Consider the following 141,215-nt stretch of genomic DNA (forward strand, 5'->3'; position numbering starts at 1 on the left):
AAGCAAAGGAACACTTTTATTCTCAAATTTTCTCAACTTTTTCAACTTCTCAACTTATTCAAAATGTTACAACTCACCCCTATTTATAGGCATCCTAACACATTCTAGAATTCTCTACTTAATTCTTTTTATATTCTAAATATCTATATTTTTCTCCATAAAAATCTAGATATTTTTAGATAACATCTACTATATTCTAGAGAATTCTACCAAAATATATAGATATTTTTCATCCCTAATTCTAGATCATTCTATAATATCTAGATATTTGTATAATATCTAAATATTTACAAAATCAAGTTTATTAATTAATATTCCAACATCCCCCTTAAACTTGATTTGTTATTCCAAGCAATGTCCTGATCTTGATAAAATCTTCATGCTTGAGTGGCTTTGTGAAAATATCAGCAACTTGATCTTGCGATTTCACATACTCGACATGAATCTCCTGATTTGCAACACATTCTCTGATGTAGTGGTAGCGGATGTCGATGTGCTTGCTTTAGTTGTGGAATACTGGATTCTTGGAGAGTGCAATCACCGACTTGTTATCCACACAAATAGTTGTTGTCTCCTTTTGTGGCCACCCCGAGCTCCGATAATAAACTTATAAGCCAAAATGCATGACAAACACTGAAGGTGGCTGCCACATATTCGGCTTCACAGGTTGATAAAGTGACAATGGGTTGCTTCTTAGACATCCAAGCGAAGGCAGTGTCTTCCATGTAGAACACATATCCAGTTGTACTTTTTCGGTCATCGGTATCTCCAACCCAATCACTATCACTATAGCCAACAAGTCTATAATCATTAGTAGTTGAATATAATAGGCCATAGTCGATCGTACCTTTGAGATATCGGAGTATTCTCTTTGCTGCCTTGAAGTGAGTAGTGGTTGGATTCTCCATGTACCGACTTACGAGCCCTGTAGCGTACAATAAATCCGGCCTTGTGCAAGTTAAGTACCATAGGCTTCCAACCAAGCTCTTGTATAGTGTCGGATCCACCTTTTCCTCTTTATTGTATCTTTGATAGCTTGACCCCGCATTCCAACGGTGTGTTGATTGGTTTGCAATCCTCCATTTGAACTTCTTTAGAATCTCCTTTGCGTAGATGAATACTCCATCTTCAAGTTGCTTTACTTCTACTCCGAGATAGTATGCCATCAGCCCGATGTCTATCATCTCAAATTCCTCAGTCATGGCCTTCTTGAATTCTTTGAACATGCTTGGATTGTTTCCTGTGAAATTGAGATCATCCACATACAAGCACACTAATAAGATATCATTTCCTTTACTTTTCACATAGAGCGCATGCTCATGTGGGCATTTGGTGAAGCCATTATCTTCAAGATATTTATCGATCCTGGTATTCCACGCCCTTGGTGCTTGCTTTAGCCCTTATAAAGTTTTCTTCAACTTCATAACTTTGTCTTCTTGTCCATTCACCACGTAACCATAAGGCTGATTTATGTAGACTTTTTATCAAGAAGTCCATTCAAGAAAGCCGACTTCACATCCATTTGATAAATCTTCCATCTATTCTGGGCTGCAATAGATAGTATTAGTCTAATAGTTTCTAAGCGAGCGACAGGACCAAATACCTCGTCATAGTCGATTCCAGCTCTTTGGCTATATTCTTTTGCGATGAGTCTAGCTTTATATCTTTTAACTTCACCGATGGAATTCTTCTTAATTTTATACACCCACTTAACTCCAATGGCCTTGTGTCCCTTTGGTAGTGTCACCAGCTCCCACGTGTAATTCTTCTCTATGGCTTTGATCTCTTCATCCATCGCGACTCGCCAATTTTCACTTGTTGTAGCTTCTTCAAAGCTAACTGGTTCACAATCAGCAAATAGGCAAAATAAGGTGAGATCTTCTAACCTTTCAGTGTCGTCATACACTTCATCCAAGCTTAATGTGCGTTGTGTGGCTCTTTCATTCAAGAAAGATGGTCGCGAGCCTCCAACTGATGTAGGAGATGTAGGTGTAGTTGTTTGTTCTTGTTGCACCTCTGCCACCTGCTCGATTGTTCCTTGATCTCCAAATGGAGGTATGAAGGTGGAGTAATTGTCCGTGCCAAAATCCCGTACTCCTTCTTCATCGAACTCCACGTCTTGGCTAATCATGGTTTTCTGAGAAGTTGGATCATATAACTTATAGCCTTTAGTGTTAGAGTCGTGCCATATGAAGATGAATGGCTTGATTTTGTCGTCGAGTTTACTCCTCTTCTGATCTGGTACATGTGCATAGGCTTTACTCCCGAATACTCTCAAGTGGGCGATTCCTGGTTTTCTCCCGCTCCAGGCTTCTTGAGGCGTCATTCCCTAGACTTTTTGTTGGAGACCTGTTAGACAGGTACACGGCGCACGCCACTGCTTCAGCCCAAAGCTCTTTAGGTAAATTCTTAGTCTTCAACATGCTTCGAGTCATCTCAACAATGGTCCTGTTCTTGCGTTCAGCCACTCCATTCTGCTGGGGGGGATCTCGGGACTGTTAGTAGCCGCCGAATTCCGCTTTCTTTGCAAAATTCTAGAAACTCCCTTGATGTGAATTCTCCACCTCGGTCGGTCCTCATTGCTTTGATTTCTAGAACATTTTCTTTCTCGACGGCAGCCTTGAACTTCTTGAAATTGTCAAATGCTTCTGATTTCTGCTTCAAGAAGTATACCCACGTTTTTCTTGAAAAATCATCAATGAAAAGTAGGAAATAATTATTTTTACTGAGGGAGCTTGGCTTGATTGGTCCACACACGTCTGCATGGATTAACTCCAATGGCTTCTGAGCTCTCGAACTCGACTCCTTTGGGAACGGCTTTCTGAAGTGCTTCCCAACAAAGTGTCCTTCACAAAGTTGATCGGGGGGCTCGATAGGCGGTAATCCTCATACCATTTCTTTATTTGATAGTAATTTTAAGCTACCAAAATTCAAGTGCCCAAATCGAAGATGCCATTGCCAATACTTATCTTTATAACATGCTTGAAGACACTTCACCATATCATTTTGAACATTTCATAAAAACATTCTATTCTTGGACATTGGCACCTTGGCGATTAAATCATTTTTGCTATCTCTTATTTAAAGGCTATAATCTTTCATATGAATGTTATAACCTTTCTCTAAGAGTTGTCCAAGACTCAATATATTATTTCTCATATTGGGCACGTAATATACGTTAGAAATGAAATCATGAGTCCATTCTTTAGACGAATTAGAATCTTGCCTATTCCTTTAACTGGAATTTTAGATTCATCGTCAAAGGAGACATTGCCACTTACTGATTAATCAAGCTCCACGAACATGCTCTTGTTCCCGCACATATGGTTGCTCGCTCCTGTGTCGAGGTACCACATATCATCTTTCCTTCCAGCTTCTCCTTTATAAGCTAGAAGAATACATCCATTTTCTTCATTCGTATTCTCCACGCAATTGGCCTTCTCTTCAACTTTTGATTTTGTGTCTCTGCACTCGGAAGCATAGTGCACATATCTATAACAACTATAACACTTTATTTAAGATTTATCGTACCTCGACTGTGGGTTGCTCCTTCCTCGTCCTATACTTGGGGACTCTTTTCTTTCTCCATTGTTTGCAAAATATCCCCGACCACATCCACGAGCATATCCTCGACCACGACCACAATCTTGTCTTTGTCCGCGACTTCTTCCTTGTCGACCACCACCATTGCCCGAACTTTCTTCTTTCTCCTTTGGGCTTACTTGCAACTTTAAAAGTTTCTCCACAATTTCTTGTTTCTTCTTTTGTTTCTCCTCATATGCTTGTAGCGAACCCAATAAGTGATCGATAGTCATTTCCTCCAAATCTTTAGTTTCTTCTATTGTAACTACTATGTGCTCAAAATTAAGGGTTAAAGAGCGCAGTATTTTCTCCATGATTCTAACATCCTCCAATTTTTCACCATTCCTTTTCGTTTGATTTGATACCGCTAAGACTCTTGAAAAATAATCCGAAATTGATTCGGACTCTTTCATATGTAAAGACTCAAATTCTCCTCTTAAAGTTTGAAGACTTACCTTCTTTACTCGCTCCGCACCAACACATGAGATTTGGAGCTTCTTCCTCGCTTCTATGGCGGTACTTGCACTTAAGATCTTCTCAAAATCGACGTCCCCTAGAGCTTGGTAGATGAGATAGAGAGCTTTCTTGTCTCTCTTTCTCGCATCTCGCAATCTATCCCTTTGTTGTTGGGATAGATCGGTATCGTCTGGCGGCTCCTCGTAGCCACTCTCCACGATCTCTTAAACGTCATGGGCTCCCAATAACGCTTTCATCTTGATACTCCAATTATCGAAACTGCTCTTATTGAGCATGGGGACTTGGAACGACGACAAGTTAGCCATACTATAGGTAGGAACTTATGGTTCTGATACCACTTTGTTGGAATATATAGGATATATGTTGGAAGAGTAATTTAGTTTGGAGGAAGTATTTGAGAGGAGAATGAGTGGAATATATGGAAAATGATTTATGAGAGGTTGGTTATGTGGAAAAGCAAAGGAACACTTTTATTCTCAAATTTTATGAACTTTTTCAACTTCTCAACTTATTCAAAATGTTACAACTCACCCATATTTATAGGCATCCTAACACATTCTAGAATTCTCTACTTAATTCTTTTTATATTCTAAATATCTAGATTTTTCTCCATAAAAATCTAGATATTTTTAGATAACATCTACTACATTCTAGAGAATTCTATCTCTAGTTAATTCTACCAAAATATTTAGATATTTTTCATCCCTAATTCTAGACCATTCTATAATATCTAGATATTTGTATAATATCTAAATATTTACAAAATCAAGTTTATTAATTAATATTCCAACGTAATACTCCCCCCATCCCAAATAATTTGTCTCAGTTTTCCATTTTGATGTGTCCCACATAATTTGTCTCAGTTTTCCATTTCGATCCATCCCATATAATTTGTCCCACTTCAAAATTACCAAAAATGGACATAAAAGAACCACTCCATTCGCCCACCCCACCATTCAATGTGGGACCCCTTTCCACTACATACCTTCATTTAATATAAAGTCAAACAACATTTCTTAAAATCTGTGTCGGGTCAAACTGACCCAAATTATCTAGGACGGAGGGAGTAATTAATAATGTGTGATATTCTACGTTCTATTTATAGATTTTATTTATATACACGGTAGTATCAAAATAAAAGCATAAAAATTAAGTTCTAGAGGTTATATATAATGTACATGTATGCATTGGGACACGATCCTGGAAACATTCATTAGACTAAGCATTCACGATTTAGAGTCTTATTTATTTCAAATTAGATAAGTGGGTCGCACACTAAATTATTATTGTCACATTTCATTAAAAAAATCAATGTATAAAATGAGATTAGTATTCCACTAATTTTTTCCATCAATATTCTTTTACATCTCTTAAAATCAACATCAAGTCAAAGTGGGAATTTATATCATAGATAGAGGAGATATATAAGGGAAACTATAAAATACTAAATAAGGAATTCATACTCATATCATTTTCGACCTTAATTATTATAAATCTTTGCAAAATAAGTAGCATAAATCTTTTCAATATTCCGACCAGAGTTTATTTAATTGATCCGAAATTAAAGATGATATGTCAACATCAATTAATATTAATCAGAAATATTGCATGGAGGCTGAATTATTTACTCACCCTGTATTATAATTTGAAATATCAAAATATTCTGTCACTAACAGTAGATTTTTTTATTAATTGTATTCCTTGCTCTAGAAAGTTGATGGGCTTGCCGGATTACCCCATATATATATACCCTATGTCTAGGGTTTTGATCCATGCAAAACCATTCTTAATACAAAAATGCAGAACCAAGCATACAAAAGTCATTTTTAGGTCATTGTAAGCTTATTTTTACGTCATTATAGTAAGGATGACATGAAATGATCTTAACATGACCTCAAACCCAAAGTTTATAATATGACCTAAAATTGCTTTACAATGACCCTCCGTGCTTTTGTTTAATTATTGACCATTGGATTGTCAAATCTCATGGTCAGGATTTGGTCTGGATTTTGTATTGAGATCAAGTTTTGTATTGATCATTTTCCTATATATATATACTCATATATATATATATACTCATATATATATATAGGAAAATGATCAATACAAAACTTGATCTCAATACAAAATCCAGACCAAATCCTGACCATGAGATTTGACAATCCAATGGTCAATAATTAAATAAAAACACGGAGGGTCATTGTAAAGCAATTTTAGGTCATATTATAAACTTTGGGTTTGAGGTCATGTTAAGATCATTTCATGTCATCCTTACTATAATGACGTAAAAATAAGCTTACAATGACCTAAAAATGACTTTTGTATGCTTGGTTCTGCATTTTTGTATTAAGAATGGTTTTGCATGGATCAAAACCCTTATTTCATCCCAAACGATGAGAGTCTATTAATGTGTCGTCATTAAGGAATTAAATTCGCAAATTGAAATTTGAGAGCAAACGATGAGAGTCAGTTGTGCCCAACAACCCAATATCTAATAGCACAAGTAATTAATAAATATTCACATGGGCTAGGCCCAATAGGTCTTATTCCTAAAAGGCAGCTGTACTGGATCTGTCACCACCAAGCTCACTATTCTACTCTAAAGAAAACGTGAAAATAACAAATTAAGAAAGTCAAACTAACAAAAAACTTAGCTAGATTTGGATGAGACCTACATTAATAGTAATATTTAATAAAATGAGATGGTGTGAACAATCTTTTATTTCGAGTTTAAGAAAGAGCAATGCAGAAGCATCTTCCCATTTTACCGGTCATTATGGCCATGTATCACATTATACCACGTTCTTGGCTTGAAATTTGCGATCTTCTCTGTTATCTCAACAATCTGTGTTTGTTGGGATGGTTTGTAAATCCGAGTAGAATTCTACCCATTATAGAGTAAGACTCACAAAAACTTATAAAAGCAATAATAAGTGTTCATAAAAATTAGAAAATATAAAGCACATTGTTAGAAAAATAAGTGCATACAATACAAAAAGCAAGAAAAAATGAGATTGTGTGTGTGGGCATTACCATGCCGGGTCCTTCCGCAAAATAAATTAAGCATTTGCATTATTAGATATGTGCAGGGGTAGAAGAGCGAAAAATAGTACTCCTTCTGTCCGTCCCAAAGTAGATGTTACTCTTTTCTTTATAGTTTGTCCTATAAAAGATATTACTACTATATTTTATTTTTCAGAAAAAAGTTCTCTCTCACATTAATATATAAAACTATATTTTCTCTCATCACTCAACACTCAAAGCAACATCTCCTAAAATATCATATCATCACCCAAATATGAAATCTATTATGGAACAGATGGAGTAGTAATATAAAGAAATTTTAAGAATTTAAAATGGGGCGTGCACTTATGAAGGAAATTTGAAAATTCAAAATAAAAAATTGAATAACAAAATGGTATAAATAAAATATATTTATTGAGGGTGAGCATTTTGACTCTCGTGCTCCTCAAGTAGCTCCGCCCATGGTCCATATATGGTCCATAATCAACGAAATTAAAAGGATCAGAACATAATGCATATGAAATTTGTACGAAAATAATAAAATAAAACAAATTAATTGTAAGTTGAGTCGAGGTTCGTCACCTCAAACTTGATCTACGAGGTAAGTAACTATATACTTTTATGATTGTTGACTTTCATGCATGACCAAAACCAACTATAAATAGGTGCCACCACAATACATAACACCACCACACTAAAAGCAAAACCCTAATCAAAAGCAATGGCCACTTCCCTCCAAACCCTAATTTCTCTTCTTTCCGCCACAGCCCTAATCCTCACCGTGGCAACCGCGAAGCGTCCGCCCCCCAAGGGGACGGTCTCCTTCTCGTACGACTTCCACGGTGTGCAACCAACTGGCGTAACCTTACAAGGCGACGCCAATTTCCCATCCCAAGACTCTTACCTCCGCCTAACCAAAACCGACTATTCCGGCAACGCAGTGGAGCTCAGCGTCGGCCGAGTCTTGCACACCAAGCCCGTGCCATTTTGGAGTAAATGGGCATAAAATACAAAAAGCAAGAAAAAATGAGATTGTGTGTGTGGGCATTACCATGCCGGGGTCCTTCCGCAAAATAAATTAAGGATTTGCATTATTAGATATGTACATGGGTAGAAGAGCGAAAAATAGTACTCCTTCTGTCCGTTCCAAAGTAGATGTCACACTCTTCTTTATAGTTTGTCCTATAAAAGATGTTACTACTATATTTTATTTTTCAGAAAAAAGTTCTCTCTCACATTAATATATAAAACTATATTTTCTCTCACCACTCAACACTCAAAACAACATCTCCTAAAATATCATATCATCACCCAAATATGAAATTTATTATGGGACAGAAATTTTAAGAATTTAAAATGGGGCGTGCATTTATGAAGGAAATTTGAAAATTCGAAAAAAAAAATTGAATAACAAAATGGTATAAATAAAATATATTTATTGAGGGTGAGCATTTTGCCTCTCGTGCTCCTCAAGTAGCTCCGCCCATGGTCCGTATATGGTCCATACTCAACAAAATTAAAAGGATCAGAACATAATGCATATGAAATTTGTACGAAAATAATAGAACAAAATAAATTAATTATAAGTTGAGGCAAGGAAAACCCTCGCAAGATAAATTTTGTTCCCACAGGTTTTATGTCAGAAGCCTACCCAAACTTACGGAAACAACAGAATCCTTAAATCCAACCAAACACAATCGAGTAAAACTATATAATACACCCACTAGGTTATACAGATCTCGAGGTTCATCACCTCAAACTTGATCTACGAGGCAAGTAACTATATACTTTTATTATTGTTGACTTTCATGCATGACAAAAACCAACTATAAATAGGTGCCACCACAATACATAACACCACCACACTAAAAGCAAAACCCTAATCAAAAGCAATGGCCACTTCCCTCCAAACCCTAATTTCTCTTCTTTCCGCCACAGCCCTAATCCTCACCGTGGCAACCGCGAAGCGTCCGCCCCCCAAGGGGACGGTCTCCTTCTCATACGACTTCCACGGTGTGCAACCAACTGGCGTAACCTTACAAGGCGACGCCAATTTCCCATCCCAAGACTCTTACCTCCGCCTAACCAAAACCGACTATTCCGGCAACGCAGTGGAGCTCAGCGTCGGCCGAGTCTTGCACACCAAGCCCGTGCCATTTTGGAGTAAATGGGCGAAAGCAAACTTCGAATCCACCGTGAAATTCATCGTCACGCCCAACACCAACTACGAGTACCCACCGGCCGACGGCCTCGTTTTCTTCATAACGGCCCTCAACTCCACCGTAAACGAGCCCGGTGGCAGCTTCGGAGTCTTTGATCAATCCGGCAAAAACCCCTTGGTTTTCGCAGTGGAATTCGACATCTTCATCAATAAAGATTTCGATCCAAACTATCGCCACGTGGGGATCGACATCCAATCGCAGGTATCCAGCGCCACTACCGCCGTCGACGACGCGATCGTCGGTCAGGCGGTGACTGCCACCATCAACTACGATGCAGCCACCAACTTGATAAGCGTTCGTGGCAGCGCCGGTGGAAAGGCCTTTGAGGTGAGCTATGTGTATGATTTGAGCTCGTTTCTTCCTGAGCAGGTTCAGGTCGGGATCTCCGGCGCCACCGGAGGATTATCCGCTATTCACGACCTCATCTCTTGGTCTTTTACTTCCTCCATGGGGCGCAAGAAACATAATTGAGACATTTTACTGTTTTAGTTTGAGTTACACATAAGGTTAAGTGATGGAGTATGCTCTAAATAAGTCTGGAATGATATAAAATGTAATGTTTCGTATCTCAAAATTTTACTTGTTTCGTAATGTATTTGTAAAATGCGGATGTCATTAAGAAAATATACGTGACATCCTATGTCACCAATAATAGTATGTTTTCTATTGTTGTATTTTCATTTCATACGGACAATGGGTATCAAATAATTTATCAATGCCGAAAAAGTCATAATATGGACTTCAGTGTTGTTAATGTTATCTAAGAATTGCTCATAACTTGCTTTCTAAAATAACTTACTTTGTGCTAAGAGTTAAATTTTTTTAATTAAATCAGTTCTACTAAAACAGATGGCACCATGAAGAAATTCATTTGACTAGATGAGTTACTTCTTGTTGAAATCAAGTCCTTTTCATTCAGACTACTATCACAATGTCCGAATTTATCCATTAAAAAAAATATTTGCATTATTAAGGACCTGTTTATTAGAAATGGGTCACTCGCCACTTCAAAAGTCTTCATAAGGTGGGAGGATTATCTACACTTAAATAGATTAGATATGATCTTTACCAAGTTGATGTGAGACAAAATTAAAGAGATTTTAACACATCCCCACACGTATGGGCCGGAATGACACATCAACTTGTAGGCACCAAGTCGATGTGGGACAAAATTTAAGAGATTTTAACATGCCCTCACATTTGTAGGCCGGAATGACACATCAAACTTCCATCACGTGGGTAGGCAAGCCAAGATATAAAATTCATCATAGACTTGGATCTACTCTAATCATACCATATTAGAAATGTGTCATTGGCCCCTTGAAATGGCCTCATAAGAGGTAAAGGTTATCCACACTTATATAGACGCTTATATAGATTAGATAGAATCTTCACATGTGGATATGAGAAGATTTTAACACTTTCAAAGCAAATTACTTTAGTTTATCGTCGATTTTATTCCATACAGTTCTTTGTTTTTTTACAATTGCAGTCATTCATAAACCTACCAAAGTGTTAAAACATCACATAAGCAAGATATACTAGTACTAGATATAGTTTGTGTTCAGAATTTTTTTATTTTGCATATATATTTGAATAATTATACTGCTCTCATCGTGTTTAATATATGTCACCAAAGATTAAATTGTATAATTATGGTATTTGGATTTAATTTCTGTCCATCGATTATTTTCTGAATACTTAATTGTCTCCAATACTTGATTTCTTTAATGTGATTATTGAGTTTTTAATTTAATTTTAATAATATAATTAATGTTATTTTAGAATTTTCGGTGATAAAATCACAGCAGTATTGATTGACATCAGATTTTTAGGGTTGACTTCGATGCTTCGAAATTTTTTATTCTAAGACCGGTTTATGCATGCGATTTTTATCATATTAAAAAACATCAAAACATGAAATAAATGTGTTCAGATTGGTAAATAGGTTTCCGTGTCACTAATTTAATTTAGGGTTAGCTGTAATTACGCGAGTGCGTAGTACTATATGGCAAGTTGACCTGGACAAGTTGCTAATATTCATATTGATATATGTTTAGTTTATAAATAAAAAATGGAAAAGAGTAAGTTCATTCTGATTTCCAATTTAATTACGATTTGGGAATCATAAAAATAATTCGATATTATGGTAATTTTTGGAGGATGTGCGTCGGCGTTTCGATCCTCAGTATTTTCATAATTTCATCGGGCTGATTGTGAAGTTGTGCCAGTTAGGAACGCTGGCTGAGTACGACACGACGTTTGAGACGATGATGAATCGTGTCCGTGGGGTTCCGGAATATATTTTGCTACCTATTTATGTGGAGGGACTTCAGCAGCCAGTGAAGATCCAGGTCAAACACCAGAATCCGCCCTCCGTGGCGGCGGCGATGGCATTGGTAACTGAGTATGACGCAAGTGTGGAGCGGCCGACGGCACCGGCAGGAGGGCAGCGCCGTGCCAGGCAGAACCGCGACCAGCGGCAGATGACAACCCAGCAACAGCCGCTGGCGTTGTCGGCGCCACCTCTGAATCGCCCAAACCAGTTGAAAGGGAAGTAATACTCCAAGATGCCGGTGGTGCGGCTGACAGCAGCAAAGCGCGCGGAGCGCTCTAAGTTGGGGTTGTGTTGGTGGTGCCCGGAGAAGTGGGTTGCGGGCCACTCTTGTCGAGGCAGGTTTCTGGTGTACATGGGAGCTGATATGGATTCAGACGAGGATGATGATGATGATCAGGACGGGCAGGGAGAGACGCCGGTTATCTCTGTGGATCTATCCCACATTTACGCCCTAGATGGCATATAGCGAGAGGGGGATATTGAGCTGAGGGGTCTAAGTGGCGACTTGCCTGTGCGCATTCTAGTGGATACAGGGAGTTCCCATAACTTCTTGCATCCTAAGGTGGCAGAAAAATTAGCTTTGCCACTGCAACAGATTCGACCCTTTCGCGTGTACGTCGGTAACGGTGCGTCATTACTTTGTACTCATGCGTCCATACAAACTAGGGTCGTAATTCAAAAGCAGATGATATTGGGAAGGGTTTTGCTTAAGCAGATGCGCAGAGTGACCAGTGATTATATCGAGGGGACGTTGGAATTCTTGCGAAATGGCCGACAAGTCTGCCTTAAGCTCGTTCCACCTTCTGCAGAGGATGTGTCGCTGAAAACGTTTGCAACCCTCCTCACACTCCAGGGTCAGGCGGAGTTGTTTGAATTGATCCAGCTCCCGGCGGCAAAATCCCGAGAGCAGTCGGCGGAGGAGGCGTTGGTTTTTCCGCAGGATCTACCGGACGAGATCCGTAGTGTGCTTGAATCCCACAAGGAGGTTTTCGGGCTGCCGTCGGAAGTCCCTCCTATACGGAAATTCGACCACAAGATTCACCAGTTGCCGAATGCGAAGCCGGTCAATGTGCGGCCCTACAGATACCCGTACTTCCAGAAAAATAAGATCGAGAAGCAGGTGAAAGACATGTTAGAATCAGGCCTCATTCGACCGAGCCAGAGTCCATTCTCTTCGCCGGTGCTACTTATCAGGAAGAAGGACGTCTCTTTCCATTTTTGCATTGACTACAGAGCTTTGAATGCGGTCACCGTCCCTGATAATTTTCCGATTCCAACGACCGATGAGTTGTTTGACGAGCTGGGAGCGGCACGATTCTTTACGAAGTTGGACTTACGCCCGGGTTATCACCAGATCCGAATGAGGGAGGAAGACATATTCAAGACTGCATTTAGGACTCACGACGGGCACTTTGAGTTCCTGGTTATGCCGTTTGGCTTGACGAATGCGCCCTCGACATTTCAAGCGGCTATGAACGCCATCTTCAGGCCTGCCCTGCGGCAGTGGGTGATAGTATTCTTCGATGACATCCTCATCTACAGCCCGACTTTCATGTCGCACATCCGGCATATTCACGAAATTTTATCAATCCTCAAGGCCCACCACTTCTTCGTGAAGCTGTCAAAGTGCACCTTTGCGTGCTCGACGGTAGAATATTTGGGTCACTTCATTTCAGAGGGCCGCCTAAAGGCAGACCCGGCGAAGATCGAGGCTATGGTTGCATGGCCGGTGCCGTCAACCGTGAAACAGCTACGCGGCTTCCTGGGCCTCACAGGGTACTATCGGCGGTTTATCGAGCACTATGCTTCCATCGCCGGCCCATTGACAGAATTATTGAAGAAGGATAGCTTCACGTGGTCGCCCGCTGCGACGGAAAACTTTAACGCCTTAAAGTAGGCAATGACGTCTGCTCCGGTTCTCCGTCTCCCAGACTTTGGCCGGACTTTTTATCTTAAGACAGACGCGTCGGACTTTGGAATTGGGGCTGTGTTACTCCAAGATGGCCACCCGTTGGCATTCTTTAGTAAGAAATTGGGCCCGAGGTGACGAGTGTCATCCACGTACCACAAAGAGTTGTACGCAATTGTCGAAGCGGTGAAGAAATGGCGCCAGTATTTACTGGGTCCGGAATTCGTCATCCGCAGTGATCAGAAAAGCCTGAAGGAATTGTTACAGCAGATCATTCAGACACCGGACTAACAGTTCTACGCCAGAAAACTAATGGGTTATAAGTTCCGCATCGAATATAAAACGGAGCCTCCAATAAGGCGGCGGATGCGCTAACGTGAAGGGACATGGAGGTGGCGGACGGTGAGTCGCTCCCCGAGAAGCCTGCCGACGGATCTGCGGAGGGCGGGCCGTCGGAGGAGTCCGCAACGGCAACAGAGGAGGTAGCCCTGGCCCTGATGGCGGCTGCCCATCCAGTTCCGGATATCTGGGAGTTACTGAAGCTCGAGACAAATTCCACTCCTGAGTTGATTGAATTACAAGCGGCGCTGCAACACGGGAAGGCCGACCCGGCGGTGTCCTTGGTGGACGGGTTATTATACTATAAAAGGCGAGTTTATGTGAGCAAGGATTCGGAGGCGAAGGCGTCACTCTTTTATGAGCATCACTCGTCCCTTGTGGCGGGGCATCCAGGTGTGGAAAGGACGTTTCGACGCTTAGCTGCGTCATTTTACTGGAAGGGAATGCGGAAAGATGTTAAGAACTTTGTCGAGTCTTGCTATGAATGTCAGACGACCAAATACTCGACCCAGAAGCCAGCGGGGCTGTTACAACCGCTTCCTATTCCCTCCCGGGTGTGGGAGGACGTTTCAATGGATTTCATCACGAGCCTACCGTCTTCTCGGGGATTCACAGGAGTGATGGTGGTGGTGGATCGTTTGTTGAAATATGCGCATTTCGCCTTGCTACCGGTTCGCTACAATGCTTTGAAGATTGCGAACTTATTTATTGAAACGGTGGTGAAACACCATGGTTTCCCAAGACCTTGGTATCGGATAGGGATCTGGTGTTCTTGAACGATGTGTAGGAGGATATGTTGCGTTTGAGTGGTACTAAGCTTCATTTTTCCACCGCCTATCACCCGCAAACAGATGGCCAGACGGAGGTCCGGAACCGCGGTCTTGAGCAGTATTTGCGGGCATTCACGGCGGATAGGCCGACTAAATGGGATAATTTTTTACCTTGGGCGAAGCTCGCTTCGAATTGCTTCCACCATGAGGGGCTTGGGATCTCGCCATTTGAGGCGTTGTATGGGCGAGAACCGCCACCTCTGATCGCGGCGCCACCCTCGTTGTCGACTCCCCCTGATGTGGCAGCCTTGATTCGTCAACGTGGGGAGACTATTAGGTTGCTTCGCGACAATTTGGAGCGGGCCCAGCAAAGGATGCGGAAGACGGTAAATAAGCATCGCCGTGAGTTGGAGTTTTGTGTGGGAGACAAAGTCCTCCTCAAGCTACAACAATACAGGCAACATTCGGTGGCGAAGCCTTTGTCGTCGAAATTATCTCGCCGTTTCTATGGACCTTTTGAGGTGCTTGAGAGAATTGGCCAGGTGGCTTACCGATTGAAATTGCCGGAGGGGAGCCGGGTGCATAATGTGTTTCACGTGGGACTGTTGAAGCCATTTGTGGAGAACACTAATATGGCTTCTACGGAGCTGCCAGCGCGTTTTACGAGAGGCAAGCCGGTGGCATATCCGACCCAGATATTGGATCGAAGGACTGTCTGGCGTGATGGGGCAGCTGTGGCGGAGGTTCGGCTGGGCTGGTCAGACGACTCGGGGCTGAACCCGACGTGGGAGTCGGCGGATTTAGTGCGCAAGAAATTTCCAGCTCTCCTTGAGGACAAGGAGCGTTCGAAGGGGGGAGTTGTTACGGGTCCTCGGTCGGCTAGGCTGAAGGAACGGGAGGTGCAGCCGGAAGCAGAACTCGACGCCGACACTGGCGTATCGGCGGAGGTGCAGCAGCCAGAGCAGGCGCTTCGTGCTAGATCGGAGAGACGGGTCGTGAAAAGACCGGCGCGTTATGGGGACTTTGTGCCTGGTTGAAGACGAAGGCTTTATTTAGTTCGTTGAGTCTTTATTTAATTATTTGAGTCATTTAAATAATGTAATAGTTTAGAATATTCTATTTTCGTTAATTATTCGTTGAGCGTACGTTAAGTTCCTTTCCGGGTTTTCTTTGTTGATTCTTTCCCGGATCGTAGGTCGAATCAACCCTAGGGTCCTTAGTATAAATACGTGTGTATTTTATTTCCCACCTCAAGAAAATAAAATATCCTCACGCTATCTCTCTCTTTCTTGCGTCTCACGCACAAAACCCTACTGTTTCCGACGACGAATCTGATCGACGGGCAAAGTACCCGCGAAGTTCGACGTGGAATTCAGTCGTTAAGGAGTAAACCCTTAACAGTGTCCTTATCGTATCGACACGATAACGACACAAAAACTTCGTGTCAGGTTCGTGTTACATGTTAAGAAATAATATTAATATATTATAATATTATTATATTTATTTATTTTAAATTTTAAAACTTTAAAATTAAAATATAAAATTTAATATTATTATTATAGTGTCGTTATTGTGTCGTGTCATATATGTTTTGTTATCGTGCCGTGTTGACACGAAGTGGTTCGTGTCGTGTTCGTGTCTGAGGGTACCAGATAGTGTTAGTGTTAGTGTTCGTGTTTGGAGTTTTCTTAACAGGTTGTGTTCGTGTTTGTTGATATTGTGTCGTGTCGTTATCGTATCGACACGATAACGACACAACACGCACGATTTGCCACCACTATCTTTCGATAATGAGACCTACATTTCACTAACTTTATTTCACTTAAATTTCACTAATATATAAAAGTGGGACCCACCTTCCACTAACCTTTTCCATTCACTTTCTACCATATTTCTTAAAACTCGGGATCAAATTGGTCTTGTATTGGTGGACGGGTATACTTTTTTATTAAATATAGATTTATATCAAAATTTATTTATTGCAATTATTTAAAGAGAAAATTCAAATGTAAAAAGAAAATTTTAAAAAATATATAAATTGATATAAAATGTAGAATGAATAGAATTAAATTATATTGAGATTAGAAGATATATTTAGGAGTAATATAAGATTCGTAGCTATTTGAGGTTTGAGCTGGGCTGGTTTTTCACATGAGTCTGGACTCTGGGTTGGGTTCCTAATGTTTCAAGGCCTGGACTCGCTTGTATTGCTAGCAACAAGATCTGTGTATATTTGTCGATTCAATTTTCCATTCAACTTGAGTATCACCTAGATTCTTTCTTTTTTTTTCAATTTAATCCCTTCTTGATAATTCCGTTGATCATTTCAAATAAGAGTATCTAATAGCATTTTCTTATAGTCTCTCAATTGTAGTTTTGGTTGATAAATCACCACCAGTGTTTATGAGTATTTCATAATTAAGATGTGTAACTATCTCCGTCCACCAAAAAACAAGCATAGTTGTGTATCATGTTTTAAGTTTTACTAATATATAATTGATAAAATAAAAGAGAATAGAAAAAAAAAGTAAGAGAGAAGTACTCCTAATATTAGTGAATTGTGGAATCCACATTATTATACTCTATATTTAAATATTTAAATTTTCCACATTTAAAACTTTCCACATTAATATAATGTTTTGGTGGACGGTCCAAAATAGTAAAATTGATCTATTTTTTATGGACGGAGGTAGATTTAGTAAATGTTCATCAATAAAATGTTACTAAAATGTTAAATTTATGTTTTTGTCATGAGGTTCACATTTTATTTCTGTTGATTCTATTATATGCAAATGAAATTCATTTTCTATATCGAACACTAATTCTAAATCTAAGATCGCATGATGTAAAAAAACACTAAAGGAATTAAATAGGAGTACTATACATCTTTAAGAAATTTCATTTCCATCTCGAACATCGGACTTATAAGTTCGACCTCGAGTCCTTATTTATGTCACACACATACATTATACATAAACGACACACGAAATTACACAATTACATTGCAGCAAGATCTACCCCTCCGTTGCCAACTGCGCTACGCCCCTGCGGGCAAATTACACAATTACAATTTACTTTTATTGGAGCCCCGCCCTCACGTCATTAACGGACGATGGTGGAGCTGAAAGACCACGAAACGACGTCGTGGACGGCGACGAGCAGCCCGCTCGAGGCAGCGAGCCCGACTTGAACTTGCTCGGGGAGCAAAGCGCCCAAGTCGGACACCAAGCTGACCCCGAAATTGCCCGCTGCTGCGGAGGCGTCGACGGTGATCACTCTAGTCGCCGCCTCGTAGTTTATCCGGGCACTCACCCGCTGCCCGTCGGTGCCCTCAAACGACGTCAAATTTCTAGAAGTCCTCGAGCCGAGGTTGATCCCAATGTGGCGGAAGTTCGGGTCCCACTCCGAGTTCACGTACACGTCGAATTCCACGGCGAACACGTTGGGAGCCAGCCCCGAAGTGCTGTACACGCCGAAGTTGCTCCCGCCGCCGCCAGCAGGGATGGTGGAGCCCACGGGGGCTATGAAGAACACGAGCCCGTCGGCCGGGTTGTTGTCGCCCGACTTAGAGGTGATCTGGAAGTTTATGGTGGTCTCAAATGACGCTACTGCCCCTTGTGCGCGGAACAGTATCGGGTTCGTGTACAGGGCTCGGCCGATAGTGCTAGTTTGCGGGACCCCCGAGCCGTCGGTCTTTGTGAGGTGGAGGAAGGTTGAGTCAGGTGGGAAGAAGGCGTCGCCTTGGTAGGTTAGGGTTGTGGGTGGGTTGCCGTTGAAGTTGTATGTGAAGGAAGTTGAATCGCTCTGAGAGTAGGCCTTGTTCGTCATTGCCAGAATGACGAACAGGGCTATGGCTGCTGAAGAAAGCAGAGGCTTTAGGGTTTGGAAGAGGGCCATGGGCTTATGATTCAATGAGACGTTGTGAGATTGTTTTGTGTTTGATGTGGTGAATGGCTTATTATAGTAGTAGTGCAAGGCTCACACTAGGCACGTCCACAAAAATAATCCATTTTTCTTTTTATTTCGATTCAACTTTTAGTTTTTTATCTGTGGAGTGTTTTTGTTCTACTATTGAATATCGCTTTTTTTCAATTTCTCCACTCTCATCCATTAAGTTATATTCCTTCTGTACACCAACGTTACAAACTCTCGCAGTCTGTCTACACATCTTTCATAATATTTACTACTTACTAATCTAATCTTCTGTAGCCATAACATGGTAATTTAGCACCACTCTTTCTCCATTTTTATTTTTAAATTTGGTTGCATATCATTTAAGTTAAATCTGTATTTATATTAATTGATATGATATACCTGTATTTTGTTTAGCTATTCATTGATCGTACATTTCTTACAATTTTTTACTTGGCTAAATTTTCAATATATTTTGAGGGGCAAACAATATCACATATTGGAGAATGAGTAAGAATTGCAAGCATATATATAGGCTACCCCAACTCAATTAGTATGAGGCCTTTTGGGGAGTACCTCAAGAGCAAAACCGTGATGACTTTGCCCAAAGCGAACAATATCATACTAATGTGGAGTTCGGGTGAGCACCGATGAACCCGAACACATAAATTTTGTCACACTTTGACCGGGCACATGTTTTAAAAAATATATTATAAAGTGAGTTGAAAAATTAGTAGAAGGGTCCTACTCTTATATATTAGTTTTACAATAAATGTGGGTGAAAATGAGTTTGTGGAATATGAGGTTCACTATAAAAAATGATAAAAAGTAAAATGTGACAAATTTGATAGGACGGACGCAAATGAAAAAATGTGACAAAATTTAAGAGATAGAGGGAGTATTCAATACTACTCCTATTCCGTAACTATCTAGTATTTGTTTCAAAAGTTCTTCAAAGTTATTATGTACTACTATTATAATATTTATGTGTTCTTTATATCTATATTCACTGTTTGAATATAGTATTACTTTTATCACGGGCATCGAATGTACAATCATGTTAGTATTTCTGAATTTATTTAGATTTACTACAAATAAGTAAATGTTATTTATGTATTACGACAAGTTAGACAATGATTAATGATCAAAAAATAGTCTTAACTTTTTTTGTAAGAATATGCATGTAGGTCATGGAAGATAGAGTGAATGTGTCCTATTGTTGATTTTTACTGCAAATAAATGGGAAGATAAAGAAAAAAGGTATAATGGGTAGTTACTAGTTAATTTAGAGTACTGGTATTTTTTAAGAAATTCTATAGTGCATCAGAAAATATTTTTAAATTCAATATGTCATTCTTCAGTGATGCCAAATACCTTCTGAAATATTTTCGTATTGGAGTTACAATAATATTACCTAAAAGGTATTAGTAGAATCACTATTGGAGTTACAATAATATTACCTAAAAGGTATTAGTAGAATCCAGTGAGTGACAATGTCTCGTACCTAAGAGCATTCGCAATAGGGGCGTCGATTCGCCGCCGCCCGAGTCTCCATGGGCGCCGAGATCTGGGCAAGATCGCGCCTATTGCGCATGTCAATCTCCATTTTCTATTTTTCTTAATCTATTTTTAACGTTTTTCTATGTTTTTTTTCTCCATTTTATTTTATATTTATTTTTTAAATATTTGATAATAAACACCAACATTAAAATGAATTATATTGAGATAGTGAAATAGGTTGAGATAAACTGCTGACTTAGCATGGGGAAATTTGAGATTGGCTAAAGATGAGTGGAATGCTATTGTGAATGCTCTAACAAAAGATAGTGGAATGCTATTGTGAATGCTCTAACTAAAGATAGTGGAATGTTATTGTGAATGCTCTAACAAAAGATAGTGGAATGCTATTGTGAATGCTCTAACTAAAGATAGTGGAATGTTATTGTGAATGCTCTGACAAAAGATAGGAAGTGTAGTACTGCTCTTTTATAAAATGCGTCAACTTGGCATTAATTTTATAAATTCCATGCACAAATAAAATGTGGTACGTCTTGATAGTTCTTGGGACCAAATTATTAATTCATGGTCCTCACGTACTTGATTGTCTCCAATACTTGATTTCTTAATTGTGATTTTTATTTAATTTTAATAATATAATTAATGTTATTTTAGAATTTTCGGCGATAAAATCACAGCAGTATTGATTGACATCAGATTTTTAGGGTTGACTTCGATGCTTCGAAACTTTTTATTCTAAGACCGGTTTATGCATGCGATTTTTATCATATTAAAAAACATCAAAACCTGAAATAAATGTGTTCAGATTGGTAAATAGGTTTCCGTGTCACTAATTTAATTTAGGGTTAGCTGTAATTAAGCGAGTGCGTAGTACTATATGGCAAGTTGACCTGGACAAGTTGCTAATATTCATATTGATATATGTTTAGTTTATAAATAAAAAATGGAAAAGAGTAAGTTCATTCTGATTTCCAATTTAATTACTATTTGGGAATCATAAAAATAATTTGATATTATGATAATTTTTACCCTGGTGTTTTGGTATCCCAAACTAGTTATGCTCCACAACAAATTTAATAAATGAATCTATTTTATGATGGAATGAGATTAAGCGTAATACTAATAAGTAGTAACAACGAATGTCACCCAAAAATATTATGTTAGGAGTCGACGATGAGTGTGTAAAGTGATTCGTGCTCACTACTCTGATCTAAAGAATACGAGAAAAGAATAAATTCAGAAAGTCAAACTAACACAAAACTATAGCTAGATTAATTGGATGGAGGCGACATTAATAAGTATTTAATATAATGAGATGGTGAAAATATCTTTTATTTCAACTTTAAGAAAGAGCAATGCAAAAGCATCTCCCCATTTTAATTAATTCTATTCCAATGTTTACATTGGAATCAAGAAAAATGGAGTGGAATGACACGATAAAATTATAAGTATAAGAGTACTTCAAAACATTTTAATAAGAATAATAATAATAATAATAATAATAATAATAATAATAATAATAATAATAATAATACAATTCAAATATCACTAGTATTTGTTGATCGCGACAACTGATTTGTACGATCATTCCATCCATGAAAACGCTTCAAAATTCTTTCATTTGGAGCCGTAGTGAAGATGGGCCTTTAAATGAATGTCACCAAATTTTTCGTTCAACCGTCATCTCTCATCTTATTTCTTTGTTTCTTCTTGACACCTTTCGTAGCAGAAAACACTTTTTCAACAAATGCAGTCACCTCACAACGTCAACAAAAATTTGAAGTTGTTGAGAATCTTGAGATAACATCTACGAAAACCCAAAATTTCACCAGATTCATGAGACAACGTTCCTGATAGGAGAGATCTCAGATATATATGGATGCACCACTTGATGTTCCAGCAGAGAGGCCAGGGACTCTAGTTAGGTTGGGTTGATTTTAAACTTAATTGCATATTAATTGCATGCTCTAGGGCCTATTAGATTGCTTGGTCAATTGGTCTTGGAACAAAGAAGAGGATTAATTTGATTTTGCTTTAGTTAATTAGTTTGGGTTGGCCTCATTTTAAACTTGTCTGGGCTGATTTTTTTTCCCTTTTAGTTGACAAATTATTTAAAATTTTTGAAATTTTCCAGTTAAAACATAATTCCTACAAACCATTGTGGTCTCTTGATACTAAATAATGTGAAGTGCAATCTCTTGGAATATGTAATTCGTATTATTATTATTTATTTAAATTTAAAATGATGAAAAGAACTACTAAATTTAGGGTTTTCGATCGAACTGTAAATATAGTGTATTAAACATATCAATACGATGTCTTGAGTATATCAACACAACTAAGAATTAACATTGTATATGTATTACGTTGACATATTATGGTATATATGTTTATATTAAACTACTTCTTGAAAAATATTAAAATTCAAGATTTAATTTCAAAATTTTGACCTCGTAGCATATGCGTGAGATCTCGTTTAAATCCCTATAAAATTACGTTTAATTTGATATATGTTGTGTGAAAAAATAATTTAAATTTAGATAGTTAGAGACATTTAAATTTTGAAACATTTTTTAAAATAATTGACATTAATATCACAATTAATACTACTATTTTTTTAGACTGTATTGATACTCACAGCATGATAATATTAGGACTTGATTTAAAGACAATAAATTTAACTAAAAGTATATAGTAAAAGACTAAGACTTAGTTTGTCTTTTCTACCATTGAGTATTTATTTAATTTGACATGGTTGTTAAAATAAATTTTCTATATAAAACGTGGTTGTTACAAGTTAAAGATTATAAAAAGTTGTTAGAATTTGTTTGAGAGTATAGTAGTTATGTGGGGTTAATTTAACATTCTTTCAGCCATTCCATTTAAATATTATTCAAAGGTGTGGATGTAGACAGTTGACAAATGGAATATGAGCCATCCGTTGACATTTAGTAACATTTTGTTAAGAAAGGAAATATCACAATTGTGATCAATTACCTCAATCACATAATTGACAGAATAAGTTTCATAAAATAGAATTATTCTTTTCTCTTGTGCAAGACTTACCATATATATTGTGTTTTAGCCCCTATTTAAAGGGAGCAATATTCAATGGAATAATCATCCTTTTCACAACAATCTTCTATGTCTTCTTCTGTACCGTTTAACATGGCATCAGAGCCGGACTCAGAAACGTATCATCATCGTCCCTAACCTTTCTCGACCCCATAGCCAAAACCTGCAGAAAACTACCCAACCATGTCAGAAGATGATAAAACAGTGGTCTCATCCCAGTCGGATGAAATCGCTCGGCAAATCGCCGAAATCATGAGCAAAAGTTTTGCCATGATGATGCCACCAACAACAACCAAACCAGAAGATACAAACAACCCACCAGAATCACCAATAACCTACAAAATCAATATTCAACCTCTCCACATCGGAGGAAACAAATTGAATGGGGAGAATTACTCCACATGGGTCATACTGATGCAAACGGCGATAAGTGGCAGGGGGGATGGTTTCTCACATAACTGGAGTGCGGCCCTCCCCGCCACGAACAGATCCAACCTTCCCGCAATGGCAGCAAGCCGACCATTGCGTATTTACATGGCTCATACAGAACATCGAACCACGGTTGGTCAACCGGGTTTCGAAGCAACCGACGGCCAAACACATCTGGGATGCGTTGGCCGTCACATACGGAAGCGGAGGAGACAAACTCCAGGTATACGACCTGTACACAAAAGCAAGCATGGTGAAACAGGGAAACCAATCGTTGGAGGAAACTTGGAGTACCCTACAAGATATGTGGTTATCAATAGATCAAAAACAAACAACTCGGATGAAGTATCCCGAAGATATCGAGATACACGATCAATTCATCCAAGAACTGAGGCTTTATCAATTCTTAATTGCAATTGACAGTAAGTATGAAGCTACCAAGAGGGAGATAGTGAAGATGGAGCCACTTCCCTCTGTGGATCAAGCCTACAATCTGGTCCAGCGTGAGGAAACGCGATTCCAAGTATTGCAGCCCAGTAACTCCAACAATGGAGTTGTTTCAGATGGTGTAGGCGCTGGACTAGCCGTTCGAGGAAGGCAGAATCAGCCCAACGGCTGGGTACCGAACGGCTCGCGGGGCGGCGGTCGCGGCGGCGGAGGCAGCGGCGGCGGAACTGGATGGAACCGGCGGAATGACGACGAGGACAAATCCAGATTGGTATGCTCATACTGCAAGAAAAAGAAACACACCAAAGAGTCTTGTTTTGAGTTAGTCGGGTACCCCGATTGGTGGATAGAGAAACACGGTAAACCATCCAATACACCGCCGCCTGCTCGCACAACACCATGGAACCGCGGCGGCCAAGCTGCCGCTGCCGTCGGAGAACAGGATCGTGCTGGAGATGGAGGACGAATCGCCACCACCGAGGGCAACCGAGAGGCCGCTCAAACTCGGGGCGGCAATGGAGGAGGCACGCACGGAGTATTTCAAGCGGCGAATCAGACCGGAGCGGCCAATTTTGCCGGCGGGACCGTGATTACGAATTGGGCGGAGTCGGAATTGATCGAGAATGAGGAAGCGGCGGAACCAGGTAAGTTAGGTTTAGGGTTTGGGGATGTTTTAAGTTTGGATCCCCATATTTCCCGAAAATCATATAATTCACCCCATAACTTACCAGATTTGCATAAAAGACCCCATTCCTTGCAAATTGACCCTTGTATTCCTGTTTCACCTAAATTAAGCCCTCAATTCCGAAATATACCAAAAAATGCCCAAATTTTGTGTGAAAATCGATTTAAGCCCTTAGAAAACCTTGGAACTGCATGTAAAATATCTAATGCTGTTGAGAAAAATGATCGATGGATTTTTTATTGTGGTGCTACCGACACAATTACTTATGATGCTTCGGATCTTGAGAATATCCACAAACCAAAGAAATCTTATATTCAGACTGCTAATGGTGAATTTACAACAGTTGAAGGGGCAGGAACTGTGAAGATATCGTCTACCCTACAGTTATCAAACTGTCTATATATTCCGTCAATGTCTCATAAACTATTGTCTATCAGCCATGTTACAAATGAGTTGAATTGTACTTTACTAATGCAACCGCACTTCTGTCTGTTGCAGGATATCCAAACCGGGGAAATAATTGGACGTGATACTGAACGCGATGGGCTCTACTACGTAGACGAGATAGCTCAAAAAGGGACTGTCATGCTAACTCACGGGTCTGCAGATCGGAAAGCTTGGCTTTGGCATCGACGTTTGGGACATCCCTCTATCGGTTACTTAAAATTATTATTTCCTGAGTTTATTCCTAAGCATGATATGTATTGCGAGATTTGTTTTTTAGCCAAAAGCCATCGAACTTCTTATCCTTTAAATAATACTCGTGTTGATTCTCCTTTTTCCTTAATACATTCGGATGTTTGGGGGCCCGCACCAGTTATCGGGGGGCAAGGCTTTAGATACTACTTAATATTTGTCGATGATTGTACCCGTATGACATGGGTATATTTTATGAAACACAAATCTGAAGTCTTTGCACATTTCTCCCATTTTTTCAATCTTATCCAAACCCAGTTTCAGCAAACTATCAAAATCCTGAGATCAGATAATTGGGGGGAGTTTTTTACCAACATGAAACAATTCTTTCAAGAAAAAGGCCTAATACACCAAACCTCTTGTGCCCATACTCCTGAACAAAACGGTGTTGCTGAAAGGAAAAACCGCTCTCTCTTAGACATGACCCGCTCTATGCTCATAGAATCAAAAACCCCAAAACACTTTTAGCCAGAAGCCATTGCCACCTCAGCCTATCTTTTAAATCGACTGCCCACAAGTATCCTCAAACATCAAACACCACTCCAAGCCTTATCCACCTTTATCAAAATTTCTCCACCTTTAACTCTTGAACCTCGTATCTTTGGGTGTTCTGTTTTTGTCCATACCCCCAAACATGAAAGAACCAAACTTTCCCCATGTGCAATTAAATGCGTTTTTGTTGGATATGGGGTGAATCAAAAGGGGTATAGGTGCTTTGACCCTAAAACCAACCGAATGTTCATCACAATGAATTGCAACTTCCTTGAACTGAATATTTCTATACCCATCTTAGCGGTCAGGGGGAGAATAATAGGGATAATAATATTGAGGACCCGCTAAGTTGGATATCGATACCGCCGATGCCAACCCCAAGTAATCCTAGAGTGGACCTAACAGAGACGGCAGTACGCAGTTCCGCTGAGCAAGCCTCTGAAGTAGGAAGGTCTATCGTCGAAGGGAACACTCACCCAGTTGGATCCCCGTTGAGGATATCCGATGTAAGTACTCATGGCCCTGTTTCATCTGATATTTGTCCTACTAATGACGTGAGTGCAGAAGAAGTATTAGATTCTGTTGTGGAAAACACAGATGGAAATTCTGGGGGAGTGGAAGAAATAGAAGGGATTGACTCAGATACAGGGAGATATATTCTTCCACCGAGGTCGAACAGGGGTATTCCACCGAAAAGATATACGCCTGAAAAGATCAATAGGAAAGCCCGCTACTCCATTGCATGCTTAGTCACAAGTCATCTATCAGAGATGGCTCAGGCATTCGAGAAGGCGTTGTATGAGGAAGAGGATATTCCACAATCTTGGGAGGAAGCTATGAGGCACAAACATTGGAAAGAAGCAATGAAGAAAGAAATAGATGCCCTCATTCGAAACAACACGTGGGAAAAATGTGTTATACCTGGAGGGAAGAGACCAGTGGGATGTCGGTGGGTCTTCACCATCAAGAGAAGACCAGATGGATCGATAGAAAGGTACAAAGGTAGATTAGTTGCGAAGGGTTATACCCAGACATATGGAGTTGATTATTCAGAAACTTTCTCCCCAGTAGCCAAAATGAATACAATCCGAGTTCTACTATCTGTGGCAGCAAACAAGGATTGGCCACTCCACCAATTCGATGTAACTAACGCCTTCCTTCATGGTGAGTTAAAAAAGGAAGAAGATGTGTATATGGAGGTACCACCAGGCTTTGCAGCAGAATTCAGGGAAGGTGAAGGATGTAAGCTTAGAAAGACCTTATATGGGCTAAAACAGTCCCCAAGAGTGTGGTTTGGAAAGTTTGCTGGAGCAATGATTAGCTACGGATATACACAGAGCAACTCCGATCATACTCTGTTTCTAAAGAAGCAAGGAGATAAAATTACTTGCTTAATAATCTATGTCGATGATATGATTATCACAGGTGATGACCTTGAGGAGATCGAGAACTTGAAGAGAAATCTGTTTCAGGAATTTGAGATGAAGAACTTGGGAGATCTCAAGTACTTTCTTGGGATTGAAGTGCTGAGATCACAAGGAGGAATCTTTTTGAGACAGAGGAAATATATCCTCTATATTTTGGCAGAAACAGGTCTCCTGGAATGTAAGCCGGCAGATACACCTATGGCCGTCAACCATGGATTAAAGATTAGTGATGAAGTTGCGTTGACCGATCGGAGTCGATATCAACGACTGGTAGGGAAACTCATCTATCTCTCACATACTAGACCTGATATTGCATATGCAGTAGGAATTGTGAGTCAATTCATGCATAAGCCACAGGCGGACCATATGGAAGCAGCACTCAGAATTTGTCGCTATCTGAAGGGAACAACTGGGCATGGAATATTGTTTTCCAAGAATGGAAACCTTGACATTCATGGATACACAGATGCTGACTGGGCAGGAAATCCGAACGATAGGAGATCCACAGCAGGCTACTTTACCTTTGTTGGAGGTAACTTAGTGACGTGGAAAAGTAAAAAGCAGAAGGTAGTAGCCCTCTCAAGTGCGGAAGCTGAATTTCGTGGGATTAAAAGCGGGCTCACTGAGATATTATGGCTAAGAAGATTGATGAAGGAACTTAACCTCGCTTCCAAAAAGAAGTGTCAGTTGTACTGTGACAACAAGGCGGCTATAAGCATTTCAGAAAACCCAGTTCAACACGATCGAACAAAACATGTGGAGGTGGATAGACATTTTATCAAGGAAAAAATTGAAGAAGGAATTGTTGAGTTTCCATTTGTTCGTTCAGAAGCTCAGCTTGCCGATATACTGACAAAGGCTGTCAATGCTAGAAGTTTTGAAGATGTTCTTGGCAAATTGAGTTTTGGAAATCCCACTACTCAATTTGAGGGGGAGTGTTAAGAAAGGAAAGATCACAATTGTGATCAATTACCTCAATCACATAATTGACAGAATAAGTTTCATAGAATAGAATTATTCTTTTCTCTTGTGCAAGACTTACCATGTATATTGTGTTCTAGCCCCTATTTAAAGGGAGTAATATTCAATGGAATAATCATCCTTTTCACAACAATCTTCTATGTCTTCTTCTGTACCGTTTAACAGTTGTTGGCAATTGAAACATAAAATGAACATAAAAAATATCTCACATCGGTGTACATAAAGAGCTTAATCCACTACATAAGTCTCATGGGCCTCTCCTCCTATCACCAATTGGTTTTAGGATGGAACCCATGGATTTCTATCATGGTATCAGAGCAGGTCACCGATTGTGGGCTAAAATTGACTGACCCAGCAGTATATCTGGGCTGAAACCGAAAAAAATGACTGACCCAGCAGTATAACTGGGCTGAAAATTTGGGCCAGTGGTCCAACCGATCGAAAAAACAAAATTGGGCCGATTGTCCAATCGATCATAAAAAAAGTCCAACCCCTCCAAGATTCACCTTGAAGGGTTTGAGGGAGGGGTGTTGGCAATTGAAACATAAAATGAACATAAAAAATATCCCACATCGGTGTACATAAAGAGCTTAATCCACTATATAAGTCTCATGGGCCTCTCCTCCTATCACCAATTGGTTTTAGGATGGAACTCATGGATTTCTATCACATTTGTCATCATGCAACGTTCCAGACAGGGATTACAAGGAGTTATATTTATCTGATATGAGAGCCCACTCCAACCCAAAAATGGCTTGGACATAGCCGAGCCTCAACATGAACACACGGCCAGCCCAGGCCCAACACAAGATCTGCCATCATGAGCAGCGACCGTGGGACGTCTCGTCTGCCCTGCTTTGTATTGCTCACCTTTACTTTATGCTCCCTCCGTTCCGCGATAGTTGATTCATTTCATTTTCTGCACTCGTTTTAGAAAAATGATAATAAATAGTAAAGTAAGTGAGAGAATAATGTAGATAAGACTATTATTTACATTATTCTCTCACTTAGTCACTTACTTTAATTTCTCCACTTTAACTATTTATTATCATTTTTTTCAAAACGAGTGCATAAAATTAAATGACTCAACTACCGCGAAATGGAGGGAGTATTATCTTGACTGTCTTTTTAATTTACGAAAAAATAAAATAATTTCTTTTCTCATACGTATCGAACTTCCGTTCCTTTCCTCTCCAAAATAATAATAAATAATTAAAGTATAGAGAGAGTAAATTAAGAGAGGGAATAATTTAGTAAAGACTCTTCTACACCTTATTCTCTCTTTTACTTTACTCTACCCCATTTTAACTATTTACTACTCCATCCGTTCCACTGAAGATGACACTTTCCTTTTTAGTTTGTTCTAATCAAGATGACTCATTATTAAAAACGAAAACACCTTAATTTATTTCTAGTTTATTCACTTTCTCTTACTCTACTCTCTCCACTTAACACACAAGATTAAATTATAAGTACCTATTTTCCAAAATATAATTATACTCTGTATCATTTTCACAAAAAGAAAATGAAAAGAAAAGACAAATACGATGTTTCACAATTATAAGAAACGTAAGTAATTTTCTAGGAAAGTTTGATACAAAAACTACGTTTTCCAGAGAAGGATTCATCAACCAATTGTAGAAGAGAATTCCGATTTTGAAGTTATAGAAAGAAAAAGTAGCAAGTAGCCGTAGTAACCCGGTTATACCATGTCAGGTCTTTGGGGAAGCAAAAGATTGTAGAACTTATCGTGCAAGAAGAAATGCTTCCCTTTGTTATCGACCGACTTCTTCCATCCACACCACCCGCCATTCACTATCTTCTTCAGGTCCTCATTGCCTGTGTAGTGAGGGTCGAGTATGAGAAACGCACAATCTCCACTTGTTTCATTGTAGTCGACCCCCAATAGCGTATAAGCCAGAACACCTCCTCCTGCAGATACGGTAATAGATTAGAGCCGTATTCTTGTAACAAAAATACTTGGTTTGTGACATTAATTTCTAACCGATCATGATGGGTGTGCCTTGCGTCTCAAAATGCAAGGCGAGCTCCCTGCATTTCTCCGGGAGCTCAGATCCGGACCTCACGTTGATAACTTTGCAACTGGCCTGTTAAGAATGGAATTTCATAGTTTGCGTTTACAAACCGATCAATGAATAAGCAAATGCCTTGTAATGAAAGTGTAACAAGGTCCAAAAATAGTTCAGGGAACAACATTGTACAAGTCAAAGTTTCTTGTTGAAATGGACAAAGAAGGAAAAGAAAGATGAATACTTACTCCAAGTAGCTTGTCCAAAACAAAACTTAACTCGATGGCGCCAATCCATTCACGTGACCCAATGAAGGAAGGGTCCTTATCACCAATCTCGACTAGTGACTGCTGTATTTCTCTGAAATTTTATTTATGAGATAAATCAGAACTTTGATATGCTAGGTGAGGTATATATATGAGCACGATTCTTTGTGTTTTCCTTAACAGAAGTTATGGAGAAAATATGGCATCATTCAACTCATTCACTAAACCAGGTATGAAATACTTGCAACCACAAATAATTCTGTTTTTTTTATAATCCGTTTAAAGATTCGTACAATCCTGCTCTTTTCCTCGATGAAACATCCGTAGATGGGTTCTCTTCATAGTCATAAAGAAACATATAACCAAAAAAACCTTAGTGAGTAACTTGCTGCAGAACGAGGTTTTGGAGACAGGAATATATAAACAACTTGGAGTGTATATGAAGTCTACACCAATTATCCAAGTTGAGCTAAAGAACATGAGTGTTACCATATGAGCACTGTATATGAGTTAAAGAGTACCATGCGAAAGTACCTATGTGAGGGGACATCAATGGAAGTATAGTGTTGTTGCTTGAACCATGAAACAATTGTTTGCAGAGAGCGGTAAGCACAACCCCAGCCCTGCCAATGTTAATTACTATTGCTAATCAAAATGAATGTATTAAGCAGAATAATAATCTGAGATAAGTCAACGAATCCATTTGAAAGTGACCAAAATCATACAAAGGCCATAGTTTCACCTTCAACCGGTTAGTTGTTTGGAGCACTAACAGTTAAAGAACATGGTTGCCTTACAATGAACTATAGATAGAGCATATATTAAATAATTCCATTTTATGGGTAAAAGGAAACATAGTTAACGGTCATTAACAACCTCATTTGCCCCAATTTCAATAGTTCAAGAATCTCCACAAACCATAAATTTGAAATAAGGGCTAAATTGTTCCCTGTTCAATATTTTATGGTGTCTAAATAATCTTCATTATGCCTTAATATGTTAACAACTTTGATGTTATTTAGTAATGAATACCCCATTCAACAGCAATAATAAGCAAAAAATAGTAACAAGCGTGAAGATGTGTTACCGAATCATCAAACCCATCTTGAAGGTAATGATAATATTCATAGGAACCCTGGATTAAAGAGACATGGCCACCAGATACTGCATGTTCATTGTGATTAAGGCACGTCAGCACCAAGAAGGCAGAGCAAATGGGGAATCATAATCAAGCGATGGATAGAAACGCAACGAGCAAATGTAAGGTTCCTAAAATTTTACCTCCGCTGCTTGGAATACCATGATGAACATCTTTAAGCAAAGAGGAGCCCACTATAACAATAATATTGATGTTAAAGAAAAGCCTCACCAAGAGTCCTTAAAGTTATATGATGAAATTATGTATACCCTTTGGATTTGATTTGCCCCTAGTGTTGTCCTTTATTGACGATAAATTTATTGCATTAGCAATCCTCAAAAGAGGGCGATCAAATGGCAACCCTAGCCTCAAGTGAAGGGATCTTCGAGCTTCAACTGCAATATGTGATGTAGTCAGAGTCAATACTATCAAATCTGACATCAACTGGATCAAATGAATTTAGTAAATTCAGTGACAAGGTTTTTGACATTCGAATAGCACCTAGCATATCTAAGCTAGACTGGTAAAGATTGTTTTGCACTTATTGACAAAATATGTGCCAGAGCAAAGCACTCTTAAATGATAAGACGAGAACATCCTATACTATTTTCACTCAACCATTCCATCTTGCACATTTACAATTCATAGAAGGTAAAATGGGAAGTCATATGATCACTTTTAACCATGTCAACCCATGAAATGCAGAAAGAATGCATGTGATAATTTTGATAGTTAATAAGATAAACTGGAAGATTTGGGATATATCATAGATTTCTTCCCGGACACACTGTCCTTCAGAAGTTAAGGGCTACCTTGCTTCATTTCTGTCTCCCCATAGCTGAGCTCGTACACAACAGTGATTGGATGTAGAAAGGCGGGAGGCATGAAGTGGTATGGCCTTAGCTGCAGACACACAAAGCCCTTTCACTAGCATATAACTTTAGGAGAACAAAAGATATTTGTAAACTTAAACATGAAATGCACAACGATTGCCTACAACACACAATACTCTCCAGGTTCTTGCAAGTCAGGGTGTTGGGGGGGGGCATGGCTCGGTGTACGGTGTTTGTTTGTTTGAAACATGTCCAAAAGTGAAGAAATGCATACATGCATCTGTAAGTACTAAAGACAACACCCTGTATCCACTTTCAGTAGATCAAGTATTCCGAGAAGGCGAGAACATGAGATTGGTATAGTATGTGATCATCCTACCTGTAGCTGCTGTGTTAGGAGATCTGGCAATATCTTGTTCTTTAATGAGTGTAGCTGATCAACTAATCCAGGGATAATTAACTTTGAGATAATATCTGCCAACCGCAGATCCTTTGTACAGTAGGATAACACTTCTAGTTTATGATTTACAACCAGCAGTTTAGCTTCTCCAAGTGCTGGAAAGCAGAATAGTTTTCAAAACAATTAAAATCGATTCCTAAAGATCAAAACATCCCTATTATCAAAGTAAGACATGATTAAGAAGATCTCCAATATTCTTACCCTATGTGCTGCTAAGTGACACTCAAATATATTTAAACTACGATTCTTTTACCTGGAAAGTATTCAGCAATCGGAGCAGCAGGTTCGACATTACTTTTAGATCCATTAAACATGACGCTGACTATAATTTTATCTGCATTCTAAGCAGGAAAACAACTCAATAGATATTCATAAAGGGCAGATAATCAAATTCCAGATGATCAGTAAATTAATAACAATGAAAAGACAAATACCTCCTCCACAGAGTTAAAGGATGTGATATCCTTAGTTTCTGATAAAAAGTATGAGCAGGTACGAGACTTTGCGAAGGAGTCTTCATCTGATTCCAGTATAACAGCATTAACGGCATTTTCAGGGAGATCCTCAGCTGCAGGATCCAACTCGAAACCATGAAGAATGACAGGCTGAGGTCCACCAGATGAAGATCTATCTTGGGCTTCAATGATGTATGCAACTTGTGGGTCTAGAAGTTTTCTTTCCACGGCTGTAATAGCTTGTGCATATGCACCCTCCGCAGCTATGAATAAGGAAGGATATTTGGCAAGATGGAATGAAAGAATGTGAGCTCAACTCTTATCAAATAGGAAAAACTAAGGATAAAGCAATTTGCAAATTTAAGGTTATCAACAAAATAGAAAGATCCCTGAATCACACACCACTATGAAGACAGGCAATAATTAAATGCCATGTTTTTACTATCTAATGTAAGATTTTTAGGTACATATTCAATTGAATTTTAAAGATAATTTTGTTGCAATACCAAATGCATTGCTGAGGGAGAGATATAGAGAGAGAGCTAGAGCTTCACCATTTGCATTGTCTGACACATAATACAAGGGCAATTTCAGAGGAAGTTCGCAACAAACTAAACAACCTCTCTCCCAGACTTCCTTCTCGGGCTGATCCACATAAACGACACTGCTAACTTTTTCCAACTTATATGAAGTTCCTGTGCTAGATATGAAAAACTGAAGATCACGCTCGCTATTGCTACTATTGAGATCCAGTACAGCTCCAATCAAAACTGGATCTTCACGGTCATTACCATACTGGGCTTTCCTAAAACTCCCAACAGCTGAAATAGCATCACCTGCTACCTTTTCTGCCTTCGTTCCATCCTTATCGTGAACAACCAATGCTCCGATCACTTCAAAGCCCCTCGGAATCAGGCTTCTGATATCATCTGTAAGTCAACACCACAACATATGCCACAAATTTTAAGCATTGCAAATGTAGAAATTTTAAACCCACCATCACCAATTTAAGCATCATTTTAGTTACAAAAAGGGGGAAATGATACAAAGGCACGAACAATTCGATCATCTCGATTGCTCCAACACCAGTAGTTAAGAATTAAAATTAAAAATGTAATTTATGTCTATAATAAGCGTTCAACATACACACACCAAAACGCTAAATTTGCGGATTTAACTAGAATTTGGTCCTAATTCAGCATCATCATTGAGCTACAAAACCAATTCAAGGTTTGTAACGTAGAATCGAGATTACCTAATTCCTTAGCTAGGTCAGGAAAGAGGGGATTGGAGGGAAGAGTGTGGAGGCAGCGGACGGTGGAGACGATGGTTGGCAAAGGGAAGAAGGGCGAGCCGATCAGCCATTGGACGCCGGATCCTTCCCTCAAAAGCAACAGATTGCGGCAAAGAATCCGGATTCCGGCGAAGCTCTGAGTGCCCATCTATGAAAATATGGGGTCGCACCGTCGAAGTGAATAATAACCTGAATCAGTGTTTACCACTTGCTACTTCATTGGACTCGCACGAGTTAAAAAAAGGGTTATTGCAATTTTAAGTTTTTAACCCAATTTCTGATGGTCATTTTAATTTTTAACCCATATTAATGTAACAGTAACATAAATCAGAATTAGAATAATCAATTCAATTTTTTGTTGTAACATCAACATAAATCGGAAAGGTTCAAAATAGATAATCAAAACGAACACTCATAATAATTTAGCAATTCAATTTTAATACTCCTTGCTTACCATAAAACTAAAAAATTTGGGATGTACTGGTTTTTAATGCATAATTGGTAAGTATAAAAGAGATAAAAAGAAAAAAGTATTGAAATATGTTAGTAGAAAATGAGGCCGAGAAAGAAGTTAACAAAAATAGAAGTGGATTATTTATTTATATCGAACGGACCAAAATAGAAAGACTCTCTATTTTTATGGGACGTATATATTCTTCTATTTATTTATGTTTTAATTTATATTTTGTGTTTCTTCAACCCATTTAAGTCTTTGCTATCTTAATCCCTCCGTTTGAAAATAGGAATCCCGTTTTTCTATCGACGATCCTAACCAGTTTAGATTCGAACTTGGAAATGGAAAATGGACAGAACATTAAGGTGGCGTTCGGTTGTCAAGACTAATATCATGAGACTATCCATCTAGGATTAAGTTGTGGGATTATTTTAGTTGGAGGGGGAGGTTATGACTAATTATCATGAGACTATCTATCTAGGATTAAGTTGAAGGGTTCAATCTTATGAACCAAACATGATACATATTTAATCATGAGATTTTAATCTTGACAACCGAACACCCTCTAAATGGACAAAGAATAGCAAAATAAGAATTCAAGCCAAAAGCTTTGAAAATATTTGTGAATTACTGATTTTGTCACAAAAAAAGTTGGTTTAAAATAAGATTCTAAATTACGAAAAGAAATTTATCTTAAATTTGGAGGCCATATTACGAAGCAAAATATCGCAGATAAATTACTACAAATATAAAGTTATGTAAATAGGAATGTAATCAAATGCAAACTATAAATACTGTACAAACTCAAACTATGATCTGGACCGTTAAAAAATATCAACAAATTATAAAATAATAGCAACAAAAAATATCAACACAGTGTCAACGGTTGACACCGTGTTGCCATTGTGTTGATATTATATTGACATTGTGTTGACATCAAAATCTTAAAATTTTACGGTGTTGACATTGTATTGAAGTTGCGTTGACACTGTGTTGAAAAGTTTAGAGTTTGTACAATATATGAGTTTGCATTTTATCACTCCCCTATTAAGTAATAATCATAAAATTAGGATAAAAATTATACTCCTACTTCTTTACAAAAAAAAGCTAAGGATTAAAGTTCCTCAAAAATTGACTACTCTTTTTTGTTATTTTCTGAATATTTACTATTTAGCTTCTTAGATAAAAAAAAATTCAATCATATATAGAAATTTTATAAATTCGTAATCAAATTACTTTCGCAAGAGTCGAATACTTTCAATTGCTCCTAATTTACAATACTGCCAAATTAACTTAGGAACAGATAGCCATAAAAATGTTGAAATTCTTCCTAGTAGAATAAAATGGCCATCAAACAAGACAATTACAAATGAAAAGTTTGATCCCTATGTCAGCCTACCCAACTTCATACAAAAACAATCCTTCGTTAGCATAGTTTCTTCGATAAAATGGTTTGAGCCTGCAATTTCCCAATAAAATGCCAAGCATTAAAAATACTAAGCAGTATAGAGTGGGAAGAATAAAATAAGTGAGATTACCCAGGTTGATTTTTGTCCAATAGGGAACACGATGACTCAATTAACTTGGGACAGATGGAGTTAGATTTTACCTTCCGAAAAGGAAATATGACGGTTCTCCAACAGCACAGCTTCCACGACTCGCTTCTTCTGCAACGAGAAATGAAACATGAAAAAAATCTCATATTTCCAATTCATACATGTACTTCACTGTAAAAATACCTACTGAGCAGTGTGTACCTTGATCGACTTTCACGCTTGATGTATGCTAAATTTTCGATCCCGTTGCAAAAAGTATCCGCTCCAGGGGGAACCTCTCTATCCATGCTATCAACCACTGATTTCTGGGGAGTTCTGACTCCAATGCTTAAAGCATTTCCATCACTATTCCGGATGCTAGAAACCACCTCGTTGCCATGGCAGCACGTATGGAGGATTTGGGGCTCACGGTCGAGGGACCGTGTTTGCAGGTGCCTATCCCTGGTCAGGAATGCTGTGGGGGCGTGAATCGAGTACTCTGAAGCACTACTGCCGCATTCTGCACAGAAATGCGACTGGAGATGCACTCTACGCGAGCAGCTGAACAAGTTGAGAGAGGGCTTCTTCAACTTTGAGGTGCTGTTTGCTAGATTAATTCTTAGTTCGACATTGTAGCCTAGGATACGTTGAAGCACGCCTGCAATCACTTTCCACGACTCCTCAGCTCTAGAGACGTGATCAGGGTGATCAAACTCGAGATCAGCCACTGCCACACCTGAAATGCGTAGAGCATGAATAAATACAATGTGGTGAGCCATCTTAGAACATTCCAATGTACAGACTAACTTGAGTGAACTCCAAAATATGAGTCGAGTGGATCATGTTAAGATTACCTTGGATTAGACGAACGGACACCAACTTCCCTCGTTTTTTAAGGAAATTTTTGACAGAACTGGATTCGCATATTCTGGTTGCTCTAATCCAAATCAACTCCAAAGTTTCGACTTCATATTGATTAACATTTTCACATGAACTTGTCACAGGATGCTTCCAACATTCGTCAGTTGACATACGATGAGATTCGCCCTCTGCAACAGCAAAAGATGACTATGCGTCTAATGTGAAAGAAAAACCAGTAAAGAGTAATTTCTTTTCCATATTTACCTTGAGCATGCAATACTTTCGTGCTTAGCCTCGGAGCATCCTCATCGTGTGAAGCTCCTGCTGAGCTGAGCTGCAGAAGAGCTACAGTGAGCCACATTGTCTGATTCTTCGACGTTCTCAATTGCTTATCTGTCTCGTAGAGTATCTTTAGCGCGTGTCTGAGTTGCTCTAGTTCAGCACCGGCTATTCACATGAAAGAATTTACCATTACCGAAAGAACAAGATTTCTTCGTTTTGATAATTACTTAACTGGTGGACAGGAACATATTCTTTAACCAAAATTAGAGCCCTTAACGGGCCAAATGAAACCTATGCCAAACAATTCATGCAGCAGGAAAGGTTTCTCAAACCACATGGTCTATCTATCGTCCACAAAAAGCAACCTACATTCATCGTATGGTAGAATCGAGCAAGAATGTTTTTTGGATTCGCAACTCAAGCTAAAAAAAGATTGGATATTCACGAAAGATTGACACTAAATGAGGAAAAAGCAATAGTATTCATGTCGATCATCAAGCAAGTTGGCTAGTGAGGGAAGGAGGAAGAGTCGAAGAACATACATTTCTGAACTCCGAAAAGCTTCCTATCAATCTCACCATCACATTTTCCAGCTAGAATGTCCGTTATGAGACTGGCCAATTGCGATATAAGTTGCAAAGGATCTATTCTAGATGCTATCAACTCCCTGACCTTTTTTATTGTGTTTGAGGCATCAGAAGACAATGCTAGGTGAAGTAAATCGAGCATTTCAGCATCAGAGACGACTCCTTTCTGCAACACAAGACATCGAGTTAGAACCTTATCGCGCAAAAAAGCAGAAATAAAACAATAGTAACACACTCACAACTTCGTAAACCAATGACATAGTGATCTTCTTTGCGAGCAGACTCAACTGGTCGAGCATCGTCTCTGCATCCCTAACTGATCCATTGGATTTACTCGCTACAAAATTCAAAGCATCCTCATCAATTTCAACACCTTCTTCTTTACATATCAAGTGCAACCTGCTGGCAATGTCAGCAACTTTTACTATCTGAAAATTGTATCTCTGTGCCTTTGACACGATGCTGCTTGGTAGCTTGTCGAGATCAGGGGTGACTGCAATGAAAACCACATGTGGCGGAAGCTCCTCCATCTTGTCGCTCAAAGCCACCCACGTTTCCCTATGCAACAAGTGGCAGTCATCGACAATGTAGACCTTAAACCTCGAGAAAATCGGAGGAACATCAACATTCTTAATAAGTGATCTGAAGCTACTCATCTTGTTGATTTCAACTAAATCAACTTCCTTCACATCACCACTCCTACCTGAGAAGAACAGGATGCAATCCCGGCACAAGCCACACGGTTTTTCAATATCAGGAGAGAGACAGTTCAATGCTGCCGCAAACACTCTAGCAGCAGATGTTTTTCCCGTTCCCCGTGGACCGTGAAAGAGATACAAAGAAGCTATCCTCCCACTAGAAACTGCACTCAAAAGAGATTTCACAACTACGTTTTGCCCCACCAACTCTTTAAATGACTTCGGCATAAACTTCTGGCATAGGCTTCTAGGAGTTTCCAAACAAGAATCGATTCCAACGTGATTTTGCAGGCAGCCCATCCTCTCTTCCGTTAACAGGAGAGGCCGTTCTTCCAAATCAGCTTGGGGTTTAGGCTCTATAGGTTTCGAAGTTCCTGGCCAGCAGTTTCTCATCCTCAACCCCATAAGGCCAACGTCTGCACTTGTATAAAACTGCACACCACCACTCAAGCCATCCATCGAAGCATCACTTGCAGAATAACATGAGCTGACATCAGAGCTCAAAGCATTACCAGCTCTAACTCTAGACAATCTGTTATGCTTCCTATTCCAACTGCTACATTTTGATTTTCCACGACACACCTTCTCCACTTGCTTCAGTCTTCTCTTTGGTCGAGCACACGGACCCCTATTGCGAACATAGTCACCCAATGACCCAAGGGAGTCAGTTTGCAATACATCGCCCCCATTCTCCTTGCACTGCATTCTACTCTCTTCTTTCACACACACTGTTTCCTGGTTCCACGAGTCAGGATCCAGCTCATGCTCACACAGACGTTTCTCCTCATCTGCAATGAACAATCTCGAGCTTTTCGACTCAAAATTGTTGTCATCATCGCTGTCTCCACTGCAGCCACTCTCAAATCCTAAGACAATTGCACTACTTGATTTTGTCTCCCAATTCAGATTGTCAACCAAAGCAGACAATCTGCTCATCGAGTTGGTGGATGGATCCCGGAGGGACCTCACTCGCCTAAGCGCAAACAACGTTCTTGAAATCGGTAAATCAATGGAATGCCGCCTCCCATCCATCAATGCAACAACAAGATCAAGTATCAACACAGGAACAGAGCATGTAACATTTGATTACTATGGAAGCACCAAATAAATTACAAACAACACCAGCCTGAAATTCAACCAAACAAAAAAAAGGGGTGAGCGAATTAACTTAACTCTGTGTCCCCACACAAAAAAGGAAAATCCTCCAAAAGCATATTATGCCATTTAAAGGCTGCAATTTCAAACATAAATATTCAAACCTATGAACAAGCTGACCAGAAAAGGAACTACAATCCAAAAACTAACCAAATATGCATATTATCAACTCCTGCCTTAGACATTGGAGTTTATTGGCGACAGGAAAAAGGAAAGAAGAGAAAAAAATGTGGTCCTTCAACTTTTTTCAACCTGAGATGGTAAAAAATGCATCTTTATTGCTTCTGCATTTCCATACACAAAATTCACCAAAAGGGTAGCAAAAAAAAAACAAATACAATCACCTTTCCTCAGAAGATAATGCTGCAAATGTCGATCACATCCATGATCCCCATTTTCACCTAAAAAATTCAATCACGCAAAAAATCTTGAATTCTGAAACCACATGCTACACGAAGAAGTTACTTATTCAACTCAAAAAAACTAAAATTGATAATATCAAGGCAAGTGAAAAACGACAACTCTTGAAAAAGGAAAACTTGGAAGAAAACAAGGAGTCTCAATACCTTCAAAATGATGAACAAACAGTCACAAAACGTTGTCGTATAGTCATTGAAGTCTGCAAGAGAAATTCTCAAACGAGGGCGAGAATTCCGGAAGCCCCACAAGAAACAGATGGGAATTGTTTTACTATTTCTTGTGCAGCTACGTCTGTGCATACAGCTCGGAGCCTCCCAAAACAGCGTCAAGACATGTCCTTGGAGGTGGCGAAGCGGTAAAAAGCAGCAAACGCAATAAATGAGCGGGTGAGATGTGCGTGACATGTCAATAAATGGCAGTAAATATCTTGGTTATTTACTCTGGTTGAGATGATATAAAGTGAAAGACTTTTTAATCAGAAAACGGGGGGACTGGTAGAATTCTGACACCTTATATATTTCTATGCTGGTCCTATTGAGGAGTTGTTTTCTCAGCAGAGTTTTTGCACAGAGCTTTGCTGGTTTCGAGGGTTAGTATCGGAATTTCGTAGGTGGTGGCTGGAGATGTGACGCTCGGCGGTGGAGCGTTGGGAAGACGCGCCGGTGATGATCTCAATAACTACAGTAGTTTTTTAATTTGACATTCTTTTTAATTTTGTAGTGTTAATCTCTTATTTCGTCCTTAATTAATTAGATTGCAATATTTTGAAATTTTAATAAATAAAACAAACAAAATTTATATAATCAAAATAAAGATACTACACGAGTGAAGTAAATAAAAAAAATCACAACTCACATAAATCATAATTGGCGACCAAATGTGTTGACAAAGTTGTCTTGCTTTTGCCCTTAGATCGCTTACTCTCAGCGTGTTTTTGGAGAACACGTTGAGAATAATAAAAATAGGTAATTATGGTCGAAGGACGTAGCAAGTCCGTTTTAACCCGTTATACTAAAGCATTTTTATTAACATTATAACAAAAACGACTAAGAGCGTCCCCATCCGTGCTTTTGCCAACGAGCATGGATGTGGGCCCGGATCCACTTTTACTCACTGCTATTAGGCAAGAGCACAACACTCATATCCGTGCTCTACCGCAAAGACATGCTCAAAGGTCTCATCATTCTATTATTCAATTTAAATAAAAATATTTTCACAATATTAAAATACATTAAAAATACCCAAAATACTATTACTAATTACTAAAAAATTAAAAATTACATAATTAAAATTCTAAAAATTAAAAATTTCATAATTAAAGTCTTAAAAATTACATAATTTAAATACTAAAAATTAAAAATTACATAATTAAATTCATAAGTGGCCGAATTTCGTCCAAATAGACGATGAATGTGTGTATTTATAGATGATTTTGGGATTAAATTTTTTTTAAAAAATTCAAAAAAAATTAAAAAAACGGTAATAAAACGGCCATATTTTTGGGAATCCGAATTTATTTTTAGTTTGGTATTATTTTCGATTTTTTTAAAAAAATGTCAACGGCCAATAGAAACGCGCCACATCGCCCAGCTCAGCGGCACGGACGTGCTCGATGCATCGAGCAGCGCCGTGCCAGCGGCAAAAGCGCAACAGCGGACAGTGATGTCCTTGCCAGCGGCACGGACGGACGGACGTACGTCACCGCTGCGGATGCTCTAAACATTGACTTTGTATGGAGGCAATAGGAAATCCAGTTGAAGAACTAGGATTCCACGTAAATTTGGAACAAAAAGGAAAGAAGGCTGAGATGGGGTTGAGGAAATTTTAATAATAATATTTCTACAGTAACTCTAATAATTGTATATTTGTAGATCTATCTAGAGACCTTGTGATTTTTAACTCTCTTTTGCAATTTGGAAAAGAACCAATTAAAAAATTTAAATATAAATTTACAATTTCGTTCGATTCAATGTTCGAGATAAATTACATATTACTTCTTCCGTCCCTAATAGATGGCACACTTGTGAATTGTAACGAGATTTTAGGTGATGTTGTTTTGTTAATTAGGTGAGAAAAAGAAAATAGTATATTTATATTAATATGAGAGAGAGTTTTTTTCAAAAGAGAAAATGTAACATGTTTCATAGTAAAAACTAAAATGAAAAGCGTGAGATGTATTATGAGACGGATGAAATACATACTAATAAAAAAAAGATAAAGATAGTGCAGATTTATTAGTGAAACGTATTGGGGTCTGATATTGCAACGAAGCAGAGACTAGAGCCGTGCCTAAGACAGCAAGTATGGGCCTATCAGTGTTGGGCTTTTAGTGGTGGTGGCTGGGCTTATCGAGGCCGTGATTGGGCTTGGAGGTAGAGTGGGAGATGGATCCAGAGTTTTTAACACTAATTCACACACACCAATTTTTCTGACTTGCTTTAACATTAATATTTTATTTATCGCTCGATATTTGCAATTGGACTATATTTACTCAGTATAGCATTATTTCGGAGTTTTTATGATCTTTTAATGGTCCATGAGTAATTTGTCAAAGATATTCTTCTTGTTGTCTCCTTTATTACAGTGATTAGTGGAAGAAGATACTCCGGAAGTTTAATTTTTGCACATGAAATTATAATTTGGGAATTAAAAAAATTAATAAAAGTTTTATTTTCGAATTAGAATATGAGTGGCCTTCTTAATTTGATTTCGTCTTTGGTGGTTCTGGTAAGTAGCAAATAAAACAGTTTACTGTAAAATGAGAATAAAAAAAGAAATTCACAAAATGAATTATTCCCTGAAAACCAAAACATTAACGAAGACTCTGTCGGGAAAGAGATCCGTTAAGATTAATCATTTTTTAAACACAAAAATAATTCCTCTCAAATGTTTTTATGAAATCGTAAAATATATGTGCAGAACTACACTAATACAAATGTAAATTGAATTATTAAAACCACATAATTACATCACGCGCCCCTAAAATCAAATAATTACGAATAATAGTATCATAATTTTATAAAATAAACTACAAACCAAAATACGTAAATGCATTAAAAGCATAGTACTCCGTATTAAGTTTGTCAAATAGTACATTAAATGTACTACATTAAAATGCATATCATATGTGAACTAAGATATGTAAATGCGTAAATACATTAAATGACCTTGGAAATTTAAATAGTTATAGAGAATATATAATGATCATTTTAGGTGATATTAAAAGACGCTAAGAAAGAAAAGAGAAGAAACAATGATTTAAACTTTTTTTCCATGTAGTTAATTTTTTTAATACAGTAATGCAATGTTATTAGAGTGTCTCCAATACAAGAGCAGCGACTGCGTGATACGAGCCTTATCTAGTTTAGCATATCTTCTTTTATTATGTTGTTTAGATATTATAAGGATTTAACATATCTTTTTTTTTATCCACACGTATTATAAATACGTGTGGAGTCTTCCATAATATTCCGCCAATGAATATATTAAATAATACTTTGGCTCAATTAATTGTTCTTCAAGAACCTCGCGCTCAGCCGCCACTTCGCCGGACTAGTCGCCGACCCAAACGCATTGGGCGCTCGACAACGTCGGCTTCGTTTCTTGATCGAGACTGAAGTATACACGTTGAGGAAGCGATTCCTTAACAACTGGTGCTTTCATTGAGAGCTCATCCTCCGTCTTCGTCATCCATATTCCCCAAATACATCACCAACATATAAAAAAAAATTCAGTCACAGCACTTGCCCGATCACCTCCCACTGTCGAGCTTCACCGCCACCGTTCAACGTCATCATGTTACCCAACTACACCGAAGTGGGGCGTTATGAACAACTATTCGATCATTTGGATGCCGCTATCTCCAGGTTGGAAACAAGTTGTGACAAAATCGAACGGCATAGGACAAACTTGCTTGCGTCTAAAGCAACGTATGCACAACAGGCGTGCTACGATTCCCGCAGAGAGATTCGCACCCGTCCGCTGTCGGATCCACCGCCACAGCCGGCTCATGACCTGTCGTACTATTCGCTGCCTCCCTGGGACCCTCCGGGCCATCGGCAATAATTCGGTCAGGCCGCATATGAGCCGCTACCTGCTCTCCAGATGTCGCACCACCCTGGTCGCCGAAATCCAATGAGATTTCCCCCTATGAACAGCCGGAACCCTGTCGACGACAACACAACACATGTGCATCCAATCAGCCTACCTGCCGGGAAACACAGGGACAACGCACTTTCCGTGGGTACTCGGCATATGAACAGCCACTGCCTAGTTGCTGGGATCCGCCGAGAAGGTGGCAGCCGCAGCGGGAATCAGCCACACCCTACGGGGCGCCAACTTACGGACCACCTACCTGTTGGGACTATCGCGAGCAACAAGGATGCCAAGCATATGATCAACAACACCCCACATCAGGTCCATTGGAATTAAATGATCCGATTTCTGATTTTGCAACTATCGGTGACGGAGGGGGTGATTCCGTATTTTAACGTGATGATTATTGGGACTCTGATGAATATGAAGGTGAAAAGCGACCTTGCCATTATAGGAGATATAGTAATGAGCGAGATGAGAAGTTGTTCGATCTTAATGGGTTATCTAGGCAACAAGATGGTGACTTTGCTCTTGAACATAAGAGAACAGAGTTGCTTAATTTCAACCTAAAGATCAGAGAAGAAGAGATCAACAAAAAAATTTCGGGGCTGCTCGAGAAAGAGGAAAAGGATGAACCTCACCAATCTAGTTTAGAGGCGAAAGAAATAGATTTCAGTGTGTTGACTGCAGGCAAAAGAGAGAGCATGGAGATTCAGAGCCTTGTTGATGAGCACAAGGTTGGGTTTGAGATAAAACAGCAGGACAATCAAGTAGAAACGGAAGAGAAGCGAAGGTTGTTTGAGGATGGGCATCCAATAAAAACGGAAGAATTGGTTACGAAAGGAGGGGCTCACACCAGTTTGCAAGCACTTGCTTGTGTCTGTGTGGATGTGAATGTCAGTGATATTGCAAGCATGAATCCTCGATTACCATCGCTCGACGTCGATGCAAGGTTGATTCCTCCGCGCAATGACACGCCATGTTTGAGCATTCTGAGAGGCGTGAACAAGCTTTTCGTTTTGGCATAGAATTTTGCCAACAACATTGGGTCTCCTTTGTTGATTTTTGACAAAGGTGATAAAGGGAGACATTCAGCTGTTCGATACGTGTTTGATCTAGGAGGAGACGCCTTGCTAAAGCTTTTGCTTTCAACTCTCGTCAATGGTTCGTGGTTCCCACCTTGAGGACAAAGTGAATTTTAACCGTGGGGGAGTTGATACGAGCCTTATCTAGTTTAGCATATCTTCTTTTATTATTTTGTTTAGATATTATATGGATTTAGCATATATTTTTTGTATCCACACATATTATAAATATGTGTGGAGTCTTCCATAATATTCAGTCAATGAATATATGAAATAATACTTTGGCTCAATTAATTGTTCTTCAAGAAACAACCCCTAGGCTGCCGACGAGAGATTCTCGCGCTCAGCCGCCACTTCGCCGGACTAGTCGCCGACCCAAACGCATTGGGCGCTCGACAACGTCGGCTTCGTTTCTTGATCGAGACTGAAATATACACGTTGAGGAAGCAATTCCTTAACACGGCGCCGCGGCGTGCTATAGCTGGGGACGAGGGCGCCGCGGCAGGATGGGGAGGAAAGGAGGTCGCCGCATCTGCGGCAAGGAAGGGGCGGTGGGGTCCTTGGCGTGGCGACCGCCGCGGCGCCTATTGCACGCCGGAGAAAACCGCGGCGGTGTCCGAGTCCAATTTTTTATTTTTTTATTTTTAAAATTTTTATCTATAAAATATCTATTTCCAGATCATTTTTTCATTACATCCCATTCTGTTTATTTTTGTCCAATTAATCTTGTTCCGGTCCAATTAAAATATACCAGTAATTGATAAAATAATGTGATTTGTGGTTGTGGCGTGACCAATATTGGACTGAACAAGTTTTTGTGGCTGTGGAAGAGTTTTTGTGGCTGTGACACTCTATTGTGGACACTCTTACGGTTGAGAGCTGTGAGCATAGTCGTGGGTGCCCTTACGGTTGAGAGCTGTGAGCATAGTTGTCGTTGCTGAGTCATTCTATATTTTTCATATAATAAAATGCCAATGAAATGAAGTTAGTGGAATGTAGAGCCTATTAACATTTATGGAATATTTTAACTGAGACTTCTAATATGACATGGACTAAAATGAAAAATCGGAACTCATAAAATGGGACGGATGGAATATTTCATATACAATATTATCCACAATTATTAAAATCATAACATAATCCAAAGTTAGTGAAAACGAAAAATAAAGTGCAATTATTTATGCTTCTTGTTTCAACACTTATAACTGAACTTGCACATATGTGCTTGTGTTTGTTAATTTTAATGAAAACTAATAGATAGATAAACAGATATGGGAGGTTCACACGTAACACTCACTCACTAAAGGTAGTCACAATCCATAACCCCATTTATTCAAGGTTGAAAGCTCTTCTAATAATTTTATTAACATGGCTCATGTCTATGCATTTTATTGATACTATTGCTCAACCTCCATACCATGGCCCTTCACGTTACTTTTGTCCCCAAAAATAAATGTAATGGCCAAGGAAGCCTCTATCAACACTTAATTTGTTTCTTTAAATTATACAAATAGTTAGAAATGACAAAGAGTTCTGCTTTTGCAATTGTGTTTTATTGTAATTTGGGGAAATTTCTAGCAATTTTTGTGTGGCTCTAATTTCAAGGAATTTCAGATCCAATCAAATCCAGTATTCATGCATATTTACGTGATCAATTTATAAATAATGTAGGATTTTATAAATGACCTATATAATTCTAAAGAAAATGTTGATAAATTGTCTAAAATATGCGGTATAATGTACAAATATACACAAATACATTAGTTTTGGCTCTAAATATTGTAGCATGTCTAAATTATTCGGTACAAATATACACCAGTAGCATTAGTTATGGAGTTTACCTTCCCGTCCCTGAAAGTTTGTCCCATTTTTTCATTTCCGTCCGTCCCACAAAATTGATCTCATTTCACTTTTTACCATTTTTAGTAGTGGAACTCATATTCCACTAACACATTTCTACTCGCATTTTATTATAAAACTAATATATAAAGTAAGACTCGCATTCCACTAACTTTTTCAACTCACTTTTAATTACATTTCTTAAAATCCGTGACGAGTCAAAGTGGGACAATATTTGGGAGACGGAAGGAGTATTATTTATGATTTTTTTCAAGAATATACTAGAAAACGACTTAGTATCTAGTAGTAGCTTAGATCAACCAATATAAAGGTAGCATTTATATATTATCATTATTGAGAGGTCGTCGATTTGTCTTTTCAATCGACTTTTGGATAATAATAATAATAATAATCGAAAAAAAAATCAACTGAATTTATTTAAAAATTTTAAATGTCTTGTATATATGAAATTATTGGAATTGATAGTACTTTGAAAGCGAGGACGTATATTAAATTGAAAACTAAATAAATATTAATGGTAAGAGTATAATATAGCTAGGAAATGCATATTTGTATACCTATAGCCACTTGAATTACAATATAATACTATTAAGAATGGATAATGGAAAATCTACGTCAGAAGAAACTAAATAACTTATTCATCTTCAGTTAAAATATTTTATACTAGTATAGATATAATTTTGCAATTTACTCCCTCCATTCTATTTTGATCATCCCATTAAAATAATCAACTTCTATTTTTATAACTTTTACTTCACTAATTAGGTGAGTCTTATTCTTTATTGATAATATTTAATTTATTTTTTCTTTGTGTTTCTCTTATATTTTACGAATATTTGTATATTAAAATCCGTAATATTCTATTTTTTTTTCTAAGACAAGAGTATTATTTCTATAGATTGTTGGTGACATTTTGGACAATGATTCTTGGAGCCGAAACATGTGCTGTTGCCTGTTGCCATCTCCGCCATTATTCGGGCTCTATGTGCTTTTATGTCATAACCGTATATAAACATACACATGATTCTTACTTTTCACTTATAAAATAATTAATTATATTACTATTGTTTTGGCAAACTAAGTTAAATTAGAAAATAGCTAGACATTTAACTTGTGAATTTAACAGCTCACCTCCAAATTTATCTTTGAAGATGCAGATTCCAATATTTATCACTTATATGGATTCTATCATAGATTTGTTTTTCTTTCTATATTACTATATATATTCTATAACGAGAAATGATATGAGTCTTACGTGGCAGAGCAGTGGGAAGTCCTTATGACGTGGTATGAGGTGTCTTTGAGAATTCCGCGGGGAATTCCACCGGGACATCCGCACCTCTGTGGATGCCCTAAGGATGCAGAAAAGTAAACAGGTGCGCGGCGTTGAATTTTTTCTTCAGTTCAAAATTTTGACTAAGTTAGTTTTTACTGATTTGGTGATGGAGATTATTTTTATGACGATTTAATCAGAATATCATATGAAATTAAAAGTTAGCTGCATATAAATTTTGCTGATGTTTGTTTGGTTTTGTGGAGTATTAATCTATGCCACTTGAATTCAACGATTTTTGAGTTGACAATTAGACATCTATTCAACATCGAAACTAAAAATTAATTAAGATGTTTTCTCATTGTCTTAATTGATCTCTATTGTTGTCAATTTTTGCAGTTTGACATCTGAAAAATGAGCATGTTATATGATACTTTTATCTGACTTATTAAACAAACCTTAACACTTGTTTGTGGTATTAATTATTCCATCCATGATTTATCGAATGCTTATTCATTCCGTTTGCGACGTGCTGTGGACTCATGCCTCTGCTCACCCTGAGATTTGTGCTCAATCCATGAATATATATTGCCAAAATTGTGAAGGATTTGTAAATTGAAACTGTGACAAATTGTTTCTTTCTTAATATTTGAAAATAAGTTCTTGTAAAGTTTTTACCTTAAAAAGAAAAATATAGCCATGGCCCGTTACACTAGTACAACGACACACTAACTACCAAGTACCAACATATGCACAGTATTCTTTTATTTTATATTTTTAATTTTGATATCCCACTATTATTAAAAAAAAATTGTTTGATATACATAGTTATATTATGATGAATCCCACCAGCAATCACCTACACGTGTCCTGCTTTATCCCCTTTATAATCCCCATTCAACTCTTACTCTTATTCACATCTACTCTATTTCTTCACTCTCAAGAAAATGGCACTCTCTTCACCAATCCAATCCCTACTTATCCTAATATCATTTTTCCTATTCACATCACTCATTGCCGCCATGCCAACCCTACAAGACCCTGAGCTTGTAGTCCATGAAGTACATAGGTATGTACAACCAAGATTGCACTTAGTACTAGTGAATAATCATTGTCTCATATTTTGAACTAGAAATGATAGGAGTAATATTTTTATCTTATTTTAATTTTTAAAATTACATTTAGGAAACTAAATGCTTCTAGAAGAAGGTTGGGATTCTTATCATGCAACACTGGTAACCCAATCGATGACTGCTGGCGGTGTGACCCCAACTGGGAGCAGAATCGCCAGAAGCTAGCTGATTGTGCCATAGGTTTTGGTAAGAACGCTATCGGCGGAAGGGATGGGAAGATCTACATTGTGACAGACTCAAAAGACGATGATCCCGTGAACCCTAAGCCAGGGACGCTCCGCCATGCTGTGATCCAAGACGAGCCATTGTGGATCATATTCGAGCGTGACATGGTCATTCAATTGAAGGAGGAATTGATCATGAACTCATTTAAGACCATTGATGGTAGGGGCGCTAGTGTGCACATTGCAAACGGTCCATGCATCACCATACAATATGTGACCAACATCATCATCCATGGTGTTCATATACATGACTGTAAGCAAGGCGGGAACGCTAAGGTGCGGGACTCCCCACAGCACTTCGGGTGGAGGACCTTATCCGACGGTGATGGGGTGTCGATCTTTGGCGGGAGCCACGTGTGGGTTGATCATTGTTCCTTGTCTAACTGCAATGATGGGCTCATTGATGCAATCCATGGGGCCACGGGTATTACAATCTCTAATAATTATATGACTCATCATAATAAGGTCATGCTTTTAGGGCATAGTGATACATATATGCAAGATAAGGGCATGCAAGTCACCATTGCATTCAATCACTTTGGAGAAGGGCTTGTACAAAGAATGCCAAGGTAATTAAATTGTTACTAATTTTTTATCAGATAAAAAGAGTATTTAAGTTTGCATCACTATTGATTCAATCTAAGATTTTTATTGTCGGATATTAACTACTCTACCACACTACTGATTGTATGTACAAATGAAAATATCTAGGAGGACATGAAATTTAATTATAGTAACATATACTGTTGCATGCAGATGTAGACATGGCTACTTTCATGTGGTGAACAATGACTACACTCATTGGGAGATGTATGCTATTGGAGGGAGTGCTGACCCCACAATTAATAGCCAAGGCAATAGATTTCTTGCCCCTAATGACAGATTTAACAAACAGGTTAAATATGTATACTTTATTATACTTCAAATTTAATTAATTATATTATAAAATGTGCAGGATTACATTATGTTTCACATGGTTTTATGTTACAAAGTTTTAATAGATATTTAATTAACATGTACTAATAGGTTACAAAACACGAGGACGCACCCGAAAGCCAGTGGAAGAACTGGAATTGGAGATCGGAGGGAGACCTAATGCTAAATGGTGCATTTTTTGTAGCTTCGGGTGTGGGGGCCTCGTCGAGTTATGCTAAGGCGTCGAGCTTAGGTGCTCGGCCATCAAGCCTAGTGGGACCCATCACCTCCGGTGCCGGTGCTCTCGTCTGCCGGAAGGGCTCTCACTGCTAAAAGTGTGTGCATATATATCTATATAAGTATGAATATGTAGTATATTTATGCACAAACTCACTATTACATGCAATGTGGGAGTGCGGCACAAGAAGACTGCATGTGGGTTGAAGAACACCACATATTTGATTGGTCTTCCACTTTTTTTTGTTTTAAATTTGAAATGTATCTAAAATAAAAGCAACTAATGCATTGTTGATGTACATATAAGAATTCGAATGTATATTATGTCTCTCTTTTGATGTAAAATCCTAATTAAAGATGTTTCTTTTATCGGGAAATTAATTTGTTAATATTTTACTATATCATGTTAATTTATTGTCTAGCTATTATAGTGTATTAGTCACGTATTTGAACTGAAAATTGAAGCATAGTATACATATCAATAGCGACCATAATTAAGTTTCTTCTCGTGGTAGAGACAAATATACTTGAATACTATAAATCTTGAAAGTCCAATGAGATTTGTAATAAAACTAATTTGGTAACAAATTAAGTGCTAAAATGTAAGAATATATGGATGTATATATTCAGTATTCACTTGTTTGGTTGAAACTTCTTTTAAAAATTCAAAAACAATTAAGTTGTTTAATGATGTCAGTACCGACACTCAATTTATTTTGAAATTGTAATTTAGTGAAGAGAGGTGCATTTTTAGATAAGGCAGCAACCACTATAAATGTCGACTGAAATTAATTATCTGTGACATTTTGGAAGAATATTCGAGCTTTGTTAGGAAAAATTAAGCAAAGGCACATGGTTTCTTTTTATGTGGGGTTGCTTTTATTCATTATAGCTTCTACAAAGCTTTGACAAATTACTGTGTATCTTAAATTCAAGACGCTTTCTAGTTTTTAAAGACTTTAATTGACTTACCTAATTATCAGGCATTAATTGAGTTTCTATTGAATCAAAATCATTTATTTATTCTTTTATCTAGCTACCTGCAATCTCTATTCTCGGTTTTAATTATTAGTAATAGTAGTACGATCTCAAGTCCGACAAAATATAGTGTATTAGGAGTATTTATTTACTATATTCTTTTAGCTATCTTTATTCATATTATTATTTTTATTAAGCATGCAGAATTTACCAAATGTACTTTAACAATTTTCATCAATATATATAGATGTAATTAATGCTCGTCAATATAATTAACGCAGTGCCGGCATGGACATGTAATGTTCCTTTTTAGAGTTTAATTATATTATAGTTCTAAAATTTTGACTTGTATTCTACTTGTAAATCAATAAGCTCCAATTTTGCATGAATAAAATCTAATTTAGCCCTAATTATCATTTATTATATCTAATTTATTGATTTCGGACGTATGCATGGATTTATTAATTTTTTTTAGTGTTGAATTAAACACCTGCAGTTCAAACTTCAAACTAATTAATTCCACCACTTTGTACGATTTTGTACCAAAGTAATGCAATTTTAGTACAGTACTTCAATATTTCTTCATTAGTCCAACCATTCACAAATTCACCAATTCAATAATTAAGTACGAGTGTAATAAATGGACATATATTGGCCCATTTACGTGTGGGCTCTGATGTTGGATAATTCTATGAATAAAATCCATCATAACTATTTAATGGGCCTCTATCAAATCACTAAAAACTCTACAAATTTGCCTAACGTGAATGAGATTGATTAATAGGCTCAAGATTACTTAAGCAAATAAAATAAATTTTAAAGTCACCAATCTTTTAATTGTTATACTCTCGTTATTGATTCTAGATTAAGAATAACAGTTAAAATAATGCATTCTTACATATTAATTGATAAAACAACAGTGTGAATGAAAATTAAGTAGTCTTAATAAAATATTAAGCATGAATTCAATCATTAATTTTAATTAATTACATCCAACCCCACCAAAACATTAAAATTTATTAAAATCAAAATTTGGAGTATAAGACATTGAGTAAGACTGAGTGCCTATTATATTATCACACAATCACCATTTAAATTATTTAATTATGGTATGCATGCAGATTCTTGATTCACACAAGTCATACGTGTTTGGACTATGGACATGTCACACAACCATATAATCAATGCATTAAATATAATAGTATATGCTGATAAGTGATACCCATAAAATTTAAGATTTGTTCGGTGGCTAGACTCTAGAGTAAACTAAGTCTTAACTTATATGATTTGATTCTCATATACTCTCCCCCTACATTGGATTCATTTTATCATTTTAGTACGTTCCATAGTAATAGGTCATTTCCTTTTTTTAAATAAAAGTCAATACATTTATTCTCAAATACTTTACTCTCTTTTACTTTATTCTTTCATTATCTCTCTACCTTTTTTATTTACTACTTTATTCTTCATTTATTTAACTCATTTAACACAATTTTTCTTAATCTCCGTGCCGAAATGAAATGCATCCACTCAGTGGCGAAGTCAGAAGTTGTACGATTGGGGCTCAAATTACTGTTAATAGTCATAAAATTTTTTCGATGTTCGTGCGTCAGAAGCTCAAAAGAATCAATATTTTCCTTAAGTATAATGGATGGAAACGAGTTTTTTATACTAATGTTTAAGTAACAAATAGAATACAATAATTATTTTTAATTTTTTATTAGTATTAATATAATGATGGAAGAAAGAGTGAAAATTAACATAATTAGTGGTGTAAAAGAAAACAACGCATATGGGATTCAATCCCAAGACCCGATGGAAAGGAGACACATCCCCAAGCCACCCGCGTTATAGCCTTCACATAAACCTTTTGTTTACATATAATACATATAGTTAAAAGCCAAATTGATGGGAGACCAGGGACTCCCGGCTCCAACGTGGCTTATCCACTGCATCCACTACTATAGAACGGAGGGAATATAATTTATACTACTTACTAACCTATTATACACGCATGAAATATAAAAAGATGGTTGCGATTTTTTTATAAAGTAGGTCAGATATTACTCCATACTGTACTTAAAAGAGAAAATTAAATTGAAAAACACATAGCAAGTTGATATATGGCTTTGGCCTACAAAAAAGTCTGCACCTTTTCTCAAACTATTTATTGGGTAATTCATGGACTCAAATTGTCAGCCTCAATAATATTGCGTCCTCTTTTACGTAAAACTGAATAAGAAAGGTTGCTTACGTATTAACTATAAATCACATTAAGTATCTCTCCATCCCAATTTTTGAAACATTCCAACAAATTATTTTTTGAAACATTCCAATACATTTAAGTCATTTTCATTTTTTTATTAAAAATAAAATATTCAATCATTCTTACTTTATTTTATCATCTACTTTAGAGCATCCACAATGGCGCCTAGCGCACAGCCTAGCCGAGCGCCGGCGCTAGGCGGTCGCTAGGAGAACCATTGGAGGATCCGAAAACCGCCGAGCAGTTTTCCGGAAATCAATTTCGCATAGCGCTAGGCGATCGGCTCGGCTCCATTGCAGCGCCCGGATCGCCCAGCGCATAGCCCAGCGGATTTTTTATTTTTTATTTTTAATTTTCGAAACACTATATATACGCGATTTGCACTTCATTTTCATTCGCACCACTTGTATTAACGAGTACTCTCTCTATCTTAATTTCTGTACAAGATCAATACCGAGAAATGGATCTGAACAACGAGCCAAGTTCAGGGACGAGCGGTTCTCAAACTCCCCCAATCCCCGTTGGAGGCGGATGGAATCAGATGCCCGGGTACTACAACATGTACCCGTGGCAGCAAATGCTACCCGGGATGCCGACCGGAGGGAGTCCGCCGGGGGGGTTCCCGGCGATGCGGGGTTGGGCACCCAATATACAGATGATGCCGGGGTGGGCACCCAATATGTAGATGATACCCGGGGGAGGTTCGGCGACGCAGGGGACGCCGGGGGGCGTACCGGCGACGCAGGTGACGCGGGGGGACGTCTATCGCCCCAGTTTTGATTTTTTGACTGCTTCGTCGCACACATCGACCCCAACGGATGCGCAGTTCACGCCGAGCGGTTTTGATGATTTTGCGTTGTCGGATTTGGGGTTTGATAGTCTCGGAGTTCCGGAAACTCCCGTTCAAACGAGGGGAGCAGTGCAGGGTAGTGGCGCCCCAAAGAAGAATGGCAATGGAAAGAAGGTCGGGGAGTCGTCGCAGCCGGGTGGGGATGACCCCACGGTACGGAGAAGATGGACGGACGAGGAGAATGTTGCGCTGTCAAAGGCGTGGGTGAGTGTTTGCGACGATCCTCTTGTTTCTAATAACCAGAGGATCGCCAACGTGTGGGGCAAGGTAGCAGCAGCCTACCAGCTATTTTGCCCGGAAGGGAGGCCACACAACGGGGAGGATTACCGGAAGGCGTGGAACCGAATCGGGTCTGCCGTCTCCCGATTTTCGGGTTTGTACGCCAACGCCCTCCGCATGCAGAGTAGTGGCCAAACGGAGGACGACTGCAGGAGGATAGCGGAGAAAGCCTTCCCTCAGCCCGGGTTGTATAAGGACTTCACCTGCTGGAACTGCTATCTTGTGCAGAACGACTCCGAGAAATTCCGAGTAGGTGTCGACGCTGGCTGGCCGAAGAAGCAACGGTTGAACTATACCGGGGATTACAGCGGCAGCATCGGTGGTTCCCACGACCTCCCCGAGACGGACCAGGGCTCCCCAACCCTCGTTCGTTCGGCCGCCGACCTCGCCCCACTGGGCAAAAGCTGGCGCAACGGGAGGCGAGTGGGGTCGCCGGGGGTTCCCAGGAGGTCCAGTCGGCATCCCCCTTTGACCGCCAGTCTACAGAGGATCTCAAGTACTTCGCGCGTCAACAAACGCACCAGATGATGGTAAAGACGTTAGCCGAATGGCGAGCGGCGACGGACCCCCAGGAGAAGAGATTTCTCTTCACATTGCTCGAGAGCATGAATGACGATCTGCGTGGAGGCGGCAACGGCGGTGGCAGCGGAGGCGGCGGTGACAGTGGCGACGGAGGCGGCGGTGGCGGTGGCGACTGCGACGGCGGAGGTGAGGGAGCCGGCGAGTGATTTTTTTTAAGTAATGTACTTTTTCAATTTTGAATGTAATTTTTTTTATTAATGTACTTTTTAAAAAATTTTGTAATTTTTTTAATTTATTGTACTTTTTTAAAAAATTAAAATAGTATTATTAATGTTTCCCGTATATGTCTCGTAAATTAAATTCCGTATATTGTGTTATTAGTGATGTGGCTATTGATGTGGCTGGGCTATTTATGATATGGCTAGGCTATGGCTGGGCTATTTCTGATGTGGCAGGAGGATTTTTAGTATTGATGATGTGGCAGGAGGAGTTTGTGGCTAGGCTATGGCTGGGCTATAACCACTGTGGATGCTCTTACTATCTTTTTGTTTCTCCTACGTTTTTCTCTTTTCTATTTTATTTTATTTTCATTTCATCTATTTAACACAATTTCTTAATTTTCAAGCCCAAAAATTTTGTGCAACTTAATTAAGACGCATGGAGTACTATTCTACTAGCTGATATTATCTCCGTATTTTAAAAATAACAACTCTTTCCATCTTAGTCTGTCATTTAAAAATAGAAACTTCCAAACTTTTTATTTTAGGAAATCTGTAAACCAGTATACATCACTAATAAAGTGGACCACACACTCCACTAACATTAATTACATTATTTTTTTTACTATATCAACTTTTCTCTCAATGTGGATCTCGTGCTCTAACACTCCTACTCCATTCCCACTCCAACACTCACGACATAATAAAAGAATGTTATAAAATTCCACCATCATTTACATGTTTATAACATTATTTTATTGTGTGTGAGTATTGGAGTAGGATTGGAATAGGAGATCCATTTAGCTTTTCTCCACATCTTTCTTATTTTATCAATTTTTCTCTTTCTTATTTCTTATTTTACTAATTATTATGCATTAAAATTCTTTAGTTCAAAATGTTTCTATTTTAAAATATGGAGATAGTACTGAGTATTTATACAAATCATTTAGTAAATTTTAAGCCTAGTTTTCAAGCTCGAATCGAACCACCGCACTACAAATTTACACGACCTACAACAAATACGATTGAATTGAACTCATACATTCCGGCAAAATGGAGCTGCATTCAACTCCTCCGGTCCACGGCGGCGCTACCGAAATGCCGGAGCTACAAAAGGATTTGATAAAATATGCTAATGATTGGTAGTTTCTAGTACGAAAATTGCAGGCCGCTGCGTCGCCGGCGCTGGAGAGCATGATTAATCGGTCGCAGAAGCGGCGGAGCTCCGAGGGAAAATTCCCATACTTGGCGTGCCAGACGACACCGTTTCCGTGTTCATCCAGTTTCTTTATTCGTACAGGTCAGCTTCAGTCACGCAAAACGTGGCCAGTTACTCCCTTTGTTCCACTTGAAGACTTCTTTCCAGTAAACAATATTTGGTTGTCTCACTTTAGAAGTCTCAAAGTTGCAGTTAACCATATTTCGTGTCTCACTTTAGAGTCTTTATGTATTTTGGATTCGATCCGAGTTTTAATGTAAAATTTGTAAAATAAGAGAGATATAGAGAAAAAGTAATTAAAGTGTCGAATGAGTCTCACTTCGTAAAAGAGTTTCCAAAATTAAAAAGTGCATATTCGTATGAGACATAATAAAAAGGAAAGAATGTATATTTTTTAGGGCGGAGGGAGTAATAGACACTACAATTTCACTAACCTTTTTCCCTCACATATTATTATAGAACTAATACTCCGTGTATAAAAGTGAGACTCATATTTCATTATCTTTATTCATCAAATTTCTTTAATATTTCTTAAAATGACTCCTAAAGTTATTTATTCATTACTAGGAGCATTAATTAAGAATTTAAGATTACTTAATTAATAACATTTCTCTTGATTGAATGAAACCCCAACAATCGTGGAACAGCTTAAATAACTCCGTACTGCTCCTACCCTATCAATACATCTCTTTTATCAAAAACTTGTAAAAATATGTTTTTGTCTCATGGAATAGATGAAGAAGAGGACAAGGAGGCGAAGAAAGGAGCAGAGTTTGTATATAGAGCTAAGTGAGGCTATGTACTGCCTCAAACATATATACTCCGAGGGGTGCACTGGTGTTGGCCCACGTGATATGGATCCGAGCAAAGAAAAGGGCCCTTGCAGCAAGTTCTCGACTTGCCATGGCCTTCAGCTTCTGATCAAGCACGTTGGTGGCTGCAAGAAAAAGGGTTAACGGAGGGTGTTTGCGCTGTAAACGGATGTGGCAGCTCTTTAGGCTGCATTCCTCCATTTGTGACCATTATGATGAATGCAGAGTTCCTCTATGCAGGTAATATTTGGTATCTTCAATAGACACTCATTGTTCAGTTTATTATCATTGAGCTTTTTCTTTCATGTGTAGAAATCTATGTGTATATTTTGAAATCTTGTTAGATTTATTATTTGGCACCACAACTAGCCCCGGTCCCATACTCTTGACTGTTGCCATTTACCCCTCGAAAACTTATGGTCATTAACTTTCTTCTCAATCAAAAAAGCTATGATGAATAAAGACATACATATAGGGTCATTGTCACCTTTTGTCTCCTAAAGTGTGCCTTTCTTCAAAAGTAATGGTAGCGACGAGTCATTTTTAGAATCTTGATGGCTTAGCTTGATGTTTTTTTCTTCTTCTACGCATAAATACAACTACTATTTTCTACTACATTCAGTCCCGGCATTCCCATTTGCTTGCAATTACTAAACAATTGGCATGTTGAATTTGCTAAACAATCTTTTCTAGAAGGACATTATTTTATTGTCACCTTTTGAGATCACTGAGCTGAAAGTGCTAAATTAAGGTTTTATCTTTCGTCATTGTTTCCCTTCAGTTCCTTTGATGGACGTGAGAAAATGGCTGGTCTTTCTCTGCTTTTTCCTCGCTTGGTTTATCCTAAGATTATACTCCATTTTGGAAAGTGGGGTTGATTTAGCTTCTTGACGTATGTGTGTGAAAATAATTGTTAAATTCTTGCTTGCGTTATTTTTCATTAACTGAAAAGTTACTTCATTTGTTGGCTCTTTGTTACTTGTTTGTGTGAATTTTAATTGGTGGGAAGTGTATTGCTTTGGATGGTATCTGACAAAGGTAATCTATGCTCCTTCCTCTCTTTCTCTCTCTCATGTTGCGATTTGTGGGTGGAGTTTGTTTATTTATCTTCTATATATGTGTAGGAAATTATGAGCCTCTGATTGTTGATTTTTTTTGAGAGGATGGTTGTGGAATTCTTGCTCACAGATTTTTTTCATTAACTGAAAAGTTACTGCATTTGTTGCTGCTCTTTTTTAACTATTGTGTGTCAATTTTGATTGGAAGGTCTATTTCTTTGAAAAATTTATAGGAAAGGTAATATTTTCTTCTCTCTCTCTCATGTTGCTATTAGTGGATGAAATTTGTTAATTTTGGGAAAGATTGATGCAGAATTAGAAATCAGAAAGGAAAGAATAAGAGTAATTTCTGTTGGCAGGTGTATTTGAAGCAATGGATGCTTCATCGAGAGATGAAGCACCTATGCTGCCAGCTTCACATTTACAGTCCGATGATGGTGTCTCCTCTGCAAGAAGAGGGATTTCTGGTAAGACGAGGAGTGTGTCAATGTCTTTCGCTATGGAGTCTCCACATCCATCCGAATACCAGCAAAATCTAGTTGGTTTAACTGGCCCTTTGAGGCAAAATTCTCAAGTACAGATGAGTGGTCCATTACATCCTAACCGGAACAACGAGGTCATCTTTAGGCCTCCTCAGACAGCTGCTGAGCCTGAGAATCAGGCCAGGAATGGTGATGGGGACTACGTGGGGAAGAATGAGAACCTCTTGAGCTCTGGGCAGCTCGGGAAGTGCAGTGATCCCTACTGCACAGCTTGTCCCATCTATTATGTTCAGCAGAAGCCGTTAAGGACCACAGAGATGATTGATGCTAAGGTATTACTGTTTATTGCATTCATGGCCTTTTTGTATTTATCAGTTTGTGGAGAGTATATGTGAATGCTTGATTTATGAGGGTGTTAGTAATGATTGAGTGGTGAGTGACGAATTTACAGAGATGTCTGCATCAGAATAGATTGAGAAATTGTATTGAATATTCAAATTAGATGCCAAATCTTTTAATTTAGTGTCATTTTTTGTATCCTGGCCTTGTGCAGTTTTAGTTTTTAACAATTCTTTTATTGAATTGCGTTATTGAAGTCAATGATTTCCTTGCTTACGTGACATCATTTTAGCTTTGAAATGACTAAAACAAAGAGATGTCTTATCCTGCTGTGTTTGCTCACATCCCTCTCAATATGGCGCTTCAATGTGATCTCAGAGACGGGATTGGTACTGAGATTGTTCCAATCATTATTTTTGTTTCGAGTAGACTTATTTTTGTAAAATATTTTTCTTGGCATTTCTTTCGGTAGCGAACTACTAAGTCTCATAAATTTTGCGTTCTTCATGATGTTCGAAAAGTCTCATTTATGAGTTTTGGTGTTTTTCGTGGCAAATTTGTTGATATTTTCTACTTGCTTTATCTATTTCTGCTAACAAGTTCAGGCATTGCCCTCATAGTGTGTGACCCTTTTTTGCAGTATCGCAATATGCTCTATGGCGATGCACAAAGTTGGGCAAAGAGAATGCGTTCGCATTTCCTTTCTTACATTCCTGGGGTTATTAATCCTCATGCAAAACTCGTTCAATGGTGGAAAAAGTTCTTCGTTATCTGTTGCATTGTTGCGTCATTTCTCGATCCATTTTTCTTTTTCCTATTTTTTGTGAACAAGGTATGCTTCTTAGGGTTTGTTGTTCACATTTCCCTGTTTTTTGTGGTTGTGGTCTCCTTGTCAATACTATCACCCCTATATGTTTTACGTAATACTATAAATTTTATTAAATGTTTTATGTATGATTAAAGAATGTGAACAATCTCAGTTGCAATTGGCTTGATTTGACCATCGTCCTGCAGGATTACAACTGCGTCGAATTAATTTGGCCTAAGACACGAGAATTTCTCATCTTGAGGACCATTATCGACTGCGTTTATTTCATGCATATCCTCCTTCAGGTATAAGTCTCAATGTCACACTGCGTTGAAGCATTTCCTCTTGCCTTTTCTAATGCAGAAAAAGTTGTCTTTTATTCTGAGTTGTACTTATATAATGCATGTGATGATTTTTATCTTTCCCTCATTTGAGAATAAGCCACTCTGTCCATCTAAATGCTGACTAGCTGAAGTAAGGTTAGTATTCGAACAATCAATTGATGGTTACAAAAACGGGCACTCGCTTCCACCTTTAATATGATTCATGCACACATGTTGGAAATCGTTCTGGATTAGCAAAGTAAAATCAAGATCGCACTTCAATGTGATTTCTGGTGCTTTTTTCTGAACATGTTTTACAAGTGAAGGTGCGTTGTCATTTTGCAGTTTAGGCTAGCTTATGTTGCTCCTGAAACAAGAGTTGCAGGGTCTGGCGATTTAGTTGATGATCCTAAGATGATAGCCTGGAATTATTTCACGACATACTTTCTTGTCGATCTAGTTGTTGTACTTCCCTTGCCACAGGTGTGTCTCTACACCCATGCTGGATTTTTATCTTTTCTTCCATCATCTTGCATTATGGAACAGAGAATGTCTTCTATTTTTCTCGTATCCACGAATTACATGTACTACTTTGCAAGCACCTCTCAAGCTTGATGTCTACTAAAATCGACTCATCTGCTTTCCTGTAGATTATATTAATATTTGTCTTACCACACTCTGCCTCGTCACCTGGAATCGGAATTATAAAATTTGTCCTTCCATTGGCTATTCTCGTTCAGTATATACCAAGGCTGTGCAGATTCTTACCTTCTGTTGCTGGTTTTTCCCCAACTGGCTTCATGTTTGAGTCAGACTGGGCAAATTTCCTCATGAATCTTCTCATGTACATTTTAGCGAGCCATGTGGTTGGCTCATGCTGGTATTTTCTTAGCATACAGGTTCGTTCTTGCATATCAGAGCGCAACCCCTCAATTTCCCACCTGATTTCTGTTGTTTACATGCGCAGAGGGTCAATAAATGCTTTGAAGATGCATGCCATGGCGGGAACAAAATCAGTAACTGTACAAAATTCATCAGCTGTAATCATGGATATGAGAAGAGGTTTACACCCATGCCGGACTGGAATGACTCGAAAAATAATGAAAATGCAAATGTTTGTTTTATGAAAGACAGTTTTGACTTCGGGATATTTGTAGCTGCTGTCAATCTGACCACCAACAGCGACATTTTCGATAGATACTTGTATTCACTCTTTTGGGGGTTCCAGGTAACTTAGTTATACACGTTTTTGGTTTATGCCATTTATTCTTTAATAATCTGACTTCACAATCAATACAAATCTGTGTTTTGATTGTTTATGAAGCAAATTAGTACGCTAGCTGGGAATCAGGAGCCGAGCTACGTGCCTCTCGAAGTTGTTTTCACCATGTTCATAATAGGGATAGGTCTGCTGCTTTTCGCTCTTCTGATTGGGAATATGCAGACCATTCTGCAGGAACTTGGACGCAGGTGCACACTCGACTGAATGACATGATAACTGTATATATACTGGATTTCGTATCTCAATTCTCTAGTTTCCCAGTCACTTTATGTTTAAGTGGAGTTAATCACTTCCCAGCTAGTTTCTTTCAAGTGCTCGTAAAAGAAAAATCTTTAAGACTAAGTAATGACATTACTTTTATTCCTTCAGGAGGTTAGAAAAGTCTTTGAGAGGCCGCAAAGTTGAACAATGGATGAAACATCTTCGCTTACCTAATAATCTTCAAAGGTTCCATATTCTTTATCTTTCTTTCTTATAATTATTGCTGATTGTTTCATTTCTTTGGTTTTTTTACCCTTCCTAGTTTACCTTTTAGTCTCATGCTTATTGCAAGTAGTAATGTCGTATTTCCGAGTTGCATTAGCAGTAGGTTACATCAAGGTTTCTTAAGCGTATATTGAACAACTTGGCAACAAACTGCAGTAGTCTCTTGAATAGGAGTTAGAAACTATATGTATGACCTAATTGACCAGATGTGTATGTGTTTGTTCCCTTGCAGTCAAGTCCGAGCTGCAGAACGCTTCAACTGGGCAACAGGTAGGGGTGTAAACAAAGACGCGATGATAGAGAACTTTCCAGAGGACCTTCAACGAAATATTAGGCGCCATCTTTTTAAGTTAGTCAAGAAAGTAAATTCTCAACACCTTAACTACATATTTAACAGAGATTTCTTAGTTATCATTGATATGATACGCCATTTACAGCTACGGATTTTTCAACTTCTCGATGAACCTGTCATTGATGCTATACAAGAGAAGCTGAAAACAACATCCTACATTAGAGGCAGTGAGATATTATATCCAGGTGGTCTAGTTGATAAAACAGTATTTATAATTCGTGGAAAGATGAAGAGCACGGGAGAAGATGTGATACAAGTCTTATACTACTATTATTATTTAGTTTAGATATATTAGGGATTTGCATATCTTTTTCTATATCTTTGTTTTCTTGTTCATTAAGTCAGTAGCATTATAAATAGGAGTTATTGTTATCACTTTATTCAGTCAATCAATATATGAAATTATCATTCTTTTGGCTCAATTGAGTAGCAAACAAGAAACATCTCCTAAGGTTGCCGACGAGGCTGATCTCGCGCTCAACCGCCCCTTTTTTTACCGTCCAAGTCACGACCCAACGTTGAGCGCTCGACAACGACGACATCTCGTTTCTTGATTTTATGTGGAAATCGACGTTAAGGATTTAGGTCCTTAACAACTGGTGCTTTCATTGAGAGCTCAGCATCCTCCGTCTACATTCATCCATATCCCCAAATAAATCACCACCATTTCTACCGCAACCACGATTCAGTCCGTCAACATGTCATACGACTACGCCGGCTATCGCCGCCGTCAATACGACTTCCCTCATGCCACACAGTCATTCCTTCCCTACCAGCCGGCCCAACCTCGCCGTGTAACCAGTTGGGACCCTCCGAGCAGCCGGGTGGAAGTACTCTGCCCGCCGTCGTGGCATGATCCAGAATCACCCTACGTCTCACACCACTTGGATCCACCTGATCGTCGCCCACGGCCGAGATACCAGGCCATCGGGTGCCGCGATCGCGCGCAAGACGCTTGGCTCCGACACCGCGGTGGCTACGTCGAGGGCGGTGGCCACCTATCTGATCGCGGAGATCATCAGACCCAATTAGGGTTTGATCGCTACCCGACAACCGCAACGCAGCGGCACCGCCCAACTTGTTGGGACCCACCAGCGCAACAGCAGGACCGCGGCTACCCGACCGTTGACCGGGCCCGACGCTCGGAGATGTGCTGGGACCGACCTCGCCCTCGGGAGGAGGTAAGAGCGCGAGTCCAGCCCGCCTCCCACCAGCCCCGCTACTTCACCGAAAAGCCAACGCGGGACCTGTACAGTCAGCCCGCACGTGTGACAAGTCAAACTCCGGAGCAGCCACGCCTGCCGCTAATACGGGTCTCCCAGGCGGAGAAGTCAGAACGGTCCAGGTTGGGTCTCTGCTGGCACTGTCCCGAGAAATGGGTGATGGGACATGTGTGTAAACAACGCATTCTCTGTTATGTGGATGATGGGGAGGAGTTTGAGGAGAACATTCAAGATGAGAATTTAGCCGAAGAGAAAACTGATAATACTCCCATGATAGTATTCGGTGATGATGTTCCCAATGACATTACTGATGTTCACAATGATGGCGCCCCTCTTGATGTTCCAAACAACGAGTCCCCTGGAGAGTTCGTCAAGAACAAAGGGATTGTCATTAACGACAATAAGTCACCGCAAGTGCTCGTTGGGGTATATGATGAGAAGATTGGTGAAAAGGAGGAGACATTGCTAGAAGATAAAGAGAAGGATGGTTCTATTGGTGAAGTGGAGAAGATAATCGCATCATTCAATGTTGCTCAAATGTCATCGACGGAGGTTACGAATTGTTGGTTTAAGAGAGGAAGTGTTTGCACTGGGGTAAGGATAACTGCCTATTTCTACGTGGATTTCTTTAATGGCAATGTCCCAAGTATTGTTCATCGTTCGACATCACTCGACGTCGATACACGATTCATCCCTCCGTGCAATGATACGCCATATCATGGAGGTAATAAAGGGAGACATTCAGTTGTTCGATATGTGTTTGATCCATGAAGAGATGGCTAGCTAAAGCTTTTTCTTTCAATTCTCGTCCTTGGTTCGTGGTTCTCACCTTGAGGACAAGGTGGATTTTAATCATGGGGGAGTTGATACGAGTCTTATACTACTATTATTATTTAGTTTAGATATATTAGGGATTTGCATATCTTTTTCTATATCTTTGTTTTCTTGTTCATTAAGTCAGTAGCATTATAAATAGGAGTTATTGTTATCACTTTATTCAGTCAATCAATATATGAAATTATCATTCTTTTGGCTCAATTGAGTAGCAAACAAGAAACATCTCCTAAGATTGCCGACGAGGCTGATCTCGCGCTCAACCGCCCCTTTTTTTACCGTCCAAGTCACGACCCAACGTTGGGCGCTCGACAACGACGACATCTCGTTTCTTGATTTTATGTGAAAATCGACGTTAAGGATTTAGGTCCTTAACAAGATGGCAACGATTCTTTCCTGTCTGAAGGCGATGTTTGCGGAGAACTACTTACCTGGTGCCTCGAACATTCTTCTTTTAGTAAAGGTAAAAACTCAAATCACCGACTCTTTTTGTAGCACCCATTTTCCACTTATATTTCACTCAAAATACGTCGTGTTTGTTTATTCATAATCTTCAGATGGAACGAGTATTAAATTTCCACGACACAGGCTGTTAAGCGACATGCATGTAACTTGCTTAACAAACGTCGAAGCCTTTGTATTACGAGCTGCTGATTTTGAAGAAGTGGCGGGTCTCTTCACAAGATTCTTGAAGAATCCACGCATTCAGAGCGTCATAAGGTAACTTTTATTTGTAGCCCTTCCAAGAAAAAGTCTAAAAATGGGTCTATAAATGAATGGAGGAATAAACAAGCCTTCTGATTCTGATCTCAGTATGAAAAGAGATTTTTTTTGCAAGTGAAAAACAGACAAATAAATCACCAACTATAACCCATTTTGCAATTCCAACGCTACTTTCAAAAGGTTATTCCTCTAGCTTTAGCTCAACAGCTATAGAAGCTCAAGCGTAAGGTCGTGGAAACTCTAAACGACCTAAGCTCCTTATATATAAGTTCAATCGTTCTCGTCTTGCATTCAAGGGGGCTGTACGCAAGTTGTCCGGGAGTCGATAACATATTGGAATCGAACGGAAATACAGTTTAAAGGCACATCACATAGTGCTTCTTGCTTCCTCCTTCAATATCTCCCATAAATTCAACTGTTTATTCTCTTGTTGCAGGTATGAATCATCTTATTGGCGAGGAGTCGCAGCTAGCCAAATCCAAGCAGCGTGGAGACACAGAAGGAAGCAAACAAATCAAGTTGATTCAAGTCGAGTAGGTTCCTCAAGATGACCGCACTACTTGCAAGCAATCTCGGTGACTCGCTTTATTTACTACAACAACTACCCACGAGTGTATGAGATTATTGCATTGATGAGTACGAGTATCGTATTCTGCAGAGACTAAATGTATCAAATTAACTACCATAAATCAATTTCAACCACTATTTAGACAATAAAAAATGAGTTTTTGGTTCTATTTCTACTAAACACATGCAACTAGATTAAAATAAATAAACAATTATGAGATGCGGTAATGTGGAGAAATGTAGAATTCGAGAATTCGATGTACAATTCCAAGCTCTTGTTCAATTAATTATTATTATCTTTAGATGTCTCTAGAATTATCTAGGATTATTAAGTCAATCGCTTAGCTAGATTAAGAGAAATTTCAGAATATGAGTTTCAATTTGCTAACTTTTTGAGATTTGGAATTGAATTTGTTGACCTTTCGAAATATGGGATTGAGGCATGCGAATTTTTCAGAATAAGAGTTTTTTGCTTTTTTCTTTTTTTCTTCTTTTATTTATTCATCTTTCAATATTTATCAATTGACAAAATTATCCCTTTAAATTTAGACCTAATAAATACTGAAAACAATCATACACATATATGTTTCTGCATAGGGATGTCAATCGGGTTAACATGTTCGGGTTCAGGCCAATCCACTCGGGTTGTCTGGCTATTTAGGTGCGAGCTATTCAGGTTATGAATATTTCGGGTCATAAATTTTCAACCTTAACCCTAACCCTAACCCGTCAGGTTTCGGGCTAACCCATCGGGCTATTCAGGCCTAAAGACTTTTGAAAATAATCTCTTGTATCTATTTTTTTTTTATAAAATTGAAAATAATCTCTTGTATCTAATTTTTTTTATAAAATGATACTCTCTCCGTCCACGAAAAATAGACCACATTTATCATTTTTGGTTGTCCACGAAAAATAAACATGTTTAGAAAAGGAAAGTTTTCAACACTTCTCTCTTAATTTTTTCCCTTCTCTCTTACTAATAATATGGATCTCACATTCTACTAACATTATTTCTCTCTTACTTTTTTCCCTTCTCTCTTACTTTACCAATTTCACATTAAAACTCGTGCCATTCACAATGTGTTCTATTTTTCGTGGACGGGAGGAGTATTAAATTTTAGATATTTTCTTCTTCTTAGTTTTAGAATCATATAAAATCTTCAAATTTTCATAGTTTTCTTCAATAATAGTTGAATTCCGTCTTTCGTCTCGATCAACATAAACAAAGATAAATCAAATTTAAATCAATTAATTTGAATTAAATCTTGTGTTCGTGTCATTATTTTGGTATTGTTCATAATTAGTTCTTTATGAAAATAAAATCATATCTTACATTAATCGTTATTAAAATGATAAATATATTGAGATTTCAATAGGTTAGTTCTCATGTCTTGATTGGCTTTGGTGGTGGTAAGACAGTAGTAGCGGATGATGGGACGATGGAATAATAAGTCGAGGTGGAACTGAAATTGATAGCGTGGATCAAGTGTAAAAGTGTAGAACGAAGATTAAAGATGACTAAGGATTGTGCCACACGAAATTAAAAAAAATACAAAAAACTCCTAAAACTTAATACTATTTTTTAATTAAAAGTTGCACCCCGTCGGGCCGACCCGCAACCCGTTCAGGCCAACCCGCTTAACCCGCCAACCCATTCGGCTAACCCGTTTAGCCCGTTTTGTATTTGAATTACTCCTTCTGTCCGCGAATAGGAGTCCAATTTTTCCATTTTAGTTCGTCCGCGAATAGGAGTCCCGGTTTACTTTTACCATAAATGGTAATAGGGTCTCTCATTCCACTAACTCATTCCACTCACATTTCATTTAAAACTAATATATACAAGTGAGACTTCTATTCCACTAACTTTTTTCCACCCACTTTTCTTAACATTTCTTAAAACTCGTGCCGCCAAGAAATGAGACTCCTAATAGCGGACGGAGGGAGTACAAAATTATAGTCCTAATTTAACCGGTCTATTCGGGCCGACCCACGGGTTTTGAGTTGGATTGACTTTCCTATTTTTGCGTTCCAATAATCTCGAAAGGTCAACGAATTAAACAACATGCCGGAGTGATAAATTTGCTAGGCGTTATGGTACGGTGCTAGAGTAAGCTAAGTCTTAACTAATATGATTTGATTCTCATATAATCTATACTACTACTAACATATTATACTCGCATGAAATATAAAAAGATGGTTCCGATTTTTGTATAAAGTAGGTCAGATATTACCACATACTTAAAGAGAAAATTAAATTGAAAAGCACATAGCAAGTTGATAAATAGCTGCGGCCTACAAAAAAGTCTGCACCTTTTCAATTGAAAATCCTTCACATCTTTTTTATTTTTTCAGCCTATTTGTTGGGTAATTCATTCAGGGGCTCTAATTATCAGCCTCAATAATATTGCGTCCTCTATTAAAAAAACTGGATAAGAAAGGTAGCTTACGAGTTAGATATAAGTCACATCATTGTTCATTGTAAAAATCCTGAAAAATGTGACAATATCATAATTTAAATACCGCCACAAATTATGTGGACTCTAATCCAGTCGATAAAGACTCGTTTAGATTTTAGGGGAAAAAAAAAGAAATTCATTGAAAAATATTGCGGTCTATATAGTGGGTGACCTAGTGGTAAATGGTTAATACTATTTGAGAACAAAAGTCGACTCGAGTCCCATCATGCTATTTAAATTTCTATCTATTTGCACATAGAAAAAGAAGAACAAAGATGTGTTATTCTAATGATAGAATTGTTTAATGTTGGAGTCCATCATAACATGTTCTTTAAAAGTTCCTCTTTGTTTATCTATTTAATAATAGAAGAATAAGAACTGAAAGGTAAAATAACAAAATATTATAATTAAAAAATGTGGTCTCGTATCTTACCAACCATTATAGTTTAAGACTTTAAGTTGTCCGACCCCATTTTTGTCCACATGCTTTAAATTTTTGTATTTCAGTTTAGAGTGATTGAAATAAGAGTTAAAGTAAAACTTTACAATTTTTAATTTAAATTAATAACTTAGGAATATATTAATATATTATGCAACTTATGATTTCGCCAAATCTATATATTAAATGGGAGTTTTAGAAAAAAAAATAAGAGTATCATTATAAATTTTTTAAGAAAGTTAAAATGTTTTATTTATTTTTGTGATGATCAGGGGAAGTGGAATTGAAATTCATTTTATATTAACAAGAATATCATTATAGTTCTTTTAATAAATTCGGAGAAGTGAAAAATTTATAGTTAATTAATTTAATTTAAAATTAGTGTGAATAATACAAAATCGGTCGTGCATCTCATGGGATTGTGACACATAAAATCAATGGTTGACATTTAAAGTTAATTCAAGAATTTTACCATAGCTCGGTTTTAAGAGGTTTTTTTAGAGCATCCGCAATGGCGGGAAGCGAACATCGGACTGGCTCGCCTGTCGTCCGCGCGGGACGTCCTCCATTAGGTCGGGAGAGGCGGACGTGAGGTATCAGCGGTCGCCGGCGGACGTCCGCCATTGCGGTGCCATGACGGACGTCCCGATTTTCAATTTTTTTAAAACTCTATATATACGGCTCGTTGAACTTCATTTCATTCGCACCACTTGTGTAACGAGTTTGTCTCTCTACTTTCATTTCTTTTGAAGATAAATGGAGCACGACAGTGATTCTCCCGCCGTATTCGAGGCGAAATTTTAATTCCGTAAATTGCATATTTGTGAATTTGTGAATTTTTATTATTGTAGATGTCCGTCGGGATGTCTTTGGGGATGTCCGCTATTGTGCAGTGTGATGTACTTATGAAGTGGTAAGAGGTGTTTTTTGGTGTCCGCCGGGACATTTGTCCCCATTTTGGATACTCTTACATTTTAGCTGGGATGAAAATCTTCATTATTTCTTGCTACCAAATTACTAATTTCTCAAATCAACTTATATAATTAAAATCCCAATCGAATTGTTCCAATCGATAGAGCAGTCTATGTAATTTAATTCGGTAATTTGTTTATATAACTAGTACTATTAATTTAAACATATTCCATTTTTCTCTTTTCCTACATGTCTATAAATATATTTCTTGCTACCAAATTACCAATTTCTCAAATCCACCTTATATAAATAAAATCACAATCGATATTGGGCATATAAATAAAATCACAATCGATATTGGGCATATAAATAAAACGTCAGTATTAAAATTTTATAAAATAATAATTAAAAAAAAAACAAAATTCTTCTACCTCTCTCCATTTCTCTCTGATCGTTGCCACCTCCTGAGAAAAATAAGACAAACGAAGAGTTGGGCATATGGATTCAAAAAGTTCGATAAAAATATTGAAAGTTAGGTGAATTTATGGGTATATAACCAAATTAGGTATTTAAGTTGGACAAAATTCTTCATTTAAATAAATAAAAAATAATAATTTGAGATGAGTCGAATTAAGTGCTACAATAAGCCTAGATATTAATTATTCTTACACATACCTCGTATAAATGAATTACCCTAACTAGCCCTGAACCCTAGCTATGTTTCAAAGAAAAAAGAGAAAAAATTTCTCCGAGAGGGGCAAGCAAACAAAATTGGTACTAGAAGATCACGTTCCACAGTGGCCTCCATTTCCACGTTCATATTAATTTCTTGACTCGTTGAAACTGCCTATTAATTAATACCACCGCTAGGGATGTCAGTGTAGCCCGTAATTCGTGGGATGGCTCGAATAGCCCACTAAATTTATAGGGTTAGGGTTGAAAATTTTTAGCCCGATAAAATCAAAACTCGATTAGCTCGCACCCGATTAACCCGCAACCCGTTAGGGCCAGACCCGAAAACCCGATAAAATTTCTATTATTCTATTTTTTTACTCCTAATTCGACACTTCATTGATTAATTTTATAATATAGAAAACTAAAAAAACAACTTTCAATTTTATATTGAATATACAAATTATATATTGAATTTTATTAATATAATAATTGATAAATAAATTAAAAACGTCAAATTCACTAAAAAATTTAAATCATGCATTAAAATTTCACGAAATATCTCAAATATTAGTATTTGATCATGTTTATGATTAAGCTTAAGCATATATCTCAAATTTATCATAATTAAATATTTTATATATTTTTAATATAACTAATTTTCACTATTTTTTTATTGGATTGATCACATGTTAATTTTATCGACAGCGACTCGATTAACCCGTTGGGCTAGCCCAAAACCCGAGCTTTTAGGATTAGGGCTAAACTTTTATAACTCGAAAGAAATCACAACCCGATTAGCCCGCACCCGATTAACACGCAATCCGGTAGGGTTGGCCCGAAACCCAACGGGCCGACCCGATTGACATCCTTAACCACAACCCCCCATTCCCCTCCCTCTCTCTCTACCTAATTACATGCATATCAAAAACCATACTTTATTAACAGTGTTGCACCTACTTAAATTGGAAGATTCAGAGGTGAGATATTGATATTAAGAGCATCCGCAGTGGCGGACGTCAGACTGGCGTGCCAAACGTCCGTGCGGGACGTCCGCCATTGTGTGCATGTGACGCGGATACGGACATTAGCTGCGGACACCGCAGTTCCGCGGCCTTCCGCTGACGTCCGTCGCGACGTCCTTGCGGACGTCCGCCATTGCGTTGACTCTCACGGACGTCAGCGCGGACGTCCCGATTATTGCATTAATTTTTTTAAAAAAATTCTATAAATACGTCTCGTTGCACTTCATTTCATTCGAACCACTTGTATTAACGAGTATCTCTCTCTAAAATACTTTTCTTTCGAAGAACAATGGAGCATCACGATAGCGATTCCCCCGCTACGAGCGAGTCACAGTCACCTTATTTTCCCGACGGCGGGAGTACGCCGGTGTCCGCCGCGATTCCCCAAATGCCGGGGATGATGCCCCAACCTCAAATGGCGACGGGGATGATGCCCGAGTACTACAACATGTACCCGCAGTGGTATAATATGATGCCCCAAATGTCCCAGATGCCCGGGGCGAGTGCCGGAATGCCCCAAATGCCAGGGATGATGGCCGGAATACCGGGAATAATACTTGGAATGCCGGGGATGATGCCCTAGATGCCCCAAATGCCCGGTATGATGATGTCGGGGATGATGCAGGGGTCGCCGGCGGCTGCGGGGGGGAGTAGGCAGGGGGTCCCCCAATCACCGGTGGACAACGTCTACCGGCCCTATATGGATTTACTGTCGACGGAAAACCCCCCGAGTACTCCTCTCGAGACTCAGTTCACTGGCATCAACACGTTCTCGATGGAGGAGTTGGGGCTATCTCCGATCCGAGATTCAACCACAGACGCACCAATGGTGATAGGGAGGAGGGGGAGGACAGAGAGAGTGAGGGGCAGGGGACGGGGCAATACCTCGCCCGTCCCGATGTACGGTGGTGAGGCGGGGGAGGGGTCCAGCGGGAACAAGAGGACCGTCTGGAGCATGAAGGAGTGCATTGCGCTGTCGAATGCGTGGATCTGTGTAGTGGAGGATCCCTACGTCGGGGCGAACCAGCACATCGACAAGATGTGGTGGCGCATTAGCCAAAGCTACCTCCAGTTCAAACAGCCAGGGGGGAAGTCTCACAACGGAGAGCAATGCCAGAAATAGTGGGAGCGGCTGAGGAGGCAGCTCAACCGATTTGTCGGCATTTACACAAACAACCTCCGCTCGGCAACCAGCGGCATGTCTTCCGAGGATGTGAAGCTTCTGGCGCACCAGCCGTTCCCCGGCAGTGAAAAGGGGTTCGGGGAATTCAAATATTGGGAGGTCTATCTTGTGGTGTAGTCTTCACCCAAGTTCACTGCGGGCGTTGAATCTGGCTGGCTGAAGCGGACGAAGATCAGCGCCTCCGGGGAGTACAGTAGCAGTGCTGGTTCGCACGAACTCCCCCCCGCCGAGGCAGAATTCCCGACACCCATATCGTCGAACCGCCGCCGTCGCCCAGTTGGGCAAAAGGCGGCGGCGCGGACTGCGAGGGGAAGCGCAAGCGGATCCGCCGAGGCCCAATCGGCAGCGCCCACCCAAAACAATCCCGAGAACCCCTCCTTCGCCCGCATCGCAGCACAAGAAACCTTGTTACGTGCGATGATTGAATGACGCCAATCGACCGACCCCCATTACAAGCGGTCGCTTAAACCCCTCATCAACAGTATGCGGCGCGATTTGGGGTTCGGAGACATGGCGGCGGCAGCGACGACGAGGGGGTGGCGGCGGCAGCGACGATGAGGGTACTGGCGGCGGGGAATCTTGAGGAGTGTGCCGACGGTTTTTTTTATCTATGTAATTTTTTTAAATTACTATGTATGTTTTTTTATAATTATGTATCTTTTTTTTAATAAAGTGGTTGTAAGATCTCCGTATTTGCGTCGAATTTTTAATTTCGTAAATTGTTTAAATCCGTAAATTGTTTAATTTGTGAATTTTTATTAATGTGGGAAGTCCGCCGGGATGTCCTTGGGATGTCCGCCACTGTGCAGTGGGATGTCCGTATGATGTGGCATCCGCAGTGGGGAGTTCGTATAACGCGGCAGGATATGTTTTTGGGATGTCGATGGCCTTATATAAGTATTTATTTACATATTCTATTTTTTCTCTTTTCCCATAAATACACGCTTCATTTCAAAATTTCATTTCACAGATCTTTTTTCTCTGTTCTCAAACAAACAACAAATCATTCAAATTTCAAGCCTTCAAGTTTTCAAGCTCGCATCGAATCATTGCACTACAAATTTACACGACCTTCAACAAATACGATTGAATTAAACTCACATTTCCGGAAAAATGGAGCTGCATTCAACTCCTCCGGTTCACGGTGGCGCTACCGAAATGCCGGAACCCGATGTCCATGTCGTTACCTCCACTGGTTTACTCATTTCCGCACACTCTAAATTTCTGGTACTCTCTCTCTGTGTCTCTCTCTCTGTGTCTCTCTCTCTCTCTCTCTCTCTCTCTCTCTCTCTCTCTCTAGCTAGACTCGTAAATCGTCAAAATTTGAAGAACTTTTTTATTTCACAATAGTTGATCTCCTAAATCGGGATGCATTTGGATTCTGGATAAAAGGATTGATAAAATATGCTAATAATTGGTAATTTATACGAAATTTTGCAGGCTGCTGCGTCGCCGGCGCTGGAGAGCATGGTTTATCGGCCGCAGAAGCGGCGGAGCTCCGAACGGAAAATTCCCATACTTGGCGTGCCAGACGACGCCGTTTCCGTGTTCATTCAGTTTCTTTATTCATACAGGTGAGTTTCGGTCATATGCAAAACGTGGCCAGTCATTATTTATTCATTTCTTAATTGAGATTCTTTTTTTTTCTTAATTGAGATTCTTTAATCTTAATTATTTATAGTTTTGACATATCTCTTGATTGAAATCCCAATAGACTTGGAACAACTTCAATAATATTACTACTAGTACTATAGTATACTTTTTAATTTTTACTCCTATTATTTACTGGCACTATTGGAGTTGACTTTGACTAATTAAGATAGAATTAATTTTCGTTCGATTACCTACATTGGTAGTTGATCATCAATCACATGCTCGTCTACTTTATCATACTAGTATTTTGATACAGACGCTTTAATTTTTTATTAGATTTGCTTTCTTAATAGTAGTATAAAAAATAATCAAGACGAACTGCATGAAATTTTAAAATCGAATCCAAAACTGAATTTCTTTGTTATTTTTGATTGTATGTTAATTAAAATAATTTATTCATTCTATTTTTCATAGGGGTATCATTTTTTTTAAAATAATGACAAATATGTTCCGGGTAGAAGTTAGTTAGGAAATTAAATTATTCAAGTGAAATAAACACTCACTGACACACGCACACATATTTATAATTTGAATTTGAATTTAATTTAGTTGTAAAATATGGCAAATTAATGGAAAAACGATAAGTATTGGTCAAATTTTGGTTAGTTGAAAAAGAGCATGCAGTGTGAATTTGTTCACAATATTTTACTGCAAAAATATTTGGTCGTCAATGTGTAATAGTATATTATTGATGCATTTCAACTAAACGACGCTGTTTTCTTTTTTGATAAACGACATCGTTTCACCCATCCATAATGACATCCACATAATTTATCGACCGCGATATCAGATACTAACATTTTTTGTGTGAACAGGTTCAAACTTCATATTTTTTGATAGAATTTTAAAGTTATGAGACCGGAATTTGATATAATTTCATGATTTGTACGGTTATTTTCTCTTAAAATTATTGATCCAAATTTAATTGTCCAAATTTCTAAGGACAAATGCCTCAGTTTGGGGATATTTATTTAGCCCCTAATTAGTAGTATTGCCTAATAACATAGGAAAAATCTGATCTCATGTAAACGAGGGACTTCAATTTTGATTTTCAGATGTGACGAAGAGCAGCTGAAGAAGTATGCAATTCATTTGCTAGCATTGTCACATGTATACTTGGTGCCACAGCTAAAGCAGAGGTGTACAAGGGCGTTGGCTGAGCATCTCACCATTGAGAATGTGGTGGATGTGCTTCAACTAGCAAGACTATGCGACGCCCCCGACCTTCACCTTAAGTGCATGAGCATGCTCTTCAAAAACTTCAATGCACTTCAGGAGACCGAAGGCTGGAAGTTCGTACAAAACCACGACCCCTTTCTCGAGCTCCAGATCTTGCAGTCCATCGATGAATCTGAGTCGGTACACACCCTACCCTATGAATACATCTCTTTATCAAAAACTGGTCTAAATATGTTTTTGTCTCATGGAATAGATGAAGAAGAGGACAAGGAGGCGAAGAAAGGAGCGGAGTTTGTATAAGGAGCTAAGTGAGGCTATGTCCTGCCTCGAACATATATGCTCCGAGGGGTGCACTGGTGTTGGCCCACGTGATATGGATAGGAGCAAAGTAAAGGGGCCTTGTAGCAAGTTCTCGACTTGCCACGGCCTCCAGCTTCTGATCAAGCACGTAATTGGTGGCTGCGAGAAAAGGGTTAACGGAGGGTGTTTGTGCTGTAAACGGATGTGGCAGCTCTTTAGGCTGCATTCCTCCATTTGTGACCATCATGATGAATGCAGAGTCCCTCTATGCAGGTAATATATACTTACTTATTACTTCCTTCACAATTTATTATCATTGAGATTTTTCTTTCATAAATAGTAGTAGTAGAAATTTATGTGTATATCTTGAAATATTGCTAGATCTATTATTTGGTACCAGAACCAGACATGGTCCCATATACTTGGCTGTTGCCATTTGCCCCTCGAAAACTTATGGTCATTACCTTTCTTCTCAATCACAAAAGCTATGATGAATAAAGACATAAATGTAGGGTTAATTGTCATATTTTGTCTCCTAAAGTGTGCCTTTCTTCCAAAGTAATGGCAGCGACGAGTCATTTTTTGATTCGTGATGGCTTAGCTCGATACTTTTATCCTTGACCAGCGACGTACCAACTAGGGCAGGACCTCTTACCCTAGGAAAGATGTTAGGGTCGCGCTAGGCCATCCTTTGGATGTTGATGCTCATTCGTGCTCGTTTCAAGACTTGACCAAAAATTAGGACCAGTTCTCTCACATCATACATAGAATGTGGAATGAACTTCATTTTTATGTTTGTCTTTGTTCTTGTTAAATATCGACTGTGCATAACACATGTTTTCACAGAAAGTTCAAGTCGAAGGAGGTGCGGAATGGGGGAGAAAGTGATGAGCTATGGAGATTGCTTGTGAGGAAGGTAGCATTGGCCAAAGCTATAATGAGGAAGCGAGAAGAGGAGCCAAGAGAAGTGAACTATCAAAAATTGAGAGGCTTAAAATCATGAAATCTACATTTAAAAAAATGGAACTCTTTATGTCTCTCAAGTTAATATATTTGATGCCCCGAAAAAGTTTAATGCAGTTCATTAATTCAAGAACATGACCCATATTCTATATACTATTAATTTACCAAAAAGCTACATTTTCTTTATCATCGTCGTCTGTCTTTTGAACAATCATATCTTCTTTCAAGTTTCAAACATCACATATCTAAATTTTGAGCATTCATTTAATTTCGGTGATAGGTGAACTTCAATTCACAATTAATTAGCCTATAAGCATTTAAAGACGGTTAGAAATAAGGATCCCAATGATTAAACGCCAGGAATAAACTTTTGCGTCATCAAGGACAAAGAAGAAAATGACAAACTCCACTCATAGTCTTTGATTATAGTATATTCTTGTTAAATATTGCAGGAATCTTAATTGGATACAAGTGGAAGTGGACATAATCATGGATCCAGTGTTTCACGAGTCTCAAAGTCCGATCTTGTAGATGTATAGTCGAAAGTCGAAACCCATATGATTATTAGAAAATTGTTACATATTTTGTTAAATACACCTGACGTGCGATAACAACAATTTAACGAGTAGTAGTACTTAGAGGAGTACTAAATGGTCATATTATGGCCAGCCATAAAAATAAAAAATTAATAACAGATAGTGTATTTAATGTCTTTTCACTGAAATCAATGCTTCTAAAAAGTATCAATTTTATTTGTACAATTGTACCCTTAGTTATGAAATATAAATATGAAAAGACTATAATTTATTCAATTGGATCATTCAATATTTATTAAGGTTACATGATAATTAATTTAATTCTTTCTTATATTTATAATACCAACGCATCGTGGTAATACTTTTATTTTTCATATTTACTTAAAATACTCTAAATGTTTGTATATTTAAAAATAAGTAAAATTGAGCTTTGATCAATATACTTATTTATATTAATAATCATGAGTTAATATTATAAACGACCACTAAACTACAGAGCATGTTACGTAATGGTGAGAGAATGATGTATATATAAATTGGAAAGTCAAAAAACATTCATTATCTTTTGAAATAGTGAGAAAATGGCTGTTACGTAAAAACATCTTAGCACTAACTATTACTATTAATTTATTGCATTAACTTTTATAATTATTTACGAAAATGTCATTGTGTGGCTGACCACATTATGGCTGCACCGCATTACCCTATTACTTATCCTATATTAGTGTTCGAGCTTATAATAACCATATTATTGTTTGAGTTCATATATCAATATGGCCATTTGATAATGTAAAGATGATATAGTTATTATGACTTCAAAAGAAGATAAATATACTGCCTTTTGTGAGCAAAATAATGTTCAATTTTGTTATTCAGAAATATCACGTATAAAGTTTTATTTTTATTTTTATTTTTCATTTTTAATAAGTGAATCTTATACTCCATTAAATAATTAATATTCTCAATTATAAAACTTCTATATATAAAAATTGGACATATGTCTCATTAATTTTATGAATTCAACACTAATTATACACGACCAGACTTAAATTCTGACTAAAAAAAATATGACTGTCACCATAAAAACAGAGTAGGATTTTTAATCAAACTTAATCATGGTTGTGGGCAGCTTACGATCAAACTTACTCTGTCCGTCCCATAAAAATAGACCATATTTCCTTTTTCGTCCGTACCATAGAAATGATCCATATCCATTTATAACAACTTTTTTCTCATTCTCTTTTACTTTATCTTTTATGGGTCCCACCATCCACTATACAATTTCAATTACTTTTTCTCCTTTTTTCTTAATTTACCAAATTACGCATTAAACTCGTGTCAACCTTAAATGACATATTTCTATGGGACGAAGAGAGTATATTAATAGTATAAAAAAATTGCTACTAAATCTAATTAATCGTAAATAAAGATTTAAAACATTTTATAAGTTTTATGTTAGTCCATAGTCACTAATTTCTATATTTACCATATCAAAATGAATATTTTATAAATCCACTCATCATTCTTTAGTTTCGATTAAAGGGTCCATAAATTTTTTCGAAATTATATTCTGTAACTAAAATATGATTAGTCAAGAGGGCATCTTTGTTGGAAGGAAGGCCGAAGGCAGTATGTGTATGTGGCAGGCGGGCGACAACATGAAGATGAAACACGACTAAGTCGGCTAGTTAAGTCAATTTCTTGAAAGTTTCTTGAGCGTTTAAGTTTCTTCGTCTACGCATAAATACAATTCTTTTCTTCTACATTCAGTCTCGGCTTTCCCATTTGCTTGCAATTACTAAACAATTGCCATGTTGAATTTGCTAAACAATCTTTTCTAGAAGGACATGGAGTATTTTATTTTTATTAGTCACCTTTCAAGATCACTGAGCTGAAAGTGCTAAAGTAAGGTTTTATCTTTCGTTGTTGTTTCCCTTCAATTTCCTTTGATGGACGTGGGAAAAAAGGCTGGTCTTTCTCTGCTTTTTCCTTGCATGTTTTATTCTAAGATTATATTTTGGAAAGTGGGATTGATTTAGCTACCTGACATATGTGTGTGAAATTAATTGTTGAATTCTTGCTCGCATCATTTTTCATGAACTGAAAAGTTACTTCATTTGTTGGCTCTTTGTTAGTACTTGTTTGTGTGAATTTTAATTGGTGGGGAAGGGTATTGTTTTGGAATTTGGATAGTATCCGACAAAGGTAATCTATGCTCCCCCCATCTCTTTCTCTCTCTTATGTTGCAATTTGTGGGTGGATTTTGTTTATTTAGCTTCTAATATATCTATGAAATTATGGGCCTCTGATTTTTGATTTTTTGAGAGGCTGGTTGTTGAATTCTTGGTCATAGGTTTTTTGATTAACTGAAAACTTATTGCATTTGTTGTTGTTGTTGTTTTACTGTTGTGTGTCAATTTTGGTTGGGAGGTCTATTTCTTTGAAAAGTCTCTAGGAAAGGTAATATATTCTCTTTCTGTCATGTTCAGGGACGGATCTAGCTTATTGATAGATGGGGCAAATGCCCATGCTCATATATAACTACATATATATAAATATAACTTGATATAGCATTTTTTGTATTAATCTTCTATTAATTGCCCCTTCTAGAATGTAAATTATTTTCATGTATGTTTTTGCCTCTCTTGCTAAAAATTTCTGGCTCCGTCCCTGGTCATGTTGCTATTTGTGGATGGAATTTGTAGATTTTGGGAAAGATTGATGGAGAATTAGAAAACAGAAAGGAAAGAATAAGAGTAATTTCTGGTTGCAGGTGTATTTGAAGCAATGGATGCTTCATCGAGAGATGAAGCACCTATGCTGCCAGCTTCACATTTACAGTCCGATAATGGCGTCTCCTCTGCAAGAACAGGGATTTCTGGTAGGACGAGGAGTGTGTCAATGTCTTTTGCTACGGAGTCTCCACATCCATCCGAATACCAGCAAAATCTAGTTGGTTTAACTGGCCCTTTGAGGGCTGTGAAGCGAAATCCTCAAGTACAGATGAGTGGTCCATTACATCCTAACCGGAACAACGAGGTCGTCTTTAGGCCTCCTCAGACAGCTGCTGAGCCTGAGAATCGGGCCAGGAATGGTGATGGGGACTACGTGGGGAAGAATGAGCACCTCTGGAGGTCTGGGCAGCTCGGGAAATGCAGTGATCCCTACTGCACAGCTTGTCCCATGTTCTATGATGCTAAGGGGCAGCAGAAGCCGTCAAGGACAACAGCGATGATTGATGCTAAGGTATTACTGTTTACTGCATTCATGGCCTTTTTGTACTTATCAGTTTGTGGAGAGTATATGTGAATGCTTGGTTTATGAAGGTGTTAGTAATGATTGAGTGGTGAGTGATGAATTCACAGAGGTCTGCATCAGAAATCTTTTAATATGGTGTCATTTTTTGTATCCTGGCCTTGTGCAATTTTAGCTTTTAACTATTCTTTTATTGAATTGTGTTATTAAGGTCAATGATTTCCTTGCTTACATGATATCAATTTTAGCTTCGAAATGACTAAAACAAAGAGATATGTCTTGTGCTGCTGTGTTTGCTCACATTCCCTTCAGTTATGGTGCTTCAATGCAATTTCAGACACATGATTGGTACTGAGATTGTTCCAGTCATTATTTTTGTTTTGAGTAGGTTTATCTCCGTAAAATGGTTTTCATGGCATTTCTTTCGGTAGCGAACTGCTAAGTCTTATAAATTTTGCGTTCTCCATAATGGTCAAAAAGTCTCATTTACAAGTTTTTGGTGTTTTCGTGGCAAATTTGTTGATATTTTCTATGTGCTTTATCTATTTCTGCTAACAAGTTCAGGCATTGCCCTCATAGTGTGTGGCCCTCTTTTGCAGTATCACAACATGCTCTATGGCGATGCACAAAGTTGGGCAAAGAGAATGAGTTCGCGTTTTCTTTCTTATATTCCCGGGGTTATTAATCCTCATGCAAAACTCGTTCAGTGGTGGAACAAGTTCTTCGTTATCTTTTGCATTGTCGCGTCATTTCTCGATCCATTTTTCTTTTTCCTATTGTTTGTGCGCAAGGTATGCTTCTAAGTTTGTTGTTCATGTTTCCATTTTTTTGTGGTTGTGATCTCCTTGTAAATACTATCACCCCTATATGTTTTACATAATACAATTCTTATTGATTGTTTTATGTATCAATAAAGAATGTAACAAACTCAGTTACAATTGACTTAATTTGACCATCATCCTGCAGGATTACAAATGCGTCGAATTAATTATGCCTAAGACTCGAGAATTTCTCATCTTAAGGACCATTACCGACTGCGTTTATTTCATGCATATCCTCCTTCAGGTATAAGGCTCAATGTCACCCTGCGTTGAAGCATTTCTTCTTGCCTTTTCAAATGTATACCAATTATTTTTTTTATAAAAAATGCAGAAAAAGGTGTCTTTCATTTTGAGTGGTACTTATATAATGCATGTGATGATTTTTATCTTTCCCTCATTTTAGAATAAGCCAGTTGTCCATCTAAATGCTGACTAGCTGAAGTAGGGTTGGTATTCGAACAATCACATCGACTGTTAGGGCACTTGCTTCTACCTTTAGTATGATCCATGCACACATATTATCGAAATCGCACTTCAATGTGATTTCTGGTGCTTTTTTCTGAACATGTTTTACAAGTGAAGGTGCGTTGTCATTTTGCAGTTCAGGCTAGCTTATGTTGCTCCTGAAACAAGAGTTGCAGGGTCAGGCGATTTAGTTGATGATCCTAAGAAAATTGCTTGGAATTATTTCACGACATACTTTCCTGTTGATCTACTTGTTGTACTTCCCATGCCACAGGTGTGTCTTTGCCATCTGTGTTGGATTTTTACCTTTTCTTCCATCATTTTACTTTCAACCAGCTCTACTATGGAGTGCCATTATGGAACAGAGAGTCTCTTCTATTGTTCTCGTATTCCATGAATTACATGTACTACTTTGCAAGCACCTCTCAAGCTTGATGTCTACTAAAACGACTCATCTGCATTCCTGTAGATTATATTAATATTTGTCTTACCACACTCTGCCTCGTCACCTGGAAACGAAATTATAAAATTTGTCCTTCCATCGGCAATTCTCGTTCAGTATATACCAAGGCTGAGCAGATTCTTACCTTTGGTTGCTGGTTTTTCCCCAACTGGCTTCATTTTTGAGTCAGCCTGGGCGAATTTCCTCATGAATCTTCTCACGTACATTTTGGCGAGCCATGTGGTTGGCTCATGCTGGTATCTTCTTAGCATACAGGTTCGTTCTTTCATTTCAGAGCGCTATCCCTCATTTTGAAAACATTTCTCACCCGATTTCTGTCGATTTACTCATGCAGAGAGTCAATAAATGCCTTGAAAATGCATGTGACGGGAACAAAACCAGTAACTGTACGACACTCATCAGCTGTAGTCATAATTATGAACAGAGGTTTGCAGACATTCCGGACTGGATAGACTGGAAAAATAATGAAAATGCAAGTGCTTGTTTTACGAAAGACGGTTTTGACTTCGGTATATGTGAAGCTGCTGTCAATCTGACCACCCACAAGGAAATTTTTGATAGATACTTGTATTCACTCTTTTGGGGGTTCCAGGTAACTTAGTTCTACACATTTTTTTGTTTATGCTGTTTCTTTAATAATCTGACTTCACTGCCAATAAAAAATCCGTGTTGTGATTGTTTATGAAGCAAATTAGTACGCTAGCTGGGAATCAGGAGCCGAGCTACATGCCTCTCGAAGTTATTTTCACCATGTTCATAATAGGGATAGGTCTGCTGCTTTTCGCTCTTCTGATTGGGAATATGCAGAACTTTCTGCAGGCACTTGGACGCAGGTGCACACTCGCTGAAAGGACATGATAATTGTATAATATACGGATTTCGTATCTCTATTCTCTTGTTTCCCAGTCACTTTGTGCTTAAGTGGAGTTAATCATTCAAGTGCTCGTAGAAGAAAAATCTATGGGACTAAGTAATGACATTATTTTTTTTTTCCTTCAGGAGGTTAGAAAAGTCTTTAAGAGGCCGCGATGTTGAACAATGGATGAGCCATCGTCGCTTACCTAAAAATCTTCGAAGGTTCCATATTCTTTCTCTCTCTTATGATCATTGCTGATTGTTTCATTTTTTTTTTGGTTTTTTACCCTTCGTTATTTACCTTTTAACCTCATATTTATTGCAACTAGTGACCGTCGTATTTTCCGAGTTGCATTAGCAATAGGTTACATCTGGGTTCTTAAGTGTATCTTGAACAACTTGACAACAAACTGCAGTAGTTTATTGTAAAGCTTCTAATTATTCCAATTATGAAATCACAATAGGAGCTTGAAACTAAATGCATGACCAGATGTGTATGTGTTTGTTCCCTTGCAGGCAAGTCCGAGCTGCAGAACGCTTCAACTGGTCAGCAACTAGGGGTGTAAACGAAGACACGCTGATAGAGAACTTGCCAGAGGACCTTCAACGAGAAATTAGGCGCCATCTCTTTAAGTTCGTCAAGAAAGTAAATTCTCAACACCTAAACTACATATTTATCAGAGATTTCTTAGTTATCAGTAATATCAAACGCCATTAATAGGTACGGATTTTTCAACTTCTCGATGAACCTGTCATTGATGCTATACAAGAGAAGCTGAAGACAAGATCCTACATCAGAAACACTAAGATCCTATATCCGGGTGGTCTAGTTGATAAAATAGTATTTATAATTCGTGGAGAGATGAAGAGCACGGGAGAAGATGGCAACGATTCTATCCTGTCTGAAGGCGATGTTTGCGGAGAAGAACTACTTACCTGGTGCCTCGAACATTCTTCCGTCAGTCAAGGTAAAATCTCAAGCCACCCACTTTTTTGTGGCACCCATTTTCCACTTCTTTTTAGTTAGCTAGCTTTATCTCTCGTATTTTCACTTCACATCTTATATTTCACTCATCATACGTCGTTTTTGTTTATTCATAATCTTCAGATGGAAAGAGTATTAGACTTCCACGACATGGGCTGTTGAGCGACAGGCATGTAACTTGCTTAACAAACGTCGAAGCCTTTGTATTACGAGCTGCTGATTTTGAAGAAGTGGCGGGTCTCTTCACAAGGTTCTTGAAGAATCCACTCGTTCAGGGCGCCATAAGGTAACTTTTTATTTGTAGTCATATTGTTGCCTCCTTCGACATCTCCCATAAATTCAACCGTTGATTCTCTTGTTGCAGGTATGACTCACCTCATTGGCGTGGAATTGCAGCTAGACGAATCCAACTAGCGTGGAGACACAGAAGGAAGCAAACAAATCGAGTTGATTCAAGTCAAGTAGGTTCCTCAAGGTCACCGCACAACTTGTCATATCGGACTAGAAGCAGGCGTAAATAGACTTACTCTAGGTTCTACAAGATACATTCATGTTCTTCTAACGGATTCTAGCCAATTGAAAGGAGCTTCTGTTCGACCCAGAGTTGCACGAACTGCTTGGCTCGTGGGTTTCTTATCTTCTCGGCCCTGTTTGATAGCACGTTTGAGTATACTTTGCTCGAATAGGAGCCATTTTGTGTAGGACAGTTTTCTATGTTAAGATGTTGCTAAGTTTTTTTCTGTATAAAGTGTATATGGATATTGAAGGGTTACAGAAACAAATTTGATGTTGATTATTTTTTATATAAATATTTTTTTTAACTACTGGCAATCTAGTTTCAAGCCACTGGCTGTTGCCTCAAAGTTGAGATTGAAATTATACATCTTTTTGTAATAGTTGTATATACACACTTGCTGTTGCACTCATTGTAAAATGGATCAAAATTTAGATTAAATTGCATATATTCCCTCTATCCTATAAAAATAAAAAATATAAAATATAAATACTTCTTTATATATGAGTTTTAACAAATCTAGAATTGTCTGTATAGTGATTATAAAGAGGGTCCTATTTTAGAATTGTTTATAATATAAGCAAGAATTAAAATCATCGATCAATCCAAATCAAACATAAAGAATATTAGTAATACCACATAAAGAATAAACCAAAGACCAAAAAGTTTATTTCGTTGCGCAGCTTATAATATGTAAATACTACTCTACTATCACTGGAACACCACTAGAAAAATTGATCAACATAAAAAAAAACTATACATACATACTATAACACCGGCTAAATTAGAGCACATGTAGCCAGGTTGATGATCAATGTGATGCTAACTCAAAAAATCCCTGCATCTGCAAATATCAGAAATTCATAAGTGGAGATCAAAGGAAACATTAGCTGAAAAGCAAAAGCCATGAGCAAGATCAAGTATACCATCCTCGTTCGCCTCGTCATCCATGTTAAAGTCATCTTCATCGTCATCAACGTATTCACCCTGTAAATTGCAGATGTATTAGCTACAGTTCGTATAATTCTCATCCAGGGGAATATATCTCAAACAAATCAACAGAAACTTAAATGAGTGAATAATTTGAAAAACAAGCATTCACAAGATTGTCAGATGTTGAATATAGCAGAAAAATAAGGTTTACGGTGAAAATTATGTAAGTTGAGTGAGATGCACGAGGTCAGCAATATACCTTCGTATAATCATTGTCATCACTATATTCTTCATTTTCTTCATTTTCTTCATTTTCCTCCTCTTCTACTTCCTCTTCTTGGTTTTCTTCTTCAGTTCCCTAAAAGCACATTTTCCATAGACAAAAAAAAAGACGGAAATAATGATCAAAATGACATAGTAAAAGCACAAAAAGTAAGACATTGCTGTGAGTAACTCAGATGAAGTAAACGCTAAAAAGAATTTCAGTTGAGATATGGAAAATTTACCTTATGCTTCTCCTCAAGCTTCTCAAACTGATCAAGTTTGTTCAAGTCTGTTATAATCCATTCAATTTTCATTCAATAGCAGCACATTTTGAAAAGAAAATTCAAATAAAGTGCTCACAAATAGGGCATATTTAAATGACATCCATGATTATGATGATCACCAACAAATAAGAATATTAATTCGTACAAACTTATTACCTATTTCATTGCCCCACTTGATTCTCTTGACAGTCGGCCGTCCACCTGTTACGTGAAAGAATATATGAGATACATGAGACCAAGAAAATTCATGGGGCAATCTGAAAATTGATGCTACAAACTAAGACAGCTGTTTAATATACAAACAGAACATCGACCTCTGACTAGTTCTGCAGGCATATGATCTTTGTCCATCATTATTAAGTGATGGAGTGGTTGCTTAACAGTTGTTGCCTGCAATTTCTTATCCGAGTACCTCTCTATGTCTAGTTTTTGCATTTCTGCAATAATTCATAGACATATCAGACCAACTGAACGCAAGCAACTGCATGAAATAAAAACTCAAAAGACACAATTATTAGTAGCAATTCGACTGCATTGCAAGTTCATTAATAACAAGGCAGGACGGCATATTCAGATGAGGTATAGCTTTGCCATTCATCATTTCAATTTTTATAGCAAGCTTTTCTCCATAAAGCCTAAAGCATCATACACAATATCTGCCACAGCATATCCAAACAGTAGGATACTCAGTCAAAACAGATGAAATTTTGTGTCTTACTTTTGCCTGTAATTTCTAAGCACGTGGTTACACTAAACAATAAGTCTGCATTGAATTGATTATATCTTTTGCTAAAGTTTAAATAAATAGAAACTCAAATCAGGTCTCATAATACATGATTAATAAGCATTAGTCATGTAAATCAGATTAGAAACAATGGGATGAACACAAATTCTCATTCCAGCTATACCTGCCTTTCAAAGTATCATACAAACTCCCCTAATTTGAAATCGGATCATGGCAGAACTGTCCATCAGCAGAGAGCAAAGTGGCAAAATTGATCGGAAATTAAAAAGGGGGAAACGTACTCTGTAGGGTTAGCCTTCTATCTTGGTAATGGTAAGGAGATGTCTCGAAAAAGGTCTGCAGATTCTGTGACCAGGACACAAACGGAGAATACTTCTTTACTTCTTCCACAGAATACTTCACTACACCTATCGCAACTTCCTATTAATTAATCAATCAATCAATCAAATTCTCCTCCAGATCAAAACTACGCCAGATAACTAAACTGCATTTATAAACAGCAAAGTAGGATCCGTGGCGTTACCGGAAAGAGATCGAAGGGCATTTGCTTGGCTCTAGGTGGCCCTCCACGGCCACGGCCGCCCCCTCTTCCTCTGAATGACATGTATTTTCTGGTCACCGCAGTGTTTTGAAGAATGAGTGTGGTTATTGTAAAAGTGGGTGTCCATTATCATATCATTATTGAAGTATGATTCTGGTTTTCTACATTAACTATGCAAATCAAGTTTTCTTGGGAAAAATCACATCAAATACTTTTAGGCAAATTTGTTCCGAAGCAAATGATCTATGCAGCTTCTGTACAGATTCAGTTTTCCATACATTTATACAGATTCCATTACCTAACGGAATATCTGTTCAATTTAACAAAGCACGTAGTGAAGAGCATACCTGCCAAATAATTTATTGGTTAAATTAGGGTAATATAGGAAAGTAGTAGATTTTTGTAGTTCTAAAAAATTAGGAAGTGGAAGTGAAAAGGTTCTGAAAGCCAAATTAAGTATTCATCTTTATAATGGAGCTGAAATGAATCAAAAAAATCTGTATAAATAGCCCCCCACCCAAACTAGAAACAGAAATGGCTGAAGAAAATATTCAAGAACCATAAGACGAATTACACAACAATGATTATAACCATGTAACAACTCCACTTACAGATAAAGTAAACCCCACCTCGAAAGCTGCAATCCAAAATAACCTCTTCACGCTTGGTTTGGTTGTCTGTCGTTGAACCTTGGATGTGCCACTCCTAGCACTTAAGCAATTTATCTTAGTTTTTAAACTTGAAAATTTGAACTAATTATAACTTTAGAAACTTAAAGCTTTCATTTTAACATAAACTAACAAAAAACATAACAATGAACCCAAACAAACTAGAAACCATAATCTTCTTTAATCATTACTTACAACCATAATCTCTATCATCTATAGAGTCTATCCAATTCCATTAACTTACAACCCACAAGTCAAATTAACAAGCAAATCAAACAAAGCATATACCAACATAAATAAATAAAAAAATAACACATTGTATGATACTCATTTCATGATGTAGAAAAAAGAAAAGAGATAAATCCTCCCTTTAGCTTAAAACCTCTATTCTCAACCTTTTAAGCTTAAAAAAAATCGATTGCAATACATCATCTTCACGTAATAAACTGATTTAGCTCGGAGATAACTAGGGGTCGGGCCTTACCCCAAATGAAACCTCTAGGTATCTAGCTTATTTATAAAAAGGGTGATCCTCAAAATTCCAAGGGATTAGGGAGTTATGACTGTTTCAAAACAGGCTGCCAGTTCATTACAGTTTCTGGCGAGTGTTTTCTAAGACCTTTTTAAAATAGCAAATGTTAATGTAATGGCTTAAAATTTTGAAGAGATCTTCCCAAGACCTGATAGTATGCATAAAATTTTTAGAACATATATTCCTGATGTTAAGGTGGCCGAAACAGATCAGTACAGTAGCAACTCATTTCAGATATTCATGTTTGCAATTAGTTTCATAGCTACAACCACTTATACAAATTCACTCCCAACAACTAATTAATAGCCACAAAAAGCATAATAATATGACATCCCCAATTTTAGATTGAGTGCTAAAAATTCTCACTTTCACACACAACCAAAAGCACAAATATAACTTAGGAAGTGAGATAATTAAAGAGGAGTTCAATTTTTATCTTAAATTGCAAGAAATAAGTTTGGGTAAACAAAGCTTTAACCTTGTAATCTGTCAATGGAGGTCGGAGAAGATGGAGAGGAATAAGCTTAGAGCAAAGAGGGGAAGATGAGAAACTTACAGCTTAACTCGCCGCCGGAGAGTGGTTGCTGGAGAGCGCTGAGAGGGATAACCGGAGAGGGTTTAGGGTTTTTAAAGAGAACAAAGTAATACTATTACCTTTATTATCAATTTTTATTATTGTTACTCCTTTTCTTTTCATTACTTATTATCCAAATAAAAAAAATTAAAACAATATATTCAAACATGTAGTTATTTTCTAATCTTAGCCAATCTATTAAATGTAAAACTAACACACAAAAGAGCACAAAAAGAATTAGTACTATAAAAGACATTAATCAAATTCTCTATTTTCTAATTTCCCTTCAAATTTATTATGATTACTAGTTTCATCAATAAACTAAATATGATGAAAAGAGTGAAGGAAGCGGTACACTCTAAATTCAATAACTTGCCAACTTTGGGTAGATGTATATAATTATATCAGATCAATACTTGTATGATGAATCACAAAGAATGATTATATTAAAAGATGATATAGATTGAAATAGACCTACTACATATATCAATAGATTAGGTGATAGTACTAGAAATTTAACTTGGCTTGCAAATAAACGATGTTATTTTATCAGCTGTATTATTTTTACCCAAAATATTTTAAATAGTTATTGATAAAAGTCATGCAGCGGAGTAGTTAAGAAGGAAGAAATGGAATTATTCAAAACAATATATGTATGTTAACAACTGAAAGATACACACTTTATTAATCTTTTATTCAAACAAGGGGAAATGGATTTATTCAAAATTAACAAATACTAAAAGATACTCACCTTAATAATCTATAATTCAAACATCAACACCGAATCAGCTATGAGAATTTCTTTTTTTATTTATTCTTCTCAATTACTCTGTTTGTTTATATTTGTTTAATATATTTCTATGATTGTGCAAACACATAATACATTAAAAAGAGACCACGTCATCTAGAACTAATTAGCAATTAAATTTTAATTGATGTCAAGGACACATCGTCACATAAATCGAATATCAACATAATCATATGTTTAGATAATAAAGCCATCAATTAACATTCTGTTTCCATATTCTTTAATAATTACTGTACACTAAAAAAAAGTCAAATAGCAAGCATCAAAGTTACGATAATAATAAATTTACCTTTAAGCTTGGGTAGTCCATTTGTCACTAAAATTGACGAGAAAAACAAGTACTCGACAACTAAACGATCATAAGTAAATAGGTGTGGAAATATGGATGTCGGGTATTGGGTTTACCCGTACCCAACCCGATATCCACCGGGTATTGGATACTCAATATCCAATTTTATGGATTGGGTATGAGATTGAATATTGAAATTTAAGATAAATTGGGTATTGGGTAACCCGAATGGATATTGGGTATTACCCGAATATCCAATTTATTATTTAAAGCATTTTTTAAAATTAAGTTTAGCCATTTGGGCTTCAAGAGCTGAGCTAATTTATTTACTAATTACAACTTACTACGTTACCTTTCTGTAAACTTATATAAATAAGTCAATCTCTCTTACTCTAGGTCACGGCTTCTCCAAACTCTCACCTCGCATTCATCATTTGGAATAATTATTTTGACTTTTGAATCATATAATTGGTTGTTTCTACACTTTAATTAAAGTAATTTTTGAGCAATATTGGCGAGCAAACAGTGCTCACTAAATTTTGCGAGCACCGCATGTGATCGCTACATTTATATTTATGAGATCATATGTATAATGAATATCGTTGATGTGTAATTGTTTTATTTTATTCTTTTATCTGTCTCATGCCTATTTTCTATACAATAAGAACTTTTAGTTGTGTAATTAGTTATGTAATTGCCTCTAATTTTCTATTTCTTTAAAAATACATTTGGGCTAATACAGTTTACGCTCTAATAACATACTTATCCATTAATAAATTAATACCTCTTGCTTAAAACAGATGTGGCATTTCGAGGCGGAGAAATGGAATAGTTTTTTCCCCTATATCTCATAAATTGTGATTAGAATTATCAAATTTACGAATTATAAAATTAGAGCTTAAATAATTCATTTGTCCTTTAGCTACCAAAAAAAATTAATACGATTAATAAATCAGATTTTGTTTATTATATATACAATCTTCTCGTTGATTATTTAATTAATTCTCTATGTCCACCAAAGTGTTTTGACTACACACCAAAAGTGGATCACTTTAATTTTTGGTTCATGTCTCCTCTCATTAATGGAAAATTAGCCAAAACTGGATAATAATATTAATAATGATTAATAAATTATAAGTAGCCATTGTGGATAATAATAAATAGTGTAAATTAGTAAAGAAAGTTCACAGTAGCTTTGGGTACCAACATTCTGTATGTGGTCTACTCGACCATGTTGGATGTGTCCTGTCCCAAATCTCCGCTGTCATTTCTTAAAATACCAACTTAAATTTCAGTAATTAAACAATACTCCCAAAAACTAATCCTCAATAATGCTAAAAAACATAAAACAAATCAATAGTTAGCAAAACATTGAGGCTAATGAATAGTCAATAACTGCACACGCTAATCCCCATGCCGAAAAGCACAAACAGAGCAACTCCAATAAATATGTGATGAAGAATTTTCAATTTAGAATTAATTATAAATTGATTTGCATGATAATTTGTGAAAAATGTCAACTGATTCGTAGACAAGGTAATTTGTTCTAACCTGAGACATACAAAGGGATAATCAGACTAACTATAAGGGTTCGGCGTACAAATAAAGAATCTGTTTTGACATGAAATGTATATATCAATATATTTCTGAATTTATTCTAACTTGAGACATAAACAAAGACAAGGATAAAGGGATAATCAGACTCACTATAAGGGCTCAGCGTACAAATAAAGAATCTGTTTTGACATGAAATGGATATATCCATATATTTCTGAATTTGTTCCAACCCGAGACATAAACAAAGACAAGGATAAAGGGATAATCAGACTCACTATAAGGGCTCAGCGTACAAATAAAGAATCTGTTTTGACATGAAATGGATATATCCATATATTTCTGACTCATATTTATGAGATGATACAATAATGGCAAAAGCTATACCGAGAACAGGTTTACGTAGAAACGTACGTATTGGTGCACGTAAAAGTACACGTGTTTCAGTCACAATTTATTCTATACTATTATTGATATTAAGCGACTATTTTTACTGACAATACTATTACAATTTTTAATAAATAACTTGTCAATCTCAAATAAGAGATTAAATTATAGAGAATGTTAGTTATAAAATGTAATACTTTGAATGAGAGAAACATAAAAACGATAATATGTCGTTTTGAGTAGTACATAGAGGATATATTTTAAAAACTTTATAAACAATTATTGTAGTATTTAATATGGAGTATTTATTTATTATTTACTCAAGTCAATAGTTTCACCGTGCACGAAGAGCAATTTAATTAGATGGCGAATCTAGTTTAATTAATGAAGGCGTGTTAATACAATGTCTTTGGCTAGAGACATTCCAACCGCAACTCGACCCCACCCTTGATTGGGTAGCTTCAATAATCCTCATTTTAAAACAAGCTTCAATTTTCCCACATTAACTTAAACCAACAAAACCACTCATATTCTTTGAACACACCAATGTTCACACATAAATTAATCCCACATCTCATTAAAATAATTCTTTTTCAGCTCTAATTCTCTGACATGCTCAATCGGTCAAAATCAGTGGTTGTTAGCAACTAACACTAAAATAAATTTATATGTAGGATTCATGAGCCCCTCACCTTCCAACACTGATAATTTAAGCAAACGTGATTTGCAGGAATCCACACACAATTTCTTGTCTGTGGGGGGCTTCGCCTCCTTCCTCGTTTCACCCTTGTGCTCGTTTTCTAACGATTTCCGAGAAATTTCCCTAAACCAAACCGATATATATATATTAATATTGCTACTAATTAAGCAAAGTGAATAGTAGCATATTATATTCAATGGGATTTGTGAAGTTTTTGAAGTTCCTCCGTCTCAAGGTGAGGGGGAGGAGGGCGGCGGAGAGGGTCGCGGCCGTTGATATTGGCGGAGAAGGAAACGTCGGAGATGCGATTTTCTGCAAGTCCGAAGGTGAAGGGGCGATTTTGTATGCGTGGGAAGAGATTAGGAAATTTACGATGGATTTCGCAAGTGTGATCGGATATGGAGGTTTTAGTACTGTTTATCTTGCTAAACTCTCCGATTCGTCGACGGCGGCGGTGAAGATCCAGTTTCGCTGCACACAGCGTTTGAATGAAGCTTACAAGCAGGAATTGGAGATTTTGCTGCGAATCAACCACCCTTATATTGTCAAATTGCTTGGCTATTGTGGTGAAGATAGAGGTACAGTAATAAAGTAGTAATTATTAGAAAAATTAAATAAATTCATATTTGAGGTATAGGTTTCTTTGTATATGGGATTGCTATATTTTTCATTTGCTAAAGTACTCCGTACATGATTTAAGGGGGTCGTTTGATGAGAGAAGATAAATAAGACAAAACACCATAAGAACACATATTCTAGATTATTTTAAATCTGATAATTGCAAGATAAATAAGTTATCCACTAAACAGACCTAAATATAACAAAAGTAAAAATATACTAGCATCTTTAAAAAGAATGAACATATAATAAGTGAATTTCATTTAATAAAGAAAAATAATCCAACTACATTTAGGTGACAAAAAATGAATACAAAAATTAAAAATTATGAGTATTATTTTGTGAGCTCATACAAACATATTTGTACCTAGCTAGTCATACTATTGGAATAGAGAAAAAAATAAAATAAAATTCCAATAACCTCAACAAGTATAGTAGTACTTCATTTTTGTTTCCAAATTGGTAATGATTTATGTTTAATAAATTTGCAGAAGAAGGCACATTAATATTGGAGCACGCAGTGAACGGCAATCTTCATGAAAAGCTACATAATTCACTCTCAAGCCTCTCTGTTAAGGATGATCTCCCTAACGTGATGCCGCGATAGAGATTAGGAGTCCCGGGAGGCGAAATCCCGTCGACAACTAGGGTTTGCAAGAACGAAAAATAAAAGATAAAAAAATAGGCGAAATTTCTCTGTCTTTCTTATTGATTTCAGCGCCTATTTATAATCTAAGGACCCTAGGGTTGGTTCGACTCTACGGGCCGGGAAAGAACCAACAAAGAAAACCCGACACGGAGCTTATAAATTGCTCGACCCAATTGTTCAAAAAATAATACTAAAACAAAGAATAAAGTCTAGAAAATAAATTAAAAGATCCTAATCTACGCAGCCTTTCATGCACTTTATTTGGCCACGTAATCCCCGAGCCTCGTCGGCGCCTTGGGCCTCCGGGTCGACCTCCTCTGCTCCTTCCTCTCTCTCGGCGATGGTCTCCCCTGCTCCACTGTCTCGTAGTTCAGATCCGAGACCTGCTGCTCCTCCGGCTCCTCTTCCCCGCTGACGACGACGGATGGTTCATCGTGGTTGAGAGGGATCTCTGCTTCACTACCCGTATCAACTCCCCCCCCGATAAGACCAGCCTTGTCCTCAAGGCTGAGGTTCGGAAAGCGTCTACGCACAATCTCCATAGGCTCCCACGACGGGTTCTCTCCCCCATCGTCATCCCACTGGATCAGCGCTTCCTCTGTCGCCGCTCCGTCCCGCCAAACCGTGCGGCTCCCCACCCATTTAAGCGGTCTCGAAACCGGGCGACCTCGTGCGAACAAGGGCGGTAATTCCACCGCTCCCGTAGACTCTCCGAGTACGAACGGCCGCAGCAGGCTAACGTGAAACACGTTGTGCGCCCGACTGCCCTCCGGCAACCGAAGACGATACGCTACCTGCCCAATTCGTTCTAGAATCTCATACGGACCAAAGAACCTTCGCGCCAATTTAGTCGAGAGAGGCTTGGCGACGGAATATTGCCGGTATTGCTGCAACTTCAGTAAGACCTGCTCGCCAACCTCAAACTCCACATGTCTTCGATGTTTATTTGCTGCAGATCGCATCCGCTGCTGTGCTCTCTCCAGATTTGCCCGCAGCGACACGATCAGCTCGCCCCTCTGGCGAATCAATGAGGCCACATCAGACGGGGTGAAGTGCGATGGTTCTGCTGCCACCAAGGGAGGGGGTTCTCGACCGTACAAGGCCTTGAACGGCGACGTTCCTAGCCCCTCGTGAAAGAAGCAATTCAATGATAATTCTGCCCAAGGCAAGAAGTTGACCCACTTGTTTGGTTTATCCGCCACGAATGCCCGTAAATACTGCTCCAGACCGCGATTCCTGACCTCCGTTTGTCCATCCGATTGCGGATGGTATGCCGTCGTGAAATGCAGTTTAGTACCACTCAAACGCAGCATCTCCTCCCACACATCATTTAAGAATACCGAGTCCCTGTCCGACACCAAGGTTTTAGGGAACCCGTGGTGCTTCACCACCGTTTCAATAAAAAGGTTCGCCACTCGCAGAGCATTGAAGTGTGGCGGTAACGGTGCAAAGTGCGCATACTTAGAAAGCCTATCAACCACCACCATGATGGTGGTGAAACCTCGAGACTGGGGTAGGCACGTCACAAAGTCCATCGAGACATCCTCCCAAACCTGCGAGGGAATAGGTAACGGCTGAAGTAACCCTGCAGGCTTTTGTGTCGAATACTTCGTCGTTTGACACTCCACACAAGCCTCCACAAACGCCTTCACCTCGTTCCGCATTCCCTTCCAATAAAACTGTGCGGCAAGGCGACGGAAGGTCCTGTCAACTCCAGGGTGACCTGCCTGCGGAGTGGAGTGATGTTCTGCAATCAAAGGCAACTTTGCCGCTGATCTGTCGCCCACATAAAGTCGGCGGTTATGGTAGATGAGGCCGTCCACAAACGACAAATGGGCAGCCGCCTCACCCTTGGCGATTACTGCCCGCAACTCCTTCAAATCTGTCAAGGAATCCACTTCTGCCCGTAATAATTCCAGGATATCGGGGACCGGGTGTGCGGCCAGGGACAGAAGCGCGGCTTCACACTGGGCCCGCTCCGTCTCGCCGTCTCCGGGATCCATATCGCGGCGTGATAGGGCGTCCGCGACCCTATTGGAAGCCCCTGGTTTGTATTCAATTCTAAATTTATACCCCATCAATTTCCTTGCGTAGAATTGTTGATCCGGAGTCTGAATAATCTGCTGCAATAATTCCTTTAGACTCCTTTGATCGCTTCGGATCACGAATTCGCGCCCCAATAAGTACTGGCGCCACTTCTGGACTGCTTCAACGATGGCGTACAACTCCTTATGATAAGTTGACGACACCCGACGCCGGGGCCCCAATTTCTTACTAAAGTAGGCCAAAGGATGTCCCTCCTGAAGAAGGACCGCTCCCACTCCGAAATCCGACGCGTCCGTCTCGATACAAAACACTTTAGAAAAATCCGGTAGGTGTAACACAGGAGCGGACGTCATAGCCTCCTTGAGGGCGACAAAGCTCTCCTCCGCTGCGGGGGTCCACGCGAAGGCGTCCTTTTTCAGTAGTTCCGTCAAAGGGCCGGCCAAAGTTGCGTAATGCGCAATAAATCTCCGATAATAACCTGTAAGACCCAAAAAACCCCGCAGCTGTTTAATGGAGGTTGGCACTGGCCATGCAACCATTGCCTTGATTTTCTCCGGGTCAGCCATCAATCGCCCCCCCGTAATCAAGTGGCCCAGATACTCCACCGTAGTACTGCCGAAAGCACACTTGGACAATTTAACAAAAAAATGATTACCCTTCAGAATGGTAAGTACCTCGTGCAGGTGTCGCACATGAGATTCCAGTGTTGGACTGTAGATCAGTATATCATCAAAGAAGACGATCACGAAAGTGCGCAGGAGTGGTCGAAAAATAGAATTCATGGCCGCCTGGAATGTGGAAGGTGCATTCGTCAATCCGAATGGCATGACCCGGAATTCAAAGTGGCCGTCGTGGGTTCGGAAGGCCGTCTTGAAGACATCATCCGTGTGCATCCGAATCTGATGATACCCCGAACGGAGATCCAGTTTGGTGAAAAACCGTGCTGAGCCCAATTCGTCGAACAACTCGTCCGATGTCGGAATAGGGAAGTGATCAGGCACCGTTGCAGTGTTCAGGGCCCTGTAGTCAATGCAGAATCGAAACGTCCCATCCTTTTTTCGAATAAGCAACACTGGGGACGAAAACGGGCTCTGACTGGGCCGGATGACGCCCGAAGCCAACATTTCCTTCACTTGGCGTTCGATTTCAGTCTTCTGGAAATATGGGTATCTGTATGGACGCACGTTGACCGGCTTTACGTTCGGCAGGAGGTGAATGCGGTGGTCGAAGGGCCTGGCCGGAGGCATTCCCGTCGGAGTGTGAAATACCTCCGCATGTGACCGCAAAACTGCCAGAATCATAGGGTCCAAGTCCGCCGGAAATTTGGGTTGATCGCCGTGCCCCTCCGGCTCGTCAGTGCCGGGAACTGCCACCAATTCGAACACCTCAGCCTCGCCGCTGAATGACAGGAGGGTGGCGAAGGTTTTGAGCGAGACCTCCTGTGCCATTGGTGACGCTACTTTTAAACAGATTGGCTCCCCATTACGCACAAATTCCAAAGTGCCCTCTACAAAATCATTCGTAACGCGGCGCATAGATTTGAGCCAAGCCAAGCCGAGAATAACATCCGGTCCGTGTATTGGGAGGATATGTAAGTCAATGACGAACACGTGCGACTGAATCACCACTCTGGTTTGCAAGCTAGCATGCGAACATACCAATGAAGCCCCGTTTCCCACATAGACTCGGAAGGGCTTGATTGCCGTCAACGGAAGTGCGAGCCTCTGCGCTACTCTGGGATGCAAGAAATCATGCGAGCTGCCTGTATCGACTAGAATTACCACCGGGTCAGCTCCGATTGACCCGCGCAGCTCCAGCGCCTCCGGGCGTTGCCTGCCGTCAAGGGCATAAATGTGTGAGAGATCGGCCGTTATTACCTCCGGAGGTTCTTGTTGCTCAGCTGATGTATCCAAATCCTCGACCTCCTCATCCATATCGGCCCCCATAAAGGCCAAGAAAGGGCGCTTGCAAGCATGAGACGGCCCCCACTTCTCCTCGCAATAAATGCATACCCCGCGGCGGGTACGTTCTGCCCGTTGGGCCGTTGTCAAGTGGATGACTGGGAGCTTCGAATATTCCGGACCCCTTGCGTACACTGGTTTGGTGGCCGGCTGTGGTTGATGTTGGTGTTGAGGGGCGGCCAACGCCGGACCCTTCTGATCCCTGGGCTGCCATGGACGACGCTGGGGTCCCGGCTGAGGCACAGGCGGAGTGTTGCTGCTGTCAAACTCGATGGCCAGGGCCATCGCGGCCGCTACCGTTCTCGGGTGTTGGTGTTTGACCTGACTACGGACTGGTTGTTGCAGACCCGCCACGTAGATAGGTAAGAATGTTGATTCAGGAACATTAGGGATCCGATTCCGCATTGATTCAAAGGTTGCATTGTACTCCGCGAGCGATCCTGTCTGAACCAGCTTAGCAATCAAACCAAGATAATCTTCAAAACACTGCGGATCAAATCGACGTCGCACATCCTCCAAAAAATCGCCCCAGAGAACCACCGGGTTGCTAGCACGATAATTAAAAACCCACTCTGCTGCCTGATTGTCGAAGAGCATGACGACATAGTGGAGACGATACGCCTCTGGCATCATCAGATGATCAAAATAATATTGAATTCTCGCAATCCAATTCACCGCATCCGAGCCGTTGAAGCGCGGTGGTTTCATCTTGACGTCCCGCGGTTCGTCCCAAGCACGGTGGCCGCCGTGATTATGCCACGCCGGGTTATCCCACGATGTGGCCTGACGAAGCGTCGGGAGAGTGAGCCCCTGGCGGGCCCCTGGTGGCTCCCAAGCAGACGCCAAACCCGATCCTGCCTGCGGCGCAAAGCCCACAACGTCCACCTGAGCCGGCGACGCGCTAGGGTTTGGCAGCGAATTGATAGGAGAAGCAATAGGACCCGTCCCCGATGGCACCCAAGTCTGCGCTCCTGAGCGAAGAGTGTGCGTCGTCGGTATAGAAGTTACGACCGCCTGAGTCGGGAGGGAAGGCTGGACCGAACGCAGCATGGAATCTGCGAACCAGTGCGCGGGAAGACCACCGGTGTGCGTCGGCTCCGATCTGGGGGGCACCAGTCGACGGTCGAAATCATCCATTCGCGATTCGAAACGCGCTAAAGAGGCCAGTACATGCTCGAACATCGTGGCCACCGGGTCTGTTCTTGGTGCAGAATTTCCGACCGGCAATCCCACGCTGATCGGTGGGGCGGCGAACCGATTCACCGGTAATCCCGCGGTGCGGGCGGCATCCGATTCGGTAAACTCCATGAGTTCAGTGAAAGCACCAATTTGTTAAGGATGATCTCCCTAACGTGATGCCGCGATAGAGATTAGGAGTCCCGGGAGGCGAAATCCCGTCGACAACTAGGGTTTGCAAGAACGAAAAATAAAAGATAAAAAAATAGGCGAAATTTCTCTGTCTTTCTTATTGATTTCAGCGCCTATTTATAATCTAAGGACCCTAGGGTTGGTTCGACTCTACGGGCCGGGAAAGAACCAACAAAGAAAACCCGACACGGAGCTTATAAATTGCTCGACCCAATTGTTCAAAAAATAATACTAAAACAAAGAATAAAGTCTAGAAAATAAATTAAAAGATCCTAATCTACGCAGCCTTTCATGCACTTTATTTGGCCACGTAATCCCCGAGCCTCGTCGGCGCCTTGGGCCTCCGGGTCGACCTCCTCTGCTCCTTCCTCTCTCTCGGCGATGGTCTCCCCTGCTCCACTGTCTCGTAGTTCAGATCCGAGACCTGCTGCTCCTCCGGCTCCTCTTCCCCGCTGACGACGACGGATGGTTCATCGTGGTTGAGAGGGATCTCTGCTTCACTACCCGTATCACTCTCATGGAGGAGAAGGGTGGCCATAGCCTTCCAGCTCGCCACCGCCGTAGACTATCTCCACCAAAACTGCATCATCCACTGCGACATCAAATCTTCCAACATCTTACTCGACGACCAGCTCAACTGCAAGCTCTGCGATTTCGGCTCATCGAAAATGGGCTTCGCTTCACTAGTAGTCTCTTCAAACTCGAAGAGCCGAGCTGCAATGCTTGGCTCTCCTGGCTACACCGATCCTCACTACATGAGGACCGGGCTCGCCTCCAAGAAGAGCGACGTGTACAGCTTTGGAGTGATCCTATTGGAGCTCGTGTCCGGGATGGAAGCCCTCGACCCGTTGAGCGGGGAGAGGCTGACCGCGAGGGCAGGCCCCGCTCTTCGAGATATGGAGAAGGTGGTTGAGATAGTTGACCCGCGGCTGAAAAGCCGCGGGGATTTTGACTGGGAAGAGGCTAAGGCAGTGGCTGAGGTGGCGGCCACGTGCCTTAGTGATTCCCCGGCCCATCGGCCTTCGATGTTGGATGTCTTGACTGCTTTGAGGAAGGAGGTTTCCTCAATATCGTGTTTGGTTTGATGAGAAGAAACAATGTTTATTGTATAGTTGCTTGATTAGGGTTGATGTGTTGTCTTGTAATTTGTAGGACATCCGGTACATTTATAAGTGTATATTAGTGATGTTGCTTTATTACTATACAAAAGAAAAAAAAAAGAAAAAGTGTGACCTAATTATATCATAAATATTGGAAATTTTTATAAAAACTTATCTAGTCTTTTTTCAATTAGTGGCAAAACAAGTCCATCAATTTGATGATGTACATAGTTATTTTGCACAACTCTTTCATCCATAGAAGTACAGAAAGCATATGAGAAATTAAGATCGACGACTAATTCCTCTTCGAATTGGCAATAACCACGAGATTATGCAAAATTCAAATGCTGAAAAATATTGTGAAATGAGTGGTTAGTAGTGTTATTTATGTTTTTGTTGATTGTTACTACGATTGTATAGATCCTTTAGGATTTGTTGTTCAAGTATCATTGACGGTTTACCTAGTGTGCAGGTGGTATAAGTTGGACAACTAGGATTTGAGTTGGTGAAGACTCAAGTGTAGTTAGGCTTTCGATTGTATCTTGTACTTGTAGTCGATCGTGTATTGGCTTGTATCTTGATCTGTTGCTTTAAGAGATTGACCGTATCTCAACTTAATACAAAAGAGGTCTCGATAAACATAGGCGGACATACATAAGAAGGTCTATGGGCTCAAGCTCTTAAAAAACATGTTTTTTTATTTAATCTATGTAAATATTTTATTTATACTCCTTCCGTCCGCCGATACTTGACACAAGTTAACCGACTCGAGTTTTAAGAAATGTAATAAAAAGTAGATTGAAAAGTTAATGGAATGTGAGACCACTTTTATATAAGACTATTAGTTTTATAATAAAATGTGAGTTAAATAATTAGTGGAATGTGGAGTTCATTATCAAAAGTAATAAAAAGTAAGTGTAACAAATATCCGGGGACGGATTTAAAAAGGAAACTACGTGAATATAGTTTAATAGTGAATCCATGGTGATGAACCCTACAATTAATTTTGCATTGATAGTAGATGGACAGATGATGATTTAAATGTTTTGAATATAATTTAATATTCATTTAACTGTGATGTCTGTTAATTTAAAAATTGTATATTGTTAATTAATTCATGTCAATAATTTTGTCGTGCGTTATCTGAAGGCTACATCTTGTTTAAAGAATTAAGTCTTGCTAATGCGGAATGCCATGTGTTTGGCTAAGGACATTTCAATCGCAACCGGCCTTTACCGTTGATTGGGTAGCTAATCCTGCTTGCAATTATAATAATCATCATTTAAAAACAAACATTATTTTACACTAACTTAATCGAGAAAACAAGTTACACGCCCAATGGGTCAAAATCAGTGCCTCATTTCGTTCAAATCAGTGCCCCACATTCCAAAAATAATTCAAATAATCTTGATTTGATGAGTGTATATCCCCATTACTGTTGTCGCCGAAATGGGTAGTACATTATACAATTAATGAATTATTCCATCCAAAATTATTTACAAGGAAAAAGTATTATTGTTGCTCTATTTTTGATAGTTTATTATAAATAATTAAAAATATATAGTTTTAAATGTTATTTCAAAAAATTAACATTTTTTTAAAAAATAAAGTATTTTACTCCATCCGTCCCACTTTAGAAGTCTCATTTGAGTTCGGCACGAGTTTTAAGAAATATAAAGGAAAATTGGTGAAAAAAGATAGTAAATGTGGGTCCTACTTTTTTTATTAGTTTTATAATAAAATGTGAGTGGAAAAAAGTTAGTGGAATGTAGAGACTATTATTCCCTCCGTCCGGCTAAGATGACACAATTCTTAGTCGACACGGAATTTTAGGAGTTATTGTGTAATGTATTTAATTGAAGAGGGGAAAGGTGAGTGTAAGTATTAAAATAGAGAGAGAAAGAAAAATGAATATTTAAATATAAGTGAGAAAAAGTAGTTGGGTGTATTAATTAGAGAGAGAAAATTACCAACAAAAGTAAATGCGTCATCTTAGTTGGGACAAACTAAAAAGAAAAACGTGTCATCTTAAGTGGACGGAAGGAGTACCATATATGAAATATTCCAATCGGGACTCCTAAAGTGGAACGGGGGAGTAATTTTTATTTTTGTTTCCTTTTTTCAAAACTATGTGGGTGTGAGCAATCATGATAATTTATTCGTTATCATGACTTACTTCTTCCTAATATTTGAAAAATGGTTTCACGTGGACTGTTTCTTAGGCCACCCGTAACGCGTCACGCGGGTGGCCCGTAATCCGTCACACCGGGATGAGACAACAGCGTGACGAGTTGCAGCGCTCCGTCTCGTCCCCAGCCCGCCGAGACGGATAGCGAGACGTCTCGCCACGCGCCAGCGCGACGTGGCGCGCTTCGGCGCCATGCATGACGCCCACTCACCGGCCCGCGAGTGGGCATCGTCACGCTGACGCAATAAATTATTTTTTTAAAAATCGAATTAAAAAAAATTTTAAAAACAAAAAACGGTAATATTATCGTTAATATTACTGTTTTTTCTTTTTCTTTTTTTATTTTTTATTTTTTTTACTCTATGAATACTCCTAATTCATCCTCATTTCACACACAAATACATATCTATTCTTCCCAAATCATCTCCATTTCCTCTCCAATTTTCATCTAACCTCTCATCACAAAATGTCCGGCGACGGCTCCGGCGGGTTCGACATCAACGTGTTCGGTGACTAGGGGGCATGTACAATGTCTTGGGTGGTGGTTCCGGTTCGTCGACGCCGGGCACCCAGGGTTCGTCGACTCCGGGGGGTACCAACAACCCCATTTTGATGTGGATGCATACGTCCGTCCCTCCGCCCCAAGGTATTCGCAGGGATTATCCCAGATTCGGGAGGATTATTCCATTGAACCCACTCCGGAAGAAGGCCGAGGCGGTGGAAGCTCCAGGGCTGAGGCGGAGGCGGACGAGGAGGAGGAGGAGAATCTAGGCCGGCATCCGTACAGCCCCAAAGAAACGCTGGCGGTGTACAATGTCTGGATCAGCGTCTTGTACGATCCCATCGTCGGGAATCAACATTTGTCTTGACATATACTCAATTCCGGCAAGATGGGCTTGGTATGGTGGAGGCGTCATGCGGGAAGTGTCCGCCATCGTGGCGGTCAAGTACATGGACAATAGGGTGTTCGAGCCCGAGCCCGCCTGACTTGATTCGCCTCGGCCCCTCCTCCCTCTAGCCGCCTTCGCCGCCTTGGTCCCTTGCGGCCGACGGCGCACACGAGAGGAACCCCTGGCATCGTCTGTCGTGCCCCCAACCTCTTGCGAGGCAGCCTCTTGTGCGGCACTGCCCGAACCGACCCCACTAGACGAGTATTGGCCACCCGCCGTGTGCTTCGTGCTCTTCGAGGTCGAGCCCGAGCTCGAGCGTTCACCGCCGGCCCACCTTTCCTCGTCTTTGACGGCCTCCCAGACATCGACATGTCTGAATTCTTTGCAGGTGTCGTCGAAGTAGACTCGCAAAGCCGATCTCATAATGTCGGCTCCCGTGGCTCCGCTTTGGTAATGAGCCGCTTCGTTCTTGTAGATGCCGCAGAATTTTTTGACCTCCATGTCGACTCGGTCAAAGTGAGCGCGGAGCATCTTCAATGTGCGGGGCGGGACCCTCTTGGCTTGATCTCGTTGTAGGCCTCGGTGACCTTTTCCTAGAAACACTTCCGGGATTGTTGATTCCCGGCGATGGGATCGTACGAGACGCTGATCCAGGCGTTGTACACGGCCATCGTGTCCTTGCGGCTGTACGGATGCCGACCTACATCCTCATCCTCCTCGGCCGCCTCCGCCTCTTCCTCCACTGCGTCGAATGCCCTGGAGCTTCCACCGCCTTGTCCTCCTTCCGGATGGGGTTCATCCGGATAATCCTCCCGAATTTGGGATAATCCCTGCGAATACCTTGGTGCAGAGGGACGAGCGTATGCAATGCATCCACATCAAATGGGGTGGTTGGTACCCCCGGCGTCGACGAGCCCTGGGTGCCCGACGTAGACGAACCGGAACCGGAACCACCCAACACGTTGTACATGCCTCCCCCAGTCGCCAAACGCATTGATGTCAAACTCGCCGGAGCAGCCACCGCCAGAGTTTCCGTCGCCGGATATTTTGTGATGAGAGGTTAGATGAAAATTGGGGAGGAAATGAAGGTAATTTGGATGATTTGATGTGCATTTGTTTGTGAAATGAGGATGAAATAGGAGTATTTATAGAGTAAAAAAAAAGAAAAACGGTCGAAAAACGGTAATATTACCGTTTTCGATTATCTATTTATTTTAATTAAATTTGATTTTTTTTAAAAAATGATTTATTGCGTCAGCGTGACAAAGCCCACTCGCGGGCCGGCGAGTGGGCGTCACGCAAGCGCGTGGCGAGACAGCCCGCGAGGTGTCTCGGTGGGACGGGCGTCTTGGAGAGACCGGGACGAGACAGGGCGCTGCAACGTGTCTCACCGCCGTCTCATCTTGGCGGGACGAGATACGAGCCACCCGCGAGACGCGTTGCGGGTGGCCTTAAAAACATGCAAATCTTGAGGAATTAATGTCCAAAACATGATAATAAAAAAATTTGAAAGTTAATGGATTGCTTATCGTGGACCTTTATCACTTGGTTGAGGGTTTAAAAACATGCAAATCTTGAGGAATTAATGTCCAAAACATGATAATAAAAAAATTTGAAAGTTAATGGGTTGCTTATCGTGGACCTTTATCACTTGGTTGAGGGTTTGAAGTTGATGTTAAACATAATTTAATTTTGTAAATCATAAACGCGATAAACAAGTAGTACTATTACATATTATAATAATGATTTAATTAAATAAGGGAGTAAAACAATAACTTGCACCTTGTAAGTTCAGACCTATAAATACACGCAAGATAACACAAAATAGATTAAAGCAACACACTGAATACCAATCAATTAACGAGAAGATGTCTAGTATCACGTTGCAATCTGCGATTCTTAGCAACACTCATTTTATCGCATCTTCAAAACGACGTTGTTTCACTACTGCAGCCACTGCCACTTCTCGCAGAAGCCAGCTGGCCCGTTGCTCGTTGCAATTGGGTACTGTGATCCAAACTGAACGACGAACAGGAGGCTACCAGCCTAGTCTTTGGGACTTCAACTCTATTCAATCGTTCGACTTTGCGTATAATAAGGTAACTGAACATACGATTGATTCTCATTAGTACATATAAGTATGACATATTATATTAATTACATCTCATCTCATTATATAAATTCTTGTAGGAAGAAAAGCAGCCAGAAATGGTGGCTACTCTGATTGAGCAAGTGAAGATGTTGCTTCAACGGGAACAGCGTTTGGAGCTGATTGATGACTTGCAAAAATTGGGTATTTCTTGTCATTTTCGCCACGAAATCGCTCAAATATTAAACTCAAAATATTTGAACAAGAATGAGACAGATGAGAAGGATTTGTACTCCACAGCTCTCAGATTCAGACTTCTCAGACAATACGGCTTCATCGTCTCTCAAGGTCTACCTTCTTACACAATCCATGCTTGCAAGAATTTATGTATTTATGTTGAAGATGAAACTAATTATATGAAATATGAATGCAGAAGTGTTTGATTGTTTCAAGAATGAATATGGTACTGATTTTGAGCCAAGCCTATGTGAGGATACCAAAGGATTGTTACAACTCTACGAAGCTTCGTTCTTATCACAACATGGCGAAGAGACACTCCAACTGGCAAGAGAATTTGCTACTAAATCTCTGGAGAAAATAGTAGTTGATCATGAAATTGATGATCTCTTATCATCTGTCGAAGCTGCGTTGGAGTTCCCTTCTCGCTGGATGGTTCAAATGCCAAATGCAACATCGTTCGTCGATGCTTACAAGAAGAGACAAGACATGAGCCCAATTGTGCTAGAGCTTGCCATATTGGACATCAACAATGTTCAAGCACAATTTCTACAAGAACTCAAAGAGACCTCTAGGTACACAAATTATATTCATAATCAATTCAATTTTTATATTGAAATAATGCTTATTCTTCATGTGTGTTAATTATAAACAGATGGTGGGAGAATACTGGGCTTGTTCAAGAACTTCCATTCATCAGAGATAGAATAGTGGAATGCTACTATTGGACGACCGGAGTTGTTGAACGTCGTGAACATGGATTTGAAAGAATAATGCTCACCAAAATAAATGCTCTTGTTACAACTATAGATGATATCTATGATATTTATGGCACTCTTGAAGAGCTCGAACTATTCACAGAGGCTATTCGAAGGTTAGTTTAATTACAACAATAATCATACATTTTATTAATTATAAGTACATATTAATTGTGTATATATTTTGATCAGATGGGATACTGAATCAATTGACCAACTGCCCCCTTACATGAAAGTATGTTATCTTGCACTATACAACTTTGTGAATGAGATGGGTTACTATACTCTCAAGGATAAAGGCTTCAACTCCATCCCCTTTCTGCGGAAAACGGTAACAATAATAGCCTTTTGTATATTTTTACTACATTTATAGATGTACATTTGCTAATTAGGATAATATTGATGAATTTTTTTTGCAGTGGGTTGATTTGGTTGAGACATATTTGATAGAGGCAAATTGGTACCACAAGGGGCATAAACCTAGTTTGGAAGAATATATCAACAATGCTTGGATATCAATTGGAGGTGTCCCCATTCTATCCCATCTTTTTTTCCAGCTAACTGATTCGATAGATGAGGAGGCTGCCGAGAGCGTGCATAAATACCATGATATTGTTCGTGCATCATGTACGATTCTAAGGCTCGCTGACGACATGGGAACATCTCTGGTATGTGACGTTACACGTTATACATAAATTTCGAACTGTGAATTACTCATAATTGATATGAGGTTTTGTTAAATATAGGATGAGGTGGAGAGAGGCGACGTCCCAAAATCAGTTCAGTGTTACATGAATGAGAACAATGCTTCGGAAGAAGAGGCGCGAAAACATGTTCGATCACTGATAGAGCAGACGTGGAAGACGATGAATAAGGAAATGATGGATTCTCCATTTTCAGTGTATTTTGCAGAAGTTTGTGCTAATCTGAGCAGAATGGCACAGTTTATATACCAGAAGGAATCTGATGGATTTGGAATGCAGCACTCGTTGGTTAACAAACAGCTCAGAAGCTTGTTGTTCGAACCATATGAATAGCAAATCAGATACTGCATCTGCTTGGCAAGCAAAGGATTATTCAGGAAAGCTAATTAATCTGTTGTTTGAGACTTAATATGAATCTGTACTATATTTTAGTTATACTTGCAATAATCTTGTTGCATTGTCAGTTGATGTATTATGTATTTTTCTTTGTACTACACCATGTTCAATCGTGTGTATATATATATATATATAGGGAGGGATGTATAGGAAAATGATCAATACAAAACTTGATCTCAATACAAAATCCAGATCAAATCCTGACCATGAGATTTGACAATCCAATGGTCAATAATTAAACAAAAACACGGAGGGTCATTGTAAAGCAGTTTTAGGTCATATTATAAACTTTGGATTTGAGGTCATGTTAAGATCATTTCATGTCATTCTTTCTATAATGACGTAAAAATAAGCTTACAATGACCTAAAAATGACTTTTGTATGCTTGATTCTGCATTTTTGTATTAAGAATGGTTTTGCATGGATCAAAACCCGGGATGTATATATATATAAAGTTAAAATATTAGCAATTTTTATATGCGCCCATTCAGGACTAGCAAATTGTGCGGGTTGGGAATCAACATGATAGTGATTTAATCTGATAAGATTTGATCTAAACCCGATCAGTTAAAAAAATCTCATTCAAAAACAAATCCGATTTGTTACCTGAACACGACCCGCATATGACATGGACCCGATATATACACAAATTCTTTTCACAATGAGGTGAAGTGTAAAGTCCACGTTGTTGACTACTTTTTCTTTCTGCTTTGACGTTTCCACGCCGCCGAGCTCTGTTTCTCTTTCACTTGATCAGCACTCTTTCTCTCCTCTTCTTCATCTGGATTCTCGACTGGTGCAGCTGAAGAAGACTATCTCTGGTTTTGGTTTCACTTCTCTTAATTCATCCATCTCGGGCAGCTGACATGGCTTATGCTGCCGTGAATTCTCTTCTCTACACAATCGACCACCTTTTAAATTCCAATCGCATTTCATTCGTCTCTTCCACTTCACAAACCCTAGACTTCGCATTGGATCGCGTCAAATCGCTACAGGCAACACTCAGGCAATTCGACGAAATCAGAAACAACAGCAGAGGAGTCAAGGCTTCGGAAGCGCGGATCAGAGACGAAGCGCGCGGATTAGAAGATGCTATTGAATTCCACATTTCAGCTCAGATTCATTCGCAATCTCAATGCTATGACCGCTGCCCGCCCACTCTCTCTCTCACCATCGAAGAATTGAATGAAAATATCAATTGCTTTGCAGAAACAGCTGACAAAATGGAAGAGGAATACGTGGAGGAATTGCACAAGCCATCAACTGAAGAAGGAGAAGAAGATTCTGCTTCTGCCGCTGCTGTTGTTGCTTCACTAGGGATTGATTCCAGTGGAAACGAGTGCGAAATGGTTGGATTATCTGATTTCTTTCTCAAAATCAGAAACCTGCTTATTGCAAATGCGAGTAAACGAACTACCATATGCATCAGTGGCATGGCAGGTATTGGTAAGACTACGCTTGCTAAAAAGCTTTTTCACGATCCTTTAATCAAAGAAAACTTTGAATGTATGACATTTGTTACTGTGGGAAGAAAGTATAAGTTAGAGGAAATCTTGCGAGCTATTATAGCTCAAGTATGTCTTGATATCGATGAAATGATCATGGGAGAAAGTGAGGATTTTGAAGAGTATTTGAAGAGAATTTTGAGTGGTAGAAGATATCTTATCATGCTAGATGATACTTGGGACCTCAGTTTCTTCCTTGGTCTTAAATGTGCACTGCCAAATGAGGATAATGGCAGTCGAATCTTGGTCATTAGCAGGAAAACTCGAACCGTTGAACCCGGTGTAAAAAATGGCTATTCTTTCACAATGCCTTTTCTTGATGAAGAGGAGAGTTGGGATCTTCTCAAGTGGAAGGTGTTTGGTGAGGAAGTGTTTCCATATCGGTTCATGAAAGCTGGGAAGAAGATTGCTAAGAATTGTGAAGGTCTTCCTCTTTTGATCCTCGTTGTAGCTGCTAAACTCTTGTCCGGAGACAAGAACAATCTAGAGTTCTGGAACGAGGTAGCGGAGAAGAAGAATTCAGTTTTTGAGGATGCTTGTGATCAATTATCGGATATATTGCTACAAAGTTATCAGTTCATGCGTCAGTATTTGAAACTGTGTTTTCTTTATATAGCAGCTTTTACTCAGAATCATATAGTTCGGCGCTCTAGGATCGTCACACTGTGGGGAGCAGAGGGGATTCTAGAACGTTCTGGTAATCACGCGATTGACAAATTTGCTTCCTATAATCTGGTTTTGGTTTGCCAAATATGCTTGGTCAGAGCCCGAGCTCATGCTTTCCGCCTCCATCCTGCCTATTGGTATATGTGTAGAAGAGAAGCTGAGAGCAACAAGTTCTTCTGTGTCTTGAGTAGTTATGCAGATTGTTCGATTGAATGTGTGGAAAAACAATGTCGTTTTTCCATCCACAACAATGTCTTGTTCGCCATCAAAGAGGTCCATGACTTGTTGGCATCAGTATCAACTGTGCGTTCTGTTCTATGTATGGGACCGTATCATAAATATCAAGTGCCAATATGCTTAGATTGGAAGCTGCTTAGGGTGCTCGATGCTCTTACAATCCGTTTCTATGAGTTCCCGCATGAGGTAGTGAAGCTAATTCAGTTAACTTATCTAGGCCTCACTTGTGATGCAAACCTCCCTCCTTCCATATCAAGACTTTGGAAACTTAGTTATCTCATTGTTCATCGACACCTGAGCATCAAATGGACCGTAGATGAGTCGTATTTGCCTGTACAGATATGGGATATGCAAGAGTTGGAGCATCTTGAAGTCATTGGAAGAAACCTACCTAATCCTACTCCTGGCGCAGTCTTACCCAGCCTCAGAAGGCTTTTAGATGTTGGTGCTCATAGTTGTGGAAAGGAGGTTCTTGAATGTATTCCAGATTTGAGAAAACTGAGGCTTCAAATTGAGTTAGAACCCGACTATACTCAAACCTGGAGCTTGTTTAATCATATCTCGTGTCTCGAAGAACTAAAATCAATCCAGTGTGTTATCGTGCCCCCTGAAGTGTTGTATGAGCCTATAGTCCCGCCTCCGCCTCTCCCGGTTTCCATAGGGAGTCTTAAGAAATTGAGTCTGAGCGGCTCTGGATATCCGTGGGGAGAGATGAGCAAGATTGGTGGATTGCCGTTTCTTGCAGTGCTCAAATTACGGAACTATGCCTTTCAAGGGGAGAAGTGGGAAGCGAAAGAAAGTGGATTTTCAAATCTTAAATATCTCTTCCTTGAAGATACAGATCTTGTGCAATGGACAGCAGGTGATGGAAGCTTCCCAAGGCTTAGGTGCCTGACTATGAAAAACTGCTACAATATAGAAGAGATCCCCCTATTTGAATCTGATATGGAAGCTCTACTATCGCCTTATATAGTTATTGAACTTATAGACTGCAACCCCTTAGTTGAGACTTGCGCAAAGCAAAAGTATGGTACCGAAAGGGTTAAGACCAATTATTCGTGGAAATGACGACAAGAACAAGCTAGGGTGATTTTCAACATGGCTCACAGTTCTGTAAAATGCTAAAAGTTTGGGACACAAACTACGGTCAAGTCTTCTAACTTCTTCGTTGTGATGTATCTAGCTTTAATACAGATCGCAGCCACAAGATAGCAGTCAAGGCAAAGTGGAGTGAATGATTCCCAGATTCAAATTTCATATTGTCAATAAGTTTGTTTCGATTTTTTTGTTGACAATGAGAAATCTAGTATATTATGGTGTTATTGTTTATGCTGACAGTAAGAAGTGTTACATGCTTGGGCTTTGTAGTTTGTTTAATTAGAATTCTGTTGAGTATATACAAACTTGGAGCAGATGAAGCTCTTTAAACTCTTTTAAAGGTAGTAGTATATTAATTTACTTGAGCACTATCTAATCTAAATGAACAAATAATGAACAGTTCTTGGACAAGTTTTTTTCTTCATAACCTTCAAACATTGATCGAGGAAACATAAGCATTCACAAAATATCAACAAGTAATATGTACATCTCCCAGTAGCTTGCATGAACTAATCTTAAAACCAAACTTACTTCCTAAATGAACAAATAATAACCAGATTCTCCAGCGGATATTCTATAATTATAATACTTTTTTGGTGTCATTTTTTGTTTCTTTTTTCTATACTGTGATCAAGAGAAACCTACAGCCGCTACCACATCAAGACCAAATGCAAATGTTGCCATTCTTATCACAAGTTGCTAAAGGCTTACCGAGCTCACTCCACGCGCAGCTCAACACAGGAGATGTATGCTCCTTCAGCGTGCTCACTATTTTGGCGTTCCCAACAGACCAGATTTCCACGGACCCATCATCAGATCCAGCAGCGACATAACCGTCGTCAGGACTCAAACAAGACCTACTCCAGTTAGACGCCACTCTCCCATTCCCTCTCAAATTTGCACAGATTTCAAGAGTGCGCATGTCGAATAGATTGTGCAAGTTGTCCCTTCCACTCGACAGCAACATATTCCCGTTTCTGGACAGTGATAATGACGTTACTGCAGAAGAGGAATGTGCTGCGATCTCACTGAGAAGTTTCCCTGTCTGAATATCCCATAGTCGGAGATTCCCATTTACATGGCCGGAGCAAATGGTCTGCCCATCCATACTAAAACAGAGAGCATTACAGTTGCTGTAGCATAGAAGAGTGTTGACGCAGTAGCCTTTCTGAAGATCCCAAACTTTTATGGTTCGATCATAAGCCGCACTGACAACATTGCGGTTAGACACCTTGCTGACATCCACGGCACTAACCTTGTCCGTGTGACCAGTAAGGGTATGCCGTACACGACCTGAGCTTACGTCCCATACATACAAAGTATTTGAACTGCTGGCTGCAATAATCGATTTGTTGTCGTGGGTGATGCAGAGATCAAAAACTGTGCCCAGACACCCATAAAGTGTGCGAGTTGATGATCCAGTGTTTGTATCCCACATTTTAACTGCTTTGTCTTGTCCTCCACTGACCAATCTAGAGGAGTTATGCTCGAACAATATGGAGGCGCAGCCACCGTCATGAGCAGGGATCCTTTGCCTGCATGTAGAGGGGACGGTTGACTCGACATAATACTCCGCACCCTCTTCACATCGGCGGACTACGCCATCAACTTGTTGGTGGGCGAGATTTTCCATGCTGGTTCCTTTGAGACGATTCACCATATCTTCATAAAGAGCATTTGCCTATTAAGGAAGCATTCATTATCAACAATAACAGGTATAAACGCTCATACATGAAAAATAAATAATAATTTTACAAAATGAGTGACAATTAAAATAAAAGGTGGGAGCTCTATTAATTCATATACCAAAAGAGAACTTCATTAATTATTAAGCTACCTCATTTAGACGCTCAGCATCCTTCATTTTTTCCAGCATCCAACGGTCAATTAGCATCTTGTTTTCTGCTTCTGCATTGTCAGCTCTCAGAATGGTCGCCTCAAGTTGTCCTTTAACTTCTTGGTGCTCACTTATCAACAAGTCCAGAGCCTTAGTCTTTTCCTCCAACAGTGCAGCTAAATGGGAGCATTCATCCCTGCAAATTAGTGCACTAGAGTTAAGTTCACTGATGAAAGGGCTATCATGATCCATCTCTACAAGGTGGAGGCTCTACTGATGTAGGAGAGACAGGAGGAGAGGAGACAGATTCAAAGATGACACCTTGCTTGACTAAGCTCATTTTGCAACTCGGATATCATAGTTTCTTTCTCTTGCATTAATGCTTTTGAAGTTCTGGATTCGGCCACTTCCACCACAAGTTGTTCAGATAATCTAGACTGAGCTTTGTAACATTGTTGGAGCTCCAATTCAAGATTTTCAGCTTTCTCTTTCCACTCCGACCCCTTTTACAGATAGCATTGTTAATACAGTTAAGTCGATAGATAAAAATGAAGAAATGATTACATAGGTGAAACCAACCAAAACAGCTCAAAGAGAAAAAAAATTAACGAAGTTGAGCAAAAGTCAAATAATTAAAACATTCACCAAAAGGAAATAGGAAAAGTGATGGCCCTACATTGTCTAACCAAATTTTAAACATTTCCTTCATTCAAAGAACTGAATGGTCTCTATCACCGTAACCAGCTAAAATCATCATACTCCTTTATTCAAGAAATTATTTTATATCAAGCAGAAAGGTATCATGCTAGCTAGCAAGTATCAGGTTATCCATATGTCATTTCCTCTCTTCCTCAGACAAACTTACAAGAAGCTACACATGTTGAACGATCCAATCAAGACTGGCATGCTTGATGCTTCAAAGTTCAATGTTTCCTGATGTAGTTGATACTGCAAGTCTGCAACTCCTTCAATCCAACCATTATAAGCAAGATTATTTCCCTAATTAGCTAGTGGAACCAATGATTTGTTACAGCACAACCGTAGCATCAGCTCCAACCAAATCTCGCCCTATGCTATAACTAGCTCAGTTTTCTAGTGCTTAATCATGACAATGGATCTTAAGATGTCAATATGCACCACAAACACTAATCAACTGCTGAAATATGCCCATATTTCTTGTACTTTTGCTCTGTAGTCTGTATCTCAGTATCAGCTAGCAACTTCGCATACTACACAGCCACCAGTAGAATACAAAATTTGCAATCTCCTATTTTTACACAAGGTGATAACTTTTTAAGCAAAAAGACAGCTTAAACATACTGTAAGCTCAAGATCAACCACATTCACATATTCAAAAACATTTCCACAACAGAACTAGCAATTACTAATTCAACAACATTTCCCAAGGCTACAGTAACTTTGTCATACTAAAGTCAACTATAAAAACACTAAATTGAAACCAAAAGAATCAAGTTCAAACAACCTGAGACACAATTGGGCGAGATAGCGCAATAAAAGCAGGTGAATGTGCCCCCTCTTCCACTAAATGCCGCTTTCTCAGAGCTTTTAGAGCATGCTTTATTGCATCCATTGCAGCATCTCCTTGTGCCCTGATTTAGAAATATAAGAGACGAATCGCCATCAACTACAAACGAAGAAATAATCAAACACAAAAAACCTAGATTGAAGCAAATAATCAGAAACATTATGCTTAAGGTTATTTCAACTGATAATTCGAAGAATTACATTGAGTAACTGGGGATTTAGGGTTTCGTGTACGGCAACTAGAAATCAAATTTGAGGGTTTGGATGACGAAGGATTCGGAAAACAAAAAGACAGTTGGGATCGTCCGTGAATTATTTATAGCTGCAATTCTGCAAAGTTTGATTACTGATTTTGAAGTTTAACACCATTTTGATTAAAATTTAATTTTAAATTTTGAGACAACATTTATTTTTGGATCCGGGAACTTTGTCAAGTTATTTTTTATTAATTTTGATTTATTCGAAAATATTTGCTGAGACTTTGATTTAATATTATTTGAGTTACTTTTTCACTATTTCTAATATTTTTGGGCGAAAATATTCTCAAGACCATAAAAGGCAATTCTGTCTATTTACTCTCTTCTTCATTAAAATATAGACAGAATATCTTGTTTGGTCCACAAACTTTACTTAAATATCATTTTTTGTCTGAGCTTTAATTCCGTTCGATTCTTGTGAGCTTTTCTCTCCATCCTCTCTTGCTCTTCAGTAAATCTCACTTCTGCTTTCCATAATTCATGGAACTTTGTTGCCAAGCTTAAATTCTTAACTCTTGATCACATCTCTCTAAAAAATACCTCCAATTCGTTATCGAGATTGGTTTTTCTCAAGGAGTTGGATTGAGTCCCAACAAATTTAAATGAAATTGGCAGTTTGTTGTCTTTAAAGATGATAAATCTTGAGAATAATAATTTTGATGGTTCGATTTATGATTCAATTCAAAAACTTCTAAATCTCTATATTTTAAACCTGAACAACAACGGATTTCACGGTGACCTAGGCCCAACCCTACTGTGGGTTAGGGCTGACTTATCCATTGAAACGAGCTCAATTTGAACAATTTTTAAACTCCGCCCCTTATCAGTCTAGATAAGGCCCACTACAATTTACAAAGAAGATGAGTTTCAAAGAGAAAAAAATGGGGAGAGAAATATTTAAAGAAAAAGTTATGTAAGAAGCAATCCCTTTTACACAGCACTATTTGAAACAACATTTCCAAATGAGGAATGACTTATATGGAACTATACCCCCCACACTATCATTTTTCTTCATAACAGACAATAAAATTGGAAGAGTATCGTCTCACAAATTTCATAACAGTTTACACACCCCATTTCATCATAATTTAAACAAATCTTCTTTTCCTATCACTCTTTCACTTGTCTTCAACCAAGCACAAATTTACAGCACCGCACTCGATGTAGTCAAGTCGCCCGGATCCTATCCAGCCAGTCCACACTCTTCCGACCTTTCTCCAGCTGTACGTCGATACTCCTCCGAGACTTCTCATGGTATTCAACGCTTCTTCTAGATCTTTCCATTTGGTCGAAAGTGACTTTCAACTTTGACAGCCTCTCATCGTTGTGGAACTTGTATTCGAACGGCTTTAGTTTCTCATGTCGGTCAGTGCTCTGCCTAGGTTTCTCCCGCCGGTCAGTGCTCTTCCTTGGAGCATCAATACAGTCGGTACTCTTCCGGGAATGTTCAGGTCGGTCAATACTCCTCCTCGACGAGTGCCATTGGGAGAGAGGTTTTTCTACATAAGATACAAACTTCTTCAGGTGCTTAATATACTCGGGATATAGCTCCAGATCACAGTGGTTGCCCCCTTTGATCCACAACGGTTCGTACTTCTCTTGACATAGTTCATAGAGCTGTTTTCCGTGAGAGCAGTCGACAACATCGTCAGCAGTTCCCTGCATGACACGGAAGGCATGTCAACCACACCACATACCTCAGAAGAAGCTAGATTCATGTGCTCCGAACTACTACAAGTTTTTGCCAGCATGCATCAAAGTTTTAGCAAGAACAATTAAGGGTGTGACTGACAACAAATACTTGAATGAATCTATGCAAATCTTAATCAGTTTTAGGCTTCTTTGACAAAGTTCACAGCACATAGTTGGTTCGGATTAAAATTCATATATGGAAATTGTTTTCACACATCGGGAACACACCATTTTCCACAGCTTATTTTGCGCAGAATCTCATCTACTCCTTCAAAAAACATGAGCAGAAACATGTACTGTATAAAGGAAATTGCACAACTGTGTTCACTTACATGTATGACCAGAACAGGGCACTTCACCAAGGTAATTTTGTCGATGTTCTGCAAAAATCATCATATGGTCTTGATTATATTCATACGATTATATCAAAAGCATGACCGAATTAAGAAGATATGTGACCAAGAACTAACCTTGTAGATGTCAAACCAATATGTGCGCTTCACTGGGTACATAACTCTTAAGCCTGATGAAATAGGACTATGCAAAATAACGGCTTTCAAGCGAGGCAAACGAGCTGCAAGATCTACAGTGGGGCCACTACCAACAGATTGGCCATATAGGATAACGTCTTCTTGCTTAACCCCATAGCTCTCTTCAAGACACTTGTATGCAGCTTCAATATCCGCATAAGTGTTATGCTCGCTCGGCTGCAACATAGACGAGCCGCAAAGTTTAATAGGCGATACTCACTTACTAATACAAGAAACAGAATCGTCTAAAAGAAGTAATTGGCTTAAACCTTCCCAGTTGACTGCCCATAGCCTGAGTAGTCATACCTGCAGACATAATGCACAAAAGATGCTAATGAGAAAAAGCTCCTCCACAAGTAAGTGGCAAATCCATGAAAGCATCAAAATAAAAGGACAGCTTGTGTCTGATTATAATCTAAAGCAGAACCGTCAACAACCAGCCATGAGGAATATCAAATATTCACTGATCAAACACTTTTTATATTTTATCATGCCATCTCACTTTTTACCATTAGTTTGGGAATAGATGCATTCGAAAGGTCGATCCAGTTTTCAGATCAAACACATAATAGTATATTGAAAAAATATCAATTAGTCAAATGAGTTGCTTCACTTGATTCACAGAACCAGATAACATCTAAGGATCCATGCGTCGTATGATAATTGATAACTACTAGTATAGTCTAACAAATAACAATATGTTAGTAGTCTGAAATCTTTTTAAGGAGATTACACCAACTCACTAGATTGTAATGAAAATGTGATTGACTTCTCAAAAGAAGGTTGTCAGCAAAGTTTCTTCGCTGATCTACAAATGAACATCAGACCAAACATGCAGGCCCAAATTGATATTTTTAGCCAACAGATCGAAGCCGATAAGTCACTCTGCCCGGTCAACCAAATAAACTCGTCATCCTCCCTAAGTATATCACTTAAAGGTTACATTGATGATTGATCAATATCCCGTTTTATACCAATACTAGACTTTCCAACTAGAATGGTTTTTGTAAAGAAAATTAAATTGATATTCATCATAGTTGTTGGTAGTCAATGGCTGTTCAACTTTACAAAATTGTTCCAATAAGATTTAGTCAAGCCAACAACCACCATTATCAAATCTCTCTCTTCCTCCCTCACCTAAATGGCCTATGGCAGTTAGTGAGATAAACATCTAAAACAGTAAATGACTTCAAGTCTTCAACAGCACCAACTGCATAATAAGTTATGAATCACTTCCCAAATTACCAATAGAGAAAGAAAATCTCCAACCACTTTTCAAGAGTCGACATTTAGCACCCTCACTCACTCCCAAGCTCATCTCAATAGCTAAATAATTTTTTTAAAACAAAAAATGTTTTGTTTCCGAAACTGGCCCAATTTTGCACAGCAAACACAATTTCTAACAAAACAAATATTGCAAAAAGTCACAAAAATACATCCCCATCTGATCCAACTAACCTAACAACTCACCCACTCAGAGCACTTGTAATCATCTACTACTATAAAATAACAAATTTCATTTATATGAGTTCTAAAGTAAAAAATAGCACAGATGGTAAATAAGTCATACGAATATCGAAATCAAAACAGCTACATTTTCACACCAATAACCTCAGAGAATCAAAATTCACCAAAATCGACACCTAGAAGAGCAATCAAATGAAATTTATCTGCGAAAACACGATGGCACGCATCAATCCCCAACAAAACCCTAACAATTCACCACCGGCAAAAACGGAAATACTCAAAATCCACGAAAGCTGAAATTGAATTCGAAAAATTACCCCAAAATATTGACTCTGAGATGAATGCTCAGCTCAATAAAAAGCTCGTACATCTGCCCTATATCAGCCGCGTTACCGTGCGAGTAGAGTAGAGTGGAGCTAGCCATGGGGTACCGCACGTAGACCGCAACGATTTCCGTGCCGCGACGAGTGGGGAGCCTCAATACGTCGACGTTTTCGCGGTGCGGGAAGGGATGCAGCAGCTGCAGCCCCGTCGCCTGGTCAGTCACCAGCTTGTAACTCGGCGGCGTCGGTGGGAAAAACGCCAGCTTTGCTGCCATAGAAGACGTCACCCCTCCCATCCCCTTTTGCAAGTCTAAAATCTATTCCCTGTTGTCAGAACAGTCTGCAACTGTATGACTGTGAGGAGAGGAGAGGAGAGGAGAATGAGAGGGAGAATTGAATGGAAAATATAGAAACTGAACGGAACAGTAGAGAGAAGAGAGATAGAGAGAGAAAGGGAAAGGTAATTTGGAGTTGGGATTGAAGAGAGTGATTATGATACTGTGACCAGCTGTGATGTTTACTATTCATCAAAGCATGGCCACATATATAATTTTTCTTTGCTTTTTCCTATTTTTTGGAGGGACTTTTTCTTATTTTTTATTGTTTTTTGAATTTCCTATGACCTTATTTTTTGCTTTTTCTTGTTTTATTGCCCTTTTAAAAGTGTAAACAACTAAACATAATTCTCAGAGCAAATTACATGGCTACGCTACTATGAGAGAGCAGCCCATGTATAATTTAGTACCCATCCGTCCGTCATTAGGAGTCTCATTTATTGATGGCACGAGTTTTAAGAAATGTTAAGAAAAGTGAGTGGAAAAAAAGTTAGTGGAATAGGGGTCCCACTTGTATATATTAGTTTTAAATGAAATGTGAGTGGAATGGGTTAGTGGAAGGTGAGACCCTATTACCATTTTATGGTAAAAGTGAACTATGACTCCTATTCACGGACGGATTAAAATGGCAAAACGGGACTCCTATTCGCGGACAGAGGGAGTAAAAAATTATACTCCTACTACGTGCAACTCCCTATGTCCTTGAATAAGAATCATGTTTATCATGTTTGTCGGTTCCTAAATCAGTGTCATTTTTCACTTTTGCCATAAGTAGGGTTCACATTCCATCAATTTATTATACGCACATTTTATTACTATAAAACTAATATATATATATATATATAGTCATATATATATATTTTTACTTTTATATATATATATATATATAAAAGTAAGGCTTATATTTAATTCAATTATTCAACTATTTTTCTTTACATTTTTAAAAACTCTTCCATAACTAAATATGACTATTATTATGAAACGAAGCGAGTACTTCTCAATTTATGCTTTCGTGCCTTTTGATATTAGTATTAGTATAAATTTTATTTCATGTTACTAATAATCTTTATACTACTCCTAAATATCAAATTGTACTAATAAATAAGGAAATACTACTAAATATCAAAATTGTACCAATTCAAGGGAATATAAAGTAAAATTTCATACAGATGAGGGAATGAGTATATTCAAATAGATCACACGCACATTTAATTATTAGGGGTTTCTCTAGTTTTTAAAATAGGAGTAGTACTCCAATATTAGCTATATATTTTTCTCAGAAATAAAGCAACACTAGTTAAGTTACAATATTCAATTTTCTAAAAATATTAGCTATATACTTATATTGCTAATCTTTTTCGCAATGTCCAGCTGCAGTAATAATTTCTCAAATATATTTGAAATTTAATTATGTTTAGTAATAAATAAAAGGGATATTGGTCTTTAAAATTATAAATTTTGGCCCAAATTTGGTATTTCATACTAATTTTAAAATTAATCTAAAATATCACAAACTTTACATTTTATTTGTTATTTTTCATGGCAGGTCAATCACCATATCCGACCAACTTCCGTGCATTTTTTTTTATCCTACCTGGCACTACTAAATCAATATGATTTTCTATGTAGCTTTTTATACTTCTTGTCACAAACTTAAAAAATAATCTAAACTATCATAAATATTTCATGGTTGCACACGTATAATAAGTTTTTTGCGAAGATATCTTATTTGGGCTGGGTTGGGAAATGGAGTAACAAACAACATGCAAAATATGTGATATTTTAGACCTATTTTAAAGTTAGTGAGAAATACCAAAATTTGGCCAAAATTCATAATTTTAGAGATCAATATCCCTAAATAAAATTAACAACTTAATAAAGAAAAAATAAAAGTGCCTATATATGATTAATATCTCAAATATAAGTAACTATGCATCTTAATTTTGTTTCGATCCTAACTCCTAAACATGCCTTGGCGTGGTTGAATAGGGATTTACTAACCCATGATCATATTCCCGAAGAATGATTATATTTTGACACTTTTACACCAGAAAGATAGGCTAATTATTAAGATTTTAACTCCTTAAAATGGTCAAAATCACTATATAATTCAAGATTAATGAGCTGGTTTCCAGTTGTGGGATTTGCGGAAAATGAATGTGGCTTCACATGTTTGTCTACTTAGAATATTTGTTCTTGTTTCTATCAAAATAAGATGAATATTACATACTTCTACTAAAAGCTCAACTCTCAATGAATGTGTATTCAAGATTAATAAAACCATGCACATAATATTTGGACCCCACAAAGTGACTCTAATGATTTTACATTGGCCACCCCACCCTAATTTATTATGCATAACCTTTCTTTTGGTGGCATTTATGTTTTCTCTAATACCTTTCAATTAGGTCTCATGCACAATGGTGAAAAGATTTGGATAATGCTCTAAAATATATCTTGAATAGGTATAATAAATTTGACAAACTATTTGTTTAAATTCTTAGATAATTCCTAATTGTCTAGTTTTGACTTAGAAAGTTAATTAATACTATGTGAAAAAAGTTATACAAGTACTATCGATTGTGTTCATAAACAAGAATTAACTACTAATCTTTTTTAAAACTTGTTAAATTAAGTAAGCAAACCTACAAATATACACAAACAAAAAAAAATTATGAATAAAACCATCACCCCTTTGTGGGGATGCCAACTTCACATGTGTATAAATTTATGTTTCCATGAACCAACTTTTGTATTTTAAGAGTACCAAAAGTGGGAGAATGTGCTTCTCAAATTGAAGACACTCCCCTCATATGAAGAAAAATACCCCACATGTCTCCTGCTGGATTTACTCTTTATTTTAATACTACAAGTTAACAAATTTTAATTTGTTGATTTGTTTTAAGATGGGAATTATAGTAGAATTGGAAGCTTCGTATCTTGTTGATTTGAGTTGGAAACACTATGAATGAGCTGTTTTCGTTGTCCAATTCCAATATGCCCAATCCCAAAGTTCCCTAGCTTTGTAATTTTGAATCTTTCACTTGGGATGAGATGTCACTTTGTAGTAAGAAAATGGGTATATATATTCATTCTTGCTTCTTGGTAGCTTGTTATCATTTTTCCTATGAAATTATGAAATAATTAGTATTAATCTTTTTTCTAAACCATAAAATTACACTTAATTAGAGGAATGGAGAATTATTAGTTAATGTGTTTAGTTATCAACTAACACTTTGTAGGTCGAATAAATTGATCAATGACTGTCGATAACTAAAAAAACAAGACAATATAACAATAAGAAGGAATATCAATCTTGATGGCAACCTATCAAGATTTTCGATTCTACGTGAGACATAAATAACAGATGGGCATGTGATTTTATAGGGATCGGTGAATATTCTTGGACCACGTTCACTTTCTTTTGTATATATTTAAATTTATTTTCAAAATTTAGGTTGTTAAAGAGGAATTTTTTCTTTTTAATGAAAGCAACAATACTTATTTGCAAAGGGATGTACAAATTGTGGGCCAAATATGCTTTAACTTTATATGTTTCACGTGTGTTTCGCCCCAGCAGGCTTAGCCCTGCTTCCGCTGCAGGCTTCAACTTGGGCTTGTCGGGTTCCAATGTGCCGCAATCATTTTCCATATTTTACATTTTCAACCCATATTTAAATTAGTATATGTATATATTTAATAGCAGTCCTTATAATCATACGAATTATGCATCAATTTTTATTGTTGAAAAATATACTTATAAGTTTTTTTTATTATTATTTTGAGAATTTGACACGAATTACATTGGTCTATAGATGAAATATTTTGATTTATTCCCAGTTCAAAAATACTTTTGAAAAGCTCTTGAGTTTTGATTGTAATTTTCTAATGATGCTTCTAGTGTTGGATTTTGATTACTGAAAATGGTAGTTAAAAGGTTTATCATAAACTATTGTTTTTCTTTTATTTCTTTCAGCGAAGTTTGGATTGTTCATGGATCTTAATTATCACACATGCAAATAAACCCTAAATAAATAAAGGAATAAGTTCGAAAAATTCAAAAATCCCCAAATTCTCCCAATTCTGCCGCCACCAATGGAATTAGTACGACATATTCCCTGGATGTTTGTTGCTATTGCATGACCGGCCGGTCGAGGAAGGACGAAGAAGGTACGATATTTGGGTCACGGTCTTTAGGCAAGCGAACTGCCAACGTCTTCACCTATTGCGTTAGATAACTAGAGAGGAAATATAAGGAAAACGATGGGCCATCGATCCCATAGTGTTTTTCGATCGTCTCCTCCTAACTACACATGAATTTGAAAATAACGCATATCCACAACCATCAAAAAACTTAGGACGTGTTCACTTCAGGGCTCGTTTGGTGATGACTAATTGGCCAGAATCGGTGTCAAATCAGTACATTAATGATGGTTCAGTGTTCAATAACTGAACACGCATGGCCATCGAAAAAGCCCCCGGCCCGCACTGTGATGAAGAAATGGTGAGGAGATTACCAAAGTGCCCCCTCATAATTTTGGTTTCCACTTTCATTTTTGGATGTGCATTTTAGTTGTTAGCTCCACCGACCCACTGTACTAGGACTGCATGCTTTGTGGTGGAGGATTAACGTGTATTTAAAAGCCATTTTAACCGCGAAGAATGAAAATTATTTGGAGGGACATTTGAACATTTAAGTGTGGTTTCCCGGCTTAAATTTGGGTCGAGGGGTAGAAAAGGAATTCGATGAAGTGGGTGAGGACATTTTTGTCTGACAGCACGTAAGCTCCCATTTCGTCAACCCCGTTTATGCAACAAAAAACACGCAGTGGCGGATCCAGGAATTTCATATTGGGGGTACGATAAATAATTACAATGACTTAAGAAATTTAAAATTCAATCAATTTTATTTCTTCCGTTATCTCAATTTTTTTTTGCAATGAATCTGTAATATTTGTGTATAAAAAATATTATTTTTAGTGTTTATACTTGAAAATATTTCATTTTATAAAATGGTATAATTCTTAGATGTTTATATAACAAGGAGTTTATTTTAGTTTGGAGAAAGTTCTAAATATTTAAACTAAAACAAAACATATTGTATTTTCTATATACTACTAATAAATATGATGAGGAAAAATAGAAACCATGAATAATAAAGAATAAATTAAATTGTACAATTCTTTATTGGGTATAAAACAAATGAGAGAAGATTTGTAAAAAATCGCACTAGAGGTGATTTGAACCCTGGTTGACGCTGTGAAATATGAGTGTCTTACCAGTAAGCTACTTTGAGGGTACATTTGTATCCCTTTGTACTTAACTAATCCGCCACTGAATGCCGGAGTGGTTGGTGGGCCCGTCCATATTTATTTAAGTCAACATTTGTCTCTTACCTTTCTAAATAGGGATAACTGAACGAGCCCTTAGAGCATTAACAGTGGTGCGGATGTCCCTGCAGACATCCCCGCGGACATCCCAAAAACACCTCCTGCCACGTCATACGAACATCCCACTGCGGATGCCACGTCATACGGACATCCCACTGCACAGTGGCGGACATCCCCAAAGACATCCTGACGGACTTCCCACAATAAAAAGAAATTAATGCAATAATCGGGACGTAAGTGGGAGTCAACGCAATGGCGGACGTCCGCACAGACGTCGCGACGGATATCCGCGGAATGCCCCAGAACTTTGGTGTCCGCAGCGGATGTCCGTATCGGTGCCTCCCTTGCACAATAGCGGACGTCCGGCACGCCGGTCGGAATTCCGCCGGGACGAGCGTCATTGCTAATGCTCTTAATTTTATGGATTGAATAGAATTGAAACTTGGGCTAATATAATTGGGTTATGGCCCACATAATTTTATAGCGTTGAAGTGCTCATATCATCCTGAGCATAATCTTCTTAACTAGATCTGCTTAATTGTTATCTATGACAATTTTACGTGAATCGTCCAAAACTAAAATACAGAAACAAATTTTAAGTACTCCCTCCGTCCCTTCGTCCCATAGTAGATGTCACACTTAGGAATTGACACGAGATTTTAGGGGGTGATGTTTTGTGTGTTAAGTGGAAAGTGAAAATAATATATTTATATTAACGTGAGAGAAAACTTTTTCTAAAAAAAGAATGTGACTTATTTGTGGGACAAACTAAAAAGGAAAGTGTGACATCCACTATGGGAACGAAGTGAGTAATTTTTTTTCTCTTTCTACGAGATAACTGGTTACAACGAAATTACTGCCCTCAATATTGGTGGATACAATGCATATACTATGCATTTATATATGATCGGCAATCATAATTTTGAATGACTATAAGAATTCTACAATAATTTTATTCACTGGAGTAAATTTGACTTTATTTTGATTATTCTGAGGTTAACGTATAATATGACATCTATTTGGGGTACTATCATAATTACCAAAAAAGTAGTGGAGTAATTGACAAGTGATGATAGTTTACAGTTATTTAAATATTAAAATATTAAATCATGTTTTCAACCAGAAATTGCATAATTACTTTCTCCCAATTCCCTGATTATTAGAGCATCTGCAATGGTGAGCACAAGCTCTCCGTCCATCCTTGCCGCTGGCAAGGACACGCTATCCGCCGCTGCGCTCTTGCCGCTGGCACGGACGTGCTCTTAGCTAAGAGCACGTCAGTGCCAGCGAGCAGGGCGACGTGACGTGTTTCTATTGGCCGTTGACATTTTTTTTAAATCGAAAATAATACCAAAAATTTTAAAAAATATATTTTTGGATTCCAAAAAATATAGCCGTTTTATTACCGTTTTTTTTGACATTTTTTTGAAATTTTTTTAAAAAAATTTAATCCCAAAACCATCTATAAATACACACATTCATCCTCCATTTGGACGAAATTCGGTTATTTATGAATTTAATTATGTAATTTTTAATTTTTAGGATTTTAATTACGTACTTTTTAAATTTTAGGATTTTAATTATGTAATTTTTATTTTTTAGGATTTTAATTATGTAATTTTTATTTTATTTGTAATTTGTAATATTATTCTGGATATTTTTAATGCATTTTAATTTTGTGGAAATGTTTTTATTCAAATTGAATAATAGAATGGTGGGGCCCTGTGCTCGTCCTTGCGGAAGAGCACGGCTGTGGGTGTTGTGCTCTTGTTTAAGAGCAGGTAGAAAAAGTGGGGCCGGACTCACAACCGTGCTCGTTGGCAAGAGAACGGGTGTGGATGCTCTCTGTTGCTGACTTCAGCTTAATCTTCAACCGTCAATATGAGTTAAATACTTTTGATCCTGTAACTAAAAATTCCTTATTTTTCTTTTTTATATTTTCCATCGCATGCTGTTTTTCGAATTCCCTTGCGATTTTCAATCAATTTTCGCTGGTGTTCATGGCACAGGTTTTAATTCGCGCCATTTTCAGACTCGATCGGGAAAATTGGATGTGCAGGTATACCATGTTTTCTTCTTATTTTTGATAACTTTACAAAACTCGAATTAATTTTCAGCAACTTGTGTTTGCTGACAGAACGGAGAACAATCAGCTCTCAGAAAATGAAGCCGAGGTTCAATTTTAGTTGCATTTGTGGGAAAAAAGTTTCCTTTTTCTGTTCAATTTCGTTTTCCCAACTGCAGAGTATTTGGTATTTTTTGTGATGAGCTACTGAAGAAACTTGAACTTGTATGAAATGCCTATGTTGAATGCGATAACTATTTCAGTTTTTATTTGATGAAACACTTAATTTTCTGTAAATTTGATATATCTGTAGGCTAATTACGGATTTGGATCCTCTGGTGCTAACTACGGTTAGTATGTGCCATCAAGGAGATGGACATCAAACAAACCTCCGTCGTTTGTGTCCACACTAGGCTGTGCTGTGTTTAAGCCACAGCAGAGGATCCGAATCCAGCTAACTACTGGTGATAATTCTGTTGTTCTGATTATGCTAACCGATATTTGCTTTAGAATTAGATACTATTTGATACTGTTCCAGTGTGAGTGAGGCAACAGATTGATATGTAGAATGGTTGAATTAACTGGTATTTAGTTTTATAAGTTGGCCATTCAACTCAAAAGCGATAAATTGTTCGAATATCAGCAAGCCATATACAAAATGTCCTCTTCTAACCTTTTTCCCAGAAGGTTACATTTAGTCAACCTTGTGGGATAGAATGAATTTGACCTTGCACTTCTTGATAAGTATTCTTTATTTGTATCGTGCATGTTTTGCCCCGTAGTTGAAGTGATCTGTGTTTTGGAGATATTTGTTTTACTAAAAGTGGTAGTACAATCTCCCATATCCAAACTGCTTGTGCAAGATTGCATTGAATTTTGAAATTTTGTTATGGGGTCTTAGACTGAAGCAGAGTTTGTTTAGTTGTGTTTAATAAGTACCAATTCCTGTACTGATTCGAGTGCTCGCCTCCCCCATATAGTTCTGTTAGCTGAGTTTCCTGTTTGAGAATCAATCTTTCGAATTATATTATATGAACGAGCTTGTTGACTCTACATCACACTTACTTGGAACAGGAATAACGTTTTAGTTCTTTGTCAAATGCATCCAACGTGAATGTATTGAAGCTGAGCTGTGATCTCCTCCAAATTTTTGTGGCAGGTAAGAATTAGAAACCCAGGCATCTCTGTTTTCAACTGTTGAAGAAAAAGCCACTATTTTTATAGTTTTATACTATACAATTACTTGCCATCTTCTGCAATATTTTGCATTGTTGAATGACATATGGTACTGTTTCTCCTCTGTGTATGATGTTCTAGAGGCTATCCAGCATGCTGCTGCAGATGGCTCGTTGAAAATAAAAGCAGCTCATCTAGAGAGGATACTTCCTCAATTACTTTTAGATTGTTGAGGCCTTTGAGCTTTGATTTTCAGTCGAGTTGCAAAGTCTTGCATTAAACATGATTATTTCTCCTCAAAGACAATTTTTTCACTTTTTTACCACTAAAATTTCTTGGTACTTAGAATTATTTCATGGTTACTTTACTGTTTGTGCTTGTAAAAAGTCGGTCTGAGTCCCTAATTCATGTGACAACTTGTCTTCTGTGGTATGAAATTGTTGGAAAAACTTTATTAGTCGGGTTAGATCTCTAGGACCTCTTAGCGAAAGAGATAAGAGGTAGCTGTAGAATGTGGGAAATGCATCTTCCGTGAGCAGCCTGATCTCGTAGTGAATTGTACTGTTTGTATTTGTATTCTGATTGTGATTTTGCTATATAACTTTCAAATCAAATTGTCTGTTAAATAAACTATGCAAACTTTTCCTGATACATATATGCAGTGCAGTGATGCCCTTGAAGCTTGTTTTACTTCCTATGATGTTTGAAAATAACCTAATTCTGAATCGTGCATGTCTTTAGTCATTACTGGAGTTTATGTAATAGAATGTGCATTGCGACTGAACAGAATTTGATACATCAGATTTGTAACATGTTACCCATAAATTGCTTAGATAAAGGACTTGACCATCATAGTACATGAGCATGTCGAACTATACTGATAAACTGAACCTAGAAAAGACTTTCACACATCTTACACTGGACAAAATTGAAATCTTCTTAATATGCATCTGTGTGGATAAACTGGCAGATAATTTGGTTTGTCTCACATCAATCACTCTTAATCTGCGATAGCATGCATCGAGCATCCTTACTGTCTGGCCTCTCCTTAGGATTATCCAGAGTGCAGAAGCAGGCAACCTTGAGAACTAAGAGCATCTGCTCCTCAAAGCCATTTCCTAGGAGGTTTGGATCGATCGCCCTCTTTGGGTCTTCAGAGGCCATCACGTTCCTCATCCATTGCACCAATCCCGTCTCGTCTGTGTGCTGGAAGAACTCATCAGATGGCATCTTTCCAATGACCAGCCCGCCAAGCAGCACGCCGAAGCTGTAAATGTCACACTTCTCCGTGAACTTGAAAGTTTGGTAATACTCAGGAGCTATATACCCCACTGTTCCTGCTACATTTGAGGTTGAGACATGAGCGTGAGCTTCAGGGACAGCTTTTGCCAGCCCGAAATCTGCAATTCGGGCTTCCATCTCATCGTCCAGCAGCACGTTTGCGGGTTTCAAGTCTCTGTGGATTATGCGTGGGTTTTGATGCAGATGAAGGTACTCCAGCCCTGCTGCCACCCCTACTGCGATCCTATATCGTGCTGGCCAATCTAATTCTCTTTTTCCTTCTGATACTAATTTCATGTAATCTTGCAGGCTGCCATTCCTCATGTATTCATACACCAGGTAATGGCAATTGGGCCGTGGCAGATAAGCTAGCAGGGAGAGCAAATTGCGGTGCCTGATTTGGCCCATGGTTTGAATCTCAGACCTAATCTGTCGGATCTTTTTGGTTAAGAGCTTGCTGTCTTCTTCATTCACGCCCCCCTCTGCGTCTGTAGGCAGTTGAATTATCTTCTTGACCGCGATTTCTTTCCCGTCGCTTCCAGGTAAAGCAGCTCTATAAACTTCCCCACAGCCACCTCTCCCTATAACTTCAAGTGATTGCAGTCCATCTTCTTTTTCCAGAAATGCCAAGTCCTCGGGCTTCTTGATCATCGAGCTGTATATCTTCAAGCTCGTGTCTTTTTTATTTGCTCGGATTAAGCGCATCAACAGCTTGAAAACCGTGGAGAATACCAATCCAGACACACAGCCTGCTAGAATCCCAGCCATGAATCCAAGAACCCAGTCTGTCACTTTCTTCTTGTTGTTGTTCTTTCGCTTATTATTTGCAGTTGTTGCTGATGGTGATGGGGCTTGAGCATTAGCCATGCTCGAAGAAGAAGGCGCCATGGCCGGATTGGATTGGTTTCTCTCCGAGGTCTCCGCAAACACATACCGCTTCGGGCTTTTCTCCTCCTCAGCCAAATCCATGGACAGGTACTGATCAAGCTGAACATTCGTCGACTGAATTGGATCCTCGAGCAAGCTGTTGCCGGAGACGTTGATGAACCTGAGGTTCCGAAACCCTCTCATTGAAACCGGCACTTTCCCTGCAAACTTATTGTTTGCAAGGTTGAGCTTTTCCAGATTGGGGAAGTGCTTCAAGAATTTCAAGTCCCCTGCAAACTTGTTCGAGGATAGATCCAGGATTCGGAGGCGAATCAACGAAGAGAATCCGGCCGGGACGTTTCCAGATAACAGATTGTTTCCGAGGTTAAGCACCTGGAGTTTCTGGCAGTGGATGATATGAGGTGGGATTTGGTTAGAAATCTGGTTGTTTGGCAATGAAAGTTCTTTTAGCTCAGAGAGCTGGCCAACGGCTGTAGATATTTTTCCATTGAGCTGTTGGGATTCGATGACAATCCCGACAACTCTAAGAACGTAGGAATCGTTCATGATTCGTCGTTCGCAGAGAACTCTGCTGGAGTCACAGAGATCGACAGCCGGAGTAGGCTTGATGCCCAAGTCATTGTGGATGTGCAAGAGGGCCTCATGGTCAGAGGGGAGAAGACTGAGTTTTGATTGAGCAATGATGGTTAATGTGAAGAAACAGATGAGAAAGAGAGAGGAATCATGGCGAGGTCGCGCCATATGGCGGCCAGTAAGAGGAGGAGGTGGCGGAGGAGGAGGAGGTGGGTAGTGTGAATGGTGGCTGGTTTTGCCGTTTTGGTATAGTCTGGCAGGCTTATGTTGACTTTATATAAAGCTTCATTTTTGCCGTGTGGAAAAATTTGTGAAGATTGGCCAATCTTTGGCCATCATTTCTTTGTCATTAGTTGACTTTGAAATTACCTAAAATAACCCTATGAGTTTTATTGAATTGTGTTTTTATTAATTACGTGGAGTATGGGTGTTCCAACAAGCAGACTTTTTTCTCAACTTATTGTTGACTGGACATTCTAAAATAGTACTCCCTCCGTCCCGCTTTAGCAGTCCCGGTTGAGTCGGGCACATGTTTTAAGGGGTATTTAAGTGTGTAATAAATAAATGATATAGTGGAGGTTGGGTCCCACTTTTAAACAACTTTTTTACTTTTAAGTGTGTAATAAACAAATGATGTAGTGGAGGTTGGGTCCCACTTTTAAATGATGTAATAAATAAATTGATGTAGTGGACATCAATTTTTATGCACCGAGTTCAACCGGGACTCCTAAAGCGGGACACCCGAAATTGATCAACCGGGACTGCTAAAGCGGGACGGAGGGAGTAGTAGTAGATAATGTTGTAAATTGTAATATTATCAAAATCTATGAAACTTTGCGACCTCATATTTGGCGTGCTTTTTTCTGAGTTATTATCCTTACTTAGATATTTCTTATAAAAAATTCAAAAATAATCTTAAGTTTACTTTATAGTCTTTTCACAAATACTTTCCGTCCTGAACTATTTTTATTATAATCTAGGAGTAATATATAAAAATAAGATTCAGATTCTATTAATTCATTTAAAATATTTTATTGTAAAATAATATATATAAATAAGGCTCACGTTCTATTAAAAAAAGTTCCATTAATTTTTTTCTACATTTGCTTAAACCTTATAAGCGACTCAACTTAAGCAAAATATTGGCCGATGGAGAGATTTAGTATTTTAAACGTAAATATGAAGTTTGAAAGTTCGTCTTGACTCAAAAATGAACTAACCAAATTTGAAGAGGACAGAAACATGCTCTCGACTTGTTTACTCTATACATAGACATGCACAAACCGAATCGGACCGTCAGTTAACCGGCGGTTCAGAACCATCGGTTCATGAACCGGAACCGGCACAGGCGGTTCAAACCGGCTGACGGTTCGGCGGTTCAAGCGGGCCGGTTCAGGTTCGGGAATATCGTGAACGATAACCGGCGGTTCAACGGTTGCAACGATGAGATTCCGGCTAGGTGTGCACAAAAACAGGCGGTTTCTGATGAAAACCGCCGGTTTCTGACGTAAACCGCCGGTTTCTAACGTAAACCGCCGGTTTGAACCACCGGTCTCCGACGGTTCAGGTGTTTTTTCAGGTGGTAGAACATAGGTGGCAGTGTATAGGCCTGAAAATCGGTTAGAAACCACCGGTTTCCGTCAGAAACCGTGGACTGAACCGCCGGTTCAGGCGGTAAACCGATCGAATTTGAAATTTGAAAAAAAAATTTCTTCCAATTTTACTCCTATAAATACCCTACTTCCCCCTCATTTTTACTCACCCCATTCTTGTGTTAACAAGGATTTCCTTCTCTCAATCTCAATTTCTCTATTCTCTCCTCATTCTCTCTAATTGCTCAAGTTGTTTACTAGTTACTACTATATTTGTTGTTGTGTTCGTAATTTACCATTTATTCAATACTCCATATTCCATACTACTTTCATTTTGCACTATGTCTTCTTCTCGTGGTGGACCGGGACGTGGTGATCGGGGCAAAGGAATTGCCCAAGATCAAAGTAGTCGTCCCTCAAAAAATCAAGGCGACCTAGTCGTCGAGAAGTTATGGAAGAGGTTTCCCGAGTGGCGGCTGAACGCATGCAAGTAAGTTCTAAAAAATAAAATTATTTTTACAATTCATAATTTCATAAGATTGAGTTTTTTAATTTTTTTTGTGTTCCTAATTAAACTTCAACTTATATAATATTTATAGATAGAAGAAGATCATAGAATCGCCATGCTACTAGCTGAAATGCATCAAGGTGGGGGCGGGGGCGGGGGCGGTGGTTCCCAACAAGATGACGAGTACGAAGTGTCTATATCGTCGGACTCGGACAACAATGATGATAGATCTCATTCTCGTATTCCGTCTAGCACCGGCGGAAATGAGGACATGCCTCCTCCCCCTCTACCCACTAACACTACAAAAGCTTTGAAATCTGATATTTTTGTTAAACACTACAAGAAGGTCCGGTGGTGATTCTAAGTCCTCATGATCCGCACTCTCAAGAAGAGACATCGGCGTTTCATGCATATTGTAACTATTGTGATAAAGTCTAAAAATTTGCGAGTGGTGGGGGATATGACACCCTTCGTCGTCATTTGGTGACAAAGCATCCGGTAGAATGTGGCACTACCTCTACCCAAACCCAACTAAACTTCCAACCCGGTGGCTCAGGCTCGTCAGGTACGCCTCTTTTTAAATATGATCAAAAATTTTTCGCTGACGTTATGACTAGATGGGCTGCAATGAAGCATTTTCCTTTTAATGTTTATGATGACAAAAACTTTGAGGTTACTATGCAAAGTGGTATGAACGTAGCTATAAAAAGAGTAGGTCGAATGACCGTTCAACGATCTACCGTTAGACAATGTTTGGAGAAAAAAGTTGAATTATCACGTTATTTACTAAACTTTGGGACACAAAGTGAACATTTGCTCAGATGTATGAACTGATTGTTTTAACCGGCATTCATACATGGGCATTACGGTTCACTTTGTGGACAATAGTTGGACTTTGAACAAACGTTTAATTGGTTTTAGAGAATTTGAGACACCACACACTTCACCCGAAATTGCTTTTTTAATTATTTAAGTTTTGAATGAATTTCAATTATGCAATAAGATATTTTCTGTTGGTTTTGATAATGCAACTGCTAACACTGCAAGTATTAATGACTTGATTGCTGCTTGTGCTCCGATTATTGGAGGTAAGTATTTTCATCAAAGATGCATATGTCATATTTTGAATTTATGTGTACAAGATGCGCTTGAATTATGGCAAAAGCATGTTAGTCCTATTAGAACTGTAGTTAGATTAATCCATCAAAATCCACCTATTGGCAAAGCTTGAAAGAAGTATTGCCATCAAAAGAATGTAAAATATACGAATTTTACCATGGATGTGTCTCATAGATGGAATTCGACATATGATTGTTTGAATTCTACTTTGACGCATAAAGATTCTTTGTGTGATTTTTTTAGAACCTATCCCATTTCTGATTTATATCTTTCGCATAGTTGTTGGGATCATAGCGTGGCTTTATTTAAATTATTCAAATATTTCAAAAATGCAACTGTTGAATTATCGGGTGTTTATTATTGCATCGTTGTTCGTGTTTTAGAGCATTGCATGTATATATCACTTTGTTTTAAAACTGCGATGGAAAATGCTTACTCTTCACCTTAATTTATGTGTGTTTTATATTATATGATTGAGAAATAGCTTAAGTATTTCACTGAGATTCCAAAGGTCTTGGATCCAAAATGGAAATTAGCCGGTACCTCCATGATTTTAGATTTTTATTATAACAATTTGAGTTCTATTAATCTTGATCCACTTAAAGCATTGCAATCGGATACTAGTGACGAATTCGGAGTAGACCTCTTAGAAAGATTTCAAACAAACCTCTCGGACCGATCAATTATCCAACAAACCTTTGAGTTTAACTTGCGTTCTCTCTACACCGAATATGAAACCAAGTATAACAGTACTCACCAAGTCAGAAGACCCCCCTCCTCAACAACATAACTTTGGCTTCACATTTCAAGCCGATTATGATGACCCCGACGCGCAATCCCAATTAGCCGACCTATACACCTACAGCACCGGCGGAAGGTCGACGTCAGGTATGGTAAGTGAGTTAGATTTATATTTCAATTCACTCTTTTCCTTTGGCGATGAAGGTCCTACCCCTCCCGCCCAAATCGACGTCCTCGATTGGTGGGAACACACGAGAAAGATTTTCCCATACTTGCGTCAATGACCAAGGAGATTTTTTCTGTTCCAGCTTCCACAGTCACCTCCGAGTCCGCTTTTAGTGTTGGTTCACGTGTGTTGGATGAATCAAGAAGTAAGCTCTCCGTGAAAAATATGGAAGCCGTGATGTTACTTGATGATTGGGTCAAAGCTGATGTCAGAGAACAAGAAAATGATTGGGATGATCGTCAGGAGGGATCACAAGAAGAATTCATTGGGGATGAATCGTAGGACCACCGACCAAGCCAAATAGGTAAGTAAAGTAAGAGAACTGTGTGGGCTTTGATTCCCTAATGCAAATGAGCATTGGGTATACGTAGGCACCTCAACTTAAATTTTAAATTTAAGTTGAGCTCAAGTTCTTTTTCCTTTATTTTTTTTTCTCATTTGTTTCTAGTTTAAAAATATGCAAATACAATTAAATAATTATATTTGTATATACTCTAGTCGATGGAGTAGATTTATCTATAAGGCTAAATTCAGGAAACTTTTGACAATTCTACTATAATTGTTGATTGTTAGACTAAACTCAACATTTAAGGTTAAATTGCTAAATGTGTCATCAATTTAGTTATGTAGAAAGATCTCTTTCACCGACTAAGAGTATATATACTTATAAATTTATTGTTAAGAACTTCAAGTTTTTTTTGTAATTTGTGTAAAAATCATGGATTAAATATGCCCGGTCAATGGATTTTGACCAAATAATAAATGTGACGAGACATTTAATTTTGTGAAATTAAATGACATAGCGTCGATCTACATTTTACGTAGGTAAATGTAGTATATTCACTTTCTCAAATCCGATTTCCGGTGAGTGAGAAATAGTGGATTAAAGTTGGGCATAATTAGCTTTTAATTAAAGCTTGGAGATGGAGCTTAGGGAATAATTAACTAGTGTTAATTATCCCACATTGGAGGATTAACACATCTTTAATGTGTATAAATTAAGTGACTTTATGTTACTTAATAATTATAGTGGACCAAGATGGGTGAAAGAGCCCACACGCGCGCACACGCGCGCGCCGCCGCCGCCGCCCGCCCGCCCGAGCCCGAGCCCGTGCCCGTGCCCGTGCACGTGCTCGCGCTCGCGGTCGCGGGCCGCGGGCCGCGGGCCTCGGGCCCGAGCCCGATCTCGATCTCGATCTCGATCTCGATCTCGATCTTGATCTTGGACTTGGACTTGGACTTGGACTTGGACTTGGACTTGGACTTGGACTTGGATCTTGGACTTGGCAATTGGTCTTTGGGTGGTCTTTGGGCTTGGTGCTTGGCCCAAACTATTCTTTTTGGACCACCGCCGAGTCAGCAATCCAAGTGGCTTGACACGTCGTCAAGCGAGGCACAGTCACGGTTGCCACGTGAGAAATCCACACGCTCCACACACGGGTGGCACATTACAGCCACACGCCTGTAACCGACGTCGGTTACGTTTTTGCCATGATGAGCCTTCAATGGCTGGTTGACCCTGCATGGTGGTTGGCCTATAAATAGGCTAGCCATACCACTGCATTAGGACACACACCTACAAGCATTCTCTGCATAAGCTCTCTCCCTCTCCCTGCATTGTCTTTCTGTCGAAGCTCTGCCCTCTCCTCCATCCCGTTCGCCGGAGCTCTGCTGATTGCGGTGCTGCATCAGAAGAGACGTAGCCGTTTTACCTTTGGGGACGACACGCCAAACCGAGAGCACTACCGGGGCGTATCTCGTCTTGCGGGAAGAGGCCTCCTCGACTCGGCTGTCATAGCATACTGGTTTAGTTGTTTCATTTTCGTTGTAACTTCAGTTCTTTTTTGTATTCCTTCTTTTGGGTTGTATTACGCCCGGTTTTGTTATCTTGTAATCCCAGAAACCAACAATCGCAAGACGAGATAACTTGCCTTTGAAGGAATTTGGACTTCTAAACTGAACTAAAACTTTCGAAATATTTAACACCTTTTGCTGGAGATGTCGACGGAATCCAACACTGCTGCTGCCAACGCCACCGCCGCCATTTCCTCCACCATGGCGACCACTGGACCGGTCAACACTTCATCGATTCCCTCGATGATGCCAACTCCTGGCTTCCCAGCCGCTTCATCCACCGTCCCTTGGGTTTGGGACAACCCCTTCGGGGCGTCCACTGGTTCCACCTTTGGTGGTTCGGTTGGTTCCACTTTTAGTGGTTCCTTCGGATCCTTTAATGGATCGAGTGTTGGTGCCTTCGGGCTCAATACTAGTGTTGGATCTTTCGGGATCAACACGAATGCTGGGGCCTTCGGGTCTCATGCGGGTGCTAGTCCCTTCGGGGCTGGTACGACCATGGCGGGCTCTATGCCCAACATGAATGGTGGGGGCTCTATGCCCAACCAAGTTGTTGGCTCCTTCGGGGGCAACGGAATTGGTTCCTTCCAAGGACCAACTGCGGCACCTTTGGCACCAAGAATGATGCCACCTGCCGAGAAGCCACCAAAGTTTGGAGGATCTGACTTCAAGCGGTGGTACCAGAAGATGTTGTTCTACTTGACAACATTGGGCGTCGCCAACTTCCTCACGGAGAACGAGCCGCCCGCACCAAGCGACCAAGAGACTAGGCTCGAAGTCATGGCAGATTATGAAGCTTGGAGGAAAGGAGATTACCTTTGTAAAAATTTCATTCTAAGTGCTTTAGATGATAGTTTGTACAATGTATACTCCAATGTAACCACATCTAAACAAATGTGGGAAAACCTAGAAAAGAAGTATAGCATAGATAATGCTGCAGGGACAGAACAAGTTGTAGCATCCAAGTTTATGGACTACAAAATGGTCGACTCTCGACCCGTCATGGAGCAAGTCCAAGAGCTCCAAATGATCATCCACTCATTAGTGGCTGAAGGGATGACCTTGCCCGATAAATTCCTAAGGTGCACGATCATTGATAAGCTCCCTCCAAGTTGGAAGGACTTCAAGAGTTATCTCAAGCACAAGCGAAAGCAGATGACCCTTGAAGACTTGATCGTGAAGTTGCGCATTGAGGCCGACGTGCGCAAAAGTGATCAGAAGGCTAAAGGCTTCACCCCAAATGAAGCCAAAGCCAACCTGTTGGAGCGGGGCGGTCCCTCCAACAAACGCCCTCGCCCAAACCGTCCAAACGACAAAGGGAAGGGAAAGCAGCCTTCAAAGAAGTTTGAAGGCGACTGCTACAAATGTGGCAAACCGGGCCACTTTGCCAAAGACTGCCGCAGCAAGAAGAAGAAGCCGGCAGCCCACGTCGTTGAGAAGGAGTTCAAGGACTGGGATGAGAACGACCTCATTGCAGTGGTCACTGAAGAGGTTAACCTTGTTGATAACAAGGGAGGCTGGTACATCGACACCGGCGCTACTGCTCATGTTTGCTCCGACAGGAGCAAGTTTGCCTCCTACACTGCTGTTGAAGGGAGGAAGATCAACATGGGGAATCAAGCATCGTCCGAAGTCCTCGGCGTTGGCAACGTGATTCTCATGATGACGTCTGGCCTAACTATCACTTTGAAGGATGTGCTGCATGTCCCGGACATCCGCAAGAACCTAGTGTCAGGATCAATACTAGTTAATAAAGGGTTTAAACTTGTATTTGAGTCCGATAGGTTTGTCTTGTATAAGTTTGGAAAATCCATCGGAAAAGGTTATGTAACCGATGGGCTTTTCAAGCTTAGTGTAGCAACTCGAAGTGTTGCGAAGCCATTGGCCAATAAGAATAAAGCATCTACTTCCTCTTATTTGATTGAGTCTTCAAATTTGTGGCATTGTAGATTGGGACATGTAAATTCAAAAGCCATTAAAAGATTAGTAAATTTAGATTTACTAAAGGCTAATGAATTGGATATCCAAGATAAATGTGAAATTTGTCTTGAAGCAAAAATGACTAAGTTGCCGTTTCACTCGGTTGAACGAAGCACAAAACCCCTTGAATTAATTCACACGGATGTATGTGATTTAAAGATGTTGCAAACTAGAGGTCGTAAAAAGTACTTTATCACTTTCATAGATGATTGCACAAGATATTGCTACATTTATCTTTTAAGAAGCAAAGATGAAGCAATAGAGGCGTTCAAAAATTATAAGAACGAAGTTGAGAATCAACTTGGTTGTAAAATCAAAATGATTCGAAGCGATAGAGGAGGCGAATATGTAGCCCCGTTTGAGGAGTTATGCAACGCAAGTGGTATAATTCATCAAACAACTGCTCCATATTCACCACAATCTAATGGTGTTGCAGAACGCAAGAATCGAACTCTAAAAGAGATGATGAATGCACTGCTACTCAGTTCAGGATTACCACATGTGGGGGGAAGCTGTTTTGACAGCAAACTATATCTTGAATAAAATCCCTCTCAAAGGAAAAGATGTTACTCCTTATGAGTTGTGGAAGGGAAGGAAGCCATCCTACAAATACCTCAAAGTGTGGGGGTGTTTGGCAAAGGTGATGGTTCCTCCGCCCAAAGAAGTTACAATCGGACCTAAGACGGTTGATTGCATCTTCATTGGATATGCACTTAACAGTAGTGCATATCGATTTGTTGTTCACAAGTCTGAAATATCGACTATCACAGTAGGAACAACAATTGAGTCGAGGAATGCTGTATTTCTCGAAAATACCTTTCCTTGCAAAGATAAGGAAAAGGTATCAACCAATTCTGAGACAAGAATTGAAGAAGCCACTAGTTCTAAACAAGTGGAAGAAGAAGCCACTAGTTCTAAATCAACAGATGCGGAACCTGAATCGCGCAAGCGTGCAAGGCCCGATCCAAAAGATACAGTACTAAGACGTGGTAATAGAGTCAGAACACCAAAAACTTTTGGTCCTGACTACATTGCTTTCATGTTGGATGAAGAACCAACATCGATAAAAGTAGCCTTTGCTGGCCCAGACGGGCTGCATTGGAGAGAAGCTGTTCAAAGCGAAATTGATTCAATTTT

At 38.9% G+C, this 141,215-nt stretch overlaps 16 protein-coding genes across 28 annotated transcripts; 8 read left to right on the top strand and 8 right to left on the bottom strand.

Moving 5' to 3' along the window:
• Window positions 1-397: 397 nt before the first annotated feature.
• LOC121758612 (secreted RxLR effector protein 161-like) lies at window positions 398-1,406 on the bottom strand. Its single transcript, XM_042153985.1, has one exon. It carries the CDS (start codon window positions 1,224-1,226, stop codon window positions 549-551), a length of 678 nt encoding a protein of 225 aa, XP_042009919.1. The 5' UTR covers window positions 1,227-1,406; the 3' UTR covers window positions 398-548.
• A 7,569-nt stretch (window positions 1,407-8,975) lies between these two features.
• On the top strand, window positions 8,976-9,776 carry LOC121757839 (agglutinin-2-like). The gene has a single exon (XM_042153310.1). The coding sequence runs from the start codon at window positions 8,976-8,978 to the stop codon at window positions 9,774-9,776; it is 801 nt and encodes a 266-aa protein (XP_042009244.1).
• Window positions 9,777-17,763: 7,987 nt separating this feature from the next.
• On the bottom strand, window positions 17,764-18,558 carry LOC121757840 (lectin CPL-like). The gene has a single exon (XM_042153312.1). The coding sequence runs from the start codon at window positions 18,556-18,558 to the stop codon at window positions 17,764-17,766; it is 795 nt and encodes a 264-aa protein (XP_042009246.1).
• Window positions 18,559-29,849: 11,291 nt separating this feature from the next.
• Window positions 29,850-35,029, bottom strand: LOC121756834 (probable Ufm1-specific protease). 2 transcript variants are annotated; one of them, XM_042152236.1, is made up of 13 exons: window positions 34,761-35,029; window positions 34,012-34,434; window positions 33,485-33,768; window positions 33,304-33,391; window positions 32,970-33,145; window positions 32,570-32,660; window positions 32,027-32,152; window positions 31,901-31,951; window positions 31,707-31,783; window positions 31,154-31,242; window positions 30,602-30,713; window positions 30,329-30,431; window positions 29,850-30,255 (listed from the first exon to the last, which is right to left on the bottom strand). In XM_042152236.1, the coding sequence occupies exons 1-13, from the start codon at window positions 34,945-34,947 to the stop codon at window positions 30,026-30,028; spliced, it is 2,037 nt and encodes a 678-aa protein (XP_042008170.1). In that variant the 5' UTR covers window positions 34,948-35,029; the 3' UTR covers window positions 29,850-30,025. The 2 variants fall into 2 exon arrangements, with proteins under 2 accessions (XP_042008170.1, XP_042008171.1); XM_042152237.1 differs by having other exon boundaries at window positions 34,060-34,434; window positions 34,761-35,028.
• A 1,407-nt stretch (window positions 35,030-36,436) lies between these two features.
• Window positions 36,437-41,399, bottom strand: LOC121758347 (protein STICHEL-like 2). 2 transcript variants are annotated; one of them, XM_042153755.1, is made up of 10 exons: window positions 40,938-41,399; window positions 40,716-40,772; window positions 40,522-40,623; window positions 38,758-40,342; window positions 38,474-38,684; window positions 37,914-38,096; window positions 37,643-37,837; window positions 37,011-37,524; window positions 36,863-36,920; window positions 36,437-36,712 (listed from the first exon to the last, which is right to left on the bottom strand). In XM_042153755.1, the coding sequence occupies exons 4-10, from the start codon at window positions 40,246-40,248 to the stop codon at window positions 36,680-36,682; spliced, it is 2,685 nt and encodes an 894-aa protein (XP_042009689.1). In that variant the 5' UTR covers window positions 40,249-40,342; window positions 40,522-40,623; window positions 40,716-40,772; window positions 40,938-41,399; the 3' UTR covers window positions 36,437-36,679. The 2 variants fall into 2 exon arrangements, with proteins under 2 accessions (XP_042009689.1, XP_042009688.1); XM_042153754.1 differs by lacking the exon at window positions 40,522-40,623.
• An 8,638-nt stretch (window positions 41,400-50,037) lies between these two features.
• LOC121759518 (probable pectate lyase 18) lies at window positions 50,038-51,990 on the top strand. The gene is made up of 4 exons (XM_042155132.1): window positions 50,038-50,173; window positions 50,290-51,030; window positions 51,218-51,356; window positions 51,488-51,990. The coding sequence occupies exons 1-4, from the start codon at window positions 50,052-50,054 to the stop codon at window positions 51,707-51,709; spliced, it is 1,224 nt and encodes a 407-aa protein (XP_042011066.1). The 5' UTR covers window positions 50,038-50,051; the 3' UTR covers window positions 51,710-51,990.
• Window positions 51,991-58,780: 6,790 nt separating this feature from the next.
• On the top strand, window positions 58,781-64,260 carry LOC121759313 (probable cyclic nucleotide-gated ion channel 20, chloroplastic). Of its 2 annotated transcripts, none has more exons than XM_042154852.1 (11): window positions 58,781-58,997; window positions 60,175-60,629; window positions 61,277-61,468; window positions 61,651-61,749; window positions 62,113-62,250; window positions 62,418-62,666; window positions 62,735-62,995; window positions 63,092-63,237; window positions 63,419-63,496; window positions 63,768-63,884; window positions 63,973-64,260. In XM_042154852.1, exons 1-11 carry the CDS (start codon window positions 58,970-58,972, stop codon window positions 64,028-64,030), a joined length of 1,821 nt encoding a protein of 606 aa, XP_042010786.1. In that variant the 5' UTR covers window positions 58,781-58,969; the 3' UTR covers window positions 64,031-64,260. The 2 variants fall into 2 exon arrangements, with proteins under 2 accessions (XP_042010786.1, XP_042010785.1); XM_042154851.1 differs by having other exon boundaries at window positions 58,784-58,997; window positions 63,768-63,897.
• Window positions 64,261-74,869: 10,609 nt separating this feature from the next.
• On the top strand, window positions 74,870-78,205 carry LOC121759314 (BTB/POZ and TAZ domain-containing protein 1-like). Its single transcript, XM_042154853.1, has 5 exons — window positions 74,870-75,148; window positions 75,362-75,495; window positions 76,630-76,933; window positions 77,007-77,326; window positions 77,900-78,205. Exons 1-5 carry the CDS (start codon window positions 75,035-75,037, stop codon window positions 78,054-78,056), a joined length of 1,029 nt encoding a protein of 342 aa, XP_042010787.1. The 5' UTR covers window positions 74,870-75,034; the 3' UTR covers window positions 78,057-78,205.
• A 2,080-nt stretch (window positions 78,206-80,285) lies between these two features.
• LOC121759312 (probable cyclic nucleotide-gated ion channel 20, chloroplastic) lies at window positions 80,286-86,217 on the top strand. Of its 3 annotated transcripts, none has more exons than XM_042154848.1 (13): window positions 80,286-80,457; window positions 81,326-81,798; window positions 82,407-82,598; window positions 82,774-82,872; window positions 83,230-83,367; window positions 83,563-83,811; window positions 83,891-84,148; window positions 84,244-84,389; window positions 84,556-84,633; window positions 84,928-85,057; window positions 85,133-85,379; window positions 85,520-85,682; window positions 85,761-86,217. In XM_042154848.1, exons 2-13 carry the CDS (start codon window positions 81,340-81,342, stop codon window positions 85,915-85,917), a joined length of 2,316 nt encoding a protein of 771 aa, XP_042010782.1. In that variant the 5' UTR covers window positions 80,286-80,457; window positions 81,326-81,339; the 3' UTR covers window positions 85,918-86,217. The 3 variants fall into 3 exon arrangements, with proteins under 3 accessions (XP_042010782.1, XP_042010783.1, XP_042010784.1); XM_042154849.1 differs by lacking the exon at window positions 80,286-80,457 and adding an exon at window positions 80,482-80,757; XM_042154850.1 differs by lacking the exon at window positions 80,286-80,457 and adding an exon at window positions 80,820-81,012.
• A 261-nt stretch (window positions 86,218-86,478) lies between these two features.
• LOC121759698 (glutamic acid-rich protein-like) lies at window positions 86,479-90,582 on the bottom strand. 8 transcript variants are annotated; one of them, XM_042155373.1, is made up of 11 exons: window positions 90,434-90,582; window positions 89,307-89,388; window positions 88,976-89,024; window positions 88,660-88,729; window positions 88,418-88,556; window positions 87,706-87,828; window positions 87,548-87,592; window positions 87,350-87,396; window positions 87,103-87,201; window positions 86,837-86,897; window positions 86,479-86,754 (listed from the first exon to the last, which is right to left on the bottom strand). In XM_042155373.1, the coding sequence occupies exons 3-11, from the start codon at window positions 89,020-89,022 to the stop codon at window positions 86,738-86,740; spliced, it is 648 nt and encodes a 215-aa protein (XP_042011307.1). In that variant the 5' UTR covers window positions 89,023-89,024; window positions 89,307-89,388; window positions 90,434-90,582; the 3' UTR covers window positions 86,479-86,737. The 8 variants fall into 8 exon arrangements, with proteins under 8 accessions (XP_042011307.1, XP_042011304.1, XP_042011308.1 ...); XM_042155370.1 differs by having other exon boundaries at window positions 88,660-88,747; XM_042155374.1 differs by having other exon boundaries at window positions 89,289-89,388.
• Window positions 90,583-94,229: 3,647 nt separating this feature from the next.
• Window positions 94,230-101,921, top strand: LOC121759584 (salt tolerance receptor-like cytoplasmic kinase 1). Its single transcript, XM_042155224.1, has 3 exons — window positions 94,230-94,767; window positions 95,299-95,385; window positions 101,345-101,921. Exons 1-3 carry the CDS (start codon window positions 94,386-94,388, stop codon window positions 101,914-101,916), a joined length of 1,041 nt encoding a protein of 346 aa, XP_042011158.1. The 5' UTR covers window positions 94,230-94,385; the 3' UTR covers window positions 101,917-101,921.
• Window positions 101,922-106,858: 4,937 nt separating this feature from the next.
• LOC121759729 (1,8-cineole synthase, chloroplastic-like) lies at window positions 106,859-109,291 on the top strand. The gene is made up of 7 exons (XM_042155411.1): window positions 106,859-107,108; window positions 107,200-107,446; window positions 107,532-107,910; window positions 107,991-108,209; window positions 108,286-108,424; window positions 108,513-108,761; window positions 108,840-109,291. The coding sequence occupies exons 1-7, from the start codon at window positions 106,878-106,880 to the stop codon at window positions 109,128-109,130; spliced, it is 1,755 nt and encodes a 584-aa protein (XP_042011345.1). The 5' UTR covers window positions 106,859-106,877; the 3' UTR covers window positions 109,131-109,291.
• A 768-nt stretch (window positions 109,292-110,059) lies between these two features.
• Window positions 110,060-112,669, top strand: LOC121757841 (putative late blight resistance protein homolog R1A-10). Its single transcript, XM_042153313.1, has one exon. It carries the CDS (start codon window positions 110,060-110,062, stop codon window positions 112,667-112,669), a length of 2,610 nt encoding a protein of 869 aa, XP_042009247.1.
• A 580-nt stretch (window positions 112,670-113,249) lies between these two features.
• Window positions 113,250-116,444, bottom strand: LOC121759730 (autophagy-related protein 16-like). Its single transcript, XM_042155413.1, has 5 exons — window positions 116,283-116,444; window positions 116,020-116,146; window positions 114,858-115,039; window positions 114,537-114,732; window positions 113,250-114,380 (listed from the first exon to the last, which is right to left on the bottom strand). Coding segments are annotated over exons 1-5 (1,530 nt in total). The 5' UTR covers window positions 116,285-116,444; the 3' UTR covers window positions 113,250-113,357.
• Window positions 116,445-117,232: 788 nt separating this feature from the next.
• Window positions 117,233-120,849, bottom strand: LOC121759731 (alpha/beta hydrolase domain-containing protein 17B-like). Its single transcript, XM_042155414.1, has 5 exons — window positions 120,345-120,849; window positions 118,830-118,866; window positions 118,501-118,737; window positions 118,363-118,410; window positions 117,233-117,997 (listed from the first exon to the last, which is right to left on the bottom strand). The coding sequence occupies exons 1-5, from the start codon at window positions 120,644-120,646 to the stop codon at window positions 117,506-117,508; spliced, it is 1,116 nt and encodes a 371-aa protein (XP_042011348.1). The 5' UTR covers window positions 120,647-120,849; the 3' UTR covers window positions 117,233-117,505.
• Window positions 120,850-130,069: 9,220 nt separating this feature from the next.
• LOC121758979 (leucine-rich repeat receptor-like serine/threonine/tyrosine-protein kinase SOBIR1) lies at window positions 130,070-132,423 on the bottom strand. Its single transcript, XM_042154457.1, has one exon. The coding sequence runs from the start codon at window positions 132,224-132,226 to the stop codon at window positions 130,307-130,309; it is 1,920 nt and encodes a 639-aa protein (XP_042010391.1). The 5' UTR covers window positions 132,227-132,423; the 3' UTR covers window positions 130,070-130,306.
• Window positions 132,424-141,215: the final 8,792 nt, after the last annotated feature.

This window comes from Salvia splendens, chromosome 12, assembly GCF_004379255.2.
Source record: "Salvia splendens isolate huo1 chromosome 12, SspV2, whole genome shotgun sequence".
Classification (NCBI taxonomy): Eukaryota; Viridiplantae; Streptophyta; class Magnoliopsida; order Lamiales; family Lamiaceae; genus Salvia; species Salvia splendens.

Coding starts and splice junctions, on each gene's coding strand:
- LOC121759698 (XM_042155370.1), bottom strand. CDS start 89,022: ATGCTCTTCACTACGTGCTTTGTTAAATTGAACAGATATTCCGTTAG. Junction 88,748..88,975: donor TTGAACAGATATTCCGTTAG/GTAATGGAATCT, acceptor TGCGGTGACCAG/AAAATACATGTCATTCAGAG. Junction 88,557..88,659: donor TGCCCTTCGATCTCTTTCCG/GTAACGCCACGG, acceptor ATTAATTAATAG/GAAGTTGCGATAGGTGTAGT.
- LOC121759729 (XM_042155411.1), top strand. CDS start 106,878: ATGTCTAGTATCACGTTGCAATCTGCGATTCTTAGCAACACTCATTTT. Junction 107,109..107,199: donor TCGACTTTGCGTATAATAAG/GTAACTGAACAT, acceptor AAATTCTTGTAG/GAAGAAAAGCAGCCAGAAAT. Junction 108,762..108,839: donor ACGACATGGGAACATCTCTG/GTATGTGACGTT, acceptor TGTTAAATATAG/GATGAGGTGGAGAGAGGCGA.
- LOC121759730 (XM_042155413.1), bottom strand. Junction 115,040..116,019: donor CTCGCCCAATTGTGTCTCAG/GTTGTTTGAACT, acceptor TATCTGTAAAAG/GGGTCGGAGTGGAAAGAGAA. Junction 114,733..114,857: donor AATGAGCTTAGTCAAGCAAG/GTGTCATCTTTG, acceptor ACTAATTTGCAG/GGATGAATGCTCCCATTTAG.
- LOC121757840 (XM_042153312.1), bottom strand. CDS start 18,558: ATGGCCCTCTTCCAAACCCTAAAGCCTCTGCTTTCTTCAGCAGCCATA.
- LOC121758347 (XM_042153754.1), bottom strand. CDS start 40,248: ATGGATGGGAGGCGGCATTCCATTGATTTACCGATTTCAAGAACGTTG. Junction 38,685..38,757: donor TGTCATTGGTTTACGAAGTT/GTGAGTGTGTTA, acceptor CTTGTGTTGCAG/AAAGGAGTCGTCTCTGATGC. Junction 36,713..36,862: donor TCATATTTCCTTTTCGGAAG/GTAAAATCTAAC, acceptor GGGAAATTGCAG/GCTCAAACCATTTTATCGAA.
- LOC121757839 (XM_042153310.1), top strand. CDS start 8,976: ATGGCCACTTCCCTCCAAACCCTAATTTCTCTTCTTTCCGCCACAGCC.
- LOC121759518 (XM_042155132.1), top strand. CDS start 50,052: ATGGCACTCTCTTCACCAATCCAATCCCTACTTATCCTAATATCATTT. Junction 50,174..50,289: donor GTAGTCCATGAAGTACATAG/GTATGTACAACC, acceptor AATTACATTTAG/GAAACTAAATGCTTCTAGAA. Junction 51,357..51,487: donor ATGACAGATTTAACAAACAG/GTTAAATATGTA, acceptor ATGTACTAATAG/GTTACAAAACACGAGGACGC.
- LOC121757841 (XM_042153313.1), top strand. CDS start 110,060: ATGGCTTATGCTGCCGTGAATTCTCTTCTCTACACAATCGACCACCTT.
- LOC121759584 (XM_042155224.1), top strand. CDS start 94,386: ATGGGATTTGTGAAGTTTTTGAAGTTCCTCCGTCTCAAGGTGAGGGGG. Junction 94,768..95,298: donor CTATTGTGGTGAAGATAGAG/GTACAGTAATAA, acceptor ATAAATTTGCAG/AAGAAGGCACATTAATATTG. Junction 95,386..101,344: donor CTCAAGCCTCTCTGTTAAGG/ATGATCTCCCTA, acceptor TACCCGTATCAC/TCTCATGGAGGAGAAGGGTG.
- LOC121758612 (XM_042153985.1), bottom strand. CDS start 1,226: ATGTTCAAAGAATTCAAGAAGGCCATGACTGAGGAATTTGAGATGATA.
- LOC121758979 (XM_042154457.1), bottom strand. CDS start 132,226: ATGGCGCGACCTCGCCATGATTCCTCTCTCTTTCTCATCTGTTTCTTC.
- LOC121759314 (XM_042154853.1), top strand. CDS start 75,035: ATGGAGCTGCATTCAACTCCTCCGGTTCACGGTGGCGCTACCGAAATG. Junction 75,496..76,629: donor CAGTTTCTTTATTCATACAG/GTGAGTTTCGGT, acceptor TTTGATTTTCAG/ATGTGACGAAGAGCAGCTGA. Junction 77,327..77,899: donor TGCAGAGTCCCTCTATGCAG/GTAATATATACT, acceptor ATGTTTTCACAG/AAAGTTCAAGTCGAAGGAGG.
- LOC121759313 (XM_042154851.1), top strand. CDS start 58,970: ATGATGAATGCAGAGTTCCTCTATGCAG. Junction 62,667..62,734: donor GGTATTTTCTTAGCATACAG/GTTCGTTCTTGC, acceptor TTACATGCGCAG/AGGGTCAATAAATGCTTTGA. Junction 63,238..63,418: donor CTGCAGGAACTTGGACGCAG/GTGCACACTCGA, acceptor TTATTCCTTCAG/GAGGTTAGAAAAGTCTTTGA.
- LOC121759312 (XM_042154848.1), top strand. CDS start 81,340: ATGGATGCTTCATCGAGAGATGAAGCACCTATGCTGCCAGCTTCACAT. Junction 83,812..83,890: donor GGTATCTTCTTAGCATACAG/GTTCGTTCTTTC, acceptor TTACTCATGCAG/AGAGTCAATAAATGCCTTGA. Junction 85,380..85,519: donor ACATTCTTCCGTCAGTCAAG/GTAAAATCTCAA, acceptor CATAATCTTCAG/ATGGAAAGAGTATTAGACTT.
- LOC121756834 (XM_042152236.1), bottom strand. CDS start 34,947: ATGGGCACTCAGAGCTTCGCCGGAATCCGGATTCTTTGCCGCAATCTG. Junction 32,153..32,569: donor GGAGACAGAAATGAAGCAAG/GTAGCCCTTAAC, acceptor CACATATTGCAG/TTGAAGCTCGAAGATCCCTT. Junction 30,256..30,328: donor AGGCACACCCATCATGATCG/GTTAGAAATTAA, acceptor CCGTATCTGCAG/GAGGAGGTGTTCTGGCTTAT.
- LOC121759731 (XM_042155414.1), bottom strand. CDS start 120,646: ATGGGAGGGGTGACGTCTTCTATGGCAGCAAAGCTGGCGTTTTTCCCA. Junction 118,738..118,829: donor ATGGGCAGTCAACTGGGAAG/GTTTAAGCCAAT, acceptor TCTATGTTGCAG/CCGAGCGAGCATAACACTTA. Junction 118,411..118,500: donor ATTGGTTTGACATCTACAAG/GTTAGTTCTTGG, acceptor TGATTTTTGCAG/AACATCGACAAAATTACCTT.